This window comes from Parasteatoda tepidariorum, chromosome 5 (genome assembly GCF_982258835.1).
Source record: "Parasteatoda tepidariorum strain Cologne lab strain chromosome 5, Ptep-v5.0, whole genome shotgun sequence".
Classification (NCBI taxonomy): Eukaryota; Metazoa; Arthropoda; class Arachnida; order Araneae; family Theridiidae; genus Parasteatoda; species Parasteatoda tepidariorum.
This window is the reverse complement of record NC_141759.1, coordinates 28,310,790-28,447,650: the sequence shown is the minus strand read 5'-3', so window position 1 is coordinate 28,447,650 and position 136,861 is coordinate 28,310,790. Positions and strand designations below refer to the sequence as shown.

The following is a 136,861-nucleotide window of genomic DNA, read 5'->3' as shown; positions in this document are numbered from 1 at the left end:
TTAGAAGTTTTTCCTTTTGAAAATTCTATGTTCCATGCTGTTTTAAGATTTGAACGCATCTTCTTTTATTCTGCGACTTCTAAGTATCTTTTTTTCTTATTTCTTTTTGTGTTTTAGTCTTCTCATTCTCTCCTTATTTTTAATTTTCTAATTATATGAAAAGGAAATCTTATTACGAACACCTTTTTGGTTCCAACTCACAATATTTTTATTAATTGCAGTGGATTCAAACTAAGGAAGAAAAATGTCACCAATGTAAATTGTTATAACTGAGGTTGAGCTCTACGCTCGGCATTCATAATTTTTTCCGATGATCCAACATTTTAACTTACAAATTGGTGAGATGTTAAGAAATGTGGACGCTTGTGTTATTCACTAATTCTAAGAAATGTTTGTGGGATTTTATTTGAAACTATAAGTTCTTAACATTAAGGACAATGTTAAGGTTAAGCTAAAAGCAGGGAACAAAATCAGTTTCTGGATATGTGTTTTCTCCAAACGTATTAATATGCTAATTGGTTGTGTCCAATCCCTGGCACTTTTATCGCTCTCTTTTTCTATGCATTCATAGAACTAGAGAAATATTTACTCTTTTTTGAAATATTAATACAAAGGCTGTCACTTTAGTTCCTTACGCTTGTTACAGATGGCATCTATTTACAAGAAAAAGTTTTTTGCAAATTAGTAAATTAGTAACGTTTTTCACTTTCATGATTCGTGATCACAGTCATACAAAAATACAAGCACGAGGCCCCAAATTAAAGGTAAGCAATTGCTAAGTTACTCAAATGAAGGTTCTAAATTTTCTAATAACACAGAATAGGTAAACATTATTAACTATTTTGTATTGTTAGAACTAAAATAAAGCTTTTTTTTCTTCTCATTGGCATGAACTTCCGTACCGTCATGGAAGAAAGTCTGTCTGTAATAAACTAGAACTAGAAATGTTGTTAATGATAGAGTCAGAATGTTTTTGAAGTATGTGAGATGCTGTCAGAAACAACAGAAAATGCCTTGGTGTGTTACTGTAAACGAATATAAATTATCCATTTGCAAGGACACACCACGTAGCTGAACAGACAAGCATGAAGTTTTAACTGAAAGATAAACAGATGTTTAGTTACTTATGTGACTATTCTAAACTTTCCAATGATACATAATAGGTAAAAACAATTATTGTTAAAGGAATTTTTTTTTTCATTTTCAAGATTTTCCATGCAATCATGAAAGAAGGTTTGGTAGCAATAAATTAAAAATGTTGCTGATTGACAAGCATATGAATGACTGTTTCGACTAACATATGAATTGACAAACGACATGTCGACAAACCTATATATCTACTTAAGGGTCACTCTCACAAAAAGGTGATTTTTTAAGTCCCTTAGTAATAAATATTAGGAAATACAGCAGATTTCTTAATATTTTTCTTCATCATTTTTCGTAAAGTTCTAACTAACAAATCATATGCATTTCTGCTAAATATATCTAATATTTAATTCTTATTTTTTAATAAACATAACTTCAAAATCCCCTCCGTGGACGTCCCTACGTCTTTGACACAAAATAATTTTTAATGGTTGTTAAACAATTTAAATGCCATTTTAATGATTTTTGTAGTTTTACCTAGTTGAATGTTTATAGTAACTTTTTAATTAATATTTAAAAAAATGAAAAATTCTTTTTATAAAATAAATGACTAGTACACTTTGTCCATCAAAAATGAAATCTCCCTCCATGGACAATTAATATAGTTCGGTAAATACGCAATAAAAAATGCATATGCGAAATCCCTATAAGACAGCTGCTGGAAAAGGTAACCATTCCATTTTCTAATGTTAACTATCAGTTGTTTTAGTTCTCTTTGGTGTCAGTTTTGGATTGTTGTGTTCAACTGGGGTTTGGCAAAGTTCTCACCGTATACTCCGTGAACATCATAAAGAAGGTAAGAGAAAATTATTTTACTTTTGATAGATGAATTTTAGATTGCAAAAATAGTATATTTAATTAAAAGAACTGCCCCATTTTTGTAACTTTAAAATTAAAAATCAGTAAAATTCAAGAACTAATTTTTGTCCCCTCCGTGGACATAACAAGTCCACGGAGGAGAGGACACAGTCAATGGAAGAGACAATGTGTTCGATAACCATAATACAATTTTAATAATTAAAAAACTATTTTCTTTTAATTGGTTTTCTTTTAAAAGGGACAAATGTGTTAATTTGCTTGTATTTTTAAAGAAAACCAATTAAGTTTAACTTTTTCTTATCAGAGAAGTAAATATTGGCAATTTTTCTAATTAATTTCTGCGATGTTCAACATTTTTTTTCTCTTCAAATTTTAGGAAAAAAATGGTAAAACCAAAATGTAAAAAAAGAAAGCAATCAAATGCTCAAATGCAAAAGAGAAGGGAACAGAAAAAACTTAGTATGAGACAAGCTAGACAGAAATTAAAAGAAAACCCTATACTGTTTGAAGAAAGTAAAAAAAAAAGAGCAAGAAACTTTAAAATCTGTATCAGAAAAAGATTTAACAGAAAAATCGTGATTAAATGTACTTACATTTCTAGAAATTGATCGAACAAGCCGTTTGTGCCTAGTGAAAAAAGAAACAATAACAAGAAGAAAAGAGAAAAAACAAAAACGTTATTTGGATGACAGTATGTTTAACTTGCATAAAATGTTCATAAAAGAGTACCCTCAGCACTCAAGTTTCATGTGGAGTCTGAATTTTTATTTCAATAGTCTTTAAATTTTAATTTATTAATATTCAGTAAGAGTTACTTAAAAATTGTACACCTAGGTTAAAAATGGATGTTTCCTTTCATAGAAGCATGATTAATCGGAAGTAGCTCCATCTCTAATAATGAAATATTTTATTATTTACTTATTAATGTTAAACTCATATCAGTTGTACCCAATAATTAATGAATTAGTCTTCATTGATATTTTATATTTTATAACATAAAATGTATCCTCCGTTGACAATTACATCTCCTCCGTGGACAAGGCAGAATTTAAAATATTTTAATTCTTGTAAAAAATAAAATAGAAAACTTGACCATTATTATAAGCACATATAACAAAAATAAATAGAGGCATTTATGTAATTTTTATCACTTTTTTAATTACTTTAATTCAAGAAAATTTTTTAGTCTATTTATACCTTTTCAGTGAGAATGACCCTTAACCCCTTGGGGACGGGTGATTCAGAAAAGCATTCGTACAAAATCAGAATCAAGTTGCAATTAAATAAAAAACGGTAACTTAAATGTAGTCGTTACTAATTTGACAGACTTACTTTGCTTTTATTTTAATTATTGTTAGTTTAATCACATATATAATCAATGTTAATTCAAAGTATAACTAAATAGTTTTATTTTGAACAAAGTAATGATGAATTAAATAAATCAAAAAATTATAACTCCGCCCACAAATAAACTGCTAAAGAAATACTTTGATTACCAGTTTTATCTTCTTACCCTGATTGATACGGTTTTTTGCTGTCACGTATTTGTGACAGTCGGCGCGAAAGGGTTAAGTGAAGATTCCCAGCTTTCTAATGACACAAAATAGGTAAAAACTATTCCCATGATTGCTACAATAAAGTTTCTTTTCAATGGCACTATCTGTTAAGCAGTCATGTAAGAAAGTCTGTCTGTAACATACTTTTGATGTCATTATCATGATAATGAATGATGGTATTATCATTAAAATGAAATGTGTATTTACAAGGACACACCATGTAGTTATCAGTGTTTACTGTAACAGACTAGAATGTTGCTGATTAATAGAGATTGTCCTTGAGGAAGAAGTGTGTAAGCTTCCTCGTAAAATTTTGATGTCATCATGATAATGAATGATGTCATTATAATGAAAATAAAATATCTATTTACAAGGACACGCCACGTAGTTATCAGTTTTTTTTAATACAGCAAATTCCTTATAATTCATGATCATAGACACGATGAAAGGCAAAAGTGAAGAGCTAAATAAAAATTACAAACACATATATTTACTTAAGTGAAGAATCCAAGCTTTCTAATAACACTGAACATGTAAAAACTATTCCTATGATTGCTACAATAAAGTTTCTTTTCAATGGCACTATCTGTTAAGCAGTCATGTAAGAAAGTCTGTCTGTAACATACTTTTGATGTCATTATCATGATAATGAATGATGGTATTATCATTAAAATGAAATGTGTATTTACAAGGACACACCATGTAGTTATCAGTGTTTACTGTAACAGACTAGAATGTTGCTGATTAATAGAGATTGTCCTTGAGGAAGAAGTGTGTAAGCTTCCTCCTAAAATATTGATGATAATGAATGAATATCATGATAATGAATGATGTCATTATCATGAAAATAAAATATCTGTTTACAAAGACACACCACGTAGTTATCAGTTTTTTTTAATACAACAAATTCTTTATAATTCATGATCATAGACACGATGGAAGGCAAAAGCGAAGAGCTAAATAAAAGTTGCAAACACATATATTTATTTAAGTGAGGATTCCAAGCTTTCTAATAACACAGAATAGGTAAAAACTATTCCTATGATTCCTACAATGAAGTTTCTTTTCAATGGCACAATCTTCCAAGCAGTCATGTAAGAAGATCTGGCAGCAACTGACAAGAAATGTTGTTGGTTGACAGAGAGCGGTTGCCCTTGATGAAGAAGTGAGTGTGCACTGTCGTAAACTTTTTCAGATGTCTCAAATAGCGAAGCAGCTGCAGATGTCATTATGACAAAAATAAAATATCCATTAACAATGACACATCCCGTTGATATCTGTGCTAATAATGAGGCGAATTGCTCGTAGTGCATGATCATAGTCACACCAAAATGTAAGCACGAAGCACTAAAAAGGCAAGAAATCGACATTAATAGAGATAAATTTGCATCGGTATCACTGATAAGTTCCTTTATAGAACTGTAAGTTATAAGAAAATTTTCTTCAAGCGTTTCTTCTATGGTGAGTGATTTTAAAAAGTGTGAAAGAAGATTTTTTATATTGTAACACACTAGTGTGTAATAAATCGAAAATATGCTGTGCGGAATCATAGTGCACATAAGAACAAGAACATAAACCATAGCTAAAATCGTCCTCAAGGGTTCGGATTCTATGCTAAAACCGTACAAAAAGTTCTTTAAGCCAAATGAACGCAGTGCAATGAAAGAAGATACAGCGATAGGCAAATGTATAACTAAAGTAAGCGTAATCCAGATCCAAATCCGCAATTTCAATGTGGAGGTAAGGTTAACATTCAGTTTCTTAGACATGCTTATAAGATTTTGCGATGTATTTTCCAAACGATCATATTGCACTAGTAAAACTATTTTGTGAACAATTGTTGCAGTAGTAAATACTGCATTGGCTCTGCCTATAGAAGATCCAGGTTGCAGTAAAAATGAAAGAATAGTATTCAAATTGAGAAATATGATAAACAGATTTCCAAGCAGAATAAGAATTGTCAACAATTTCCGTTGCAGGCTCTGCTTTGTCTTGCATTTAATTTTATCTACAAAAAAATACCGAAAAAACGTAAATATCATTTGCCAAAGGGATGAATCTCTCTCCATAATTTTATCCGCACAATGCATCTCTTTATATTTAAAAAAAAGACTGATAGTTTGATGGTACAAATGCAACTGAAAAAAAAAATCTATGATGGGAGCGCTTAGGAACTGTTCTACTAATAATCAAGAATAAGTTTGGTTTAATGAATGATGAAACAAACTTTGAGGTAAGATGTTAATTTTCCTGCGTCATTGCTATTTTATTTTCATATAAAAAATAAATATTTAAGCTTATTAACACGATCGACGACGTTCAAATCGAATTATGTAAGGAAAACTAGCAATATTTACTTAGAAAATCAATACCTCTCAAATGGTGGATATTCTTAAAAAAAAAAACTTCATCAAAAGAAAGCTCATCCATTAAAAAAGATAATAGAAGTCAATAAAGGATGTGCAATAATTGATAAATTTGTCGATTCGGGTCGGGCAAAATTCATTCTTTTGCAATGAATTTGAGAACGAAATTGTTTACAACAAATGCTTAGCTTATTTATTTACGTTTTGAGAAATAAGTTTATATAGCTAATAATGATATGAAACAGCTTACGATCGTTTACACTGTAAAAAAACACATATGGAAATATGATATTTAACTTATATTAACTTATATTAATTTAACTTATATTCACTTATATGAAATTAACTTATATTAAATTAACTCATATTAATTTAACTTATAATTTAATTCATATTAATTTAACTTATAATAACTTATATATTAATTTATCACATATGCTCTTTTATAGTAATCAATAAGTCAACCAATGAATTCCCAGGTTTCATATGCACCTCAGCACGAACCAATTGCAGGGAACCCTCAGGCGACTGAAAATGAAAAAAGTGGTGACTAAAAAAAGTAAAAATCTTTTAAAATCAGTAGATTTTTTTAATACAAGGATGAGACAGACGACTAAAAATGTTAAAATTAGTAGAAACTCAATTCGTTTTTGCTTATCATGTCTTAAATTATTCAATCGCAATTCAAATTATTCATATTTGTAATAAAATCATTCTCTATATTCACTTTCAATAATAAACTGAAAAAATTATGTTGGATATATGCTCTAATATTTATTGTATAAAAATTTTATGTTTGGATGCAACATACCTATTGGGTGAAAACGTCATGTTCATTGTTTTAAAACATCATTTACCTTGTTTAAAAACTACATATTTCTGTTTAAATGCGCTATGTATCCATTGTTTAAATACATCTGAAAAAAACAGCCATTTATTAAAAACTATCGTTTGAAAACTATTCATTTTTTAAAATTTAGCTATAAATAAATGCATCGCATACCTGAAAACTTTTAATCCTTTCGAGGATGACTTTTCCCAGTGGTAATGAAATGGAACTTAGATTGCAATTTTAGACAGAAACATACACTGCATTTTTAAAGAGCTTGTGCGGACTAGCAAGACGATATTACAAATTAATAGAAATGCTTAATTTTTAAAAAAATAGTGGTGGTCAAAAAGGTTATAAATAAAGCTTTTAAATGCAAGGCATACCTGCCAACTTTTAATCCCTTCCATTATCATTTTTCCCAGTGGTATTAAAATGGAATTAAAACTTCAATTTTAAGAAAACAAATACGTTGTATTTGAGAAAACTTAAGTTAACAACCATGATAGTAACGTTTATTAATATATGTGCTTAGTTTTTGTAAGAATAGTGGTGATCAAAATCATCTAAAAATTAAGTTTATAAAAGGAAAAATAGTATATACTTACTACCACTTTAAATATGAAAATAAAATCTTCCGGAAAATCCGGAAGGGTTGGCAGGTATGGCAAGGAATATACAGAAAACATACATTTTACTACCACTTTAAATATAGAAATAAAATTTTACGACAAATGCGTAAAAGTTGGCAGAAATACATTGTATGAAAAAAGTACCTAATTTTAATCTCTTGATTTTGAATTTTATAATCAGCAATTTTTGTATCTTTAGTCACCCGGGGCAACTAAGAAAGTAGAGATGCCTCAAGTGAGTGTTGTTCATATAAGCATAAAATGCTATATCATAAAAGCCTTTGAATTATTTAGAAGAAATTGTGAGTTAAAACTATAACTCGAATTTACTAAAGCTAGATACATTCATCAAAATTTTTTTTGCTACCACTAGAAAAGTAAATCTAATTGCTTTTGAATGCTAAGCAACTACCAGAGATGCCAACTGCTCCGGACACGCCAAAATAATTAAAATAACGGTAAGGGGCCGTTCAAAAAGTACGCACAATCCGAAGGAGGGGGGAGGGGATTTGCTATTTTGTACGGTTTTGTACGATGGGGAGGTATCAAACAAAGTACGTACATTATAAGCATACACCAAATTTAAATTTGATTTTTTCATACACATGTATTGTACATATGTTCGTTCTTGTTTTTTTTTTAACACGGCGACCACTTCTTAGAATGAGTAAATCAGTTCTCAAAAAAGTTGTCTCGCAAAATAAAAAATTGCAAACACAAAAAAATTGTAATTTTATTTAAAACATAATTATTTTAATTCTTATGCAAAAGGGGGGTAGACTAATAAAATGCACGTACTCTAATGGGGGGGGGGGTAAGACCTTATGTACGAAGGGGGGGGAGGGGTTTAAAATTCCTCCATTTTTGTGTACGTACTTTTTGAACGGCCCCTAAATAACTTCAAAGAAAATTTTGCAAATATTTCACTATTTTTGCTTGCTGTTTAAAAGGTGTAGCTTGACGTAAGAATCATAAATTCATTCCCTCCAACTGCTACGGAATTTCCGTAGTTTCAGAAATCTTCTTTTCAGACGGTAGCAAAATTAATGTCTTAATATTTAAAAAAAATTACTTTTAGCGTAACTTGTCCACTATTACTTATAAAAATGCAGGCCATATGGCTAGATTCTTAAGTTCTGATAAAAGTTTTATGAGAGATCTATTTGCTTTAAAAATTTCTACTTTGGTTCGCTACCACTAGAAAGAATTATTTTCAAAATCTTCATAAGTTGGAGGGTATTTTGTTTGTTTGATATGTAGGAAATCTCGACGTTAAGCGCTTCTAACCGATTCATCTATACTGTTTTGGCATTTCGACTAGATGTAATATGCATACCTGCCAACTTTTGATCCCTTCCATTATGAATTTTCCCAGTGGTAGTAAAATGGAATTAAAATTTCCATTGTAAGCAACAAAATACGTTATATTTGAAAAAGCTTTAGCTGACAACCGTAATAGTAACACATATTAACCTATATGCTAAATTTTTTTAAGAATAGTGGTGATCAAAATCATTTAAAAAATAAGTTTATAAAAGAAAAAATAGTATATATTTACTATCACTTTAAATATAAAAATAAAATTTTACGCTAAATGCGTAAAAGTTGGCAGGTGTGAATATGCAGTTCAAAGTTCTAAGATAGGATCAGATAATAAGTCCATGATGAGGTGAGGCATGAGTGGATTCAGTAGTACATCAGTTGTATGGGGAATTCCCCTGGATTAAATTCGTGAGAAGATGCAGCACATCTTCAGAGATGCCAACTGCTCCGGACACGCCAAAATAATAAAAAAAAAACGGTAAATAGCTACAAAGTAAATTTTGCAAATAGTTGATTATTTTGCTTGTTTTTTAAAAGGCATATCATGACATAATTATTCTAAAGTGATGTATTATATAAGCCTATAAATTATTTAGAAATAGTGGTGGATAAAAATCTACTAAATTGAATTTATTAAACTGAGAATCACAATCGATAAACTACCACTTTAAAGTATATATTTGCTGTCCGGAGCAAGTTGGCATCTCTGCATCTTGGTTCTTCAGCGAGTCTTTGAGTTCACAGTTAGAGGGTATGTAAATTGGTGAATTGTATGAGCCTACGAATTATTTAAAAATAGTGGTGGATAAAAATCCACGAAATTGAACTTATTAAAATAAGAATCACAATTGATAAACTACCACTTTATAATACATATTTGCTGTCCGGAGCAAGTTGCATACCTGCCAACATTCATTCTTTTCGAGAATGGATTTTCCAAGTGGTAGTAAAACAATTACCGAAAAACAGTTTTACTCAAAAAGATATTTATATTTTAACCAGATTGAATTTTGCTATCGTGAGAACTAATATGCTTTTTATATATTTGTTATAATTATTTATATGTAGTGGTGGTCAAACTCCTTTATAATTATTAATATAATTCGTAAAGTTTAGTGAAATAACATGAATTTTGCTAGCACTTTAAATATGAAAAAAAAAAAATAATAATCTTCCGGGCAAACCGGAAGAGTTGGCAGGTATGAAGTTGGCATCTCTGAACTACCATTCTTTAAATCTATGGTTGCCAATTTTTGTTGCTTGCGGAACCCTACATGATAGAGCTTCTTTTGGTGGAATCCCCACTTTATAAATAAAGTACATTAGCAATTGTTAAGATACTTCAGGGACTAAAAATGTTAGAAGTGGTAAAAACTTAATTCATTTTTAATTTATTTAATTTATTAATAATTATTAAATCTTAACTACAATCGTGACATACATTGCAAATTACTCATATTATGAATTTGAAAGATATCTTTGGTTATAAGGTGACTTTCACCTTATAACCAATATATGTTGAATTAAATGATAATTTTAACTCTCTTAACACGTTCAATGCCATGGGGATTACCGGTGAATGGCGAAGCCAAGATAATTCGAGTAAATTTTGATTTTTTAATATTATTATCGTTACTAAAAGGGTTTGAAGAAATTAAAGCAGTATAGAACACTCAAAATTAGTTTAATTTATATACTTTTTTTTTTACTTTTATTTACAAAAATTGGGCACCTGGGCCTCTTAGCGCATCTAGAAATTTACACCCATACATCTAGAAATTTACAAAAAATTTATAGTAATAACATTTTGAATTTAGCAGTCGATGTGGTAGCTAATAGAAAAACAAGCACTTTGCTTGAGTAAATATAACATTTGAATATCTGATTCATCGAATCTAAGTTGAAGTATATAAATATAAACATAATTTGACATATATATACGTAAGTTGACATAAATAAATATTAACATAAATTGATACATATTTCACTAATTAAATTTCTATATTTTAACTAGCACATATTTAATTATGACATACATTGAAGTTCATTCGAATACATTGTGGTAGCCATAAAAAAAAATCAAGCCGTTCGCTTGTGAAATAATAAAACAATGAAAAATTCAATATGACAAATTGACGTTTTTACATAACATTAGAAATATTGATTGTAGACTTTAATTTAAATTAAAGATATAACATGATTTGATATGTACAATAATTGATTTTTGAAAAATGAAGAACATAATTGATGAATATAGATAAATTATACCTTGATTCATGATAAAATAACATATTTGGAGAAAATGCAGTAAATATATTTTATTAGAGAAATATTGTTCCTTAAATAGAATAGAATTTGCAAAAGAATTTAACGTGCATAAGTTGATAAATACATATGCATTAATTGGCTATATTTTCAGAAAATAAAATTTGATGTAATTTAATTTAACGTAAGTAAAAGTCTACTGTGAAAAGTTCAGTGAATTTAACTTGAGAGTCTTGGAAATAAAAATAGAATTCACTGTGATTGAGATGTTTCCCCGATGATATTCCGCAGAAGACGTAGCACTTCTTCATTTTTGAGCAATTCCTGCAATTCTTTGATTAATGACACTAATCGGTGAGCAAGTTTAGGCGTTGAATTTGATGTTGCTCGAGGGCTCCTTCTGCTGGGGCGGGTCTCGCACCCAGTATAGTTGGCTGTGTGGTTTTTGTAACAATTACAGCACTTTGGAGGTGTTGTTCTGTCTTTGTTGCATTCATGAGACCTGTGGTTTTCAGCGCATTTTACACACCTTGCAGGCGCATTGCAGTGGCTTTGCTTATGTCCATAATTTTGGCAGTTGTAACATTGTGTAGGTCGTCGACCTCCTCGAAATCTTTCGATTTTGATCGGAATCTGCTGTATGTTGTTGACTTCGAATATTCTTTGGTGATTCGCCGTTGATGTTAGGATTATGAGAAAGAGTGGAAGGAGCCGATAGACCTCTCCCATTCTCTTCTTAAACTGCACTATTTTAAAGGTTTCAACGTTGTTTTTCTGTAATTCTGTATTGATGGCATCTGTATCAAAGTCCACAGGCAGGCCACGGACCAAAACCTTAATAAATCTAGCTTGCGGTGTTATTTCAGGTTTGCTGGGTGGATCCCGTACTTTGTCGGTATCCTCCTTAGGTTTTGTTGTCGGCAAGATAGTGACGTCATGTGTTGAATTATGTTGGCTAGAAGAAGGACAGCTGTTAATTTATATACTCAGAGATGCCAACTTGCTCCGGACAGCGAATAAATATTTTCAAGTGGTAGTTTATTAATTGCGATTCTTGGTTTAATAAATTCTATTTAGTAGATTTTTATCCACCACTATTTCTAAACAATTCGTAGGCTTATATCATTCACCACTTTCTAAACCTTTTAAAAAAACTAGCTAAATCTGTATAATATTTGCAAATTTAGTTTGTAGTAATTTACCGTTTGGCCAGACGGGCACGTTATGTATAATTAGCGTGGCATTCAACGTATTAAACTAGATTTTTAGTAATTTCCACTTTTTAGTCGCCTGTAGCATCCCAAAAAATATAACGAATTAGTTTATAAGAAAATTTTTTTGAACTTCTTTTTTTTAAAAATCAAAACCAGCACAAATGCTAAATTCTACGCTTTCAGAAAAAGTGTTAATAAATAGGCAGATAATATATTAATAAAGCTTGTAGAAGAAAGATAAGCTTACTATTTAACAGCGCCACCAGCATATATTATAAAAAATTGGATTTTATATCATACTCTGAATTTTCGTTATGTAATGGTAGAAAAATTACTTAGAATGAAAAATTCCAAACTAAAAATAAGTTAAATTTCGTTATCATTGGAAATTACTTTTTTACAAAGGCGGGCAAGTTAGCACCTCTGATACATTGTATGAAAAAAGTACTTAATTTTAATCTCTTGATTTTGAATTTTATAATCAGCAATTTTTGTATCTTTAGTTTAGTTTAGTTGTGAAATTTGTTTTTATGTAACTCAGCTGAATTCGCTGGTCTTCAGTTGTTTCTAGTTTAGTAATTTTTGCCGTATGCGTAAGTTGAAATTGAATAAATTGAGCTGAATTATGGTTTTTGAAAAAGAACTATTATTAACTGTGAGAAGGGTTATTAGGAAAAATATTTATTTATTCTTGAATTTAGTTATTTTATTTCGCATTGTAAATTTTGATGATAAATACCGATGCAATCATTTGTAAACGCATATTTTTTGTATTCTTTTTTTGTTTTCGTATTTTCTTATAACAGTTGATGGGAAGTAGTTATATTTATTTAAATTTTGCTTGAATAAGCTTATGAAACTAACCAAAATATTAAATAAATAATAGATTATTAGACGGATAAAAACATAGTTACAGGTTTCAAAAACCATAATTGGTTAAAAAAAACCTCCTAACTCCATTAAACTTGTCTGACTGAACAATTGAATCGAAATTTGTTGTTCTGGAAAGGGTTGAAATTAAATCAGGTCTGCAACTTTCTACGGTTTTTGTAAAATTTTTTACTTTAATGGTATCTAAATTAATGTTTTATTTTTTATTCATTTAAACTTATTTTCCACACCACTTCGTACAAATGCTTTAAAAGTTCATAAACAAAGCCACTTCGGTCACGTTTACCGTGGAGAAGCTTATAAAATGTTGGTCAAATTACCGAAAACTCTAAAAGGTTTGGCTTTAAACACGTTGAATGCCACGCTAATTTTACATGGCTTGCCCGTCTGGCCAAACGGTAAATTACTACAAACTAAATTTGCAAATATTATACGGATTAAGCTAGTTTTCTTAAAAGGTTTAGAAAGTGGTGAATTATATAAGCCTACGAATTGTTTAGAAATAGTGGTGGATAAAAATTTACTAAATTGAATTTATTAAACCAAGAATCACAATTAATAAACTACCACTTGAAAATGTTCATTCGCTGTCCGGAGTAAGTTGGCATCTCTGTGTATGTAAATAAAACTATTTTTGTGTGTTCTATATTGCATTAATTTCTTCAAAGCCTTTCAGTAACGATAATAATATAAAAAAATTAAAAATTTACTTGAATTACGTGTTTCTAATAATCTTGGCTTCGTCGGTGACCGGTGACCCCCGTGGTGCTACGAACAGACTCTGTGCCAGTCACCGATGACCCCATGGCATTCAACGTGTTAAAGCAGGCTTGCCAACTTTCTTCGCTTTTCGTAAAAATTTACTTCAATACTAGGTTTGTGGGACGAGTCATTTTGACGCATTTCGAATTTTATAAGGAAAATTACAAAACCCGTTTGAATTTTTATTTTATCTCTTGTAATGACTTTTATCCATTGATCGAAGCAAATATATATTGAATTCTATTTTCTTCAAAAGCGTTGAAATATTGAAATTCTCTTTGTGGTATACCTATCTCTTCGGACGTGGGTCAATTTTACGAGATCGTAATTTAGATAAAATTTTGAGTAAACATACAAACATAACATCAATAATAAACAGGAATGTGCCGACAATACTTCGATCCGTTATCCGATATCGTTATCTTGAATAATACAAGCGATAAACAACTGTCGCCGATAAGCGATAATAGAAAGAACAAACGCATTATGTTAATTGATGTCAGATTTTGAAGGTTTCAGTTGCTTAGTTCGAGTATTGAAAAATAAAATACTAGAATATTTCAGAAATATATATCTCATATTTTCATTTTTTTTCTTATACTATATAATTACATTGCTTTCTAAGTGCAGAGATGCCAACTGCTCCGGACACGCAGAAATAATTACTTTACTTTCAAAAATTGGGCACCTGAAGGCCCATATCCCATACATCATTTAATACTACATAAACTTATTATAAAACAGTTTGAGTTCAGCAGTCTATGGGGTGGCTGTTATCAAAATAATTAATTAAACGGTTAAATAACTACTAAGGAAATTTTGCAAATATATAGTGGTGAATTATATAAGTCTGCGAATTGTTTAGAAATAGTGGTGGATGAAAATCTACTTAATTGAATTTATTAAACCAAGAATCACAATTGATAAACTACCACTTTAGAATATATATTTGCTGTCTGGAGCCAGTTGGCATCTCTGTAAGGGCTGCTATAGGTATTCGTTCATGCGTCAAATTGACGCGTGTTCCTAGAGATATGTATATAAGAAACGTCCGTATACCTAGTGTTAATTGTATCTAAGTTAATGTTTTAATGTATTATTTTTTATTCATTTAAACTTATTTTCCACACCACTACATACAAATGATTTAAAAGTTCATAAGCAACGTCAATTTTGTTCAGCTTTTTCGTGGAGAAGCTTATGAAATGTTGGCCCGGTTATCGAAAATTTTGAAATATTTGGTTTTTAAATGTCTATCACTCTGTAAAATATTTTACAGAAACCGTAGTAGCTGGCAGGTCTGAAGTATATGTATAAAATGACCGACTTACCCAATCATTAGCATAGATCTCCTTAAGACGTTATTTGAAAATTTAAACTTGAAAAATTTAGATAAAAAAATAAAGATTTCTATAAATTACACTTGGATATGTCACATCTTCTTACATTTTTCGGGTTGAAATCAAAGAAAATACCAGGGCTAGTGACAAAAGAATTTTCATTTTTAAATGTCGTTTCTGACGTTTAGTTATCTATAATGTGTGTCATAAAGCTAAATTGTTCTTGAATCAATCATGATACATATAACGCAATATTATAGTCACGTTAAATCGATTTTTGTCAAGAATTGAATCCAGAACTTCATTATTCTTGACAACTCTAAGAAATAAATCATACTTTAACTCTCTCATTTGTCATATCAACATCTTAGATAATAATTCCTTCATGACGTTGAAAAATTTCTGATTAATATTAATTTTTTCGTGATGTTTCAAAATAGGCTGCTTCGTGATTTATGACTTAGAGTATGCATTACATTTCTTAAAATAGATCACGTTTTGCCAATTATAACCATGCATGAAAACGCTATAAATCACTTATCATGCATAGTTATAACAAGAATGATTATATATTTATGATTACATCTAGCGTTCTATGAGCTGCCTATTTCTAATTAGTATTTACATAGCTGATAGAGATTAAGAATTTAATTTAAAACGACATGGAGTTTCTTTATTGAAAAGCTATTGCGAAATACATTTGAAAATAAATGTACTGAAAGTATATGGTCATAGTTATTATTTAGATTTTAACTGATTTTTGAATCTATAAACTGCACATCTGGACAAACAAAATCTATTGATTTATTGGAAAATAAGGTAAGTTTCATGGTATATAAGCATAGAGAATTTATCAAAACTTCACTATTTTACGGAACGACGTAAAAATGGATTCCTCCTACTTCCAAACATATATACTTGTCATTGGCATCATATGCAGTAAGTTTTACTTTATGTTACCACATTTTTGAACGGATTTAAGATATTTTAGCTTAGCTGACTTCAAATATGTAAATGGTTTCTCTATACAAACTACAGTTTTTATGCAATTTAATAATATATCCTTAATCAGGAATTTTTAAAATTCACTCGAGTGAATACTAAATATCCCCATTTCTTTGCTACGTAGGGAGTGGTAGGAAGAAGATGAGATCTTTGCTTGAGATCTTCGTCAATGGCAGATACCGTGGTTACGTCTATATATGCAAGGAATATTAAAGCAAAAATATATCGCAAATACCCTGCTTTTATAACAATAATGATCAAAACCGTTATTGCAGGTATCACGTCATCAAGAGCGGTATGTCCATCTGATAGAAGCAAACCTTGGTGCTATGATGATTCTCTACCTAATGGTAAGAATAAACATTCATTTTGAAATGCAAAATTTTTTTTCAGCAAAAATTAAGCTAATTGATCAATACATATATAAGTACTATAAATGCAAACAAACTTTAAAAACGCATTGAAAATTAAAAAATATCGATTCTCAAGTACTACACTGTATGAAATTCTGGATCAAATTACGGTAAAAAGTACTAGCACCTTAAGTGCCGATACTTTTTACCGTAGCTTCAATTTTTTCGTAGAATTAATGGAACAAGAGATCTGATAGTGTACAGTAAGTTTTACAGCAATAGTCACTGTAAAATCACTGAATCATTGTAATTAAATATGTACTAGAAGGCTTTGCCCCCTACTCGCTGGCGCTCGCCAATCCCCGGAACTGCTTTCTCAGTTCATTTCGGATTGCTTCGCAATCCAATGCTCGCTTTGCTCGCTCATTGGAAACGTTCCTAACGTCTAGCTTTTGTATACTTTTTGAATACTGATGTTCCGAAAACTTCTCACTGTAGAAAATTCTAAACCTGTACATTTCAATATTAATTTAAAATTGCAAACAGTTCACATATTTTGCTTAATCACACTATTTTAAACTTCAGTTGTTGAGAAAAGTAACTGTTGTAAGTTTTGTTTTAAAGTCTTTCCCACCAGAGGGCTAAAGCCATGTGTTGTAATACAATATGAAATAGTAGTCTGCCACTGAACGCCAGATGTAAAGCATCGGCTTCGATGAAGATAATTTTGTATTTTTAATTCTCTGAAGGGCACCACCCTAATAGTATGGAATTTGTAAAATAAATGTATATATTTTTGATTGTTGATGAAGCCCATCATTTTGTGTTTTCATCAGTGTTCAGAAGCAGAACAACTATAAGTTTTTTATTTTATCACAAAAATATAAAATATATAAAAAACAAAGAAAAGAGTAAGAAAATGAGTATAGTCATAGATAAAGTTAAAATTATAATATAGTATTTGTCAGTTAAAATATATCTTTTAGTTTAATTCATTGTTAACATTTCAAATTTCTCCGAGGCAATTCTAAACCTTAATTTTGTTCTAAATGTCAGTATTCAGACACACAACAGAAGTTTAATATGAAGTTCTAAAATGCATATATATATACATATATATATAAAAAAGGGATCATAATTATATAAGTAAAAATTAAGGTAGCATTGTTAAGTTGAAACACAATATTTTTAGTTTTGATGTCAGCAATACAATTCAATTTTTCACAAAAATGATTGTTTCCATTATTAAACTCAGTGTCAACAATTCAAATTTTTCTGAGGCAACTCTTAACCTCTAAATGTTATTTTTTTGTTATGTACACATTTCTAAATGTCAGTATTCAACCACAAAACAACTTAAAGTCCTCAAATTTAGCATGAAATTGTAAAATGTAATGAAAGAGGGTCATAGCAATAATGTAAGTAGAAGTAAAGTTAGGACTGTAAAATTAAAACAATATTTTTAATCAATGAGCCAAGTTCTTCAAGAAGCAGTTGTAGAAGTAGCTGGATAGAAGTTTTTTTATTTAAAACTTTTTATAGAATTTCTTTAAAAACACAATTGTTAATCTGGGCATTTGGCGATACAACACTTAAAGAATTGAAGGATTTGTTACGTCAAGGGCTCAGGTATCATAATTTTGATCTAGTTGCGCTTCTATGTCATTTTGATTTATGTTGCTAAGTTAACTTTTAAAAAATTCTATGGCTGGCAACAGCATTTTTATTTTTTAAGTTGTTTATTTTTATTTCTTTTAGAATTCGTAATTTTTTTAGTGAAATGTTTTTTAACCTAACAGAATTCTTTGCCGACTGTTATAAATGCTTTATAAATGCGACTTTGCCGATAAATGAAGAAAATAAAGTAAATATTTAAGTGTTGTGAAAAGAATCTTATTTAGTTGTACAGAGTACTTCTTTAAAAAGGAAAACTGTCACCACCAGCGGAAAAGAAATACAGCCAAAATTTGGGAGCCACGTAAGAGAATTATATATAATAGATTAATTAATTGTAATTTTCTCAGTAATATTTACTGCTAAATCACTAAATCATCGTAATTAGACAAATAATATTGTAAATTTACGGTATAAAAGGGCAAAATAGATTTTGCAGAAGTACATTACTCATTACCGTACCATTGTACGGAATTTTTACAATATAGTCGGGAATATGTTAGCATTGTTTTCTTTAACACGTTCGCTCCGGGAAAAGTGAAAATACTGGTACGGGAAAAGAGAAAATACTGGTAGAAGAACTACTTCAATATTCGGGAGGAGTTAATCTATTCTCAACAATATTTATCACGGAACTTGAACTTGAACTGAGTTTGTCTTCAGTGCACCTGTCCGCGAAGCGGACACTACACACTTTCATCGGTGGTTGTGCCCGTGGGCACCTGGAATATTGACGTTGTACGTGGATCATAGGCAGTGAAATTCAGAGGCGGTGGTCAAATTAAAATCTACTTTTTAATTTTACGCTTAGATTTGAGATTTAAGAAATGTTTTAGTAAGTAATCTGAAGTTGGAAATGTTTATGTTTAAAATGAGTCTCTGTTAGAACAGTGACCCGGTCGTCCTGGTTTAAACCACTCGTACCGGGTTGCTGACTGTACTGATTTAAAGGAAGCTACGGTAGAAATTTATCACGGCGCAGAAGCAATTCAATATAAATATTGAATCCGTTAAAAACAATTGGTAGTTATGGATTTTTATTATTCCCGGAAAAAAACTAAAAAATGAAATTTATTGTTACCAGTTTTTACTCCGGTGCGCTGCCAAGATGAGACAATCTAGCGTGACCCACCGGTGGGTCACCCCGGCGTGAACGTGTTAAGGGACAGAGTATTGTAACTAAAGTGTAATAAAGTGTACTAGACTTTATTGTTTCCCAAAATTTTAGAATTGTTACGTTCGTAAGAGAATATTACGTCATGTTACATCTTTACGTTAAAGAGATAATAAACAGTTACACAAATATGCGTATTTGCTCGAAAACACATTAATTCGTTTGAAAAATATTCATTTCTACTTGTTAATATTTGCATTTACTTGAAAATGACTGCTTTTGTTCCTTTCTTTAGGTCCATCAAATTGGTACCGCACGTTTCCCAATTGCAGTGGACAAAGGCAATCACCCATCAATATCATAACGACACAAGTGTTGTCAGACCCAAGGAACCTTGTAGTCGCAAATTATGACCAACCTATTAGTCGACTCAGGATTGAAAATAATGGCTACAGGAGTGAGTTTTAAAGCTTTTTAATTAATCTATTCTATGTAAATATATATTTTATTACGAGTTCTTCCTGCTCTCGTGCCACAGGTCCTTGGTTCGATCCTCGGGCCGGCGGCCGAGGTTGACTCAGCCTTTCTTCCATTTAGTGGGTCGATAAAATGAGCATCAAGCTTGGGGACGAAACACTGGGGTTCGACGTTCGGCTGACCACCCAACTGAAACAACTGCCCTTGCTCCCCAGAGCCCAAGTTCGAGAAAACTGAGATGGGCACAGTAGGCCTTGACACTGAGTTTAGTTGTTTTTTTAAAAATATATTTTATTATATTATCTGTGCAGATATGAAATACCGTGTGTTGTTATTGAAGTTAATTATACGATTCATTATATTTATTATCATTCATAATATATTCATTACATTTAGAAACTGAAATGGTGACCATTTCAGTTGTTCAAAGGACTTTGACATTTAATGGATCAATGTACACGTTGAACTCTGTTCATGTCCATGTAGGTAGAAGTTCAAATTTAGGTTTAGAACCCGCAATCAATTTTCAAAAAAGTACTCTATCGACATACTTCAAGATTTATTTTCCTTTAACGACAAATTACTCTGCAACTAAAACATTAAAAAAAGCTCTCCAGTATATCCCTGGTAAAACTGAAATGGTGACCAACACTTCAGATAGCATTTTGTACTCACACAGATGGCATTCTCATAGCATGCGCAGCACAGCAGATTGCATTTACTAATTTTATTTGATGATAAATAATTTTATTTTAAATATAGTTTAATTTTATTTGTAACGATTGTATTTAGGGAATGCAAAATTCCTCCACTGAGTTACGCAGTAATAACATTGGTTCAAAATGCAAAGTACACTACTGCTGTTTCTTCTCTCTAGTGTTCTTGCATTCTCTAAATTTACTTGATACATGCATCAAATGTATTTAGTGAAGGCAACCGAGTAACGCAAATGATAATATTGGTTCAAAACACAAAGCTTATTACTACTATTTCTCCTCCATATAAATTTGTATTCACTAAATTTATTTGATACATGTATCAAATGTATTTAGTGAATGCGAAATTCTCAAGCTGAACAAAGGAAATAATAACATTGGTCCAAAATTCTAAACTAACTACTGTCATTTCTCCGTTTGTTCTTGTTATTTAATTCATGCTATCGAGATTCTATATTTAAAGAATTTTTTTGTGTGCAATTTCAGTATCTTTGTATCCCATGGACGGTGTTCAAAGGACTTTGACATTTAACGGATCAATATACACGTTGAAGTCAGTTCATTTCCACGTTGGGAGTAGTTCAAATCCTGGTTCAGAACACGCAGTTAATGAACGAAAATACACTATCGAAGTGAGTGTCCTTTAATTTCTACTTTATCTAAAAATGCGGAATTATATAAGCAACTGTAACAATTGGACAAGCCTCCATACGGTTTTTTGTAGGTAGTCCGATCAGACCAATATGAAGGTAAAAAAATTAGTGAAAGAACCATTTAATATGAAATCTATTAAAAATGAGAAAGTGGTAGCAAATATATGTCTAAAAATTTTTCTAATTTATGAATATAATGGGATTGTTTTATTTACTTGTCAACCAGTACAGATTCAATTCTCAAATATATATATATGATAAATTTCTCTCAAGTACTTTTAAATTTTCAAACTCTTCTACAATGTAAAAGTAAAACAGCTCAATCAAATTGCAAACTGTATCCGATAGATGGCGACACCAATGTTAAACAAAACTTCTGTAAATTTATCATTTTAACATGCTATATTTGTTTTAAACATTAAACTCTAACTTATTAATGCTAAATTGCCAAATGTATCTGTATTTATATCGATTTTATTCATAACTATATCACAACTTATGACTGCATCAAATTTAAATTCCATTTAACGTTAAAATATCAGTTGCACTTGTTCATATTTTAAATTTTTCATTCATATTTAAAATTCACAACGTATGATTGCATTAAACTTAATCCCATACAATGATTCAACACCAACTGTGCTTTATTATATTCATGAATAATTTTTTGATTATTTCATAAATCATGATTCATATTAAGTAACAATTCATGTTTAATTTTTCAGGCAAATATGTTTGATCTTTTATTTTATTTTGCTACTTTAATGCTGCATAAATCAAAATGTTTGTAATTCAACCTGTAAATTATTTCATGATGTATGGGTTAGGGGCCGCTACGCGGCCTAGGCACCCAGTTTTTTGTTAAATAAAGCGTAAAGCGTAAGTACTTTTAAATTAGAATTAGGGTTCATGCGCACAAGTGGTTCGCTTTTTCAATAATCTGCGCTGACTACTTATAAGAAACCATGTGGAGGCTTTCTGATGTAGGAGGTAATGAACAAACCCGTAATTATTAAGTACCCGTAAGAATTAAGTTATTCTCATTAAATATCTGTGAACTGAATTATTATTAAAGGGTAATGAACCTCCATTTCTAAGTTTTTGCTTAACTTGAAATTATAAAATGATAGTGACAAAATGTTAAGAAAAAAAATATTTTTTTCCTCAATAGTTTCATTTTGCATTTTACGATTTTATTTAGTCTTTATTACTAAATAAAAAAAAAATCACCGCATTTTTATAAATTTTTTGCGTGGCACTTTCATTTTTTTAAAATAAAATAAAGAGCAAAGATGTACAGGTTTAAAATTCTCAAGGAAAAAAAAAAGAATATATTTTGTTGTACACTTTTATCTTTACTTCCAAATAGGATAGTTATTACTGTTTTTTGGTTAACAATAGACATGAACCACATGTTTCTTATCAAGCTAAATACTGTCGTGCAATTGAAAAGCGCAAGCGACAAAACGTAATGTAAACGTAAGTGATAAAAAATTCAAAATTGAGATTTTTGAAGTTATACTTCTTATGCGACTTCCAACAAGGTTGCGTTAAACGTTTAACGCTGCATTTTTATTGGCCGGGAAATCACGTGGTAGGATCCAGTTTTCCCTCATTCATTTCCATATTGTTTTGGTTCTCACTAGCATAAAAATAATAAAAGTATTGTTTTTCTATAAATATTTTTTTAGTTTGATTTGATACACATATATTTAATAGGATAGTATTTTTTATTTTCAAATTTAGTGGATAACAATTGTAAAAAATGAATGAAAACAATCCCAAAGACTATGCGACGGAATTAAGGTTATGTCATGGTACGTCTCTTGTGAATATCAATTGATTGTTAGGTTTTCTCTTTTGAAATTACATTATGACGCATCCACATACATTATTAATACAAATACATTTTCCATGGCGAGACGATGAGGCAACCACAAGCACTTCCACTGGTTCAAGAGGTCCACGAGGGAAAAATGCACAATATTACCGTTATTACAGAGCACGGAAGCGAGCGGAGCAGGAAAAAGAGTCGCTGAATAGAACTAGTGATCCTTCTACGACTGCTGATTCTTCTACAATTAACGTCGCAGGTTACGAAGTTTAACTTCTTCCGCTCGGAGGGACTCCACGTACTATTTTTTTTATATATTTGGCATCTATGCATAGTTGAAAACTGTTTATTAAAGTGCCAAGAGCCAAACAGCAAAGTAGTAACCTTAAATCAAAATTTTAAAATATGAATTTTTTGAAAGAAAAAAAAAGAACTGAAATGAAACGAATAGAGCAATATTTATCGTAAACATATGAATTGCGGAAACATTTTTTGCATTTATAAAATATGTAATAGTATTAATAAAATAAATACTGTTAATAAAGATATTAAGCGTTAGCTGGCAAAATTAAATAACACATAAAATAATAAAGGAGATAAAAGTGATTAAAATAAACTAGTTAATTTGAGGGGTAATTTTATTTTTTTTGCTTTTTTAACGTAGAAAAATTGGTTACAGTGTCTCAACACAACTGGTGGAAATCAAAAGGTTTTTTAGTTTGATACTGGTCTTATACTATGCTACCAGCTTGAATGCGTAGCAAGGTGCACCTTAAATGCTTCGCTTTCAGCAAAATATTTCATAGAGTGGTTGACATTTAAAAACCAAAGCTTTCAGAACTTATGGTAATTTTCCATTATTTTTAAATCCTCACCGCGAGAATGCTGGAACAAAGTACCATTGCACATGAACTTTAAAATTATTTATAGGTAGTGACATGGAAAATAAGTTTAAATGAATAAAAAATAATGCATTGAAAGCATGAACCAGTATAATAAATATTTACAAGAAAACGGAGAAAGATGGCTGCCCTGTAAATGTACCGTTGGTGAAAGTCGTCTTGTTGATTGTGGTGAAGAGAGGGATAGGATTTCAAACGCAGCCCACGTCATCTGAGCAGGGTTAAAATGACGTGGCACTCCTATCGTGGCAATTAAAAGCTAGAGCCCTGAAATCGAGTCTTGATGAAACATAAAACACAATTGACATTAGAAACGGATTTTTTAATTTTACGGGTAGAGTTAAGGATTTTTCTTGATTGACCGTTTTTAAGTGAAATTAAGTTAATCTTTTTCCCAAACATTTGGGTAGATGGAATTTATTTTTATATTTTCGACGTCACTGCCCTATTTTATTTTAATTGAAATATAATGATTGCAATTTGAATGATGAAAATTTTTTTTGCAATTTTTAACAGTAATTATCATAGCCTAATTGTAATAGTATATATAGCCTAAATTAGCAGTAAAATGTGGTTGTATTTCTCAATGTTTCATTTAAAATGCTTTAAAAATTAAAAAATTAATTAATTTTTTTCAGTGTCATTTGGAGCATTGTACTCAAGATGGGCGCTTACTTACTTTGGCATCTTTTATACAGGTATACATGTCGTTATTTAAAATATTACTATTTATATTAAATAAACAGTCCGAAATTAAAGGAGGCATTCTCAAACATAGCTAGTAAAATAGTTATTTAATACTAGTGGGCTGCGCCCCCTGCTTGCTAACGCTCGCCAACCCCGAAAATTGCTACGCTGTCTTATATGGTTTGCTTCGCAAACCAAGGTCGCTTCGCTCTCTACTAATTTAGGTACATTGCAAGTGCACAAAATTCTACGAACTCAAAACAATCATTCAAATCCATATAACAACTTTTTTTTTAAAAAAAATTACATCTTTTTAGTAAATACTAAGTCATTAAAATAAATTTGAATTCTAATAAGTGACATGCAATTCGTTAAACCTATTAGAAATGTGCCATAGTATAAAATCTTAAGATAAAATTTCTAAAACTGATATCTCTTTAAAAAGGTTAAAATTTTGGCTATAATTAAGTCTATTAAAAATTGAAATAAGTGAATTGCAATGGAAAAACCTGCATAAATAAATAAATTCTAGTAAAACAAATAAATTCGTGATATAAATCAAAAATCGTCAAATAAATTTGTAATACATAAATTCGTGAAAAAAGCGCTTTCGACAAAATACTAAAATAGAGATCTATCGACAAAGACTACTCACTTCTGCCTAGCTTATGCTCTCTCTGGTTATTTCAGTTTCCGTTTTTAAAAGCGCTATATGTTGAGCCATCTCAGAATTGGCATGTGACATTTTTAGCGGCAATCATTCGTCGGTTTTCTAGCGTTGTCATTCGGGGAGTTATAATGAGGCTTTTTTTTGTCACCGTGTAAGAGAAATATATATATATATATATAGATTAGCTGAATATACGTTATTACAACGTGGTATAAGGAAATCTTCTTAATTATTTTTTTTAATTATTTTCTGTTACCATAATCCAAAACATACGACGTAGGAATTTCGCCGTGAAGGAAAGCTGCACCGAGAATGGTTGATAAATCATTTACCATTAGAATTGTTCAGAAATTAGCTTACTTTTTGATTACATAACTAAAGATGCTGTACAAAATTAGACAAATCAAAGGAATATTTGAATGTATTTTATAAGCATTATTTAAATATTTTCCCGTTATGGCTGTGTGTGTGATTTTTTTAATATTTTAGTTTACTTATGTGTGTTTCAATCATTAATATGATGTGAAGTTCAAAAATATTTTATTTGTAATTAATGAAGCAAAGAAATTTAACTGATGCAGGGGAAAATGTTAAAACAGTTCAATCGATATAAGAAAAAGAATAACTCTTAAAATATGAATTCAATGACATCATCCCTATACATCTCGAAGTTATTAAACATAATTTTACCTATGATAACCTACCATAGGTAGTTGTAGTTGTTTATTTACGTTGCACTAGAGATGCACAATAGGCTAATGGCGTTGGTCTGGGAAACATCCGTGAAGATCAACTGTAGACATGCCATGATTTTTGATCCTCTGTGGAGAAGATATTACCTCATATATATATATATATATATATATATATATATATATATAGATTCTTGTAAGTATATATATATAAGTTGATACTTATTGTTTTTCTTAACTTTCTTAGTGTTTTCTTGTATTTATTTATTTATTATATATATATATATATATATATATATATATATATATATATATATATATATATATATATATATATATATATATATATATATATATATATATATATATATATATAAATATATATATATATATATATATATATATATATATATATATACATATATATATATATATATATATATATATATATATATATATATATATATATATATATATATATATATATATATATATATATATATATATATATGTGTGTGTGTGTGTGTGTGTGTGTGTGAGTGTGTGTATATATATCCCATCTTTCCTAGGATGACTGTTTATAAATCAGAGTATGCCTATATGGATAGAAAGCCGTTTATAGACTTTATCCTTCATTCATTCATACTTTCACAATTTTAAAGTCTACACGTATTTCCTGCATTCATCTGTGGTAGCTGTTCATAAACCAGAGCCCATTCCATTCTTAGAAAAAAAATGTAGTAAAAATAAAAATAAACTGTTTATTATACTGGACAATTAAAATTAAAGTTATTTAAAAAATGCTACAATTTATTTAGAAGTTTACTTAAAAATCTAACTAATCCAGTATGAAAGGCCATGCATCCAAACTATTCCGTCCAGTTGCTTCATGAATATCGTAGTCAGTTTCTACCTTAAAAATAAATCAGAGCTTATTCTTAAAACAGAAATATTAAATAAGAAAAAAATTAATGTTCTAAGTGGTTTAAAATATTTTCAAAATGAAATTGAAGAAATGAACTAGGAAAATGGCTATTAATTAAATCTGTTTTAAATTTATCAGTTTCTTTTAAAAACTCTTTGTAGTTTGAATTGTTTCTGTGAAACCTATTAATCTGATTGGTATAGTGAGCATGAGAATACATAGCAAGAGTAAATTATTATCAGAGTCAAATTAATTATTATTTTTTGATTAGCCGAGTCAAATTAATTGTAATTTGTTGATCAGCAGAGTCAAATTAATTATTATTGTTATTAATTATTATTTATATACTTTCTTATTTTATTAGCAAGGCCAAATAAATTATTCCATCGATGTTATGCTGACTGTCAGGGGTTCTTATACGTATGAGGGTGAATATTTTCAAGGTCAAGTTTCAAAAAGTGATTCCAATAATCCAGGGAGAACCATGATCTACCTAGATGATCTAGTTCAAGTCGGTGGAGCGTATTATCGTTATGCAGGTTCAATTGAGTTTCCTCCGTGCAACGAGAATAAATACTGGTTGGTTATGAAACCAAACAAACAAATATCATCGTCTCAGGTATAAATTCATAATACTAATTAATTTTAATACTTTTTGTTCCACAAAATAGTTTAAAATGATTATTTAAGTTAATGCAACATTGTGATAAATCGCCTTTTCGAACCATTTCTGTTTCACGACCGTGGGTGAAAGCCCTTATATAGCAAGACGGAAAAGAGAAAAACCTGGAAACATTTCATTCCAGCATTTTTTTCGAAAAAAATGAAATATCTGTAACTATCAAGATTTCTTTTATAATTCTGGCATATATATAAAACTGCTTCTTTTCCAAGATAAAGTAGATATTGTTGAAAAATTTAAAAAAAGAATAAGTAAACTCCTCCCCAAAACTAGCTATAAATGAAATGGTTTTACTACCAGCCTTTCCTCTTTTCCGTCTCGCTTTCACCCCTGTTCACGACCCATTAATGACTAACCACCGAATGTGGTCTACATGTGAAAAAAATACATAAATGTTAAAAATTGTAATACATACATGTATATACCGAATAGATACCGAATTGTACGGTGTCAATGGCTGCGGGTTCGAATCCCGCTCTGGGCATGGATGTCTCTCTCTCTCTCTCTCTGTTGTCTTCTGATGTGTGGATGTATGAATGTGGCCCACCCTATGAACGGGTATTTGTGGCAGTGTGGCGTGGGTAATGTTGCTCGAATCAGTGACGTTGGTTCACAGGTGCCCACAGGGTAACGATAAATGAGCAACACTTCCGGCATCTTCTAAGGCGAAGAACGAAAGTTCAATACCTGGCGTTATTAAAAAAAAATAAAAAAAAAGATACCGAATTTTTGATGTCTTCTGCTTTAGCCTTAAAAAAACAGCACTCTGATTTGAATATATACTTCATATAACTTATGCAATTAAAATTTTATGATAGATAAAACTTCTTATTTCTGCAGAATTAATCCTAAAAATGAAACTCTTGTTCCATTTACTTCTTTTTAAAAAATATATACCGTACAGTTAAAGGGACGTTAAAACCTTGAGTTATTCTTGATTAAATCTGACTGTTTCTAGGTGAAGAAGTTTAACTTCAACAACCTCTCCAATCACAGTTATTGGATCTAACCCATTAGAAATTTCCCACCTATTACTGGTGTGAAAAATATGATAAAATGCTAAATTTGTTATGTTAATCACTTAAATTTAAACTGAAAATTCTTATGTTTTCAAGTATGCCTACAGATTCAATTCAGAGAAATAGGGATAAAATGACAAAAATGATAATTCCCAAAATAAATGACAATTCCCATAATTTAAAGTTCATAATTAAACAGACCAAAAATACCAATAAAATATAAAAGTAAGATCACGTGGCGCAAAGGTAGCAAAATGATGATCAATTATTTTAAGCTCTTAAATTTTATTTTTAGAAATAATTCCGCAATTTTCAACTATGTCAACAGTTTCGATATGCATAACGAGCAGTTGCAAAATTTATCTTTTCTTTACAAGCCGCCATTCAAGCGATGCATAGTACTTACGAGTGCCATATTTAGTGCCATTACGAGTGCCATGCCGGCATCTGCGTGACGACGTGCGCGATCAAGTGCCATATTTAGCCGGCTTTAGTGTGAAACTGTTTGATAATTGGCCTGATCTGCTTCAAACTTTCATTGATCTTAATTCTATTAAAACAACTAAAAGTATATTTGAATACGTTTAAAATGCTTCGTAAGAGTTGTGGTGGTAGTTTAGGGGATAGAGTGCTTACCTGTCAATGAAGTGACAGGGTTCAAACCCTAGTGATGATTAGTCTATACGAATTCTGCAGCCGACTCGCACCGACCACAGTGGTAACGTAAAATATTCTCAGTGGTAGACGGATCTTGGGTTAGAGTCCCCTAGCCATCAGGCTAACTGTGGAAGGTTTTCATGGATTTCATTCCTATGTAACTCAAAACACGGGTTAGTTTCATCAAAAAGTACTCCACGAAGGCAAATTTCTCCCAATACTTGATTCAAGAGTTCCCTTGTCTTCTAGATGGGGTTCAAAATTACAAAGAAATGGATTTGAACAATGGCAGTTGTGTACCCAAAATTGGACCAGTTGTTCAATTGTGGTTATAAAATAAAAACTTCTTGCATTTTTATTCAAATTATTTGCAAAATCTCCAAATGTATTAATATGTGTAACTTAAATAAGAAAAAGCTGTACAACAGTTTGCGATATGCAATGTGTACACATTGCAGCCCGGTTCAACGGAGCGGACTGCCGTAACAAAAGGGTTAATGTGAAAGACTAATTGTAATTCCTTGTGTTTAAATATCTTGACATTAAACGAGATTTCCGCTGATTTTGACTCAATTACGACCGGCCAAAAAAAGTGGTCAGTAAAATTTCTTTTTTTACATATTTGCTTGTATAAAAACAGATATTCATTACTGATAGTTACCTGAAAAATGTGCTTTGACTTCAAATCCAATTTATTAATTATCTTTATTATTAATTATCTATATTTTTAATACATTAGGTCAAACTGAACTATATTGTCTGTGCAAAAAAAAGTCTTATTTTTTAAATCCTTGAGCTATTACTATTTTTTATACTAACAAAAGGAAACTTCGTTTCATAAGGACGCTAGGTTTCTTATTTGTAAAGTATGCGAGTAATTCCTAAAAATGTGTCCTGCGATTTCAAAATAATTATAATGAATTTAAAAGCGTTGTGTGTTTTTAATAAGTTGCCTTAAATTATCTAGTTTTTCAAGTTTTGATAGATAATTTAATTTATTTAACAAAAAGCTGACAGTTTGTTTTTGTGACTTGATCGCATATTTTTATTTTCAGCTTCAACAACTTTACAGTCTTTACCGTGCACGACGCGGTGCTAGCAACCTTGAACTGTGTCACCTCATAAACAATTTCAGACCTATACAACCAACAAATGGTAGACCTGTCTTCGGTTAAAAACCGTGTTTGCAGATGCTACATCAGCGCATTAATTTGGTTACGAAAAGCAATATTAAAGCTGCTACTGTTAACCAATGTCAATTATAATTCGTAAATTAAACAATTGTATTATCGAACTAATAAAATAATAAATATTTTGAAAGTGTCTTATCATTATTTTTCAATACTTGCCTTATAATTTTACCATTTATACCTACCAATAAACATAACCAATTCATAATAAGAAGAAAAGTTTAACATTTTGTGAAGGTTTTTTTATTTCAAATTACGTTTTTTAAATTCAAAAATGAGATATTTAGCTTCAGGAGTCAGTTACCTTATACCATAAGCAATCAAAATGGCCAACTGGTTTTTTTTTTTTTTTTAGTTTTCAGTATTTCAAATTGGATTTTTTAAACCAAACACCTGAGATTTTAGCTTAATAAAAATCTGGTGCTCTACGATGTAGAAAATGACCAATTTTGGTTTCCTTTTCTATACAATTGGGTATTTTAAATCAGATGCATAATAGCCAACATATGCGGTCGTTGAAAATCATTTTACTAATAGATAGAATAGCAGCTTATTATTTAGAAAATTCTCTATTATTGAAACAAAACATCTTGAAAGTGTTAACGCATAAACATTGTAACTTTTGTAATTCCAAATTGCAAAGTGTATTTATTTTAACACTTCAATCATTTGCTCCGACAATTTTCCTCTTAAAACTAATGAACTAATTCCGCTTCTCAAACAAGAATTTAAAATTCAAATTGAACTGACAAAGTTTTTTCCTGATTCAGACAATTGCATTATCGAACGTAAGCTACGGTTCAACGATTCTTAACACTAGGTTTACGGGTCGCGTCATTTTGACGCATTTCGAATTTTACAAGGAAAATTACAAAACCCGTTTGCATTTCTATTTTATCTCTTGTAATGACTTTATTTTACTAATTTTTCTTATTTCTTTAAACAAAAATTACAATATTTATCGAATTATTTTATTACTAGAAATTCCGATAGTAAAAACACAATTTCTAAAGATTAGGTAGTTTTAAAAACTCCTTTTTATATGCAGGCATTGAATTTCAATTTCCAGTTTGTTTTCTATATATTTTCATCACTCACTATTTCAATGAAGTTTGTAACATTTTCATGCATCTTAAAGTTTCATGCATTTTAATTCAAACTGATTACACTTAAAATTAAAATTATATTACTTTGAAAAATTATTACTTTGAATTTTCGATTTCCTTAAAGAGTATTTTAAAATCGTTATTTTTACCTAAAGTACTTGCACTTCTACTCGCTGCTTTTTAAAAGTAACATTCCCCTTGTATGGACCTCAGGCAGTCCTGTCCAGTTAACACGTTGAGCGCCGCGCCAGCCATCGGTGGCTGACACTGGACTTTCCAATTAGGCCGCTTCAGCCACCGGTGACTGACACTGAAATTACATGTAGGTCGCGTCAACCACCGGTGGCTGACACTGAAATTACATTTAGGCTGCGCCTGCCACCGCTTGCTGACACTGACCTTTCACATTGGCCGCGAAAAACAGCTGGATGACAGCGTATAACATGATATAGAACTGTAAAATTTACACTCTTTTATGGAATTTGCAGAAAATTTATTCAAAATGTATTTAATTATTGTGATTCTTGGTTCAGTAAATTCAATTTAGTAGATTTTTATCCACCACTATTTTTAAACAAGTCATAGGTTTATATAATTCAGCACTTTTGTCATTTAAATCATGATAAACCTTCTAAAAATAGCAAAATCCGTCTAATATTTGCAAATTTAGTTTGTAGTTATTTACCTACGCCAGATGGGCAAGTCATGTAAAATTAGCATGTCGTTCAACGTGTTAAAAATCCAAAGCCAGCCACAGCAGCCTTTCTCGGAGCATTAGGAACATAGATTGGGTTTTCATAAAGAATAGTCCAGCCCTTAGTCTTAGATCAGTAGTTCCCAAACTGTGGTACGCGTACCCTCAGGGGCACGGGAATAGTTTAGCGGGGGTGCGCGTTCTTATGCGAAACACCTTGCAACAAATGAAAATTTCAAATAATTTTATTTAAAAACAAAACTAGCCATGAAAATTTACGATTACGTATTTTTCTATTGGCTACTTTTCGCAGAGTTAACAGTTAATAATTAGTGGTGTCAACAGCCAGTTGTGATTTCAACTTTTGTGCAATTTTCTATAGTAAAGGTTTTGTAACAGAGATGATTGCGAGACGGAAAAGAGGAAAAGCTGGTAGTAAAACCTTTACAGTTACAGTTAGTTCTTGGGAGGAGTTTACTTATTCTTTTTTTAAATTATTCAACAATATCTACTTTATTTTAGAAAAGAAGCAGTTTTATATGTATGCTAAAATTATAAAAGAATTGATTGATTGATTGATATGAGTGGAATCTCGGCGTTAAGCGCGAAGCTCTTCTAACCGATTCATCTATACTGCTTTGGCATTTAGTCTAGAGGTCATATACAGTTCAAAGTTCTAAGTTAGGATCAGATAATAAGTCCATGATGAGGTGAGGCATGAGTTGATTCAGTAGTACATCTGTTGTATGGGGAATTCCCCTGAATTAAAGTTGTGAGAAGATGCAGCAAGTCTTGGTCCTTCAGCAAGTCTTTATGTTCACAATTATAAAAGAAATCTTAATAGTTACAGATAATTTATTTTTTTCGAAAAAAATGCTGGGATGAAATGTGTTACCTACCAGTTTTTCCATTTTCCCGTCTTGCTGTGTAAAGGATTACAGCCATGTTTTGTAATAAATTTTACTTATTTTGATTATTTTTATAAAATATAATTTTTATCCCTGTAACTGTTTTCGCAGCAAAATTAATATGATCTTTCTCACTGATGCAAATAAACTTATTAACAAAACTTAGTACCAAAAAATAAAAATAAACATATTTAAAAAAAAATATATTGTTTTTTATTAGTGGTACACAGCGTTGCGAAAAATTAGAAAGGGCACACAAAAGTCATAAGTTTGGGAAACACTGCCTTAGATGACACTGCTTAAAAAAAAAAAAAAACTTCAAGGTTAAATGTCAAATTGGTTACAAGTGTCAATGAATGAAAAGTCAGCAGTCCTTGAAGTCTATGGACAACTAAGGCTCATTTTTTGCAATTATATCAGCTTGTTCATTACCTACTATTCAACAGTGCGCAAATACTAATTGGATAGAGATTTTAAATTTGATTAGTTGTAACATTTGCATTTATTCTCTAGCGGCAACTCCTCACTTTGTTCCATAACTCTCGACGTAAGGCTTTTAACGCTTCTGAAGGCCGTGGTAAGTATACTTACCACCACGTTTTACCACTTTTAATTTAGGTTTCCATTTTTCAATAACTTCAGCTCTCTTGAAGGCTCTTTTGAATAAAATTGGTAACCATTTGTCACTTTTAAAAAACGTATAAAAGTTGTAAAATACACAATTCCTTTTGAAGTTTTGAAGCATTTAAGGAATTTATTTTATAAAAAAAGAAAAATAAAAGTCAGTAAGTTCCTAATAGGTCATGTTAAATATATTTACCACCAAAAAAATGGCATTTTTATAAATTAAATCAGTTTTTTAATATCAATTACCGTTCTTAAAACAATTTCAACTCCAAAAATACTTTAATTTACCTTTACTAGAAATAACGGGCCCATTAAAGGGTTAAAATATTAGCAAAGTTATCAAAAATTCTGAAATCTTTAGTTTTTAATTGTCTATCACAATAATATATTTTGCAAAAAGCGTTGTAGTTGACAGCCCATTCAAAGACTTGTTTCGTGCTTTGAATGTAGACCAAAAATGATTGAAACAAAAAAGTAAATAGTGGTGGCGATTTAAATTAAGAATTCTAAAATCTTTAAAATTTATATATATCATTCCTGCCAACTTTTAATTCCCTCCATTATTATTTTTCTCAGTGGTATTAAAATGGAATTAAAACTTCAATTTTAAACAAACAAACACGTTGTATTTGAGAAAACTTAAGTTGACAACCATGATAGTAACGCATTTTAATATATGTGCTTAGTTTTTGTAAGAATAGTGGTGATCAATATCATTTAAAAATTAAGATTGTAAAAGAAAAAATAGTATATAATTACTACCACTTTATATATGAAAATAAAATCTTCCGGAAAATCCGGAAGAGTTGGCAGGTATGATATATATATAAAAAAAATTGAAGTTCAATTAGGTTTAACATGAAAAATGCGGCTGTAATGTCCAGGGCTGAAAGCCCATGTATATCAAGATGGAAAAGTGTAAAAACTGGTAACAAATAAATTTCATTTTTTAGTTTTTTTTCCAGGAATAATAAAAATACATAATTACCAATTGTTTTTAACGAATACAATTTTTATATTGAATTGCTTCCTTGCCGAGAAATAATTAATTACAGTAAATTGTTTATAGCTCTGAATAGATTAACTCCTCCCGAATATTATCTAATATTGAAATGGTTCTCCTACCAGTATTTTCTATTTTCCGTCTCGTTTTCAGGCCTGGTAAAGTCAATTAATTTGTCTTGGTAGTCACTAATATTAGTTCCAAAATACGGAGTTGAGCATTAGTAGTCGTAAACTCATAATTGAGTCTGCTGTTCAACGCCGGTTGTAAAATAAAATGATGTATATTTATCAATCATAATTTTCTTGTTGGAAAATTGTATTTACTCTCTTTGAGAAATTAAGTTTCGAATTAAAACATGGGGGGTCTTCAAAGTTATCTTGACGAATGTTATTTATCAAAACTGACAGCTCCGAGCCCTTATTTTTAATACACTTTTCTTCTCTGAAGTATTATTTTTAAAGGTGCTTTTACTTACAACTTGCGCTGTTACGAATTTTTCTGTTGATTACCAAATTTAAAGCATTGCCTAGTTAAAACTGGTCAGGTGTTCTGTTTTTAGCTATGAGTTAATATGGATGCTTTTTTGGTCACTCTCGATATAAAAACCTTACATTATAACGTCTGTCTTTGAGCGTACTACAGTGATCGTCGTATCGAGCGTCGACTGTGTTATAAATAGGTCAAGTTAGATCTGTGTTTGCATGAATTTCATTATTCTTTTGCAATCAAATGTTTCTTTAATCAATCATTTGATTTTGAAATTATAAACTAAGAAAAGTATATTTCTGCAATGACATAATGTAGTTTCTGCTTACGTCATTCTTGAAGTTTTGGAAATTAAAGCGTAATTTTTGATGTAGTTGGCTATGCATAATCAAATATTTTAAATGGATCGGAATTTGAAAATTGAAATGTTTTACAAATCCACTTTATGTCAGTTGCATTATCAGTTTCTGAAAACTGTATCTGAATCGTTTCAAATTCGATAAATGCGTTTGAAACGACTTAAAAATGTTTTGAGTAATTATATTGAAAATATATTTTAGTGAGGATATCTTAATTAAAATATAAATATCTCAGATATCTTAATATCTCTCAAAAACTATGCATGGCGTTCTTTGAAATACATATAGTTGGTATTTGAGTACAGGAGAATTTTTCGAATCACCTTATTATCCAAATACTCCAAATAAAAATGGATTCTTTGTACACTCAAGTATATACACCGAAGAGCCATTACATTATGACCACCCTCCATCTACAACAATGGGCTCGCCCAGGTTTTCATGGTTTCTCGCCCACTAACAATGTTTTCATGGGGCACATTAGGACCCATAATCCTCATAGAACAATCCCTGACGTCTGTAAGCTACTTGAACATAGTTGCAGGCCAGGTTCACCCATTCATGGCAACAGTTTTTCCTGCGGGGGATGGTGTTACCAACAAGATAATGCACCATGTCATAAGGGTCGAATCGTCATGGATTGGTTCGAGGAACATTCCAGTGACTTTCAAGTCATGTCTTTGTCCCAAATTCACCTGACCTTAATCCGATAGAGCATTTGTGGTCCTACTTGGAAAACCAAATTTGTGCTGCCACGCTACCCCCTCGCAATGTTAGGGAATTGCAGGACCAGTTGGTGAATGTTTGGTACCAGATACCTCAGACCATCTATCAGCACCTTGTGGCATCAGTGCCACGGTGGGTGCTAGCAGTTTTGAGGGCTAAAGGTGGTCCTACATGTTATTAGCAGTCCCGTCATAGTGTAATGGCTCTTTGGTGTATATATTTATAGTTGGTATCCTCCGCCATAAGTTAAGATATATTTTACTCTCTTGTTATATGAAAAATGTGTACGGCATTATTTAAAATACCAATAAATTTAAAGTACAAAACATAGAAGAATTTTTCAAATTTCATTTAAAAAAAAATTTGTAGTTTTTATAAAAATGCTTTATTTAAGTAAATAAAAATAAAAAATCAGAATACATTTAAAGATGTTTTATCGTTATACAAAATTTTATATATATATATATATATATATATATATATATATATATATATATATATATATATATATATATATATATATATATATATATATATATATATATATATATATATATATATATATAATCAGAAGCAAGTACTTTCTACTTTAGCAGTAATAAACGTTTGAGTCTGTCTTGACACTAATTCATGTTGTTTCATTGCATATTTTTACCAAATCTTTCTTTAATTCCTTAATTGTCTTCTTTCCTGCTTTTTCAAGTTTATTTTTCATAATTCCCAGCAAACTGTCAGTTGGCTAGAGATCAGGGGATGAAGCAGGCCACTTTAAAATATTTATTTCATTATCATCCATCCATTTTGTGGTTTGTCTTGAAGTGCCAGGACTGGCATTGGCCGTTAGTAAGCTGACGGTAAGCAGCCACGCTCAGAAAATATAAAAAACAAATAATGTTCTGTGATTTCTTGGAAATGTTTATTTATTAATAGATAAAGTTTTTACGACTTGGAAATTTTTTGAGCTGACTTTTGACCAAAAAAGCAAAAAATTTTTCTTTTTAATCTCCTTTCAAAAACAATTTGAATCGATTTATAAATTATTCATGAATTTCCAAACTTTTAGAATTTGAACACATGAAATTTTTTTCTAACATTATTTGTGATTTTTACTTCATTTATACAACAATTTCGTAGTAAATCAAATTTACTTAGCTTTAGTACATAAAAAATAAGTATATAAATGTATAAGATTAAGTAGAAAAATAAGTATATAAATGTATAAGATTAAGTAGAAAAATAAGTATATAAATGTATAAGATTAAGTAGAAAAATAAGTATATAAATGTATAAGATTAAGTAGAAAAATAAGTATATAAATATAAGAATAAGTATATAAAAATTTTTAGAGATAATAATTTATAGAGCTTTGATCGTATCTTCTAGGCAAGAAAGTTGGTTAGGCTTGCGTGTAAATACTACATTATAACTACAATAAAAAACTTTTTAAAAATATATAGTTTTTCAAATTTTAGATAATAATAACGTCATAAAATTTATATATTGCATTTACACAATAGTACTTTTTTACACAAGCAAGATGAAATTAAAGATATGCAAATTAAAGAAATTTCCATCGCTTAGCTAGGTTTGTTAGTACAATTATAAATAGACTTAGAGTTCGAATTTTTTTTTGCTTGACATTACATATTTTTTACGAATATCCGATCGTCAGATATTAAAATACTTAACATTTGCAACTTGGCATTGACAAGGAGAAAAATTACATTTTAGATAATACTTTTTAAATTTTTGAAAAATATACTTTTTATGAAGATGTGCTGCATATAAAACAAGAAAGTTTTTTTAAAAAACAAATCAGGATTCATTACTATTTACTTAAAATTAAATACTTACAAAGCAAAATATCACTTTATAGAATTTCATGTAACTCCCAATTACTATAAAGTATAGTTTTTCAATTAATCTCAGTGAGATTTTAAAAAAAAATGAAAAAGTCATTGAATATAATTTTTATGGTAGATTTCATCTGTCATAAATTTCGCACCAGTTCTTAAAACCATAACAGCGTTGATACAAAACCGTCAAGTAATTTTGTAATAAAGTCTGTTATGTATCATTGAATTTAACAATGTTTCTTTTTTGATACTTCATCAATTTAATGATAATAAGAAAATTATTCGAAAATGATAAGCGCGAGTATAAAAGCATCCAATATTTTAAGAACATTGAGTTTTTAATAAATCTGTAAGCTAGTCATGAAGTTGAAAGATTTAATGCATTTAACATTCTCGTTAATTATATTAACCTTTTGTAAGTATTTTCTTTAAATTTTATATTTTTATCTTTCCTAAAATAATTGCTTATCAATACAAATGCATACCTGCCAACTTTTACGCATTTGGCGTAACATTTTATTTCTATATTTAAAGTGGTAGTAAAATGTTTGCTTTCTATATAATCTTTGCATTTATAAACTTAATTTACTATCTTTTTGACCAACCACTATTTTTTTTAAAACTTTATCATATATATTTATATGTAATACTGCTTTGGAAGTCCTCTTGTAAATAATTGTATATAATTTTTAATTCTTGAATCAAGGCTCCTGTCCTGTGCACCAATGAAGCCCCTCGGGGGGGAGGCGAGGCAGGTCAGGAGTTGCGATTCTACTCTTACGTTTGTATATACCCCTCAATTAATGTAAATATATGTACCTATCTAATCAAGTTCTATTTTCTTTCATTGTATTTTTTTTGTACTAAGGCAATTTTGCCACTTTTCTCACCCTTTGATTTGAGCTTCTAGCTGCATACACTGCTACCCCACTCAGATGAATGAGTTAGGGCCCCTTCGGGGCCGATACTTAAATACCCACATCACATAGGCATAGGCATAGGCTTTGGAAGTCCGCGTAGGCTAATCCAAAATTCAGCATATTTTACTGCCTAAAATTGTAATTCGAATTCCAATTTACTACCACTGTGAAAAATCATCCTCGAAACAATTAAAAGTTGGCAGGTATGCAATTGTATTAATTTGTGATTTAATAATATTTTGCAGATTATTTTTATTTTCAGAAACGAAGCCTTTAAAAATTAAACGATGCACCAACATTATAAAAGTATCATGAAATAAAAGGTTTACAAAATAAAATAAATAAAAAGCTCTAGTAACCAGAAAATAAATTTTATTATTCAGATTTTTTTTTATTACTTTAACTTTTGAGAAGTTCAATATATGTGTACGTGTTATTTTATTGAGATTAAAATATACTGTAACATAGAGATGCCAACGTGCTTAGCTTTGGGGGGACATTTTTTCTAGTCAAAATTTTCGTGTTTTAGTATACTAGGTCTATCGGAAAATTCTGTCCTTGAGAGTATATTCTACATTATCAAGTGTGTCGGGATGGGAGGTTACAAGGACATTCCAAAGATTTTCACAATTCGACAAACATTGTCTGCCCATTCGGCATAATTACAAAATTTTCTATTCTATCATTTATTTTTTTTAACACGTTGAATGCCATGGGGGCAACTGGTGGCCAGCACTGAGTTTGTTCGTAGCGCCACTGGGGTCACCGATGACCGGCGAAGTCATGATAATTAGAAATACATAATTCGAGTAAATTTTAAATTTTTTATATTACTATCGTTACTAAAATGGTTTGAAGAAATTAATGCAATATAGAACACACAAAAATAGTTTTATTTATCTACACAGATATGCCAAATTGCTCCGGACAGCGAATAAATATTTTCAAGTGGTAGTTTATTAATTGTGATTCTTTCTTTAATAAATTCAAAATAGTAGATTTTTATCCACCACTATTTCTAAACAATTCGTTATCAGTGAGCTCGTGGTGACTACTTTAAAAAGTGGGCGTAATTTTCCTTGCTATACAAGTTTTACTATTTAATTCTTAACTAGAAAGAACTGTGTAACAAAATGACTTTAGTACCAGTTTTTCATCTTTTCCGTCTTGCTATATAAAGGCTTTCAGCCATGAATGCGGAAAAGATGAAAAACTGGTACTAAAGACATTTTGTTACAGCATTTCTTTCTTTAAGATTTTAACATATATATAAATCTGTTTCTTTTCTAAGATAAAAAAGATATTGTAGAATAGTTTTAAAAAAGAATAAGTAAACTCCTCCCGAAAACTAATTAAAACTGAAATGGTTTTACTACCAGCCTTTTCTCTTTTCCGTCTCGCTTTCACCCCTGGTACCATTACGTCAGACGCAGAGTATAAACTTACGTCTACCATGGCTTCTGCTACTTCTTTAGTATTTCTTGCATAACGACAGTACAACAGGCGATTACGGGTCTGTGACATCCCACATGACATCCATAGTCACATCTATGTGACTCCCTACATGATGAAGGAGTGGAGTGTCCGCTTCGCGGACAGGAACTCCGAACACAACTTCAGTCTAAGTCTAAGGTGTACCATTGCACATAGGTGATTGTTAACTTTTTATCATACGGCAATAAAAATTTGTGAAGTTTATTTATATTGTTTTACTTCCACATCCGCTTTCAAAACAATAGCCGGGCACATGGGAGTAATTTTCAGAAAAGTTGCCGGTCAGCAATGTGTTAAGAAGCAGAGATGGAATTATTACACGTTTATTGGACTTCATCTACAGCATCACTGCTAATTATTCATCTTGTTGTATTTAATGTGATAATAGAACTTTCGCTTCTCTTTTTCACTCATGGATTTATATATTTTTAACTAAAATTGATTTTCACTCTCACTACAAAGAAGTGAAATAAATATATTTACAAAAATTCATGCCACTCATAACTTTGGCTAAGAATAAAATTATATTTGTCTACAACTAATTTTTTGACCTACCTGTTACCAACACACAGAAAATCATTTTTCGAAAAGCAAATGTTGGCAAGTAAAGCAGTTGAGTATTTTCTGTAACACTTGCTGCTCAGTGTTGCCAGTCTATTGAAAGAACATTCATGGGAGAAAAAGGCTAGCTGCCATAGACATAATGTAAATAGCTCCCCAAGGTTTGATGCTGTCCTTATGTATAAAGGGAAAAATACATAGAGACACAGCAGCACTGGTTGTTAAAACGAGTTTGCATCATTCTCTCTTCCGAATCATCAACTCCTACACCAAGCCTCCACAGGGTCTTTTATAAGTAGTCCGCGCAGACTGTTTAAAAAGTGAACCAGTTGTGCGCATGAACCCAAAACCTTTTATAAAAGTAATTGAGAGAAATTTCTCATATATGTATGAGAATTGAATCTGTAGTGGTTGACAAGTGAATAAGGCAAACCAATAATATTCATAAATAAAATAAAATTTTAATCATATATTTGTTACCACTTTCTTATTTTAACTATATTCTGTATTAACACGTTCACGCCGGGGTGACCCACCAGTGGGTCACGTTAAATCACCCCAACTTGGCAGCGCACCGGAATAAAAGCTGGTAGCAATAAATTTCATTTTTAGTTTTTTCCCGGGACTAATAAAAATCCATAACTACCAATTGTTTTTAACGGATGCAATTTTTAAATTGAATTGCTTCTTCGCCATGATAAATTTCCTCACAGTGAATTGTTATTGTTGAGAATAGATTAACTTCTCCCGAATATTATCCAATATTGAAATAGTTCTTCTACCAGTATTTTCTTTTTTCCCGTACCAGTATTTTCACTTTTCCCGGCGTGAACGTGTTGAGCGACTCGTTCGGTAAGTGGATATCCTTCACAGGGGTCTGATATGACTACCTATAAAACGCCTTGTGGAGGCTTTCAGTTATAGGAGGCGTTGTCCAAATCACTACTGGAGTTGGGAAGAAGAAGAAGAATTAACTCTTTTTATTTATTGTTGGTTTCTTCTACATTTTTATAATATTGATAAACAGTACTGAGCTATTAATTTTTTCGAGAATACAGTTATATGATCTATGTTGATTAAAGCTGTTAACACATTTTGACATAGAACGAAAAAACAAAATGGCGTTAAGCGTAATGCATTGAACCCAACCATATATGTAGAGTTTTCCAACAATAGGTTTACATTTTATACATCATTTGATTGACTACAACTCAAGAAATATTTTGCAAAAAGCGTAGTAGTTGTCAGCCTTGTGACTGTCACTTTGATTCTTATGTCTACGCTCTGGGACCTATGATACTCTGTTGTATCTGAGTATGTTGTTCGCCCTGCAAGTTGTTTTTCTGGTTTAGCGTAACTCACCGAGTAGTTCCCCTCGTTAGTTAGAAAGGCTGAACTTCTTCTCCTTTCTATATTCTTTGGTCTAGGAACATTTAATTCGAATTTTTTTACGTAACACTGGAAATGTAAAACGATTTGCTCTTTAGCGTTCACCAAGTTTTAATTATCACTACGATAAAGTATGCCTCTTCCAGGGCTCGAAAAACGACCCGTCCGATCGTCCTCGGCGGTCAAAAATTCCCTGCGGACAACAAATATCTCGAATCCGACGTCCGCGCGGACGGTCATTTCCCCATTAATATTCGTGATACATTTTCAATTTTTGTTATCTTACAACAGTCTAGCGCCTCACTTCAAAAATGACCCTCTAATCTAGATATGCAGCAACATACTGTGCTTGGTGGAATTGATGTTTTCTCTGTCTGGGAGTACTGCAGTGGTGGAAAGAGGCTTTTCAGCAATGAGCTTACAAAAAAAAACACATTACGTACTGGTCTTACACAAGAAGCGTTAAACGCAATTATGACCCAAATGGAAAACTCCTTTCAGATTTCTGTATAGAAACCTCTGTAAATCATTGGCTTGATTGTGGAACTGGCAAACGTCATATTTGTTTCATTTAAAAAACGAAGTACCCTCGGATAAATTGACATTCCAGATAACTTGACCTTTGTCATTTAAATTATTTCAAAAAAGAAAGAAATTATTTCATAAAAGAAATACTAGGTTTTACTATTAGTAACCTAGTATTTGTAATCCTAGTAACTACTAATTCATTGTGCAATTTATATAAATGTTTGTAATAAATAAGAGAAAATTATATTTTTATTTATTCAGAAGCTACGGGTTAGTTTCAAAGGAGGACGGGTACATTGTTGGACAAGCCGTCCTCGGGGACGGGTAAAATTTATGACTTTCTTCGAGCCCTGGCCTCTTCAATAGAGGACGCAGTTGCTAAGGCAGAGATGCCAACTTGCTCCGGACAGCAAATCAATATTTTCGAGTCGCTTACTTTATGATTCTTGATGGTAACACAATGATGACCGGTCACGAGTTAACTCGTGTTTTCGTGGCCAAACGTTGGTGACCGGTCACGAGTTAACTCATGTTTTCGTTAGCAGTGATCTCGCGGTTACTATTTTAAAAAGTGGGCGTAATTTTCCTTACTTTTCAAGTTTTATTATTTAATTCTATGCCAATTTATTTTAATTTTACGAAACCGGATATATTTTCAAAACTTGTGTTGTACCATTACACGTGTTAACTTTTTATCATACGACATTAAAAATTAAAATGTTTTAAAGTTTATTTATATTGTTTTACTTCCACATCCGCTTTCAAAACAATAGCCGGGCACATGGGAGTAATTTTCAGAAAAGTTGCCGGTCAGCAATGTGTTAAGAAATGGATTTGTAGGATTTTAACTCACCACTAAATTTTAGTAATTTGAAAGCTTTTGTGAGAGGTCAACTTACATACCTGCCAACTTTTAATCCCTTCCATTATCATTTTTCCCAGTGGTATAAAAATAAATTTTAAACTTCAATTTTAAGCAAACAAATACGTTGCATTTGAAAAAATTGAAGTTGACAACCATGATAGTAACGCATATTAATATATGTGCTTAATTTTTGTAAGAATAGTGGTGATCAAAATCATTTAAAAATTAAGTTTATAAAAGAAAAAATAGTATAAATTTACTACCACTTTAAATAAAATCTTCCGGAAAATCCGGAAGAGTTGGCAGGTATGAACTTAACATACCTGCCAACTTTCACTCTTTCCGAGAATGGATTTTCAGAGTGGTTGTAAAATAATAAACGAGAAACAATCTGACTCAAAAATATTGTTATATTTAGATCCCGTTGAAATTCGCTTGCCCAAGTATTATTATGCTTTGATATATTTATTGTAATTATTTATATGTAGTGGTGGTCAAACTCATTTATAATTATCATTATAATTCAAAAAGTTAACTGGAATAACCTGAGTATTGCTACCACTTTAAATATTAAAATAAAATCTTCCGCAAAATCCGGAAGGGTTGGCAGGTATGACTTAATATAGTTCAGTCGTACTACTGGACCATATATACGAAACAGGTGCTTTAGATGGAAAACAGCAGTAAACGCTGGAAAATCATAAATATTAATTATACAGAAAAGAAGAATTTAAATACTTCCACAACTTCAACCCAAAATGTTCCAATATGCCAATACCAATAGTTAAAAAAGCAAATTATCTTGGCCTTATAATCAATAGTAAACTCACCTGGAATGATCATATAAAAAGCACAATAGATAAAACAAATGCAAAAAATAATAGCCATAGAACCCTTAATATATAATCAGCATATGTCACTTAACCCTTTCGCGCCGACTGTCACAAATACGTGCCAGAATAAAACCGTATCAATCAGGGTAAAAAGATAAAACTGGTAATCAAAGTATTTCTTTAGCAGTTTATTTGTGGTCGCAGTTATAATTGCTTGATTTATTTAATTCACCAATACTTTGTTCAAAATAAAAGTATTTAGTTTTACTTAGAATTAACATTGAGTATATATATGATTAAACTAACAATAATTAAAGTCAAAGCAAAGTAAGTCTGTCAAATTTGAAACGACTACATTTAAGTTACCGTTTTTCATTTAATTACAATTTGATTCTGATTTTGTACGAATGCTTTTCTGAATCACCCGTCCCCAAAGGGTTAAACTAAAGAAGCTACTGTATACAGCAATGATCCGCCCAGTACTTAACTATGCCTCACCTGCCTGGACAACGATACCTCAACATCTACCGAAGAAATTAAACCAGTTCCAAAACAACAAAAATACAATTCTGAACAACTCCAAAAGCAAACAAACACAGTTTAGAGCAAGCAGTTCATTTTATTTTCTTATTCCTTTTTATTTATTCAAGCAAAGTGCTTGAAACATTCATAAAAGCAACTACACTGCCTGCTTACCTCAATGCTCAACCAAAACAGTGTTAAAATTCCAGATGAATGGGATAAGGGTCGCTTCGCGGCCTAGGTGCCCAATAAAATCAAAACACTAGGACTAGGATAGATCAGTCGTGTTGAGTCTTTTAAAAAATTGACAAAATTAATTGAAAAACTTCATATTTTTATTTGTAGTTCTTTACCGTTTTTTAAAATATTATGTCGCATCTGGAGCAGTTGGCATCTCCGGCTAAGGTTTTGCCTCACTAAGATTTGTAACGAGAAATTGTTGTTTTGCTGTGGTCTAACACAGAACAGCAAACTTATCCGGCGAATTCAATTTTTGAGTTAAGTCTATAAAGTCTAAATACTTCAAAGTTATATATAAAGAATCTAACAGGCAAGCAGTTTTCTCTTTAAATGATGGCAGAATTTTAAGAATTTTTGCTTTCTTTATTACTTAACAACCACTTTAAAAAAATGTACACAGCTAGAACTTCTGGGTCAGCAGACCTAGTTAACATTATATAAAAAAATGAAAAATATTGAGTTATGCACTTTTAGCTCTTTATATATGGTATATAAGAAATGTAAAATTTTATAGGAATGTAACAATTATTGCCCACAATATTTTGGCCGATTTCATACAGGCATGTAAACATCTAACTTATTAATTTAATTTTATAGGCTTTACTATCTCAACTGCCGAATGCCCTGCTGACAATGATAAAGACTGGTCTTACGATAATAGTTCGTCTAATGGTAAGATATTTATTTACTAATAAAGCGTCGTCTCTTAATCTTCAAAAATCTCAACATACTATATTTGAAGTGTTTACGGTAGTATAATGATAGGCCACATTTCCAAAGTTTCCTAGGAACGTTTTTCGTAAAAAGAAACACTACGATTTCCATTTAAGGAATAAGATGTTTCAGATATTGTTATTTAAATGAAATTCTTAAAACTTTATAGAAAATTACAAACTAGAAACAATACTAAAATAGTGTAATGTAATGTTATCTTCTCCTAAGAACATGGCTTATTGCTATTTTACCTCTAGCCTTTCATTGCATTTTTTTCTGTCCAATCTAGATCACTTTTATTCACATTCAACTTTACGAAAATTACTATAATCAAAGTTCAATAATCCAAAAAATTTTAAGAGTTAGGAATATTGAGAACTTGTTTTTTCCGGAAAAAAATTCAAGTTAAAGGTAACGCACGTGGGGGAAAAAATTCTTTGACATACTTGATATTTATTTCGGCTTTGCCAGAAGATTTATTTTTATTTAATGCTGTGGCAAAATTTGTATAGTGTAATTTTGTTCCTCCTTAAATAAATACAGTTTAAAATGATCTTGGTTACCATAACATTTGAATACTTAAAACATTTAGATGGTAGGCTAGCTAGTTCTCTGAATGTCGTTTTATTTGTTAGAAAAATTTTAACGAAAGACCAAAATACAATCTCATTTTAATAGGCTTTACCCTACCACTGGGAAAATATTTTTTTGAAAAAGAATTTAAACTGGCAGGTATGCTTTGGAAACTTTTTAAAGCTCAAGTGGAAGCTAATTTTAAAAAATCTTTAGAAATCTTAAGAAAGTTCAGCTTATTGAATTTTTTCAGGTAGTAACAACCTTAACACGTTGAATGCCATATAGGTCAACGGTGACCAGCTCTGAGTTTGTTCGTAGCGCCACAGAGGTGACCGGTGAAGCCAAGATTATTAGAAACACATAATTCGAGTACACTTTTAATTTTTTTATATTATTATAGTTACCATAATGGTTTGAAAAAATGAATGCAATAAAGAACACACAAAAATAGTTTTATTTTTATACACAGCGATGTCAACTTGCACCAGACAGCGAATAAAAATTTTCAAGTGATAGTTTTTCAATTGTGATTCTTAATTTAATAAATTTAATTTAGAAGATTTTTATCCACCACTATTTCTAAACAATTCGTAGACACCAATTTTTTCAGATAAGTCATGCTCTTCTTTTTTTTTTCTTTCTTTTCTTCCAGACGTGGACACGTACTAGAGTTGGCCGTTGATTACAGTAATCGATTACAGATAATTACAGCTATGTAATCAATTACTTGTAATCACGATTACAAGTAATCAATTACTTGTAATCGTGATTACAACTTTCAAAAAATTTTGATTACAGCTGTAATCATGATTACAATTTTGATTATAGTAATCAATTACTTGTAATCATGATTCAAGTAATTTCGATTACAAGTAATCACAACAAAAACGATTACGAGTAATTATGATTACAAGTAATCAAAATATCTGATTACATTTAATCATGATTACATGTAATTTGATTACATGTAATTGTGATTACTTGTAATCAAACTATACGATTACAAGTTATTACGATTGTGTACTATAGTCAAATTTTTTATGTAAGTATTCATGTGTTTACATATTTTTATGTACATAGAATGTACGCACGCATGAACGTACAATTTGCGATTCCTATATATACAATGTATGCACAAACGTTGTTTGTACGTACAATATTCATAATTATATTGTAATATACTTAATGCAATGCGCATATGCTTAGTACATATAATTATGCATTTATGATACATGTACGCATGTATGTTAGTTTGTACAAAAAGGCAATGTTTTGTATCTTTGTATACCTAGACAATGTATGTATGAACGTATATGAAAATAATGTTTATGCGTTTGCATGCTTTTATGTACTTAAGTACATATATTGTATAAATTTACGATAATAGCACGTATATACAATGTACGTATGTCTATAAAATTGTACGTATTTACGTACAATTTTAGAATTAAGAATGTTATTTAAAGGTGTAATATATGCACATAGTTGCGTAAATAAAATGCGTACATGTATACATGCATATTTATATGTACATCTATATATTGTGCACGCAAAGTATGTACTTATGTACAACTTACGTATGTACTTGTATAACTACAAACTTTGTTAATACTTATGCGCATGTAATGCATGGATGTACAAAAAAATAGTTATATGCACAATGTACGCATGTACATACAACGTATACATGTACATAATTACAAGTAATATACAAATACATGCGTACATTTAAATATATGTAATTACAATATACACATACATTGTGCATACATTAAAAAAATTTATATGAGTAAAGTTATTGCATCTCAAATGTGTGTATGTACGTACGTTTTGCATGTCGAATGTATGTATGAATATTTGTAAAATATAAATACGCCCAATGTACGTACAATCATACACAAATGTATTATGCATATTTGGATACATACATTGAGCATGAACATATTATGTATATGTACATAAATACACTGGACATGCATATCATGTACATGTATACATACATATATTGTACATCCTACAGATATACCCATATTGTACATGCATACATATATTATATTGTTCATAAATAAATTGCGCATGCATGCATGGGATATACATTGTACAGACAATGTATGTATGTTTGTACAAACATAAGTACTTGTATATACATGCGTACATCTACATGTGTGTGAAACTAAAATGTCTGAACATAAGCACTAGATAAAATCATATGTACATACATTTTAGTTACATTCATTTGTACGTATACAAATACGAGCGAAATGCAGTACATGTTAATGCGTGCAAAATGTATCATTATAAAATACATTCTACTATCTACTGTAAAATATAATCATTTATAAGAATACAATAGTCTTGTAATCGTGTAATTAGATTTCATGTAATCATAATTACATGTAATCAAATTACGTGTAATCAAATTACATGTAATCAAATTACATGTAATCAAATTACATGTAATCAAATTACATGTAATCAAATTACATGTATTCAAATTACATGTAATCATATATTTTGATTACTTGTAATCATAATTACTCGTAATCGTTTTTGTTGTGATTACTTGTAATCGCAATTACTTGGAATCATGATTACAAGTAATTGATTACTGTAATCAAAATTGTAATCATGATTACAGCTGTAATCAAAATTTTTTGAAAGTTGTAATCATGATTACAAGTAATTGATTACTGTAATCGACTATGTAATCATGATTACAGCTGTAATCAAACTTTGTAATCACGATTACAAGTAATTGATTACTGTAATCAAGAAATGTAGTCGATTACATTTTTGGCCAAGGTTTGCCTAGATGCGTACCTAGGTTTGCAAAACCCTTAACCGTATAGTCCACTTCTGGACGACAGTCTAGCTCGCACAAAACTCATAACTGCTCAATACAGATGACAATAAAGATGACAATAGTTCGTATCACATTACTTAAATTTATTTAAAAAAAAAATTGAAACAAAGAGAACAATAAATGAAGCGAATTTTGTTATATACCTAATAATTGAAAAAAAAGAAGCAAAAAGAAAACAAATAAAGAAAATGTAAACGAGGACGAAATTTTTAATGAAGGACGAGTTATGCTAACCATTTAAAAAAAACTATCAAAATCTGTCTAATATTTGCAAATTTAGTTTGCATTTATTTACAGTTTTGCCATACGGGCAAGCCATGTAATATTAGAGTGGCATTCAACGTGTTAATGGTTTAAGTACACACAAAATTTTAAACCAGTAAAATATTTTATTGCTTTTGAGAAAAATATAATTTTTAATTATTTTAATAGGTCCAGATAGTTGGGGACAAAAGTATCCTAAATGCAATGGCAACTCTCAATCACCGATCAACATAGTATCAAGTCAAACTGTGAACAGCGGAACACGTCAAATATTAATGCTCAGTGGTTATGAGAATCCAGTTGGCAAACTTAATATTTCGAATGATGGTCATTTTCGTAAGTATTATTACAATTAACCAGTTAGAGCCGTGGTGGATCAGGGATTAGAACGTTCGCCTGCCTATGAAGTGAGCCGGGTCCGAATCCAAGCGATGGTTAGTCGATGCGAATTCCGCACCCGGCTGCACTGACCACAGGCTGATGTAAAATATCTTCATTGTTTGACGGATCATGGGTTAGAGTCCCTTTGCCAACAGGCTAACCGTGGGAGGTTTTCCTCTCCATGTGACGTAAATGCGGGTTAGCTCTATCAAAAAGTCCTCCACGATGACAAATTTCTTCTGATACTTGATCCAGACCTGTGATGGCTTGGAGGATAAAACGTTTGCCTTCCGATGAGATGAACTGGCTTCAAATCCCGGCAATGGTTGGGCGACGTGAATTTCGCATCCGGATTGTACCGACCACAGTGCTATCTATAATCTATAATTTAATATAATAATAAAAAAGTAATAAACATTTATTTATAAATATTAATTTTTATTAAATATTAATTTTGCTTTCGAAATGTAAACAACAGTTTATAAATGATATATAAAGGGTAAACTTACCCCTTTATTGGTTTTTTTGACGCTGGGGTCTGTAGAGATTTCTTAACTAAATAATAAACGATCTGAAAAAACATTAGTATATTTAATAACATAAGTAAATGACAAAAAATATGCCACTAGTTGATCACTGACATGCTGCTTTCTGAGAGTGATAACAACAACTCCTACCGCGCATGCGTTAGGGAAGTTCTGTTCGGTTACTAATGCATTTCCGACAAAAACCATTTTATTTTTTTACTGTCATTTGTAGGGTGTGAAAGATTCTCTTGATATATTTAATTAGAAACTATTCATCACTATATTTACTTTGGTAAAAAAAAAGAGAAAAAAAATCAACAGCTCCCTATGTATGTTATACTTATAAAAAAATTATTAGTTGTAAGCTTTACGTAATACTAATCATAATACTATTTGTCCTGCTTCTAGGGGTGTATACGAACCATTTTTTGATTTTAATTCAACCTCCTTCTAAAATTAAATTCTCCACTTAATTCACTAAGTTTTTTGTAGCTGCCCTAACCCAAGGATTTAGGTTTCAGAGTTAAGTTTCCTACTACTGAATGTATCATTTGAAAATATTTCTCATGTGAATAAAACATTTCATGCCCTGATAAATATTTCTCGAGACCTTTAACCGGCTCTAATTAATTTTGAATACATTTTGAACATCCTGTATTCTTTTATTACATGCATAATGAACAAAATTCATTTCTTCAGAAGTTTATACAATAAATAGAAGTTTATACAATTCTTTATCAATTCGCGTACTTTAAAAGCAATAAATTGCATTCATTTCTGCTTTTCCCCCAACAAAATTAATCTTATTTCTTTTAGTTGATGTAAAAATACTAGATGGAGTCGAAAGATCTGTAACAATCGATGACAAGAAATACTCATTAAGTAACTTCCATTTCCATTGGGGAAGTAGCACAGATATGGGATCGGAGCATGAGCTTAATGGTAACAAATATACAATGGAGGTAAGTTGTAGAGAATTATACAATAATGCTGAAAACATCGTATAAAACACGAGAATATTGTAATTTTCTTGACACAGTAAAATCAGTGTTTATTTTCAATAATGATGCGTTATTATTGCTATGCTAGTTGAAGCTTTAATAGCTCTGCCTAAAATTTTTCACAACTACACTACAGTAAAATGTTTCTAAATATTTTAATCAGCTTTTCTTTTTAAAAACCTTTTGAAGACAATCAAAATATTACGCAGGATAAAACCTCTGACTGACCACCCATACAAAATATGTTTTAATTCCAAGAAAACTTGTGTAATGTGGTTTAAACGCAAAAATATAAATCAACAAGTGCTAAAACCGTATTAAAATGTACTACATGAAGTATGAGTGTAACTAAAACTAACTCTGCAACTTGAACATTTTCTATATATAATTTTTATGCTGAAGTAAAAAGATTAATTAATAAAAGATTGATTGATTGATACTGCAAAATGGAGACATGTACTTGGTACATGGACAGAACTGTCTGGTGGTAGTCCTTATTGATACTGATGCTGCTTAGACCAGGATAACCAATAAATCAGTACTGTAGTCTTTTAAAATTAAATATTGAGGATAATTTGCTTCATAAGTTGCCTACTGCTAAGATAATTGATATAAGTGGTTATCATAATTATGCAAACACTTCTATATTAACTCTAAGAAAACAATCTTTCTTTTTACAGCAAATTTTTAGGAAGTTAGGAGTCGCATAATGTATTGGCACGGAATGAGAAGCCTGATGGAAAAAATAAAAAGAGATAACTTAAGTTTGATGATGTATAAAATGACAGACTTATTTTTTCTTTCATTTTAAAACTAACACATCCAATCCATGTTTGTTAAAAGTGCAACTATATATTTTTTAACTTACGCAGCAGCGCACCGAGATTTGAGCTTGTTCTAATGTATGACTCGCTAGTCTCGAAGAGGTTAATAACTTTTTTTTATGCCAGCAATTTGAAAATCTTTCCATAGGATTGTAATATTTATGTCAGAATGCTTTTTTAATAGTAGTGGCATAAAGAAAGGAAAGAAGTGTTTGACTTTAGACGGTCATTTTAGTTTACGCAAATTTTGCGTGGAATAAAATAGGCAACATTTCTAAAAGCTTCACGCACGCTTAAAAGCACTAATCATGATGACGAAAAGATTCACAAGGACTAATCATGGAAACTCTTTGGCTGTGATTTACATTTCTACAACATTAAAAATTGCAATTCATACGTAAAAAGGGAAAGAAATGGCATTTAAAAAAAGGAAAAATATGATACGTTAAGTCTAACAATAATTTTGAATATTTATAAGACGCTTGCTATACGATCAGCATGTTAGCTGAAACTTGCAATAACAAACTGATTGGAGCTGAAACAAGAGAGATGAAAATAATTAATATAATATCAATAAAAAAATAATTTTTTTAAAAATTTCCAATGAGCTGCACAATCGGGCTTGCCGATGAGCAGACCTAGTGCGTTCTCCAGAGATGGTATCCACTCTTTCAGGACCACCACAATGTCTGAGATACCGTTGGTCATGTTAATTTGGACTTCTAGTTTCCGCCACACTAGATGGCAGCACCGAGACTCTATTTGGATGCTAAAGTGCACTAGGAATTTAATTTTGCCGGAACTGCCAAGCCAGAGATGCCAACTGCTCCGGACACGCCAAAATAATGAGAAAAAAAACGGTAAATAACTGCAAAGTAAATTTTGCAAATTTTTGACTAGTTTTGCTTGATTTTCAAAAGGTCCCCATGACCTAAGTATAATAAAGGGGTGAATTATATAAGCCTACGAATTATTCAGAAATAGTGGTGGATAAAACTCTACTAAATTGAATTTATTAAATCTGGAATCACAATTGATAAACTACCACTTCAAAATATATATTTGCTGTCTGGAGCAAGTTGGCATCTCTGAGAGCCAATAAGGCATTCCAGGGATCTTTTACATGCCGCATAATCATACGACATGGCCGCTGAGGATTTTCTGCATCCCGAAAGTCCGGTGTCTGGGCCGGGGATCGAACCCGCAGACCTGGGCTCCGAAGGCCCACGACAAACCAACTGCGCCACCCAGCCAATCGAAAAATATTGAAAATTAAAATTTGAAATCGGACAAATTTTATTGAAAAAAAGAATTTAAATCGTTTTTTTAGATTGCACATAAAACTGATTTGTGAAATAAACAAATTTATTATTTTCTAAGTTTATTAATGTTTGCTCAATTTACACAGGTTCATTTAGTTCACCGAGACAGTGATGGAAATATAGTCGTAATTGCCGGCTTCCTTTCGGTAGCTATATTATTTCTTTTTTTTTAAATTTATTGTAAGTTTTTTTAAAATTAAAATTACCATTGTGCATATGAACAGCTTCATAATTACCAACTTTCGAGGATTTCTAGAGTTCCTCAGAGCACCATTCTAAACAAGGGTCACGCATGGGTTCCAAGAATTTGTTAAACCTGTAATTAAATTTATATCAAATTACCCATTATTTATTCAATATTTACATTATTTTTTATGAAATTATTTGCTTATAAAATACTCGAAAAAAAAGAGAAGCCAAATTAAAAAAAATATATTCTTTTTTCTAATTGCACTATATTGAATGAATATTTAAGAAAATATGGAATCATGAAAAATTTAATTAGTGTTTAGATTGAATGCAGCTAACCAAATTCAAGTATGAAGTATATGGGTTTGTTTAATAACCATTCTCGACATTCAGTTTCGGCAATTTTCGTTTCTATTTCAACAAAAATTATATTTCAATTTGTTCATTTTCAGTGTTAGCATACACTAAAATCAAATTAAGGAATAGACCAGTTGCACTTCCAGAACAATAAATTCAATTGTCCGTTATAAAATCCATTTTTAGTACTGGGATTGAATCGTGAAAGAAATCTATTCTTTACATAATTATTAAATAGTTTTATAGTAATTAATAAATTAACAACCATTAAGTATTTTCAGAACAATTTAGAGTTTCATTGCCAATAAAATTCAAAATTTCCAATGAATTTAATTCAATAATTCTCATGGGTGCCGCTAAAAGAAAGTCGGTCATTTAAAGTTTTCCGAGGTTGGGTACTAATGGATTAAGAGCTCCCATATATACATATATATATATATATATATATATATATATATATATATATATATATATATATATATATATATATATATATATATATATATATATATATATATATATATATATATATATATAAGTTCATAACGAAGAATAAAACAAAGAAAACTAATAGACATATGAAAAAAAAGGGGGGGGGAAATAATAAGTAAAGAATAACAAGCAACAGTTTATTAAAAATAATAATAATAATAAATAAAAAAATAAAAAAAATTTAAAAAAAAAAAAATCATGAAATGTTAATTAAAAAACCGGAAATATATATATATATATATATATATATATATATATATATATATATATAAGTTCATAACTAAGAATAAAACAAAGAAAACTAATAGACATATGAAAAAAAAGGGGGGGGGGAATAATAAGTAAAGAATAACAAGCAACAGTTTATTAAAAATAATAATAATAATAAATAAAAAAATAAAAAAAATTTAAAAAAAAAAAAATCATGAAATGTTAATTAAAAAACCGGAAATATATATATATATATATATATATATATATATATATATATATATATATATATATATATATATATATATAAGTTCATAACGAAGAATAAAACAAAGAAAACTAATAGACATATGAAAAAAAAGGGGGGGGGAAATAATAAGTAAAGAATAACAAGCAACAGTTTATTAAAAATAATAATAATAATAAATAAAAAAATAAAAAAAATCAAAAAAAAAAAAAATCATGAAATGTTAATTAAAAAACCGGAAATATATATATATATATATATATATATATATATATATATATATATATATATATATATATATATATATAGACTTTTTAATTTTTTCCCCAAAAGAAAATGCTTTAAGGTTCTAACAATATATTTAAATTTTTTAAAGAGGATGGAAATTTGGGTTATTTCGTACAGCATTGTGGCGACATTTTATATTCTTAGCAAAAGTTTTTAACTAAAAACTTTATATTTTTTTATAGGAAAGCGGCAATCAATTAAACTCAGCAATAGATAACCTTTTGTATGTAAAGCCTGCGTATGAGTACAAAGGTGAACACTACGAAGGAGAGATTCAACGTCCAGAAACAGATCCACGGAGACAAGGCAAAATTTATTTGGATGATTTAATTAACGAAAGGTGCCGTTACTATAGGTACAGTGGATCCATGGCCTTTCCACCATGCAATGAAGGCGTCACCTGGCTAATCTGCAGACAAGATAATCAAGTAAAAACCAACCAAGTATGTACACATTCAGCGTATGTTCATTAATAAAAGATATAATCTTTGCATCAGCTCACACAGTTATATCCGCAGAAAGGAGTGCTTTCTAATATTGCATCAATTTAGTCAAAGCAAAATACAGTGCACTCCCGATTATCCGGGTTAATCACCGGGACAGGTCGCACGGACAATCGAAAACACGGATAATCCGAAAACTCCTTTTATTTAAGAAAAATTCAATATCAGTAGAAAAAATATAAAAATTACTGACATTTGCATGCATAACATCAAACAAGGAATTTTCTTTATTAAAAAATGTGTAATACGTCTTCGCCATATATCGATGCACATATTTTACAAACCGCAGTAATGTCACTGTAATCTAATCCTCCCAAATAATCTAATAAAGTTTCCACAGAGCAGCAGAATGAGAAATTGTATTTCATTCATTTACTACATCTTCTGCATCAGTTACTATCATCACTATTTGATTTAATAACATAACGATGTCTTCATCAGTCAAATACTGGAAGCCAAGCTCACATGCATCACTTTGAAACCAATCTTCTAAATTTTCTTCATCAAGAATTTTGAAACCTTAGATTTCTTTTGCTTGTTCGAGAATACTGTTGTCATATTTTTCTTGAGCATCTGAAGAGGATTGTTCATCAAGCGGTATGATCTTTCTCCAAGATCGTGATAACGTAGACGATTTTACCTTTGACCATGCTGCTGATATTCCATATACTGCAATCCAATAACGAATATTGCTTCCAAAAATTAGGTAGTGTTATAACTTCATGAATCAAATTTTTTTAATCTTGAAAATGTTTCTCTTAATATTTTTTGTGTGACTCCGGAATGAGCGCGGATAATCCGCAAACCGGATAATCCGCGCACGGATAAACGAGAGTGTACTGTATATCAATACAGTAGTGTAAGGAGCACTCAAAAAAATTTTTATAACAAATAAAATGGAAGACATTAAGTAAAAATATCACGTAAAAACAGAAAATAAAATGTAAAGAAAAAGCAGAATGAAACATAAAACGAAATCTATAAAGCGAGTAGAGAATTCAAATGAACTTACATGTAAGGTGAATTTTTCAAGAATGATTTAAAATATTTTCGTAACATGATTGCCAGATTACGAGATATGAAAACAGAAACGCAAACTGAGGTAAGGGGCCGTTAAAAAAGTACGTACACAAAAATGGAGAAATTTTAACCCCCTCCCCGCCTTCATACATAACCGTACACAAGATCTTACTCCCCTTCCCCTTAGAGTACGCACATTTTATTAGTCTACCCCCCCTTTTTTTCATAAAAATTAAAATAATTATGTTTTAAATAAAATTAAATATTTATCTATATTATATAAAACGCTAATGCGTACGTATGTATGTATCAATAAAACCGATGATATTTCTTTTCTCGCGCTGGCAACAGTTTTCATTTTTAATTGATTGGATTCGGCGCGCAAGAGCACGTAGTGAGCAACCAGATAACAATAACCAGAGTGAGCATTATCAGGTTGTTCAATTCAGATTCATGCACTAAAAACATGACAATATTTAACTTAAACTCAATTAGGAATTAATTAATTAATTGAAGTGAGAATGCTTTAAAAGGCCACTGTTGAATTGATATTTTTCTACTGGGAGCTACCTAAACGTCTAAAAAACGTTTAAGTGTTTGTATTGAATGCAATGAATTTTTTTTATATTTCGCGTTTATTTACGCATTGAATTTTTACGCTTTAAAATGCAGAATATTAGTGAAGCAATATTTGATAATTTATTTTGCTAATATGTTTCTTATTTAACTAATGTTTTGATTTTTTCACCATGTACAATCTAAATAGCTAATATACTTTTTTAAAAGCCAATAAGAACATTGGTAGAATTCTTCTACATAAGTACAATACTGTGTCTTTGATGATAAAATACTATGTCTTTGATGATAATATATTATGTTTTTGTGCTAGAACATTGTGCTCATTGGCGAGCGAGCGCAGCGAGCCATGGTTCACGGTGTGAACCACATAGGATTGCGTAGCAATTCTCGGGGGTTGGCGAGCGTTAGCGAGCAGGGGGCGGAGCATCCTAGTTTAATATAATTTATTAATTTAAATTATCTAAACAATAACATCCAACTTTATGCACGTATTTTGTATAATACCTCCCCCCCTCACCATCATACAAAACCGTACAAAATAGCAAATCCCCCCCCTTCGGGATGTACGTACTTTTTGAACGGCCCCTAAAAGCGTAAATAGATGGGTTTTGTTTTACAGTGCGTTCATACTGCATTACTGAAGCGCGTTTGATTTGTTAGTTACCCGATGGGCCCGAAAATGGATGTGTGCAGTGACGTATTATACTAGATAATTTAAAGAAGTTGACAATTATCAATTTCAGAAAATTAACTTTTATTTAAGAAAAAACAATAGAAAAGAGAAAGAAACATGAATCGAATCCAGAAGACAAGGAAACTCCTGGATCAAATATTGGGAGAAATTTGCCTCCCAATATGACTTTAGGATGGAGGATTTTTTGATGGAACTAACCCATATTTGCGCTGCTGGAAAACCACGAAAACCTCCTACGGTTAGTCTGACGGCAAGGACACTCTAATTCATGATCCGGCTACCACTCAGGATATTTTACGTCAGCACAGTGGTCGGTGTGGGCTGGGTGTGGAATTCGTTTCGACCAGCGATCGCTAGGATTCGATTCCGGTTCACCTTAATGGAGGTTAAGTGCTATATCCCCTAAGCTACCACGTCGCCAGAATACATTAAAGGACTACCTCTCGAAAAGACAAAGTAATATATTAAACTCACATTATTATATCAACTTCAAAGACTACTCAAGCAAAGTTCTTGAATCTACCTGACAGCCAGGGGTGAAAGCGAGACGGAAAAGAGGAAAGGCTGATAGTAAAACAATTTCAGTTATAGCTAGTTTTGGGGAGGATTTTACTTATTCTTTTTTTAAATTTTTCAACAATATCTACTTTATCTTGGAAAAGAAGCAGTTTTATATATATGCCAGAATTATAAAAGAAATCTTGATAGTTACAGATATTTCATTTTTTTCGAAAAAAATGCTGGAATGAAATGTTTTACGTACCAGGTTCTTCTCTTTTCCGTCTTGCTATATAAGGGCTTTCACCCATGCTGACAGCTACCACATAGCATACCCTCCAACTTATGAGGATTTTGAAAATAATTCTTTCTAGTGGTAGCGAACCAAAGTAGAAATTTTTAAAGCAAATGGATCTCTCATGAAACTTTTATCAGAACTTAAGAATCTAGCCATATGGGCTGCACTTTTATAAGTAATAGTGGACAAGTTACGCTAAAATTAATTTTTTTTAATTATTAAGACATTAATTTTGCTACCGTCTGAAAAGAAGATTTCTGAAACTACGGAAATTCCGTAGCAGTTGGAGGGTATGACATAGTCTGCTGATCTCAAAGAACTTATACAGCGATAAATAATACACGATGGTTGAGATAGGGGCCGCTTCGCAGTGCGGGTGCCCAACTCATAAATCAAGTTCAGTTCAGTTCAACTTCAAAGACTAAAAAATGAATATTCAAGGCGTTTCCTCATGCTGACGCATTTTTTACTCACCTACAACAACAACTAAAATTTTGAAGCAAACATAGTTTAGAGCAAGCTGCTTTCATTATTTTCATTTATCTTTATTAACTCAATCAAAGTGCTTGAAGTGAATATAGAGCAACCCCACTGTCTACTAACCACGAAAACTCAATACAAGCGGAACACAACTGCGTAACGAATGGGTTAGACAAAAAATACTCTTAAAGTATCTAACTTTTGTACTTGAGGTCAAAAACTTCAAGTTAAACGTTAAGTCTCACGTGTTTTGACTAAAAATGAAACATTTAAATTTTTTTAAACTTACGATGCATATTAAACTTACGTTGTCATCCTATGAGATTAAACTCTACTATGAAGCTTAAGAAATTTGAATACAAGATCTTTAGTCGAAAAACGTGATGAGATATACTTATTTATATGTCTGGAAGTGACGTCATCGGAGGTGAATCGTGACATTTGACGATCAGGTTCAGACCAATCAGATTCGACACACACTTGCGACGCAGCTTACAGCTATCCATTTGAATTTGACTTGAATCACATGGTAAGCATGATCACTTCACTTCTTTTCGAATTCCAAGCATCTAATGAAAGTTACGATTTTGTTAACTTATCCTTTTTTTCAAAAAAATAAACAAATAAATAAATAAATAATAAATAAATAGATAAATAAATAGTAAAAGCTTGGCAAAATTAATTTTTTTTTTTATCTGCAGGTGAATGAGCTGTTATCATTGTATTCTGTGAGTAGAGGGACTCCTAATGAAGACCAATGTCATCTCATAAATATTGATAGACCAGTGCAGCCATTAAACGAACGAAAAATTTATACTTAACGTGCTGGAAATTAAGGCAGTTATATTCGAATAAGTTAAAAAAAAAAAGAAACTTCTATATATTCTTAAACAGAAAATTCTTTTTCTTTCATGATATATTTTATGTGTTTCATATAATTCATTTCTGTACGGCGAAAAGAATTATGTTACAATATAAGTTAAAATGAAATTTAAAAATAAAATGTGTTTTATCTTTCGTTGCTTTAATTTGAAATTGCATTCTTCAATTTTTCTTTAACCTGTGGTTTTTTATAGTATTTCAATAAATGAATTATTGAAATAAATTCTTTGAATAATACAGTTTTTTTTACTAAAAATATTTATAAGACTTTTATAAACTTTTTATTCGATTTTCCGAACACGTGATAGTTTATTTCAAACAAAATTCCTTTGACTAGTGGGCAGCGCCCTTTGCTCGCTAACGCTCGCCAACCCCCGAAAATTGCTGCGCAATCTTATATGGTTTGCTTCGCAAACCAAGCTCGCTTCACTCGCTACTAACTTAGGTGCATTGCAAATGCACAAAATTCTAAGAATTGAAAACAATCATTCAAATCTATATAAAAACTTTTTTTTAAAAAAAAAATTCATCTTTTTAGTAAATACTAAGTCAATAAAATAAATTTGAATTCAAATAAATGACATGTAATTCGTTAAACCTATTAGAAATGTGCTATAGTATAATTCGTGATATAAATCAAAAGTCGTCAAATAAATTCGTAATATATAAATTCGTGAAAAAAAGCGCTTTCGACAAAATACTAAAATAGAGATCTATCGACAAAGACTACTTACTTCTGCCTAGCTTAACAGTATGAGATTGCCGCAGCTGATGCTCTCTGGGAATTTCAGTTTCCGTTTTTAAAAGCGCTGTATGTTGAGCCACCTCAGCTAGATTTGGCATGTGACATTTTTAGCGACCATCATTGTTCGATTTTCTAGCGTTGCCATTCGGGGAGTTGGAATGAGGCTTTTTTTGTCGCCTTGTAAGAGAAATATATTTATAGATAAATGAACCCAAAACATTAGCACCCAGTTAACGATTTTCGAATACTGCGCTAATGTGTTAGGCAGATGTTGAGAGAATATCCAAAAATAGATTTTATTCTGCTCTCAATTCAAGGTTGCAGTATGAAAAAGTTACAGATTATATTAATGATTTTTCGTTAGTGAAAAAAGATTAAATAAGAAAATAACTTAGCTTTTAACTTGGCTTTTGGTTAGGAAATATGTTTTGCATAATTCTTCATGACATGGACCTTTGTACCAAATCAATCACCGCATAACCAACTGGTACAACCCTGTCAAAAATGACCTTTAAAAAGATTTTTGAGATAAACCTATATATTTATGAAGAATTAATTGTTTTCGAAAATACTTTTACAAAAAGAAACTTAATCATGCATTCTCAATACCTAGGAAAGCAGCAGTCAAATAAACTCAGTAATTTACAACATTTTGTCCCAAATGGATTCATTTCAATATGCAGAACAAAGTTTCGAAGGAGAAATTCATCTGAATAGAAGTAATTCGCATAGACAGGGCAAGATTTATGACAAACAAAACAAAGAAAACGTTGCCACCAGCGGAAAAGAAATACAGCCAAAATTTGGGAGCCACGTAAGAGAATTATATATATTAGACGTTGAGTCACATTTTCAGTAACACTTTTTAGATTTTTTCTTAAGGTTCAAATAAATGATGAAAGTTTTCTAGCTTTTGTATACTTTTTTGAACACTGAAGTTCCGAAAACTTTTCACTGTAGAAAATTCTAAACCTGTGCATTTCAATATTAATTTGAAATTGCAAACAGTTCACATATTTTTCTTAATCACACTATTCTAAATTTCAGTTGTTGAGAAAAGTAACTGTTGTAAGTTTTGTTTTAAAGTCTTTCCCACCAGAGGGCTAAAACCATGTGTTGTAAAACAATATGAAATAGTACTGAACGCCGGATGTAAAGCATGCGCTTCGATGAAGATAATTTTGTGAGAATTTTTTTGATAATTCGATGAAAATTCACCCGATTAGCCATATGATGCTCACTACTTGCTCTTGCCCGCCGAAGCCTATCAATTAAAACGTATTAGAGTTTTATATAATATAGATTAGCCATATGATGCTCACTTCGTGCTCTTGCGCGCCGAAGCCTATCAATTAAAAATGCAGACTGTTGCCAACGCGAGAAAAGAAGTATCATCGGTTTTATTGATACATACGTACTTATTAGCGATTTATATAATCTAGATTGTAAAATCAACGCCGAAACTTACCAGTTACTTTATACAATAGAACACTTTTAAAATTTATATTTCCTTTAGGAAGCGTATGGCACGTTTTTATTTATATTAAATGCCAATTGAGAAAATCAAGTTCACCCATTTTTCGAAATCATAATTGAAAATAAAATGGTGCAAGTTATAAAAAATCAGGCTGACGTAATCATTAACCCCTTGGGGACGGGTGATTCAGAAAAGCATTCGTACAAAATCAGAATCAAGTTGCAATTAAATAAAAAACGGTAACTTAAATGTAGTCGTTACTAATTTTACAGACTTACTTTGCTTTTATTTTAATTATTGTTAGTTTTATCATATATACAATCAATGATAATTCAAAGTATAACTAAATAGTTTTATTTTGAACAAAGTAATGGTGAATTAAATAAATCAAAAAATTATAACTCCGCCCACAAATAAACTGCTAAAGAAATACTTTGATTACCAGTTTTATCTTCTTACCCTGATTGATACGGTTTTTTGCTGTCACGTATTTGTGACAGTCGGCGCGAAAGGGTTAATAAAAAAGCAGTGCAAGCAGACGATACTTCTTAGAATCAATGGGTTTGCAAGTGACGTAGTGTGTGTACCTGGATCCTGATTGGTTGTTGAAACGTGGCATTTCTTTGAGTTAGCAACGTTTCTCCCATTCTATTTCGAGTAAGCTAAACCCGTCAAGTATCAATTCTCTTAAGTGACACATTCTATATTCACAAAGATTTAAATTCTTTTATTATATATTTCTTAATAAAAATGCAGGTGCAAGGCCACGTAGAACATAAACAAACTAGTTATACATCGAAGTTGCCAGGTACACAAAACAAAAGTATATCATGGTTACATAAACGAATAATAAATCTAAGTTAAGTAAAAGACATAGACGTAAAAGAATTCTATTTAAACAAATTCGATGCTCAATACGATGTTTAATTAACTTCACGTTAATTAAAATTTTAACTAATATGTAGAAATTTTTTTTCTAATTAGCGTGCATTGTTAATGCTTTTACAGTATTAATTTAAAGTATTTTTATGTTCTTTTTAATATTAACTAATAATTATTGACTTGGCGGTGATTTTCATATAAATATGAATACTAAAGATGGAAAAGAATTTTTTCACGTGTCTTAAGGAAGGTATTGACTGGAATTGAATAACAATTCAGCCCTCTGGATGTAAAGAGGGCAAACATCAAATGATGCAGCTTTTACAATCCATGACTTAAAATGTTATGGCGTTTATGTGGCGTTATGTCTATCTAGTGTCTTATGAAAGCCTAATAACTATTATTAGGTAAAACAATTTCACCAGTAATCATAATAATGCGATCACATTTTCGCTCTGTTTTAATAAATAATCATTATAATTTTTAGGTTTGTATCGGATTCTTTGAAGTGTTATTAGTAGTATCTTTAAATTGTTGACTTATCTAGAAGTTTTATGCTGATTTTTTACTTAAAGGTTTCCAGAAAAGAAATTCCACTCCGTTATTTTTTAAAAAATTATTTCATATGCATAATTAAGAACATTCATGAAGATAAGGAAAATTCTCTTGACACTTCATTGAAACCAGTTTTTAGTACTAACACTTTCGTGATTATAATTATGCTAAGAAAAACCTGACTTTAAACATATATTAATTGTGCTAAACTACGTACTTTTACAAATCTTGAAGTTTTAATTAGTTTAATTTGACAAGTCAAATTATTATTGTTTGCAGGAGCTTATTTATAACACTTTAAATTACATAATAATTATATTTTATAATCTAATATACGTAAACAGTGAAATTGCATACTTACTAATGAAATGAAATTGTTGTTCATAGAATTATCTTGTGAATTATCTAACGAATAAAGCACCCATTTTTTAAAATTTTATTTCGTTTTATGAGGGTGTTAGGCAGGCCCTCGTAAAACGAAGTCAAGCTGATTTCTTCCTTCTTAAAGAGGAGAAATAAAATTAAACAAAATTTGCTTAACTGAACCATCACCTCCTACATCAAGAAGCCTCCACACGGTCTTTTATAAGTAGTCCGCGCAGACTGTTTAAGAACTCAACCAGTTGTGAGCATGAACCCAAAGCCTTTTATAAAATTAATTGAGAGACATTTATCTTATATATTTGAGAATTGAATCTGTAGTGGTTGACAAGTGAATAAGGCAAACTAATAATATCATAAATAAAATAAAATTTTAATCATATATTTGCTACCACTTTCTTATTTTAACTATATTCTGCATTTAATGACTCGTTCGGAAAGTGGACTACCTATAAAAAATCGCGTGGAGGCTTTCAGTTATAGGAGGCGTTGACTGCTCCGGACACGCTAAAATAATTAAAATAATGGTAAATAACTACGAAGTAAATTTCACAAATACCTGACCATTTTTTCTTGCTTTTCAAAAGGTATAGCATTACATAAGTCATCACCTCCTACATCAGAAAGCCTCCACACGGTCTTTTATAAGTAGTCCGCGCAGATTGTTTAAAAAGTGAACCAGTTGTGCGCATGAACCCAAAACTTTTTATAAATGTAATTGTGAGAAATTTATCATATATATTTGAGAATTGAATTTGTAGTGGTTGACAAGTGAATAAGGCAAACCAATAATATTCATAAATAAAAATTTTTTTAGTCATATATGTGCTACCACTTTCTTATTTTAACTAGATTTTATATTAAATGACTCGTTCGGAAAGTGGATATTCTTCATAGTGGTCTGATCGGACTACCTATAAAAAACCGTGTGGAGGCTTTCAGTTATAGGAGGCGTTGCATAAGTACATACCCTCCAACTTATGAGGATTTTGAAAATAATTCTTTCTAGTGGTAGCGAACCAAAGTAGAAATTTTTAAAGCAAATGGATCTCTCATAACATTTTTCTCAGAACTTAGGAATCTAGCCATATGGCCTGCACTTTTATAAGTAATAGTGGATAAGTTACGCTAAAATTAATTTTTTTTAAATATTAAGACATTAATTTTGCTACCGCCTGAAAAGAAGATTTCTGAAATTACGGAAATTCCGTAGCAGTTGGAGGGTATGTAAGTACAATAAAGTGATGAATTATATAAGCCCACGAATTATTTAGAAATAGTGGTGGATGAAAATCTACTAAATTGAATTTATTAAATCAAGAATCACAATTAATAAACTACTACTTTAAAATATATTTTTGCTGTCCGGAACAAATGGCATCTCTGCCATTGATACCTAAGCACAAAATTAAGTGTATATATAAAAAATCCTATCAGAAAATAGTGGTACTAGTAGTCATTTGCGAGTCTTTTTTGCGGTGAATTGAGTCTTTTTTTCGGTTACCATCATTCAAGATTTTAAAAAAAAGCAACATGTTTTTGTTTATTGGAATTGCATACATTTGCCGGCTTGTGTGCTCAATCTAGGCTTATAAACCTTTTGTCAAATAGAAGGACAGTGCAAAGATAAATTTTTTAGGGTAACAGTAGGATTCGAACCTGCTACCTCCATACTTTGCATAGCGTTAGACGGGCGATACCGTTCTGCCAGGGAGGCCCCGCAACAAGTTTCTAAGGCAACAGGTTCATATTCAGTGATGTTTATATTATATTATTAATATGTTGTGGCAGACAGAATTATCTTGCTTTCGTGAATTAAAAGCTTGTAAATGATTCAACCTCATTACATACCTGCCAACTCTTTCGGATTTTCCGGAAGATTTTATTTTCATATTTAAAGTGGTAGTAAATATATACTATTTTTTCTTTTATAATCTTAATTTTCAAATGATTTTGATCACCACTATTCTTACAAAAATTAAGCACATATATTAATATGCGTTACTATCATGGTTGTCAACTCAAGTTTTCTCAAATACAACGTATTTGTTTGCTTGAAATTGAAGTTTTAATTCCATTTTAAAACCACTGGAAAAAATTGTAATGGAAAGGATTAAAAGTTGGCAGGTAAGATTTTCCAAAAAGAACCGTCTCTTTAAAAGGAATCTAGGCACAGATATACAGTCGCTAACATTCTAAATTTTCGAGGAAAATTTTTTTTAGTGGTAGTTAAGTTTATGCGTTAATGCATTATTCTTTGCCTAATAAATTTGATGATTTGAATGATTCAAAAGTTTATGTAGGAAGCCATTTTATTCTATTTCCTTCTCTGTGAAGCTTTTGAAATGTTAGCAAAGTCAATCAAAATTCAGAAAATTCTAGTTTCTGAATGTCTACCACTCGATAAATTTTTTCCCCCGAAAGCATAGCAGTTGAGAGCCCTGCAAATGGGTTCATTTTTGCTACTTTAAATATTGCAGGTATGCCGACCTTTCCGTGTAGGGGGCAGGGAACTGTCCTTGCATCAGAAAGGTTCTGGGTTCGAATCCCGGGCAGCATGTAAACTCTCTTTACACACATAGTATCCCCAAGAGATTTTGATCGCGCTGATTGGCTTTCTCGGCATTGTCTTCTGTTAAGCCTTCTTGTAGCTCCTCCCCAATAACATTTCTCCATAGTTTGTCCCCAAAATGTAAATTAATCATAAATCAGTTCCAGTATATTTCTCATACTAATTTTATGACAAATGTTAAAGTTTTGTTCAAAAAATTAAAAAGAATTATTAATTGTATTTTAATAATAACACTTTTGCTTTAAATTTTATTCTAATATTTTTTAATATTAATGCTATGAATTTTAGGCGAATGCAAGGTAAATTATCATGTTTTGGTAAAACATCAAATTAGTATAATAATAATTATTAAACATAAATTTTAAAGTTTCATTAGCTAGCTTTTATGTAATATATATATATATATATATATATAAGAATTGATTAATATTCAAATTGAATAGCATTGTGAATATCCTTATGCACTTAGAAATTAAAATCTCTTACTTAAATTTATTAAGTATGATTGCAGAACCACTCAGTTAAGTTTGAAATTATTATATGAGATTTTAAAATGCATATGAATAAATTTTTAAAATCATGTTTGAAAAAGATCTCATCATATCCTAGAGGATGATATTCTAAAATGTTAAAAAAATGCAAAAATTGTAGAATTTTTTGAAAAACTTCTTTTACATTTCTCCTGCGCCACTTTCATAAACGACGCACTGTGGGGACAAACAAATAATTTCCTGCACTTAAATAATAAAAAAATATCTGTACAATCCAATAGAAATGTACTAGAATTAAAAGAGGGAATATTTTGTAAATTTATTCTTTAATTACTCATGGTATTAATTTAATGGACAATTCATAATCATTTACTTTTATTTTGATGGGAATTACGCAATCAAAAATTTATAAAATAAACATCTTAAAAGACAATTGCTTGATATCTTAAATGTCAATTAATAGTTTTTCGGTATTATAAAAAATTCAACAAAAAAAAAGAAGGAAAAGAAACATTAAAAATAAGTAATAAATAGGTAGGCATAATGCAGATCTCTTAGTTTTAATTTATAATAATAGATGGCGCCACTAATAAATCTTAAATTAAAAGTTTTATAATTTAATTTTAGTAATCCACAAGAAATAAATAAAATATTAACTTAATTCAATAAACATTCATTTAATTAAATAATTATCAAGTGAAAACTATTCAGTTTTCATTTTATAGTGAGTATAAGAATAAAGTAAGGCAATTAAATTCGATTTCAAAGTTATTCAATAAATTAGAGGGATATTAGCTTCATAAGAATTCATGTATGTAATAATCATAAATGTAACGAAAAAAGCATTTTCCATAAAAATTAAATACAATTCTTTCTTAAAATAACTAAACTAGTTATTTACCTACAAACAAATCTTTGTCCATGAGGTTTGGAAGTTCTAGAATTCCATTTCGCATTGGTAAGTTCCCCAAATTCCATTATCCATGGTATTTGAGGAAATATTTTTTACTTCATTTTTAAATGAAGAAGGCAGTTTCTCAGTTGAAAAAACTGACATTTCAAGTTGGTACACAAAAGCTGGAGTATAGAAATCAATCTATGCTGAAAATAACAAGCATGGCAAAATGAAATAGTCATACGTCACAGATGGCGCTGCCGAGAAAGCCAATCAGCGAGCTCAAAATCTCTTGGGGATACTATGTGTGTAAAGAGAGTTTACATGCTCCCGGGCAAGGCATGGATGTTTCTTTCTCCCTATTTGTGTTCTATGTGCTTTCTCCTTTGTGTGTGAATGTGACCCGCCCTGTAAACGGGTGGTGGTAGTGTGATGTGGGCGACGTTCCTAAACAGCCGTGACTTCGCCACAGGTGCCCACTGGGTAACGAAAAGAGAGTTAGCAGTTCTGGCACTTTTTATGGCCAATGGACAATAGTTCCAAGTGCCCGCCATTAAAAAAAAATACTGCAGGTATCTATAACTTTCCTATCTGTAAATATTCTATCTGACTACCTACAATTCCTAGAAAAACTTAATTGCGGTTACAAAAAAGGAGTAATTTTAGCCTCCAATCCTAAAAATCGTTTATAACCGTTTCATTAACTTCAAGAAAAAAAAATCCAATCGAGGGTTTGAAAGATGACTCTTTTTGCATTACTCTTTATTATAAATGAAACTGTGAGAGATACTGATTAAGATTTTATTGCACGCTCTTTAATATTTAATTTTTTCATATGATCAGCAGTCAACGTGAACAGCGTGTCGATCGATGCTATGTTACTGAATCAGTATTCCTGAAAGTGCATATCTATTTTGGTTATAGTTATGTTTCTAAACCGTGTTTTCATCGAACTAAATAATTTAAAATCGACGGATATTGAAAAAGAAAAGAAAAATAAGTGTAGTAAAAAGCAAAATCAATAGAGAAAAAGTACTGATTCAATATAGGAAGCCGTAAACAAGTCATCTTTTAAATTCAATTAAAACTTTCATCAAATTCCTGGAAAGTATAAATTTTTACAATGACGTCTTTTATTATTTTTTGTAGAGTAGTTTAATTAGTATTTTTTAATTAACTGATAATTTGATTGCTATTCTAACACTAAATAATCTCTATTTTTAGATTTTATCTACTCCATTTATCAACACTGTTAATAACAGAAAAGATAAACAGATTTATCTAAGCTTTTTTTTCTAGTTTTCCCAGTAATACTTTCAACTTCTCTAATTATACTTTCACTTTCTCTAGTCATACTTTCAACTCTCAAATACCTTTCACTTTTTGTCGAGTTTTAAGGTCATGCCAAATTTAAAAAGATGATAAATTATTGGAAAAAAAATAAAATGAAATTTTCTAAAGACTTTTGGAAACCTACAGTATGAAAACGAAATAGAACAGTTATAACGAAAAAGTAAAAAAAATCAACGATGGACTCGGGAATATAAACAGTTTAATTCCTACCGCTGATTTATTCTAGTGTCAGTAAATAAGAAATAGAACATTCTAGGTCACTATGAATATCGAAATGTCACCGACACTTTTTTCTGAGCTCATGTCTCATTTTGCAGAACCACAATGCCTGGGTGCATACACCACAAATTCTGACTAGTTTGTTTAAAACATGGGGATTAAAATTTCTGATAGAATCCATCATACTTTCAGTATTTAGGACATTATGAACTCGATTTCACTCTCAGGATGAAGGAAAAACTATATAACTACTTGCTTCCGAAATAGTCCAGATATTCTTAAAACCATGAACCGCTCTATAGGAATTGTAAATAAACTGACCCACAGAAAAGTATCCTACGACCTCTACAGCTCTGGCAATAGGTAAAGGAAAGCTTTTGACTACAGTGAAGGACAGGGAAAGAGAGTTCGCTTTTCAATGAGGTGAACCGGGTTCGAATCCAAGAGACAGTTTGTCGATACGAGTTCCTCATCCAGCTAGTACCGACGATCATGGGTTAGAATCCTTTTGCAATCAGACAAACTCTTGGAGGTTTTCGTAATTTTCTTCTCCAATAGTTCTAAAAAAAAGTAATCCACGAAGGCATATTTCACCTAATACTTGATCCAGGAATTCCCTTGTCTTCTGGATTGGTTTTAAAATTACACGGCTTCGGAGTCGAACATTAGTAGTCGTAAACCTAATACATTGAGTCGTCTGTTCAACGACGGTTATAAAATAAAAGTACTGCGTTCTTCTTCAGCTCAGCAGCACTAAGAAAGGAATATAGAGCTGTGTTCGTAGAAATAGTCATACATTTAATGACGTACCAAAATGAAAATTCTCAACGTTGTTTCATCTTTATGCGTTTGATTTTCTTCGAAGACAAACGATAGAAAACCTTTAATATAGTTCTTACAAACAAAATATCTATTTATAATGTTATATGCAGTTAGCTATTTTAAATTAAAAAGTAACTGAAATCTATTTCACCAATTGAACTTTCACAATACCTGCCTGCCAAGATGCTGCAAAGTTAGGGGGAAACAAACAGTCGTTTCCCCGATTAAAGTTCCATCTCTCGTATGATAGAGAGAAAGTGAAAGTTTACATATATATATATATATATATATATATATATATATATATATATATATATATATATATATATATATATATATATATATATATATATATATATATATATATATATATATATATATATATATATATATATATATATATATATATGGGTCATTCTCACGAAAACTGTCATTTTTCAGTTCATAAAATCCCAAGAAAGTAAAGTGAATAAAAAGCTCTGAAACTTTTTATATTAATAGAAATATGTAATGGCATTATAAAGGAGGTATATATCCTATAAATTATACTTAATATTTAAATAAATTAATTAATTTCACTGTTTAAAAAGTGAGGGAATGATATTTTATTTTAATACATGTTTTTTTCTAAGTTACAGCTACCTCAAGTTTGAAAATGATAACATACTAAGTATATCTAACACTTATTATAATTTAGTTTTATATACTTAATAGTTTTTAAAGGTTTGGAAAATAAAATTGGCTGGCTAGATTGAACAAATTTTTTTTTAATAATATACTCATCTTGAATCATTCCCTCACTTCAGCATCATTCCCTCACTTTATACACTAGTGAGGGAATGACAAATTTAATAAAATTTAAAAATACCAGTTAGGCCTAATTAATTTCTGAAATCAATCGCATACCATTATATTCATACAAGAAAGCAACATATAATTATCCACTTTCTCGATGAAGTTGTATTTTATTTTACTCTAAAAAACGACATGAGGGAATGACAAACGTAAAAATTTTTTCCTGGTTGGATTCATTCAAATTTATTCCATAGCAAAGCTTCTTTAAGTTAAAGATGGAAACATACTGCAATTTTGTTCTATGATGCCAGTTGTTAACTGCTAAAGTTTTTATTAAAATATTTTTATTCCGAGAAGATTGTGAGGGAATGACGCGAAACACTAGGGACAAAGTTTAAAATAGTGCTATGTTAATATTTTTATCAGAAATTAAATTTATAATTGATTTTTCGAATTCTATATTTCAATAGTCTGAAATAAAAAACACGAATTTGTAATTTTTTTTATTTTTATTTCAGAAACAATTTTTTCTTTTTTTAAATCAACAGTGGGGACAATTGAGGGAATGACATATTGGTATATTTTAATTACCTAAAATAAATAAAAAATAAAAATTGATAATTTCATTTTTATTCTTTTGGCAGCCTGCATTCTGAAGGACACTTTCCCTGAATTTTTTTTTCGTAAGTTGTAAAACAAACATAAAATATACTGGGGACATGAAAATGACTGTTTTTGTGAGAATGACCCATATATAAAACAAACATCTAGTCAAATATTTTTAATATTGTACTTAATTAAAATAATTTTTGTCTAAATACCTTTGTAAATGAACTTTTTCTATTAATGAACTATCTCCGTATCTATGATCGGGAGAAAATAAAAGTGTAAATAGCATTCATTCTATAATCAAAGCACTTTATATATGTATATAAAAAAACATCATATTTAGCTAATCGCATTTTTAATATTGTACTTAATTAAAATCATTCTTGTCTAATTATCTTCGTAATTCACTGTTTATATTAATGAGCTATCTCCGTATGTATGATCGAGAGAAAATAAAAGTTTAAATAGCGTTATTTTATACTCAAAACACTTTATATAAAAACCCCATCATATTTTGCTAGTCGCATTTTAATACTGTACTTAATTAAAATAATTCTTGTCTACTTACCTATGAAAATGAACTACTATTTCTAGTAATGAACTTTCTCCGTAGGATAAGTTTATTAATTAATATTACATTTATGTAGATCAGTTATTAAAAAACCGGAAATGTTTTTCTTAATATTTAAATTCTTATAAAAAATACTTTTTTTTATACTAGGCACATTCTACATGATGATAAAGTTTAACACAAAAATGATGATGTAGATGAAACATGATAAAAACAAAAGTGTCTGCTACGAGTTAAAAATTTGTAATGAATTACAAAATGATGATTTAGGTTAAAATCTAATAGATGTTGTTTCGCGAAACTTCTATTAATAGGTTCAATTCCCAATTAGCCTCCATGAGATTTGCATTAAAAGTACTATGTCACCACGCATAATTTTCACCTTTGTTTTTTATCAATCATAATCTTCGAGATCGATGGGGAAATACCGTTGCAATTTTGACTAGTAATTTCAAAAAACAGTCCGAGTGTTTAAAAACAAAATTGACACTGATTCGCAATGATTAATTTATGAAACCTTTATTAGATAACAGGAAATGATTGGAAATGAGTATAAGAACAGTGAATTCACAATTAAGCAAATCATTCACTTCTCAGTAAACGAAAGCACCATGGATTATAAGCGTTTTGTGCAGTTAGCTTTATCTTTAGTTATTTACTCTTTTTGTAAGTTATTTCTATTCTTACTACTTTATATTTTTCAAATTTAAAAAAAAAAACATCTCGGGTATTTTTTTATTACATATTTGCTAACTTGTAGGTTCGCTGATAAAGTTTTTATGAAATGGTTATAAAATAATAATAAAAGTTTACAAATTAATCTAATTTACTAACATTCTAAAGTATAACTGCTTAAGTTATAGATCAGACTCAGACAAATATTTAACGTAGACAAATTATATTTTATACGTATTAGACGTAGACAAATTATAGACACATATTTAAACTATTGGTATTTCTTTGAAGGTAAAATAAATTTTTTTAAACTTCAAAATTCTGGAATTTTAGATTTTACATAAATGTTGTTTCAAGTAACAGAAAGTTTTATCAACGCCCTTATAAATTGACAATTATATAATTACTCTTTGTTAACCAATCTAACAAAAACGTTTAAGAAAATCGTTTAACCTCATGCTTACGGCGGGTACAACATTGCATACCATAAGCAAAGGGTTAATCTCTATATATAAAGAAAATTTTTTATATGTACTGGTACCGCACACGTCTTAAAAAGTAGTATTAAATGTATGAAAAGAGATGTATTTTACTAAATTCTTATTCATCACTACAATCGATATTTCCAAATAAATATATTAAGTTGTAAAATCACTGATTTGTATTCTAATTTTAAAGTCAGTTAAGAAAAAGAAACTTTTTAGCTTTCTTTTTAGAATACTACCACCGCTTTTTAAAGTTTAAAAGAATCGCAGAAGCTTCTGTATTCATACAATTATGTACCTTATACAAATCTCCAATTCTGAACCAGAATTTTGATTGAATTCTGAACCGGCGGCACTTTTTTTAAAATTTCCTAAAGACTAAGAAATTATTAGATGTTGCTAATGTAAAAAAAAGTCCAAAAAGCAAATAAATGTATTACAGGTTTTGCAATCGTATCTGCAGAAGATTGCCCTGCTGACGAAGACAAGGATTGGTCTTATGATTTAAGCTTACCTAACGGTAAGTCATTGCATAAGCAAGTATTTTATTCGAATATTATTATTTTTTCGTAGTTATAATTATTTTATTTACTAGTATCGATGATGAATTTATTTACACATGGTTACTTATAATTCTTAATTATCTTACAAAGATACCAAAATCATTGTTAAATTATGATGGGTAAAATTTTTTTGATTCGCCTGAAAAACAAATGATAATACTGAAACTCTTGTTCAATCACAATGTTTTTAAAAAAGAATCTGCTCTGCAAATATGATTCTTGGCAATCGCTGCATATATTTACACGAGCACATGAACTTCAAAGTGACCGGATCATGCTATTGATCGAAAATGACATCACTACTTGTGGGGAAAGGATAGATGGTACGTATTGTCCGGCTTCGCAGCGATTTTGGAAAATTGCTGAAAATTCTGCCTTTAAACAAGCTAGTTTTTTATGCTTTATTTCGATTTAATTAATTTATTATTGATTTATTATAGTCTCAAGATATAGAACTACATTAATTTTCAAATGTGTTTTCAAGCCCAAAGTTTAAGAAAAAAAGCATTTAATAAAAGAAATGGCTGTTCAATCGAAAACAAATATTCAATTTACTTAATTTTAAAAAGGCACTGATATCAGGGAAAATATTATCAGTACTACTGGGTCCTGATAGATAATTAATATAAGTATGGTGATTGTAGACATCTTTTAGTTTTTCGTACAAATGTTTAGAATGTATAATGCACACAGCAACATAAATGTATAGCACACGTGAAAGTGAATACTGTAGCCGAAGTTAAAGCAAACACTAGCCAATGCATAAAATCTCACTTCTCACCCATAGTGATGTCCTTTTTGATCAATAAGTAATCCGGCCACTTTGAAATTAAATCAGTCTTATGTTTACTATTTATTTAGAGCTTTAAACTTTGCATGATTATGATGGTATATGCATAAGGAGATTCATAAGTAGGAATAAGGATTTTCATAAAATAATATTTCAATTTGACATAGTAATGTAATTATTGCAAAAAAGACGGAGCTTTTGCGGAAAAATTGACCGACAATATATAGATTTTATAGAAAGCTTTGTTATGTTACTATAAATGATAGCAGAAAAATTCCTTACTCGCCTTTCTGCTCTTGCCTGTTTCTATTTTATAACCAGCTTTGAACATCCGATCCAATTTTGAATTTACAACTATCAATGCTTGTAATTTTGAACTCTATCCAGAAGACAATGGAACTCCTGGATAAAACTTTGGGATAAACTAAAATTCGTTAAGGACTTCTTGATAGGACTACCCCGCATTTCCGTTACATAGAGAGGAAAACTGCGAGAACCTTCTACGGCAAGGGGATTGCAACCCACGATCCGTAAAATACAGTGGATAATTCATGTCAGCACCGCGGTCGTATTCGTATCAATCAGCCACCGCTGCCATTCGAACTTAGGTTAACTCATTGGGAGGCATGCGACCTATTCCCTGAGCCACATTGGCTCCACTAGCTTTTTTTAAGGTTGGCATGTAGGTACTTTATTTGCGTCGCACTAGAGCTGCACAATGGGCTACTGGTGACGGTCTGGGAAACATCCCTGAGGATGACCCGGAGACATGTATGTATAGCCTATGTATTTTATAGCTTAATCGTTTTAAACTAAACATAAGCAAAAGGGCTGATACTTGAAAAGTAACAATGGACTTCGTTTGTATAAAAAGCACTATTTTTAGCTTGTACGTACTATGAAAAAACACACTATTACTTTAAAACTATTTACTGACACTAACTATATTTCATTCAATTCAGCATAAAAAATTAAATCGGATAATGTGTCGCCAGTATTCAGAAAATGTGTTCAGATAAACTATAGATAGTAGAGTATAAAATTTACAGAAAAACACGTCAAGAGTAAGAAATTCTTTTTATACGAAAAATAGCTTTTCAATTATTCGTTCTTTTGATTCGTGAACAGCCTCATTCGATTAAGCATTAGGGCTATTCCACGGTAACTTACGTTACATTCACATTAACTTTATTGCATTGAGAACTTAGAAGCAAACAAATAATATGAATACACATATTAAAATAAAGTGATTTCTTAAAATTACAATCAAAACCAAAAGGAATCTAATTAAAATAATTATTATTTTCCAATTTAAACAGTGTAAAAGCCTAAAATTAGTGTGGTAACTTACGTTACCGAAAAAGGAATGGCATAAATTTCCAATATACTTAAAGGCAAAATTCTGTTCTCATACAAAAGTTTCATGATTAAGATTACATGTATCATTTTTCTGACATGTTTAAATATTTCTTATGCCTAGATTTAAGATTTTATTTCAAAAGTTAAATTAAATATAATTTTTTAAGTGGGTAACTTACGTTACAGTAACTTACGTTACAGTAACTTACGTTACAGTAACTTACGTTACAGTAACTTACGTTACGAAATTCCCTTTGTATCAAACTTTTATCAAATAATGTACAAATGCAAATTAAGTTATTTAAACAGTATAGTGCAAGGGAGAAAAAGTATACATGAAGTAAATTCAGATACTTTTGATTCACACATAACTGCAAACTTATTAAGTCCTCTGTTATTAACTAGTACAGGGGGCTCAATTCTTTTCTCCATGCTTTCTTTCTGGTAGAATATTTCCTCTCTTTTTTCTGGCCATTTCCAATAGATTCCCACAGCAGCCATTACATTGACTTTAAATTCTTGCTCTGTAACAGACATTACCACACCAGGATATAACATGTCCTCCTATCTAACCATATATCAACCCCCAGCATTTATCTTGGATTCATCATTTTCTTTTTCAACATCCTTCACTAAAAAAACTCTTCTGGTATGCCTTCTTGTACTCTTAAATGGTGGATCTGCTTAATGTTTTTAATCTGTCGAGATTTTGAGAATAGGCTAGACACTCCACTAATCTGTTCTAGAGACTCGCACTCAGCTGTTTTTTCTACAGATAAAATAAATTTCTAAAGAATTTCGTAAGATGGAACATTATAAATTTTGCTGAAGGCTTCCTTAGTCAATCCGAACTTTTCATGATGCTTACAAACACAAACATTGCCTGGAAGTTTGCTACTAAGCAAGACATGCTTTGGACGGAGCTCAAAGAATTTAGTTTTTCCAATTTTGCATTCTGGATTTTTTTCCATAAACATTTGGCACATTTCTCGAACTGAATGATGAAGATGCCGTGCTTGTACTTTCTTTTTGCTACCATTAGCATCTCTAATTATAACTACATCCTTAACTCCCGGTGCCTGTCGAAAGATTTCGTTCAACTTTAAAAAAATTATTACTGCCTTAGGATATTAATTTTAATGAAACTCTTTGCTTTAAGTTATTAATTTGGGTGTTGGCATTCATATGTTTTCAAACTTTGGTATTGTAACTGTATACATCTTATTTAGTTTGTATGCCAATTTTCAAGAGGAATAAACTCATTTCACATTGGTAACTTACATTGCATGCATGTCAGTAACTTACGTTACACATATTGAATGAGGCACAAAACAATAAATAAGTAATATTTGAAAAGAAAACTATTGCTGCTTATTTAGTGTTAGCCTCTAAGGAAGAAAAAATATTATTCTTACTTTTGTATCACTTGTTCTTTTTTACACACAAAAACTTTTTCTAGTTTTTGGTAACTTACGTTACATGCATTAATGTTTAGTTGAAATTTATATAATTAAGTGAATTTAACAACACAAACTTATTTTAACACTGCACAATATTTCTATTAAGTGTAATAAACAATATTTATTCCTTGGAACATTTTGAAATTAAAATAATGTTAACTTACTGATTTTCAAAAACTAGCATGTTCTTCACCCAAATCAGAACAAGTAAATGCCAATGTTCAATGGGTTACCAACACTAAAAAACTAAATTCTCAAAAAAAATAATTATAAATTATCAAACTTCAAACCTTTCTAATTCAGAAAACATCCAAAATGGTAACATTATTCTTATTTGAATTTTCCAATGCGTTTCCCCTTTTTCATGGAATTGCCCTGCTTTATTTACGTAGCACTTTAGCTGCGTAATGGGTTATTGGTGACGGTCCTCGAAACATACCCGAGAATGATCCGTGAAACATGCCATTGCGATTTTGATCCTCTGCAGAGGGGATAACTCTCAAATTTGGTAACCTGAAGACTTACGCATGAAGTCGAGAACTTTATGGTGGGACAGTTTAACGAGGCCATATACATTACAAGAAGAAATTCAATTAATCTCTTCAAATCGATTCATTTCCCTTAAAAAATGGGAAAGCGCACAGCGGTGAATAGGAAGTTTTAGGTGTTATCTATACATCTATACATAATAATAAACGCGGCTGTGTGTGTGTGTGTGTGTGTGTGTTTGTTGTTATAAATCGAGCATGCTATAGCGAGCCTCACGCCATTTTTGTTTATCATGTAGAGTTGCACTTTCGTAATCTGGCAACTTCTATTTCTTGTATATTCTGAGTTTACTTTTTCTAATCGTTTTTTTTTCCTTTTTTACTTCTAAGTTCATATTAAATACTATTTAAAATAGCTGTCACCTTTATTTTGCTAATATTTACAACAGGTTATGGGCTATTAGCAACGTTTTACTGCGTGGATAGCTGTTTTTGACGACGTGTATGAACTTTTGTATGCCAAATCGTGAGTAGTACTTCGTTTTTCATTAACGTTAGTGGTGAAGTGATTGCTCATTTTTGTGGATTAACAGTTTGGCGATGGAAGGAAAGAACTTTATACAGTGCACGAAGTTGGAAGGTGCGTCCAACTGGACTGACTGGAAATTAGAAATCAACTCTTTATTCGTCCTAAATGATTGTGTTGGAATTCTGGATGGCTCAGTTGTAGAACCGTCGGTACCTGTGAAAGACGCCAGTGCCGAGACGGTCAACGAATACAACAAAGCGCTCGTATCCTACACAAAGACGAATGCAAAAGCCGCAATAATTATTCGATCAAATGTGTCGGCGGATATTTTAAATTTAATTCGTATGCATGGTAACTCTGCACGGGAAATATGGATGGAGTTGATCAACAACTTCGACAAAGTGTCGAGTGTAAAATTGGATACTCTCCTTCAACAATTTTTCACTTTCAAAATAGAAAAGGATGAAGACGTAATGAAATCCCTCGCACGTTTGCGTACGCTATGGGTCGACTTGCAACGGGAACAGGAGGCGAGCGGCAAAGGAAAGTTGCCTCAAAATCTGCTCATGCCGCGCATATTATCGATTCTTCCGGATGACGAATACAGGGAGTTCAAGTCACAGTGGGACTCGATACCAAAAGCCGAAAAGTCATCGGAGAGACTAATAGAACAAATAAAGATGCGTCTTCAAAGGCAAAGTGTATGCATGAAAGAAGATGCTACAACAGCTTTTGTAACAAGCGGTGCAAGGTACAGTGCCAACGAAGAGAAGAAATGGAGGAAGGGGACAAGGTCCCAGATGGCGAGAAAATCTCAACCTTCAACAGCTACAGGTATGAAACTTAGTAAGGCCAATGATGGTGCGAAAAGCTTTCGTGGCAACTGCTTTAGGTGCAATAGGCCAGGGCACATGGGAAAATTTTGTCCTGATTTTCCAGACAAGCCGAAGATGTCGGGTAATAAAACCGAAACTTTTCTTACTCATTGTAGTGCTTTTATTTGCCAAAATGACAGTAACCGAAATGTGTGGCTCAAAGACGATGGAGCTACAGCACACATCACAAATTCAGCCGAATATTTCAAGACGTATCGTCATTTTGACAAGCCAGTAGAAATCGTAGTTGGTAACAAACAGACAATACCAGCGTATGGCTGCGGAGAAATTGACATGTGCGCAACTGTTGGAACCCTGCAAAAGTCTATTGAGCTCAGTGATGTATTATATGCACCAGACATCAGCAAAAATTTACTATCAGCGTCAAAGGCTATGAAACGAGGAATCTCAAACTTCGGAGATTCAGATGACATGGTTTGTCGTTTCTTTCGTAAAGAAAACCCTGAAAATGTACTTTTAGAAGCTCCATGCTCATCTAGTGGACTTTTTGAATTACGTGCAAAACCGGTCAAGCCAGAAGGAGGTTCTGCTGCTTCAGCTTACCTAGTCGATGATGACGTAACAACACCTTACCAAGATACAACAATGGTGACAACGACAAAGTTTCCATTATCAGTTTGGCACAGAAGACTCGGGCATCAGGGAGTACAATATGTGAAACAGTACTTACGCCAAAATGGTATAGATTTCCTCGATGATGGACTCTTTTGTGAACCTTGCAGGTATGGTAAACAGTGCCGACGGACTTTCAAATCAAAACGATTTAAAACGAAGGAGTCAGGTGAGATCATACATGCAGATTTACTCGAATCGCCAGTTTTATCAAGAGGAGGAAAGAAGTACATGCTAGTAATCAAAGATGATTATTCAAAATTTCGAAGTGTAGAATTTCTGAGACACAAAGATGAAGCTGTTGTTAAAGTTAGATCGTTTCTTACTCGGGCTAATAAAGACGGCATAAATGTGAAAGAACTGGTTACAGACGGCGGTCGTGAGTTCGAAAATGCTAAGATGGCTAAATTGACTGATGATGAAGGCATCAAGTTAAGAATCACTATGCCGTACACACCAGAACAAAATGGTGCAGTTGAGAGAGAAAACCGCACAATAATGGACTCAGTTCGTACTATGCTCAAAGATACAGGCTTACCGCAGTTTTTATGGGCAGAAGCAGCATCGACGGCTGTCTACATTCTTAATCGAACTGGACCAAGTAAAATCACAGGGAAATCTCCATTCGAAGTATGGTTCGGACGCAAGCCGAAAATCGACAAGTTTCGAATTTTTGGATCAACTGCTTTTGTACATGTACCGGATACCAATAGAAGTAAACTGGACGACAAGGCTGTTAAGGGATATTTGGTTGGATATTGTGATTATGATGGCTATCGTGTTTTCATACCATCAAAGAATGACACAATCACGAGTGCCAATGTGGTGTTCAACGAGCAGCAGATAGGTCCCACTTCCTTGTCTTCAGAAACGACTTCTAGTGCCAGTACTAGTACATCAACTGGTATGCAGTTTGAAATTTCAGGCAGTTCCGACGGTACTGACTTGCAGGAGGGTGAAAATCTTCGCAATGTAGAAGATGAACTATCACAGATGACGACGTATGGATTGCGTGACCGATCAACTACACGCCGCCCACCCAGATTTAACGACTATGAAGTCTACAGCAGCATCCTGAATTTGACAGAACCCCAATCACATGAAGAAGCTATGAAGTCTTCGATGCATGTCAACTGGAAACGAGCCATGGACGAAGAGATGGCTTCGCAAAACAAGCACGGTACGTGGAAACTTGTTGAACCACCTGAAGGAAGAAAGATTCTTGCAAATCGCTGGGTTTACAAAGTGAAGACTAACCCAGACGGCTCTATCGAAAGATTTAAAGCTCGATTAGTCGCCAAAGGATATACGCAGACGAAAGATATCGACTACGGGGAGACTTTTAGCCCAGTGTGTCGCTACGACACTATTCGAGCTCTAATTGCAACAGCAGCTAAGGAGAAATTAAAATTATTTCAAATTGACGTGGAGACAGCTTTCCTTTATGGTGATTTAACTGAAGATATATACATGTATCAACCCGAAGGATATGATGACGGAAGCGGACGTATATGCAAGATGCTCCGACCTTTGTACGGTCTTAAACAAGCTGGTCGATGCTGGAATGCCAAGTTTACCGACGTGCTAAAGAAACATGGTATGACCCAAAGCAAATCGGACCACTGCCTCTTCACTTGTAAAGATTCGGGACACAAGATGCTGATGGCGATTTATGTTGATGATGGTATTGTCGCTGTACAAGACGAAGCATCATTCCTCACCTTTATGAACGAACTTAAGCAACATTTCAACCTTAGAGTGACAACGTTAAATTGTTTTCTTGGTCTACAAGTTGAACAGTTGAAGGACGGCTCAATCTTTTTGCACCAAGAAGCATTCACTAAAAAGATGCTAGAGCGTTTTGGGGATGCTACCAAAACATCACGCATTCCGGTGAAGAAGGCAAATCTGAAAGTTAAATATGAACTTCCGAATGCTGATGGGATGATAAAGATCAAGGAGGCAAATCCTCTTAGCAGTCATATTCCGTATAGATCAGCAGTAGGTAGCTTGCTTTATTTAGCGATGGGAACCCGACCTGACATTGCTTATGCAGTAAGTTTAGTATCTCGTAAATTGGACAATCCCACAGAAACTGATTGGGAAATTGTGCAGACTACATTCAGATATCTTCGTACTACCGTTGCACATGGCATTGTATATAGCAGTACAGATGATAGAAGCCTTATGTTGTTTAGTGATGCAGATAACAACAGTTGTGCTGAAACTCGAAGATCTCGCACAGGTGTGATATCTTTCTATGGTGGAGGTGCAATTACTTGGAGAAGTAAGTTGCAGGAGGCTATATCTAATTCAACAACAGAAGCAGAGTTCATGGCAGCAGCGGATGCGACAAAAGACCTGATATGGTTAAAGCGCCTGTTTGCCGAGATAGCCAACGACGTCTCATTACCAATCCTCCAGATTGATAATCAAAGTACCATCAAATACATCAAAAATCCTATGTTTCACGCTCGCACTAAGCACATCGATCAAAGATACAAGTTTGTTCAAGATGAGTTTTCGAAAGGACATTTTGAACTAGGCTACGTCAGAAGTGATGAGCAACGAGCAGACATTCTGACGAAGGCACTTCCAGCACCTCAGTTTCATGCTCAGAAGACATTACTTGGTGTGAGAGCAGTTCTTTGAGTGACAATATTGACTACTGACTGTTTTCATGCTCGAAGGAGGCTGTTATAAATCGAGCATGCTATAGCGAGCCTCACGCCATTTTTGTTTATCATGTAGAGTTGCACTTTCGTAATCTGGCAACTTCTATTTCTTGTATATTCTGAGTTTACTTTTTCTAATCGTTTTTTTCCCTTTTTTACTTCTAAGTTCATATTAAATACTATTTAAAATAGCTGTCACCTTTATTTTGCTAATATTTACAACATTTGTAATCACAATATATCGCCCCAGAAGCCTCGCCCGGGCACGAAACTCGGCCCATAATTGTGTTTTGACATTATGAAGAAGTATTTTTTTTCTTTTTCAAAAATTTTGATTAGTTATTTAGTTATCAGTCATTTTGTAAGTCTATGCTTTTCGTCTGCTTTTTCGTCTTCAAAGAGCCATATTCAAAAAACTATTAAAAAATGCATATACTTTTCCCCACTCTTATAAATGTATGCTAATGCGAACCTCACAATTTATATATTAATTTTCGACAACTTAAACCAATAATATACGAAGGAATTAATAATTTAATTGTAAAGTTCGCATTAGTTTACATTTATTAAAGTGGAGAAAAGTTTAACTTTTGTATTAAAAATGTGGCAACATATTCGATACGTAAATAGAACGCTTCGCTTTGATATATTTGTCGCTGTTCATAATTGTTATAATAAATTTTTCTTCTTCTTTTCACGCTCTATTTTTTTTTCTTAAGCGAAGACGATAATTTTTATAGCGATATTGTAGTACTTTGTACAACTAAAAATTCTTTTCACAACACTTTAAAAATATTTACTTTATTTTCTTTATATATACAGAGAACAGTCGGCAAAGAATTCGATTAGGTTGAAAAACATTTCGCTAAAAAGGAACGAATTCCAAAAGAAAAAATAAACAACTTAAAGAATAAAAATGCTGATGCCAGCCAATTTTTTGAAAGTTAACTTAGAAATAACAAACCAAATGATGTTAAATAACAAACCAAACGATGTTAACAAAATGACGTAGAAAGCGCAACTAGATCAAAATTATACAAGCAGAACTAGATCAAATTATAATACCTGAGTGCTTGACGTAACAGATATAGAAATAGAATTTGATACCATAAAAAATTATATAGAAATAGAAATTGATACCATAAAAAATTTATTCGTTTTCGTGTTCTTTTCATGTATTTAGCATTTTAGTTTTTTTCTTTTCTTAAGCGTTGTAGCTATATAATTTCAAACATCCTCAAGAGCTATAACACATCTGCAGCAGAACTGGATATGAAGACAAAATTGCTGGACAGGAACACTTTAATTGTCCACTAATCTTCAGATTTCCTGCTATGTTTTAAAAAACTTTATTTGTGAAAACCTTCAGCGTGGCGGACAGCTGGCCGCCTTAGGCGGCTAGTTTATAATAAAATAACAAAGCTGCTGATGAAAAGAAATATTGGTTATTACTCTTTAGATTTATTATAACAGGCGTGCATATTTTATCTCTTACACATTCATGTCAATCTAGCATCCAAAATATTTCATGCGGAGATGAAGAAACTGCTAATGAAGGAAAAATTTGTTTAATTTCACCAGCACTTAAAATATTCTCAAAACGAGAGTCAGATTTTCAACATGCTTATTTTATGTATATATAAAAATTAAAATGTTTCGTGACGCAATTTTTTTAATCAAAAATCAATTAATTAAGTGTATTAACGGTATAACCGCTTTAAATAGTTTGAGTGCTGAGTTAACACCTACACTCTTACAGCCGTGAGGTTTTAAAAAATGATATAAAATTAAAAGTCTTCCACTGTTCTTAATTATAAACTATTTATCAACATTTTCTTTTTCCCAATTAAAAATATTCTCATATGTATATTATGGTTCAGTATATTATATATATCAGTATCTCATCTGATATGTATAATATATATATATGTATAGGGCTACCAACTTTGCATACCTTTAGTGGGAAATATTTCCTCTAGTGGTGGCAAATTTCATGTTTTAATGCACGATTCTTTAGTTAGTAAGTTTTATTTAAAATAATTTTTCACCTCGCTACATCCGAATGATTCAAAAGGTTATATAAAAGGCCACTTTGCTTTAGTTCTCTCATGCTGTAGCTTTTAAAACGCTTGCAAAATTTACCAATAAGCTGAAAGTTTCTGTGTTTCGTTGTCTACCAATCAAAATTTTTTTCCCCAAAACTTTTTGCAGTTGGCAGTTTTGATCATATGATTGTTAATAAATTTTAGGACATGAAATCTATAGCTCTAAGAAATGCTATAGCTTGGAAACTAGCTTTAGAAAAACCAATTATTATAGAAATGGTATTAATACCAACTATATTTTTTTCTGTCTTGATTCAAATTAACTATGAATCCTAAAAATAGTTTAAATATTTTTTTTTAAAATTCGCTACATCTTATTTCAAAGTAATAAAATATCCAAGTACAACACGGACTAACATAATAACAAACTAAAATGAAAACAAGTTTTATGCAGCAGAATAAGCCTAAATTTTTACATACTTACAGTGATGCCAACTGCTCCGCTTTCTGCAAAAGTTTTAATAAATTGTTGAATAAGTAAAAATACGCCTCTTTTTTTTTATAAAATGTCACACTTTAAAAAAAAACCTGCCTTGGTATGAAATTCTGAATTTTCAATTAATTGTGGCGGACAAATTATTTAAAATGAAAAGTACTGAACTAAAAATTACTTAAATTTCGTCAACACTAGAAAATATTTCTTTACAAAGCGGAGCAAAGTGGTATCTCTATCCTTATTTGAGTTCATTCTATTAGGTCCACTGCATTGGGGCGATAAGTATCCTAATTGTAGTGGAAATTCTCAATCTCCGGTTAACATAATAACGAGAGACACTGTGAGCAGTGGAGAGCGTCAGAGACTGCAACTTCATGGCTATGATGAACCTATCGGCAGAGTCATGATTATGAACAATGGTCACATGAGTAAGTTTTTTGTTTTTGCTTTGACTCTATGAAAAATATGCTGATTTTAAAAAGAGTCTACGACGTATTTCCGTTATATTGCAAGATTTTTATTATAACATACAATAGCTCCAAGCTTTTAGTCTCTTTTCAAGAGTTTTTAAAATTATTAGTTTTTGATTATTTCTTTACTAAATCTGATTCAAAAGCTATATGGATAAACAATAAATATATACATATTCGGGCTGTAGTAGCCCTGGATTAAGGCATCAGACTTCGCTGTGCAGAAGGACAGGTGTTTGCTCTTCGAAGTCGCTCAGACGAACTGAGTACATGCGATATAAGTGCTAGTAAAATCTATGTAATCAAAGGTCCTAAGTTCGGTCGTTGAACAGTAGGGGAGAGTGGGGTCAATTGTAACAGGGTACGATTGTAACAGAGCAAAAATGTCGAGTGTCGGGTTCTAGATTTGGTTCCTAGGTGGCACACAAGGTGTATTTAATAAATCTACATGTACACCCCTGATGGCAATCATTTTTATGTACTTTTGAAAGAGTTAGATCACAAAAGATATTTTCACGCCACGCACGTACTTTTTTTGGTATTAGAATATTATATTGTAACGAAGTAATTTTGTTTAAACAAATAAAAATTAGTAACCGAATATGTAAGTGGACACCTTAATTAACATTTCAAAAAAAAGATTAGTTTTGTTAATTAACTAGCATTGTTTTTAACAAATGAAGCTGAAATGGCGTCTTGGGGACAATTGTAACAATAAGTAAAGGGACGATTGTAACAGCTGAAAATAAATAATCTTATGTTTACAAACCATTACTTAAGTCTCTAAGAACCACCAATAGTTTCCTATATCATTTATATTATGTTGCATGCGCATTATTTTATTTGTCACCTTTCACAGCATAAATTAAAATTTTTAACCCCTTAAAGTGAAAAGCTTAACCCTTTAGGTCTCTGCTCATTATTATTTTTACTCCTAAAATATCACTACTATTTTGATCAATAAAGAAATATATCATAACTATGATACTATGTATAATTAACTATGTTTTAGTTGAATTTATGAACTGTTACAATTGACCCCGTAAGTGGGGACAATTGTAACAAGTGCTCGACTGTCAAAAATTGTTAATAACTAATATAATAACATTTAAAATTAGGTATTTATTTTTTTTCTAGTAGAGGATAGTCTACTTTACTCGTCTGTCAATTAATACTAATAGTATATTGGATTTTTTGTTAGTTAAAAATAGTTAAGTAAAAAATGTTACAATTGATCCCACTCTCCCCTACTTGGAGAGAATTTTCTTTCCGTTCTGATCTATTAAAAGTGGTCTCAAGAGAAGAGACCTCATGAATTAGTGGTGCTGCCATCTATCAGGCAGTTTTTGAGATAAATTGTACTTTCACCCTAGCGGTGCGCTCTTGTCAAATGAAAGGTGTTGCTTCCTTACTGCGCAATGTCATTGGCTGGTGAGTTTGACTTGCCCAAGCAACAACAACAACGTATTCAAATTGGATGCTAGTAATATTTGATTAATAATTTACTAAGTATGATTCAATTTCGCATTGAACATTTGATCAACAATAAGTATCTTCATATAAATATTTCAAAAACATGTATAAAATAATAAGACAAGGATGATATTTAGTGTTGGCAAAACGATTTAGTTTCACAGTGATTATTTCTTTTAATGCCTACAAACAAAGTTTTGCGAAAATTAACAACCAAGGAAGAAATAACTGACCATAAATCGTACATCTGTTAAAACCCTTAGCAAAAAAGCGTAAAGTAGTTAATTCTAAAAGAGGCTGAACATTATGTGTTTTAACAAATGAAATGATTGATAGCAACAGTTACATTAATAGCAATCTGAGAGGCGATGCTGTATAGAGCGCATGTATAGTCAAGTTTAAAACATACTAACATTAAATCATATTTAAATTCTTATAAAATGTTGTGTTTTTCAGTTCACGTAACTCCTGAAGATGGAGTTGAAAGATCAATCACGGTTGACGGTGAGAAATATGTATTGCAACACTTCCACTTCCATTGGGGTAATGAAACTGACAAAGGATCAGAAGACGTGATAAATGGTAGAAGACATACAATGGAGGTAAGCAATGAAAAAAAAAATCTGTGACTTTAAGTTGGTCTGCCTTTCTATATACAATATATTGACTACGCTATGGTATAAAGCATCTTATGTGCAGAATAAAGTCGCCAAAATCCTTGTTATTTCTCTTGTTGTTGTTGTTGCTAATTCCCATCTGGTCTGACGGGGTCAGACCAGATCAATGAATCCGTTAACATTGAGAAAATCCGAAACCAGAATGGGAGAGGAATGAATATCGTTCCAGTCCAGCCCTAAACAGATCAAGATGTGCTCAGGTGATGCCTGGTTTTGTTGGCATTTAGGGCAAAGAGGAAAGATCTTTTGATTTGCAGAAAATGTGAGACTTTTCAGGTGTCCACTGGCCAGTCGGGATAGGCAGGTGTTGGTTTGCCTGTCACCAGGGAGAGATAGAGAGAGTCCTGGTCTTTTTGCTTTATACCAGTAGTGAATAGGTGGAAGCAGCCACTTTTGTTTATTCTGGGCCTTTTGCCTTGCAAACAGTTCAAGGTATGTAAGCTCTGAGGTGGAGGGGACTGGATGGTCTAGTCCCTTCTTTGCAAGAGTGTCAGCCAACTCGTTGCCGTGGATATCGATGTGGGACGGGATTCATTGAAAGTGGACCTCATGCTGTTGGGAAATGAGCTTTACTTTTTGTAAGATCGAAAAACTGGTTTTATCTCCAATGAGGGCCCAATTTTGTTATTTCTCTTAAATACAATGATACTAATTTTATAGGTCTTCTCAAGATTTTATGTTTAAAATATCATCAGAAGTACGCTTTATTGATACTACAATCTTCACTAAATAGATATGATTTAAAAAGATTTTAACTACCATTATATATCTTTAAACATAAATTTTTAAAAATCCGATAGCTATTTTATTAAAACTTTAGGTACTGATTAACACGTTGAATACCACGCTAATTTTACATGACTTTCCGATCTGGTCAAACGGTAAATAACTACAAACTAAATGTGCAAATATTGACAGATTTTGCTAGTTTTTAAAAGGTTCAGCAGGACATAACTAAAATAATTGGTAAATTATATACGTCTTGTTTAGAAATAGTGGTACAACAAAATCTACTAAATAAAATTTATTAAACCGAGAATCACAATTAATAAACTACCACTTGAAAATATTTATGCGCTGTCCGGAGCAAGTTGGCATCTCTGTTTGTATATAAATAAAACTATTTTTGTGTGTTCTATATTGCATTAATTTCTTCAAACCATTTAAGTAACGATAATAATATTAAAAAAAAATGAAAATTTATTCGAATTATGTGTTTCTAATAATCTTAGCTTCGGTCACCGGTGACGCCCGTGGTGCTATGAACAAACTCAGTGCCGGTTACCGGTGACCCCCATGGCATTCAACGTGTTAAAGTGACAAAAAATGTTTTGCTCGCAATTTATCACTGCAATGTAATTTTACTGCATACTGGAATTTTTTTTTTGAAAACTGCAGACGTTAGCTACGAAATATGAGGGAAGGAAAAATAATATTATTTATTTTAATTGCAAATCAGCGAAGTGAAAATCATCCATAGAACTTATGATTATAATAATTTTAATATACTTATTATGATGAAAAATTATTTTTACCGTCGATATAAAAAAAATTAGACTTAATTAGTTAAAGAGTAAGTTTAACATTAATTAATTTTCATTACTTCATTTGTATATGCTTATTAATTTCTACTTTTTTTTTCTCTTTTCGGAATAGACTCATTTAGTTCATGAGAACGATGGAAAAATTGTTGCTGTTGCAGGATTCCTTGAGGTATGCACAATTATATTTTTGTTCACATCTTTAGAGCAGGCTGCTATCACCACGCAAAAAGCTTGTTCTTAAACCAGTTTTTTTTTTTTTTTTTTTTTTTTGCAACAAAAAATTCCAGTTAACGACCCCAAGTTTCCTACTTTAATAAGCATTTAAGGAAAAATGCAGTCAGCCTTATAGAAGGTTAGATTTTGGGTAATTGATGATAGAACATTTGAAAAAATTACGTGTTGTATAGGCCTGGAAATGGCTGAAATCTGCAAAACACGTTTGACTTTTATAGAAACCTTAAATTAACACTCCTACAGAGAATGCTAACAAGTTTTCTGGTTACGGAAGAGGGGGCTTATATTGACATCAAAATATATTGAACAATATGAACATGAATAATATTTTTTACTTATTAAGTCTAGATAAATTTTGGCTAATTGACAGTATTTCGTTATACTTCTTAATTTTGCAGTTGTGTTTTTTTGCTGACTAATCACTAAATTAAGCAGCAAATTATGAATATGTATAGCAAGCTTAACTGCTTAATTTGCCTTTGAATTTCCATTTTGAACAATTTTTATTCAGTCACTCGGTTTTAATTATGGGGAAAACTGAGCATTGTTCCTAGTCACTTATGAGTTGCATTTCTTTAATTTTACGGCTAGTGTGGAAATTTAACGGAGGAACTACTGGTGTCTTATAAATCGTGTTAAGACTTTCACAATTTTAATAGTGGTAGTAAATTTACATGAATCGTTTTGAGGTCAAGCTCTCAGTTCTATTAGAGATGTATATCTTTTACAAAATACTAAACGGCAGCATTAGTTTAATTCGATTTGTGGACAGATTCAATATAATATAATGATACTTTGATGCATAAGAACGGAACCTTTATATCGCTCATGGGCTGCAATAGCGGCACAACTCAAATCAAGTTTTGAGATAAGTGGACTTAAAGTTTTCATTGCTAAGAAAAATCCATAAGAAATGCTTTAGTTTGCTTAAACGAAGATTATCTTCAAGTTGAATTATGAGTTGTGCTAGTATTGCTGATGAAAAGAATGTGTATTTTCTTATTTACACCTGTTCTTAGTCCAAAACGAGTGCTTTTTGTTTCGTGCCACTGTTGCAGCCCATGAGCGATATGAGCTTCATAGACTAAAAGCAAACTTAAGAGTATGAAAATTAGGTTTAATAACCTTAATATAAGTTTCATAGACTGAAGGAAGCACAAGAAGGTATTTTCAACAAGCAAAGCTATTTCCTCGCAGTTCTAGATTGATCAGAGACAACAGAGGCATTAATGATTCTCTGCATCAGGTTTCTAGGAATAAGTATCTATCTTTGTTAAGTATCTATTTGTACAACCGTGTAGAAAAAAGACCTTTAAAAAGAATAAGTAATAAACTTCTATGTTTATGAAGAATGATATTCCGAAACACTTTCACAAAAAGAAACTTAATCATACTTCATTATTCCTCAGGAAAGCCATGAACTAAACTCAGCTCTATACAACATTTTGTCCGTTAGGGAAGCATTTCAATATGAAGGACAAAGTTTCGAAGGAGAAATTCAACTGTCGAGCAGAGATTCGCATAGACAGGGCAAGATTTATCTAGAGGATCTGATTGACAATAACTGTCCTTTCTACAGGTATGAGGGTTCCATAGGTTTTCCCCCATGTAATGAAGGAGTCACCTGGTTGATATGTAGAAAACAAAAAGCTGTATGCAGTTATCAAGTATGTCCACATTTTTATGAATTGCATTTTTATTACATTTTTATTGCATTTCTTCGAGTCTTTGGTAAAATATTTACGATGGTGATTATAAGAATTGATGATTAAAAGACACATACCTCAAGCCTACATGGATAGTAGAAAAATTTTACCCTCTGTTGGAGTAGTGGCCCCTGAATCAGTTTTATTAAATTTTTTCCTCGACGCTCTGGTTAGAAGCAGAATTATATTTTGGTATTTTTTAATTATTAAAATTAGTCTAATATTGAGAATTTTTTATACATATTCAAAAATTTATTAATAAATGATTTTGTGAATTAGAGAAATTTCAATGAAGAATAATCAATTAAATAACTGCAAGGCAATGGAATTTTGAAAAATTTGTTTAGAAACGAGCTGTGTTTAGATTGTTGTTGTTGTAGTTCATTTACATCTCACTAGAGCTGCACAATGGGCTATTGGCGACGGTCTGGGAAACACCCCTGAGGATGATCCGAAGACATGCCATCACAATTTTGATCCTCTGCAGAGGGGATGGGACCCCCTCTTCGGTAGCCTGACGACCTGCGCGCGAAGTCGAGCCCTTTCCGATAGAACAGTCTAACGAGGACCAATATCGCACACCCTCGGTCCCTACGCAGACTAATCCAAGTGGTCACCCACCCGCACACTGACCGCAGCCACTGATGCTTGACTTCGGTGATCTGCTGGGAACCACGTCTAAACAATCAGTCCACTGCAGGACCTGTGTTTAGAACTTTTAACGTTTAACGCAAAATAAAGACACCGATGTTCTGCGCTGTATTTCATAACTTTAAATTAATAAAATGCTAATAAGAATATTTTCCCTTTATTTTGACTTAAATAATACAAAATAAAGAAAAAAAGAGGTTTCTTATTGAAATGACTACTTAGTAATGATCTTTTTTTATTTTCAATTTGAAACCACGGTAAAGAAACTAAAAAAAAGCAATAAGTAATTTTGCAAATTGGAATAAATAAATAGACGCTGTTAAATTTCAAATCAGAAATCCATAAAAACTTTGGGGAACTTGTAATTATTGTCATTTTTTTGGGGGTAATACTTTGTAGAAATTTTATATATAAAAGAAGACAATGTTTGGAATTTATTTTGAAATAAAAATTTTTGAATCGCACGTGCAAACATGATGTGTGAAATTTTTTTAAAAATCGTGAAAGCTTTTGTGCAGCGAAAATATTCAGAACTGTTCTCATAGTCATACTCTTATGACATGCTAATAAATATGTTACAAATCCTCAGTCAATATGAATGCATTATTTTTTTTTAATATTTTCAGTTGAATCAGCTGTTTTCATTGTATTCGGTGAAAGAAGATACACCAGATGCTGAACAATGTCATATGTTAAACATTTATAGACCATTGCAGCCATTAAACGGTAGAAAAGTTTACAAGTAATAAACTACGTGTATCAAATTCTCCTGTAATGCTTTGAATAAATAAAAGCTATCTTTGATTCTATTCTAGTCAAATTCTTTTTTTTTCTTCATAAAAATGCAAAAAAATGCTTTCCGGAATAACTTTTGATCAAATGATAGAATTTTTACGTTCTAGGACTTGATCTTAATGACTGGAAGGCGTGACCTCAAATGTGCAATAATAAATGCAAACGATACTTTAAGTTACGAAATAAGGTACAAAAACTTACTTTCTCTGAATAAAAATACCCTTTTTTGATTTCGGAGCGCCAAAATGTAGGGGGTAGCAGCAATCTGTGAAATATGGTTGGCATAGTTTGATCTGGAGAGTGCTCCAAAGTTTGGATCCCTTTATGTTAATTTTACTTTGTGCGTATTTCGCTATATTTCAAGAACTTTTTAAGCGAATTGTAAAATTTTTTAAAACAATTATAAAATTCGTTTATCCAAAGATAATTCCGTGCAAAAATAACCTTTATTCAATATTTGATATTTTTTATTTTTTTATTATTTTATTTAACAATAGTTAAAAAAATTTTTGAACAGTAAGGTATACAATTTTTTGAGTCATTTTAAAGAATGTAATTTTACATGGCAAATTACAAAGTTTGAGAAAAATTTGTTAATAATTTCAGAGAAATCGAATTTTAAGTATCTGTTTTTCTCAAATTTTGATTTCTCAGAAACTATTAGATCGATTTCACTTATATTTTGTGATATAAAATTAAATTTTTTAAAATGATGCAGAAAATTACACATATTAAAATTTAAAATTTTTTCGATCATTCTGAAATAAAATAATAATAAATACTTACTAAAAGTTATTTTTTGCATGAAATTATCTGTGAAGAAACGAATTTTATAATTGTGTGTAATTTTTTTTTCTCATTTCTATTAAAAAGTTCTCGAGATATTGCTAGAGAAGCAAAATATAAAATTAACAATAAGGGGTTCAAACTTTGGAGAGATCTCTTGACCAAATTATTGGGACAATATTTCCCAGATAGTGTCTATACCCCCATATTTTGAGGGTCAGAAGTTCGAATCCGTCGAAAAAATTGTACTTTTATTCGGTAAAAGTATGACTTTATATCTGGCTTCATAACTTAAAATATCGTCTGCTCTTATAAATTCGCATATTTGAGGTCACTCCCTTGAGTCATTAAGAGTTAGTCCTAGAACGTAAAAAAACTGATCATTAGATCAAAAATTATTCAAGGTGGTCCGTTTTAAATCAAAATCAAGGAAATAATAAAACTGTTGAAATTCGATAGCTAAATATAGTTTATTTAAATGAGGCATAATTTTTATATTTTAAAATTTAAATGCCGAAAAATAGTTTGATTGTTGTGCAAAATATGTTTCGTTTAGTAAAATTAAATAAATGATTGAAATTATTTAGAAATACAAATGTATGGTTGTCAAAAATATTGCTTGTCAACATTATATCAACAGATTTATTTCCATTAACTGATTCATTTTCATTGGTGATAGCGAGCATTTTTTCCCAAAATGTAAACTATTATTATTAATCTTTATTCCTAATCGATAAAATTTTAATTTCTTAATGATTTTGTTGATCTACTTTGTGAAAAAATTTATATTCTTTACTCAAATACACTAAAATTATATGAATCACGTATTTGTTTAGAACTACCAGGGTAACTCGTGGTAATTGTTCAATCGGCACAGTCCTGAGAAGACTATTATAAAAAAATATATACATTTGTTGTCTAATTGCATGGTTAATAATTTATCAAGATCTTTTTTCTTTTATTTCTTTCAAGAAAAAGGACTCAATTTTTGATTTATTGTTGTTAGATGTATTGTCGTTAGTCTATTTACTTTTCACGCTTTCAGTTATTATTATTTTTTGTTTTGCATTCGATTGTACGATAACTATATCAAGGTTTTATAAGTAACTAAATTGAACTTAATATTAATAAAAATAAAGTTTATTCAGGGATTTGATAGATATGTAACATAACTGATTTATAAATTAAGTTCAGAAAAATTAAAATGTTCCCGAAACAATTGTTTACTAATTAATAGAAGCAAAATCGATATAAACAATGTTCTACTTCAATTAAAATGCTAAGTTCTAAATACTAACAAATGTTAAGCTCTTCTCAGTTTTGTCACAAACTGTCCAGTATTCAATACATGCATACAGTTTTAAAAATGAAGACACTCAAAAAACTAATTAATTGAAAAAAGTTATGAAAGAGAAAAAGAGTGCGTTCTCACGTCTGTGCCATAAACTTCATGAGCAGATATTTTAAAAATTATAGAGATCACGCTTCTTTTTTTATTGCGGAATGTTCTTTCGAAACTGCGATCGATTTAGAAAAATATGCTAAATCAACTTAATCATTTTTGTTTTTAAATTTAATACATATAATTTGAAAGGAATAACAGAATAACTTTACTTACTCTCTACATAGTTACTTATTTATTTTTTAATTTTCTAGTGGAAAATAATTTAGTAAGGTAGTTCATGTTCCATGATGGATTCTTGGTTTACAAACATGAAAAGTCTAATTTTATTTATTAAAAAAAAACTAAATTTGGGTAATGAGTAATTACAGCATTGATTTTCTACGTGATTTAAGGCTCGTGAGATTTAATGATGCGAAAAATATCAAGTTATTTTAAGGAATACAGACTAGTTAATAAGCTATCAGTTCTAGAAAATATCAGTTGATAGCGTCTTATCATCTAAATTCTTGTAATTCTTAAAACAATTCATTTATTAAACAAAGTTAGCTCCACTAACTTTAGGTGAAAAATGTCCCACAAAATCTGATCCCTTAACACGTTGAGCACAACGCCAGCCATCGGTAGCTGTCACTGGACATTCCATTTAGGCCGCGTCAACCACCGGTGGCTGACACTGAAATTAAATTTAGGCTGCGTCAACCACCGGTGGCTGACACTGAAATTACATTTAGGCTGCGTCTGCCACCGCTTGATGACACTGACCTTTCACATAGACCGCGAAAAACAACTGGTTGACTGCGTATAACATGATATAGAACTATAAAATTTACCCTCTTTTATGAAATTGCAGATATTTGCAAATTGATAATTTCAAATATTTGCACATTTCAAATATTAATTATATAAAAATATTAATATAAATATTAATATAAATAAATATTGATATTTTCAAATATTTGCAAAATTTACTTTGTAGTTATTTAGCGCTTTATTAATTATTTTGGCGTGTCCGGAGCAGTTGGCATCTCTGCTCTTTTATGGAATTGCAGAAAATTTATACAAAATTTACTTAATTATTGTGGTTCTTGGCTTAATAAATTCAATTCAGTAGATTTTTATCCACCACTGTTTTTAAATAATTAGTAGGCATATATAATTCAACAAGTATCTTAATTTACGGCGTGCTAAACTTTTATAAACTAACAAAATCTGCCTATATTTGCAAATTTAGTTTGAAGTTATTTACCGTGTGGCTAGACGAGCAAGCCATTTAAAATTAGAGTGGCATTCAACGTGTTCAGCTTAAGAAGAAGAAACTGATACCGAACAGAGTATTTTCTGCCTGGCAAGCCTTTCAAGACAAACGGTAATTTTATTTAAAAGGCAATTAGTGGCATACCCTTGATTTCAATATTTACAAATTATTTGTATTAACCGTAAAATATAAACTTTATACATGTAAGTAATTAAGTGTACATTTCTTTTTTCTAAAATTTAAAGTGGAAGTTATTGTTCACATAGTTTACACATAAAAGTAATAACGCTTTTATGAAGGGGATAATTTTTTTTAAATTGACTTCACAATTGAAATTCATGCACCAATGTATGAAATTTTTTTCTTTCTAGTTTCATCCTTGAATGAGCCATTTGTTTCTAGGAAAGGAAAATAAAAATATTTTTATGTAAGAATAAAAAACTCGTTTAGATTATTAGAAAAAAATAATTTGAATTTTAATACCAGTTTTTAAGGTTTGTTTAAGGTTTTTAAGGTTTTTTAAATAATTAGTAGGCATATATAATTCAACAAGTATCTTAATTTACGGCGTGCTAAACTTTTATAAACTAACAAAATCTGCCTATATTTGCAAATTTAGTTTGAAGTTATTTACCGTGTGGCTAGACGAGCAAGCCATTTAAAATTAGAGTGGCATTCAACGTGTTCAGCTTAAGAAGAAGAAACTGATACCGAACAGAGTATTTTCTGCCTGGCAAGCCTTTCAAGACAAACGGTAATTTTATTTAAAAGGCAATTAGTGGCATACCCTTGATTTCAATATTTACAAATTATTTGTATTAACCGTAAAATATAAACTTTATACATGTAAGTAATTAAGTGTACATTTCTTTTTTCTAAAATTTAAAGTGGAAGTTATTGTTCACATAGTTTACACATAAAAGTAATAACGCTTTTATGAAGGGGATAATTTTTTTTAAATTGACTTCACAATTGAAATTCATGCACCAATGTATGAAATTTTTTTCTTTCTAGTTTCATCCTTGAATGAGCCATTTGTTTCTAGGAAAGGAAAATAAAAATATCTTTATGTAAGAATAAAAAACTCGTTTAGATTATTAGAAAAAAATAATTTGAATTTTAATACCAGTTTTTAAGGTTTGTTTACCACGGCCCATCCAAAGTTGGGAACTTATTAAAAATTATTTTTTCTCATTTATTTATAAAATAAAACTTCATTAATATTACAAACTGCAAAAGGAATTATATATTTTAAAACTATTTTCTAAAACTGCCATATGGTCATTAATTTTTTTTCCAAACATATTTCATCAGAGTTGAATTTATTAAAAAATGGAATTCCTAATTAAAAATACTTTGTAATAAAGAAAAACATTTATAATATAAACAGTTCATCATGGATCTTTATAATTGCATTCCTGGCAACTTTTACGCATTTGGCGTAAAATTTAATTTCTATATTTAAAGTGGTAGTAAAATGTATGTTTTCTATATATTCCTTGCATTTATAAACTTAATTTATAATCCTTTTGATCACCTCTATGTTTTAAAAAATTAAGCATATATATTATTATATGCTTAATTAAATTGCCATTGTTGTATTCCGCATAAACTTCTCAAAATTACAGCGTATGTCTTTGCCTAAAATTGTAATTTAAATTCCGTTTTACTACCACTGAGAAAAATCATCGTCGAAAGGATTAATTGGCAGGTATGTAATTGGTAGAATTTGGGTTCATGCACAACTGGTTCACTTTTTTTAATAGTCTGCGCAGACTGTTGTTAAAATACCGTGTGGAGGCTTTCTAATATATGAGGTATTTTTTAACTACATAATTTAATGAAACTATATAGGATAGCCTAGTCGGGCCAGGATAGCCTGGTTGGCAGGGCGCTGGGCCCATGTCCGAGAGTTGGTGGGTTTGATTCGAGTCCTGCCGGCCGAAGACTCCCCGTGTAGTAAAGTGACTGACGCGTTAAATCTGTCGAGTCGCAAAACTCCTCCATGTTCCCATAACAAATCAATATCTCTGGGGGTACTGGATTGGAGATCGATCGTTCTCTGATTCAGGTCGAAATTACGATCTGCGGATGAATGAAAACATGTATGAATGGGTCCGCAATATAAGCGGGTGCGACGTATGGTGAGGCAGAAGTCGAATTCTTAGCCATAGATGGCGCCACTGAAAAACAAGAAACGCACACTCTTCCTTAAATTTGCTTGGTTTCACCAAGCAGGCTTGCTAGTATGGCAAGTGACATTAGAAAAAACAACAACAATGAAACTATATCGTAAATGCTAACTTCTCTCATTTTTCACGAATAATTTAATTCAAATAGTTTATTAGTTTGACAAAGATGCCAACTGCTCCGGATTCGACAAGATACTTTAAAATAAGATAACGAGCTGCAGACTAAAATTTGGTTAATTTTGCCAACTTTTTATAAGGTCCAACATGGCTTAACTGGACTCATTCCTACTCATATGTGGTAGTTATCTTAGCATCAGCCCCGCGAGGAGCTCTAACTAATTCATCTGAGTGGGAATGTATAATAAATCGCCGAAGCGCAATTGAATGGTGAAAGTTGGGTTTCAGTAACATTTACTGAGGAAAAATAAAATAAAGTAGCGAGATTAACCCCTTGGGGACGGGTGATTCAGAAAAGCATTCGTACAAAATCAGAATCAAGTTGCAATTAAATAAAAAACGGTAACTTAAATGTAGTCGTTGCTAATTTGACAGACTTACTTTGCTTTTACTTTAATTATTGTTAGTTTAATCACATATATAATCAATGTTAATTCAAAGTATAACTAAATAGTTTTATTTTGAACAAAGTAATGGTGAATTAAATAAATCAAACAATTATTACTCCGCCCACAAATAAACTGCTAAAGAAATACTTTGATTACCAGTTTTATCTTCTTACCCTGATTGATGCGGTTTTATGCTGTCACGTATTTGTGACAGTCGGCGCGAAAGGGTTAAACAAACAAATTTAAGAGTGAGAAGATGTTTTTGTGCTAGATTGCTTCGCCTCCCCCCGAGGTATTACCCCCGAGCTTACGGCTTAACTGGAACAAAGTAGTGTATCACAAGAGCATTTGAATTATTTAGAAGCAGTGGTGAGTAAATCGAATTTATTAACCCTTTCGCGCGGACTGTCACAAATACGTGCCAGCATAAAACCGTATCAATCAGGGTAAAAAGGTAAAACTGGTTATCAAAGTAATTCTTTAGCAGTTTATTTGTGGGCGGAGTTATAATTGTTTGATTTATTTAACCCTTTCGCGCCGACTGTCACAAATACGTGACAGCATAAGACCGTATCAATCAGGGTAAAAATATAAAACTGGTAATCAAAGTATTTCTTTAGCAGTTTATTTGTGGGCGAGTTATAATTGTTTGATTTATTTAATTCACCATTACTTTGTTCAAAATAAAACTATTTAGTTATACTTTGAATTAACATTGATTATATATATGTTTAAACTAACAATAATTAAAGTAAAAGCAAAGTAAGTCTGTCAAATCAGCAACGACTACATTTAAGTTACCGTTTTTTATTTAATTACAACTTGATTCTGATTTTGCACGAATGCTTTTCTGAATCACCCGTCCCCAAGGGGTTAATTCACCATTACTTTGTTCAAAATAAAACTATTTAGTTATACTTTGAATTAACATTGATTATATATATGATTAAACTAACAATAATTCAAGTAAAAGCAAAGTAAGTCTGTCAAATTAGCAACGACTACATTTAAGATACCGTTTTTTATTTAATTACAACTTGATTCTGATTTTGTACGAATGCTTTTCTGAATCACCCGTCCCCAAAGGGTTAAACCAAGAATCATACATTAATCAGTTTCATCCCGACTTTTTATATTGAAGTGGTGCAAAAAGTGGCTTTATGAAAAAAGTGGTATAATATGTTATTCAACTAAATGGCTAATATCAACTATTTGTTACCATTTCAGTTCGAAATGTTCCTGAACCTTATAGTTATATATCTAGTGATAGAAACTTAAATCACTAATAAATTATGGTGGAAGGGAAACTTTTAATTCTCCTAGATAAAAGACAAAATTGCAACAATTGTCCTACCACAATATACCATGTTTTTGAAAACCTACCACGTTTTTGAAAAAGGAAACTGTCCTATAAATATGGCGGTGGGCGCTAAGAGGTTAAAAGATTTCCACTCGAAAATATTTATCCGATGTCTGGAGAAAGTTGGTTTCTTTGGTGAGAATTTATTCTTTATGGCTACCTGTATGTATATTTTTTTTGCGTGATTAAGATTAGTGTCTGTTTTCGGAATTTTAAACATCTCATTTTTATTATATGGTTACATGCAATAATTGCATAAATTTTCATAAGCTTAGTTAAGATATTTACGTAGATACGGACATGTTTATAAAAGTCTAAATTTTATGCCTTACATTTTTTTAGAAGTTTAATTTAAAAAAATTTTAAGTTATAACTTAAAAATTTTTTAAATTAAACTTCTTTGAGCGATTAATAATTAATGACAAATAATCAATTCAAAATATGAAATTCCTCATTGGAATTGTTATAAACAGAAGTTCACAAAGGTTTCCAATGACCTATACAGTTCTGGCACTGCAACTTGTGGTACACTATGCTAGATACTACAGTAAACGACAGTAAAACGTGGTAACATGTCTATTTTTTTTCATTGGTTTAAAAAATACACACTTCGTTCGATCAGTTCTTGTCAGTTGAAATTACTGTTCTATACAGAATACTTTCTTTATTTAGGATATTTTGACTTTAATTTTATTCTTTGGATGAAACGTGATAAAAAAGAAAACATTCGAGTTTAAAATAATTATGATGAATTATGAAACGGAGTTTTCCGTTCGAATTTCCCCTGTGCATGAATTGATGTAAATATTTATAAATAGATTCAGTTTGTTTAACTGGCCTCGACGAGAGTTGCCTTTAAAGTACTATGTCACCAGCATTAATTATCGTAAGTGATTTTTATCAATGGTAATCTTTAAAATCAGGGAAATACCGTTGGCAATTTGCCAAGTAATTTTTATCGTAGTCCTAATCTTTTAATAGAATTCAACATTTGTTTGCCAATAAAACTATTTTATAACTTGTGTAACATTTATTGGATGACAGGAAGTGAAAGGATATGCATATAAGAGCTGTGAATTTGCAATAAAGTCTTGCATTTAATTCTAAGTAATCGAACACACCATGGATTATAAAAATTTTGTGGAATTAACATTTTTCTTAGTTATTTGCTCTTTTTGTAAGTTATTTCCATTTTTACTATTTTATATTTTTATATTCTCTTTTTTAAATACTAATATTTTCTTGATAAGAAAATGTCTTGTATTTTTTCTCTTCTACATGATTGCTAACTTCATGAGCGTTGAGGAAGAATTTACAAAATAGTTTTAAACTAACAATTGAAGTAAGAAGAATAATTGTCTAAAATTAAATTGTCTAACTAGCATTTTGAAGAATAACTACCCAGGTTATAGATCTTATACACATGTTTAAAATATTAATATTTCATAGTAGGAAAAACAATTTTTTTAAAACTTTAAAATCCTAAATTCACATATTATAGATATAAGTTACTTTCAGTTACAAACAGTTTTCTCAACGACAGTACAAGTTCATAACCGAGCTATTATTTGCCACCTTTGGCGAAAACTTTGATATCCATTAAAAATTATCTTGTATAATATATATATATTTATATATATATATATATATATATATATATATATATATATATATATATATATATATATATATATATATATATATATATATATATATATATATATATATATATATATATATATATATATATATTCAAAATCGAATTCTAAGTATACCACTTTTCTGGAATATTTTTTCTCAGGAACTATTCAACTGATTTCACTCAAATTTTGTATTTTGTCATGAAAATTTAGATACTTTAAAACGATGCACAAAATTGTATAACTGACAATGTAAGCTTTTTTCGATTAGTATTAAATAAAAATAATAAAGAATAATGAATATTTACTAAAATATATTTTTTCCATGGAATTATTGTACATTCTTTGGACAAACCAATTTAATAATTATGTGCAAAAAGATTTTAATTCGCTTAAAAAATGCTTGAGATATGACGGAATAAGAAAAAATTAACCCTTTGCACTCGTAGTCCTTTCCACTGTTAAAAAAATGGATGCAACCACTAAAATTTTGAAAGAATTTTTGCTATCTTACCTTATAAAATCCGAGGATCACTGAATGAAGTGGTAGCTAAACATTAAGATGAAAAGAATTTCACAATTGGAGTGGTGGGTAATTTACAGGTGACAGTGGTGACTGACAGTCACCTCTCGAGTGGAAAGGGTTAACGTTAAGGGATCCATACTTTGGATTGCTTTCCTGAATTTGTTAATTTTAATATAGGTGGGAAAATGTCGCCAAATTGGTGAATTTTAAAAAAGTTTAATAACTTTTAAAATATTTAAGTTATTTGTATGTCCTAAAGCCCAGATAATTCATTTGGGCAAGATTATATTGGTAGCTGAAAATCATCGCATTGCACCAAGTGTAAGGCACTTCATTATGGCTTTTTTTTTTTTATTTTCCTTGGCAACAGAGCTTCGACAAACGGCGTTGAAGCAGGGAATTCGTAAAAGTTATGGTTTCGGTTTTACAATAGCATGAGAGGATAAGTCATACTCTAAGCTATAATAAATTTAAGTTAATATGCATTTTTCATTATAATAATGCTGTGGCAATAACCAATGCGCTATTTATTGCTTGCGTTCCAAAAGTTGCATGAAACAGATTAATTCTGCAACCACTTTTCTCATGGAATCTCGGAACCTTGATTTAAAACTAGTAAGTATCGAATATTAGTAAGTGTAATTTTTTTAAATCCCTAAAAACTAAGTAACAAAGTAATTATTGGATGTTTTTTAATTAAAAAAAAGTTGCAAAAAGCACATAAATATTTTACAGGTTGTGCAACAGTATTTGCCGAAGAATGCCCTGCTGAAAGAGACAAGGATTGGTCTTATGATTCAAACTTACCTAATGGTAAGATATTGTATAGTCAAACATTTTATTCTAATATTAATTTTTTTCTATTTATTTGAAATTCTAATTAATTAATTTTACCAGTATGAGTCATTCACTTATTATCTCTCGGCTACATAGAATGCCGACTAATCTAACACAGATACAAAAATCATACTGTTAATTTCCGGTGGGTAAAATTTTTTTGGTTCGTGCAGAAGACATATGCTATTACTGAAACTGTTGTCTAACCACAATGTTTTTAAAGAAGAAACTAGTTATTTAGCACTTAGAACCGTGTATGATAATAATGATTTCAAAAATATGCATAAGAGTTTTTGTGAAGAATTGTATTAATCCAGTAATTATTGCAAAAAATAAAGTATTTCGGTTGAAAAAATTATCTACAATGTTTTCTTTAACAATATGCTTTGTTGCGCAACTATAAATGATACCAGAAAATAACTTTACTCTCCTCTCTGCTCTTACCTCCCCCTTTTTTTTTAAAAAAAGAAAATGGTTGTATTTTGAGGGGGAATAGAAAATTTCTTCTAAAAAGGTGAGTAGGATACTGTTTCTGACGTATTTCGTCACACTGGATAGAATGAGATCACGTACAAAAAGTAAAATTTTTAACCTGTACTTATTTACACATCTGAGAATACTATCTTAACAAGAGAGGAATTTGTTTTCTAATCATTTTTTGTTCTGAAATGAATGAGTTAAAACAGGAATCGATAAAATAAATAATTAAGCGATTGTAAGGATTTTGAGTACAAAAAATAAAATGTTGTAGTAGCACTTATTTAAGCTTCTTATATTGCTACAGTGAAAAGTTAAATATAGTGTTCTATGTATTTTTTTAGATTTATCGGTTAAGACGTGTCAAACGAACTAATATTAGCAAGTTGGTTCTTTTGTATAAAAAGTACTACTTTTCACTTGCACTTCTTATGAAAAAATACATTATTACATTAGAGTTTTTAATGCTATTTACTCAAATTTCATTTCACTGACTTCAACATGAAAATTCTCCACAAAAAATGTGTTCAGATAGTCTGTGGATAAACCATAGATTGCACAATAAAAAGTGTAAGTAAGCATGCGTCAAGAGTAGTACATTTTTTGTGTGAAAATAACACATCAGCTGATAAGTTTCCGGTCTGACATACAGATGGGGCCCTAAATGCAGAATTAGTATTTTGTTTAGCAAGTCCTAACCTTCAAATAAAAGGTGTCAAAATTTTATAACGATCTGTAGATTGATTTTAAAGTTACAGCGATTTTAATCGAACACCAATTTATATTTTTGAAGCAATGGATAAAAAAGAATTTCGTGTTCTTATTAAACATTGTTATTTAATGGGAAAAAACACGGTAAAAACTAAAGCTTGGCTCGATTAGTGTTATCCGGGTTCTTCAGCAGGAAAATCGACCATTATTGACTGGTTTGCTGATTTTAAACGTGGTCGTACAAATGTTGAAGATGCGCCACGCTCTGGACGCCCTAAAGATGATGTTAATCCGGAAAACATAATAAAAGTCCACAAAATTGTTATAGAAAACCGCAAAGTGAAGTTGCATGACATAGCTGATACTCTAAATATATCAAAAGAGCGTGTAGGCTTTATTTTGCACGAATATTTGTTTATGAGAAAGCTGTTTTCGAAGTGGGTGCCGCGTATGCTTAACAGTTGACCAAAAACAACAACGAATTGATGATTCCGAGAGCTGTTTGACGTTGTGTCAGACACCCCCTATTCACCGGCGTCCACCCTATTCACCAGATTTGGCTGCTAATGATTTCTACTTGTTTGCAGACTTGAAAAAAATGTTCGCCGGTAAGAGATTCAGCACGAATGAAAAAGTGATTGTCGAAACAAACGCCTAATTTGAGGCCAAAGATTAAAATCACTGTAACTTTAAAACCAATCTACAGATCATTATAAAATTTTGACACCTTTTATTTGAAGGTTAGGACTTGCTAAACAAATACTAATTCTGCATTTAGGGCGCCATCTCTATGTCAGACCGGAAACTTATCAGCCGATGTGTTACTTGAAACTCTTTAACAATTCTCTGTATTGATTCATGAATAATCTCTTCGATTAAGTATAAAAAAAGATAGGATACAAGGGCTCATTTGTTTAGATAGCAATGTCAGATGCTTTTCTAGTGGTAACTAATTTTATGTTTTAATGTGCTATTCCTCGTTAAGTAAATATTATTTAAAATAAATGTCCTCGCTGCTACACAGGAATGATTCAAAAACTTATACAAAAAGCAATTTTGCTCCAGTTTTCTCGCAAAATCATTGCAAAATTAAATAACACCAAAATACTGAAAGCTATGTGTAATACTATGTGTTTAATTGTCTACCACCCAATAAAATATTTTGTAAAAAGCTTACCAATTAACAGCCTCGATCATATATAATTGCTAAGAATTTTCAGAGCGCATAAATCTTTCGCTCCGTATAAAACCACAAAAATGAAATTGTGTTACTAACAGGCATTACTTTCTTTCCGTTTTGATACTCATAAGCTTTGAACTTTGCTAATATCCCAAGGATTTTTATTATTTGCAACTGCTTATATCAAATTTAATAAATAAATAAATTAAAAAACATCTCAGTACACCCCGGATTAATATGACTCTAACACATTTAAACTAACATGAATATAAAAACAAATCTTTCGAATCAGATTAGGCGTACATGCTTACATACTTATTTGATATCTTCATTTCATTAGGTCCACAGCATTGGGCTGACAAGTATCCTAATTGCAATGGAACATCTCAATCTCCCGTTAACATAATAACAAGAGAAACCGAGAGCAGTGGAGCGCGTCAGAGGCTTAAACTTAATGGCTACGATGAACCTATCGGCAACGTCTCTATAAGGAACACTGGTTCAGCAAGTAAGTTTTGCTTTCTTTTTTACTTTATTAAGATTTGTTCATTTCAGAAAGAGTCTATGACGTGTTTTCATAATTGCCAGTTTTCTATCATAATATACGATAGTTCTAAACTTATAGGTTCTTTTCAAGAGTGCATTCTTAAAATGAATAGATTTTTATTTGTTCTTTACTAAATTTGATTAAAAAAAGACTATATTGATAAGTAATAAATATGTACAGATTCAGACCGAGATAGCCAGGTGGTTAAATCATTGGACTTCTGTCCAGAGGGACCAGGGTTTGCCAAACTTTCACGATAGCCGTGCTCTCTTGTCAAATTACAACGAAGTTATTGGCTGGATAGCTTGACTTGTCGAAGAATCATTGGATTCAACAACAACAACATATGCATATTCGCTCACATAGTAAACTATTAATCAAATGTTGCTACATATATGCTTGTAATATCTAATTATTAATGCTAATCATATTTGAAGACATACATATTTGATTGATTACATTAATGCATGCTAGTAATATATGATTACTGAGCATGATAAAAATTATCTTGATCATTTCGTCAATAATATGTACTACCTTCATATAAATAATTCAAAAGCATGTATATAAAAAAATAAAACAGGGAGACAATGATGATTTTTACTGTTAATTTATTTTCTTTGGGATGATTTATAATGATATCAAAAATAAATCTCTACGAAATTTAAGGACAGTGGAAGAAATAACTGACCACATGTCCTACATTTGATAAACATAATTCGCAAACAAGTAGGAATGTTGACAGTTATAAAAAAAAAGCTATAGGTTGTTTGTTTTAAAAAAATGTAATTCATTGCAACAGTGACATCATTGTGAGTTGATGCTGTATGGTGCTCATATAGTCAAGTTTAAAATATAGTGATTATAAATTTTATTTAAATTCTTATAAAATACTGTGTTTTTCAGTTGTTATAACGCCTCAAGATGGAGTTGAAAGGTCAGTCACGTTTGACGGTAAGAAGTATACATTACAACACTTCGCTTTCCATTGGGGTAACGAAACACACAAAGGATCGGAGCTCGTGATAAATAATGGAAGATATACGATGGAGGTAAGCATTAAGAAAAAGTAAACACTCAGTTGCTCGACGCCCGTGACCTTAAGTTGGTCAGTCTCCCAATATCCCATATATTGACCATGAGCATAGCCTTTCTTATGTATAAAATAAAGGGGCTAAAATTCTTCTCCTCTCACTTAAGTACTATGCTATCAACTTTTTAGGTTTTCTTAAGATTTCACATTTAAGGTGGCATCAGTGGTACGCTTAATTGATACTTCATTCTTCATTTAATAAATTTGATTTAAAAAGAATTTAACCATCATAATATATAAAAAAATATATTTGAAGTCAGTTTATTAAAATTTTAGGGGCAGACAACTGAAAAGGTTTTTCCCTATAATTCATCCCTGTAATCTTTATGTTACTATTATTGAGGAAAAGTTTCCTCGAAAATTACGAACTTTAGCTACTACGTATGAGGAGGAAAAAAGAATATTGCTTACTTTAAAAGCAAATCAGAAGAGTGAAAATCATCCACTAGAAAGTGATTATTATCATTTTAGTATACTTATTGTAATGGAATTATGGTTGTCGTCAATATAAAGTGACACAGATAGAAATAATGGGTCTACCCATCACCTCCTACATCAAAAAGCCTACACACGGTCTTTTATAAGTAGTCCGCGCAGACTATTTAAAAAGGGAACCAGTTGTGCGCTTGAACCCAAAACCTTTTATAAAAGTAATTGAGAGAATTTCATCATATATATTTGAGAATTGAATTTGTAGTGGCTGGCAAGTGAATAAGGCAAACCAATAATATTCATAAATAAAACAAATTTTTAGTCATATATTTGATACCACTTTCTTATTTTAACTAGATTCTGTATTAAATGACTCGTTCCGAAAGTGGATATCCTTCACAGTGGTCTGATCCAGGGCTAAAGAGAATAGAAGGGCTGGTTCACTCCTTTGAAGTATCTCTTGCCGCGCCGATCCTCCGACGTCACTCTAGTGACGTCACTTTGGCGCAAAGCTCACACTTTTACTTCAAGAACGGAGCGTTTAGCCTTACTAGCTCTAACTAATATTGGATCATTTCTTTTTGCGAGATATTCTAAGACATTTGTTATTTTCTATAATGACTTTCCTCAGTTTTTGCAGTGAATTTACAAGAATTTAAAACTATTATCTAAATGCCAGTTTGCGCGATTGCAACTTGCAAAAATTCTGATATAAAAGCAAAAGGAAAAAGTATAATTTTTCGCGTGTTCCCTAAAGTAAATGAACAACTATGTAAAGAATGGATTCCGAAATGACACAGTTAATATAAAACCGCAATACGTTTATTCTGTCGTAAAGAAGTTTTATAAAAATTCATTATCTAAATAGAAACCGCCTCGCTACTTCATAAAGAAAGGCAGGTGAAAAGAATTAAAAAATAGATAAAGTCAAAGAAAATTAAAATGTAAGTAAAAAGTATAAATAAAATATATAGTATATAGTTGAAATTCTCCTAATTTCATAACATATTTTTTAATGTAGTTATTCTAAATATTTATGATTTTTTTTAAAAATTATATTCTCTTCAATTTAAATATCTATGTATTATATCATCGTAAATTTAAATGTCTCTAAACAATTGTAAAATTTCTGATGTCATTATGAACCTAAATTATTATTTTGTTTCAGTAATTAGCGTTTAAGGTTGATGTTTCCTAATGATTAAGTATGAACAATTGCTATTAACGACATATTTTAAAATCAGGGATTCTAAATTTAACTTAACTTATCTTTATAAAAGAATATGTAGATAAAAAAAGTGTCGATATATGCCTTCATTTTTCTTAACCCCTTGGGGACGGGTGATTCAGAAAAGCATTCGTACAAAATCAGAATCAAGTTGCAATTAAATAAAAAACGGTAACTTAAATGTAGTCGTTGCTAATTTGACAGACTTACTTTGCTTTTATTTTAATTATTGTTAGTTTAATCATATATATAATCAATGTTAATTCAAAGCATAACTAAATAGTTTTATTTTGAACAAAGTAATGGTGAATTAAATAAATCAAAAAAGTTATAACTCCGCCCACAAATAAACTGCTAAAGAAATACTTTGATTACCAGTTTTATCTTCTTACCCTGATTGATACGGTTTTTTGCTGTCACATATTTGTGACAGTCGGCGCGAAAGGGTTAATAGTTAAAGTTAAAACTGAACTTTTTAAAATAAAGTATTTATCGTGTCATTTTCACCAACTAGCTAAACATTTTTATAAGTTTAAAATGGTATTTTTTTAATATAATAAACAAGAAAGTTTTCTTTGAACTATGTTTATGAACGGAAATAATGTGTTATTTACGTAAAGTTTGAAGGCTAATAACCAGAAAAAGTCTAACTTATTTTTACAAGAGAAAGATGCAAAGTTATCATATCTTTGCTTGCGATCTCCGAGATCTGTAGACACAGTGACGTCATGAGGAGGGAAATCGTAGCTTCAGCTCTAAGAGCGGAGTGAACTAGCCCCTTGTATTCTCTTTAGCCCTGGGTCTGATCGGACTACCTATAAAAAACCGTGTGGAGGCTTTCAGTTATAGGAGGCATTGGTCAACCACCGAAAGGCAATTTCTCTCATGATGTATAATATTAATTAATTTTCCTTACTTTATTTGCATATGCTAATCATTTTCTAACCTTTTTTTCTCCTTTTTAAAACAGACTAATTTAATTCATGAGAACGAAGGAAAAATAGTTGCTGTTGCAGGATTCCTTGAGGTAAATGTAATAATTTTTTTATTCACTATCATTAAGAAAGATTATTAGTACCACACGCAAAATCTGCTCTTAAATCAAATTTTTTAAAAACAAAAAGTGATTAATAACTATTCCAAGGTTCCTAATTTTATAATCGTTTAAGAAAAAACAGCGAACCTTTTTAAAAAAAATTTTTTTTGGAGAAAGTGATTATTGAATATTTGGGATGCTATTAAAAATCAGGTGTTGCATATGTTGAGATATTGCCGAATTCTGCGAAATTCTTTTGTACCTTTATAGAAGTCTCAAATTAACTTGCAGGTTATAGAAAATGCTGACAAGTTTCCTGCTTACGGAAGAGGGGGTTAACATAGATAGCGGGCTAGAGAAGACAATTGGAATACTTTTATTATTTTTGACGCAAAAATTATCGATAAATTTTGACTAATTGGCAGACATTTGTTACACTGATGGCTTATCAATATTATTAAGGATGACTCTCAGAAATATTTAATAGCGTTGTAGTAAATTCATATTATTTGTCTTGGTGGTCTGGTAAGGGTTTCAGTTCTCTTAGACATGTATTTTTTTTATAAAATACTAAATGGCTGTGTTATCATAAATGTATTTATTGAATGATCGAAGTTTGTTTTATTTTCTATACCACTGTCAAGTTTTTCAAACCAGCCGGTTTTTATAAAGCAAGTTTTAAAGCAAGTTAGTAAAGTTAAGCAGCAAGTTTTTATAAAGCTCTCTCAAATACTTATATGAAGTGATTACTAAAGCGTCGCTAGTTAGGGTATTTGTTGTTATTGTCTTACCCATTAAGGCAAGCGTTGAGATTGTTCTTGTTTTTCAGTGACGCAATCTATGGACAAGCATTCGACTTCTACCACACCCATTCGTCACACACGTTTACAGGGGGACCCATTCAAACATTCTACCACAGATTGTGATTTTGACCAGAAACAGAGAACGACCAATCTTTAATTCAGTATCTCCAGAGTCATAGTTTGTTATAGAAACATTCTGAACTTTGTAACCGATCAGATTAAATGTTCACCGGGTACCATTTATTACACAGGGAGTCTTCAGTCGGCTAGATTCGAATTCCGTTCTCACGAGCATGAGTATAGCTCTCTGCCAACCAGGCTATCCGATTAGGGCATTTAATTACTAATTTTAATAAAATAATAATTTATATTAAATATTTTGCTATTTCTTTTTGCATTGTATTTTTCAAATTCGATTATTTTGGTAAAGTAATAAATTTAGGAAAGAGTGATGCCTTTTCTTTTTTTAAAGTTTTTTTAAAAATTCTAAATGGTGATTAGATATGAAATTTAATTGCTCAATATTGCAGTTGTGGAATGTAAAATTCGAAATTTCTGCTCGTGCATGTAAATTGAAGTTCAAATTGATTTGTCAATGAATTCGTTAAAAATCTAATGATAAATTCATGCAATCGACCAGTAGAAAAGCTTTTAAGGTGGTGGTGATTTTTTGGATCAGTGTGATTAATCCATAATGCTTATCACAGTTTGAATACTGACAATAACAACATAACGTTAAGTAATTCTATGCATCATCATTCATGGCTCCACCAATTGCTCTCTTTTTTTATCAATAGCATAATTTTCTTTCTTTTTAAAAACAAATGGAGAATTTTTTATTAAAATTTAGTTTAAATTTAAATTATACAACGCGTTGAAAAAATTCGTTACAATTTCAATATTTTATGTAAAAATTTTGGCAAATATATAATTCTGAAATTGAAGTAAATTTAAAATACTTAAATTTAGTTTTATATGAGCTTTAAAGACTGTACGAAGCAAATTTAAAAACGTTAAAATTCAGCTTTATAACCTTTATGCGAGTTTTAAATACAGCAAGAAGCACATTTAGAAGTATGTAAAGTCAGCTTTATAACTTTTATGCGATCTCCATAGACTTCAAAAATCATCTTTTAAGAGTACGTAAGTTCAGCTTTATTGCCTTCATGTGAGTTTCAAAGACTGCAAGAAGCAAATTTAAGAGAATAAAAATTCATCTTTATAACCTTTAAATAAGCGTCATAGACAGAAAGAAGTAAGTTTAAGAGTATGAAAAATTCAGCTTTATAACATATTTTTGAGCTTTATATATTGCTAGCTCAATTAAGAGAATGAAATATTTATATGAGCAACTGCAAGAAGCACATAAAGGCAACAAAATATTTCCTGGTAATTCTGGATTGATCCGTGACAGCAGATGCTTTAATGATTCTCTGCTTCAGGTTTCTCGAGAGCAGTATCTTTTTTTGTGGACATTGATTTACATCATAAAATATCATCTAGGATCACTAATGTCAGAGTCAATATTGATGGACTTTTATACGAACTTATAAAACCAATTAGTATAACGATGCAAAACAATGACGTTTAAAAAGACTTAGTAATAAACCTATATATATTTATAGATAGAAAAAAGCTTTTCAAAAAGAAACTTAATCATGCTTTCTCAATGCCTAGGAAACCCATCAACTAAACTCAGCTCTATACAACATTTTGTCAGTTAAGGATGCATTTCAATATGAAGGACAAAGTTTCGAAGGAGAAATTCAACTGCTGAGCTTAGATTCGCATAGACGGGGCAAGATTTATCTGGAAGACCTGATTGACAACAACTGTCCTTTCTACAGATATGAGGGCTCCTTAAGTTTTCCTCCATGTATTGAAGGAATCACATGGTTGGTATGCAGAAATCAGAAAGCTGTATGCAGTTATCAAGTATGTACAGATTCATTTTAATTTTTGTGTGCATTGTCAAGATTTCTTCCTATCTTTAATACATTACTCACCGGCAACTTTTCTGAAAACATGTTATGCCCGGCTATTGTTTTGAAAGTGGAAGCAAAACAATTTAAATAATCTTTAAAATTTTTCAATTTTTAATCACTTATGTGTAATAGTACACCGACGACGACGATCTGTAATTTGTAAGGTGCCTGCCCGCGTCAGCTGTCATCAGACCTCTTAATCTTTATTATTAGCTAGGGCGACTGGAAAAGTAAGGAATATTACGGCCACTTTTTAAAATAGTCACCACGAGATCACTGCTAACAAGAACACGAGTTAACTCGTGACCGGTCACCAACGTTTGGCCACGAAACCACAAATTAACTCGTGACTGGTCAGCAATGTGTTACGAAATGTATTGGTGGTAAAATATTTATGGTGAGAATTGAAAGAATTGGTGATGAAATGAAGTATAAAAGGCTCCTCTGGGTGTTTGAAATTTTTTTATCCCTTTGACACCGGTGACTCTTACAAAGGTTTTTTTGACAATTAATTTACCATCAAAAATATGCTTTGGTATTTCTCAGTTGTAGAAAATTGACTAATAGTAATCGGAAGTTAGATTAGCGGAATTATGATTGTATTAAAATATGAAATCCAAAAAAAGTACTTTAAATTATTTTTCACATTCAAAAATTTATCAATTACCAATTTTGTAAATTCGAGAAATTTCAATGATAAATAACTGATTCTATTAAATCTAAATAACTTCAAATAAGAGCGAATTTAAAAAAATTTTAGTTAAGAAGTAAGCCATGTATGGAAAAGTTTACCTTTACCGCAGAAGAAGACACCGGTGTTTCGTGCTATATTTCCACACCATAAATTGTTAAAACATCAATAATAGTATTTTTTGCTTATTTTGACGTTAATTAATTCAAAATAATAAAAAAAGTACAAAAAATATGTTTAATATAAATTTTGAGTCAAAGGACTGATTATTGGTTAAAAATGGTGACCAACTTCTATGTTTCAACCACCAAGAGTTATTTTGAAGAAGAAAAAAATTACCTTTAAGATAAATTAAGATTCAGGAAAACCTTGTATTTTTCATTTAGTAAAAAATAATTTGTATTGTATTAGTATAGATTTCTGTATTAGTATAACTGCCATCGTTACACTAATCTATACTAATACAATACAATATACTAATAAAACTATGCTAATATACCTTTCTCAGCTTTGCAGGATAATTTCTTCGATTGACAGCAATGAAGCTTCAATGAGTAATTCTATGTTTAGAAAAGTTGTTTTAATTCTATTTTTTCACACCAGAACATGTGAATAATTCAAAAGTTCATATAAAAAGCTATTTTGATCTTATTTTATATTAGTGAAGCTTTTAAATTAATAGCAAATTAATCAAAAATGCTATAAGCTTTAATGTTTGATTATCTACCACTGTATAAAACGTTTTGCAGAAAACATAGTAGTTGGCTTATGCAAAGAGATTTACGTTTGTTTTCCAACAAACATTTTCATGCGTGCCAACTCATACCTACAAAACATTTTATTTTCATATTTAAAGTGGTAGTAAATATATACTATTTATTTCTTTTATAAACCTAATTTTTAAATGATTTTGATCACCACTATTCTTTCAAAAATTAAGCACATATATTAATATGCCATATATTAATATGCCATATATTACAACCATGATATAATATCATGGTTGTAAACTTAATTTTTTTCAAATACAACGCATTTGTTTGCTTAAAATTGAAGTTTTAATTCCATTTTAATACCACTGGGAAAAATGATAATGTTTGCTTAAAATTGAAGTTTTAATTCCATTTTAATACCACTGGGAAAAATGATAATGGAAGGGATTAAAAGTTGGCAGGTATGCATTTTGTACAGCTTTTGGACTCATTGAAATTCAATATTTATTCAAAATACATAATTAAGATGTAAAATGTCTCGCAATATTTTCTTTTCTAGTACATTTAATTTATAATTTGAATTTATATATATATATATATATATATATATATATATATATTCAAATTATAAATTAAATGTACTAGAAAAGAAAATAGTGAGAGAAGTTTTTGTTCTTAATTAAAAAGTTGCATTTGCCAATAACTCATTTTGAGTAGTAAATTTTAAAAATTGCTTTTTCTTTCTTACATTATTAAAACAAAAATTCCAAAAAGAACTAGAATTTTTATTTTTACAATTAAAAAAATTGAGGTTTCAAAATGCGAAAATTGTTCAGTAATATTTTTTTTTTGCTATTTGAAACTACAGGATCATAAAAAAGAAACTAAGAAAAGCATTAATTTATTTATCAAATTAGGATTAAAAAAGTAAGGCCTCTGTTTAATTCGAAATTAAATCCAGAAAAAAATTGCGGTTTTATATTTTTTGTCAGCTTTCTTTTTAATGTTTGATAATAGCTATTAGTAATTTTATTTCTATAAAAAAGTCTGTTTTTCAAAGATTTATACTAATTTTTAAATCAAACATGCAAACATAATACGCGAAAACTTTAACAGAAATGAAAACTTTTGAGTAGCGAAAATTGATTATTCCGATAACCAGATTCCTGCGACGAACTACTGAAATATGTTATAAATTCTCAGTCCATATGAATGTATTATTTTTGCTTTTATTTTCAGTTGAATCAGCTGTTTTCTTTGAATTCGGTACCGGAAGGTACACCAGATGCTGATAAATGTCATATGTTAAACATTTATAGACCAGTGCAGCCATTAAACGACAGAAAGGTTTACAAATAATAAACTGTGTATATCAAAATCTAATGTAATACTTTGAATAAATAAAGGCTATATTTTATTTGATACTAGTTTAAATTTTCTACTTTTTTTTAAATTAGAATTTTCAGTTATGTATATCACACCTTGATAAACAAAATGAAGATGTTTTAAGGCATGAAAATGCTTCTAATTATGGAAAATGTATTATCTACCTCTTTAAAACAATTTCCTAGCAGTACTTCATCATTGAACAATTACAAAGATCAATATACGAAATACACAAAGTGGGCGACCTTTGTACTAAAATACAAACTAAGGTAGACAACGTTAAAGAGCACAAAAATATTATTAAAAGCAGACAGCTGTTTCGGATGCTCAAAGGGCAACCTTCATCAGTGCAACAGAAAACAATAAGAGAACAGAGTAAATATATATAGAAAGATGACGTCACAAGAGGGTTTAGGCCAACGGCCAACCCTCTTGTGTGTGGCCGTTGGCCTAAACCCTCTTGTGACGTCATCTTTCTATATATATTTACTCTGTTCTCTTATTGTTTTCTGTTGCACTGATGAAGGTTGCCCTTTGAGCATCCGAAACAGCTGTCTGCTTTTAATAATATTTTTGTGCTCTTTAACGTTGTCTACCTTAGTTTGTATCAATATACGAATCCCAAATATTTTACTCATTATAATTTAGTTCAATATCCTTGGGAGTAAATGACATTTTGTAACAAGGTTTTGTATTTGTTGTTTATTTTTTTCAGCATTTTGAAAATGCAGTAGAATTATCTAACGATTCTCTTTGTGAGCTAAATCTGTAAAAAAAAATAATTGAAAAAAAAAAGCAGATTAACCTTATAACTTGTGCGGATTTTCGTCCCGTGAAATGTTATGGCAATATCTCGAAGAAACCCTGATAATTTATTAATAACAGTTAAATGTAACTCAGAAGCAATATGATTTTTTTTATAAAACCTAACAATTCTTCTAAAAAAACATATAAATTCAGTATTACATTCGATTTAGGGTGAAAAAGTAAACCCTGAAATCAAATTTCATATAATTTTGACTCGCAGGTGGGCTATAAAGAAAATGAACATTTGAGCAATTCTACAAATAAAAGTCAATTAGGCGGCTAAAAAAAACCAAAAAAAAAACCCTTTTTTTGGGTGGGGGGGGGGCACGCTATTTCTACATGAATTTTCTTCTTTTTTACACCCTAAAAAAGCAAGAAAAATTCGTGAACATGAAATTTTTCTTCGTGGCATACTTTAAATGACAAAATACCAATTTTAAATTTTTCCCGATTTCTTCAATTTACGAACTTTGATCAAATTTTTTTATTTTTGTTTTTTATACTAAAATATACTCTTATAGTAGGAAATCTCTATAAATACATTTTAGAGAGACATTATAACAACAATATTATTGAAAAAATCGGGAAAAATTTAAAATTGGTATTTTGTCATGAATAAAGTTTTATTCATCAGTCAGAAATATTTTAAACACCAACAAGCCTCCAATGGATCCCATCGCATGTCGGGGTACATGGCAATGAGACAGCCGATGAGGCCCTCGGCCTTTCCAATCAGCCATGGCCAGATTTCGTAGTGGCCATCTTAAGTGTTTAAGGTTTCAAAATGAGGAGAAGACTTTCCAACCTTGTTCCTGCTCACAATCTGCTAGTCCTGATCACCTTCTTTTTTGCCTTGGCGCTTCTTTTAAGCAGCTGCTGGTTGATCGGAACTTTCTGCAGAGATATATAGGGAACTGACGCGACGGGGCCTTCGGGACCTGGTCTAGGCTTTCCTTCTCCAGGGGGATGTGTAACAACAACAACAGAAATATTTTGAATAAAGAATAAATCTTTCATTATTTTTAATCATTATTCTTTATTCATTAGTCAAGAATAACTGAATAATTTCACAATTGAACACAAATGGGCACGGAATACTCTAATTGACTACGATTGTGACAACTAGAAATAAAACGTACGTGGTAAGAAACTACTTGTAGTTATTTTTATAAGTTACAAATACCGATTTCAGATAAAAAGTGATTATGAGTACCTCTAATCACAACTAACTGGTATATGGTTACAAGTAACAGAAATCTTTTATTTTAGGAAATCAAAATAATCAATATGTACAATCATAAGCAGTTATATTTTACCTGCAATCATGATCTAACGAATAATTGTTAAGATAGTTACTGCGCGAATGCATAATATATTGTACATACATGAGCACTTAACTACGCTATACGTTTATGCGAGTGCACAAACTAGCACTGCACATAAATGCTTGTATGAATAAGTAAAAAAAAGTTGAATGCTTACATATATTGTATATCCGTACTTACGTATATTGTATGTTCAATTGTTCATGCATACGTAAGTAGGATACACAATGTATGTTAGTATGCATCTAGGCACACAAAGTATGAAAACAAACGTACTTATGTGTGCACAGATGCACATACATATACACATTAAATGTATGTGTGTGCGTGCATAAATACACGTATATGTACATATATATATTCATACCCTCCAACTTATGAGGATTTTGAAAATAATTCTTTCTAGTGGTAGCGAACCAAAGTAGAAATTTTTAAAGCAAATGGATCTCTCATAAAACTTTTATCAGAACTTAAGAATCTAGCCATATGGCCTGCACTTTTATAAGTAATAGTGGACAAGTTACGCTAAAATTAATTTTTTTAAAATACTAAGACATTAATTTTGCTGCCGTCCGAAAAGAAGATTTCTAAAACTACGGGAATTCCGTAGCAGTTGGAGGGTATGTATATTGTCTCTACACACGTACATAGTTAAATACATGCTTACATGTATATTATATGCAAAATTATGTACGTATAATGTATGTACAAAAGACGTTTGTTGATACATCCGTACATTGTATTTAAATCTATAAATTCATGCATATATCTTATATGCATACGTGCGTACATACATGTTCATGCATACGTACAAATATTGAATGAGTTTAAAATATATCTATGTATGAGCGACTGTACGTATGTTACATATACATATGTACGTCTACATACATACTAACTTACATGCATTGCTCGTACATTAATAAATTGTATTTATATACGTACCTTCATTCTACGTATAGAAAAATATGACAACACAAACAAACATGCATATAGAATACATACATACAAAGTGAATAAGCATATAGTATGCAATCGTAATTACTTGTAATCATATATTTTAATTACATGTACTCACAAGTACTTGCACTCATGATTATAAGTTATATATTTTGATTACTCAATCATAATCACTCGTAATCGTTTCTTATTGTACTCCTATTCGTGTATACAAAAATACACGAATAAGATTATATTGTGATTACAAGTAATCACAATATAATCTTATTTGTATATTCTTGTACTTATTTTCGTATGTAATTCTAAGTATTCAATTACCTACAATCTCTATTACAATGCAATCAAGCCCATTTGAATCTAATCGTGTTGTAATCACATATATCACAATTACTTGAATTTAAGATTATCAGTAATTGTTAGATTATGATAAATTGTAGTTATGATTTCTTGTAATCTTACTTTATGATTACAAGTTGTCACGACTTCCTGCAATCCCAGGGCTTGATTATTTGTAATTCTGATTATCTGTTATAACTTTTTGTTGTGATTATAAATAATCATAACCACTTGTATACGAGAAATGATAATAATTTGTTATTGTGATTACTTGTAATCATGATCATTGCAAGTAGTTAATTACTAATCAGTCATGATCATTTCAAGTAGTTAATTACTAAGCAATCATTATCTGCAATTAATTACATTTGTAATCGATTACTGTAATCGACGCGCAGCTTGCAATGAAAAAAATATAATGCTTGCATTTTTTTGGCTACTCAAAATTTTAAACAGAAAAATTAGTTGCGACTAATGAATTTATTTATCAATCATTATTCAAAAATGTGCATAAATTTTCATAATGAATGATGAACAATGACTAAATTTGCATGTGAATAATCATTCAGAATAAATTTATTCTGACTAAATTTAGTCATGAATAAAATTTCCTTGAATGATGCCCATCACTGGCTACGGGAGACTAAAAAGGCAGAAAGTGGTGACTAATAAAATTAAAAATTTTATCAGAAGGCATACCTGCCAACTCTTCCGTATTTTCTTATTTAAAGTGGTAGCAATACTCAGGTTATTCCAATTAACTTTTCGAATTATAATGATATTTATAAATGAGTTTGATCACCACTACATATAAATAATTACAATAAATATACGAAAGCATAATAATCCTTGCGCAAGCGAAGTTCAACGGGATCAAAATATAAATATATTTTTGAGTCAGATTGTTTTTCGTTTATTGTTTCACAACCACTCTGAAAATCCATTCTCGGAAAGAGTGTAAGTTGGCAGGTATGAGAAGGGATTAAAAAGCTTTTTCTAGCATATTTTATTCTGATTCCTATTGAAGATGACTGCAAATGTTTTTCAATTGAATATTAATAACTTGAATTGTAAGTAAACGTGTTAGTTACGATTGGATAGTTAAAGAAATAATAAATAAACAAAAATGAAATGAATTTCTACCACTTTTTAAATTTTTAGTCGCCTGTGACATCCTTGCAAGGTGCGTGCAGATTCTATTCAAGCAAAGTTCTTGAATCTTTTAACCCTTTCGCGCCGACTGTCACAAATAAGTGCCAGCATAAAACCGCATCAACCAAGGTAAAAAGATAAAACTGGTAATCAAAGTAATTGTTTAGCAGTTTATTTGTGGGCGGAGTTATAATTGTTTGATTTATTTAATTCACCATTACTTTGTTCAAAATAAAACTATTTAGTTATACCTTGAATTAACATTGATTATATATATGATTAAACTAACAATAATTAAAGTAAAAGCAAGGTAAGTCTGTCAAATTAGAAACGACTACATTTAAGTTACCGTATTTTATTTAATTACGTCCTGATCCTGATTTTGTACGAATGCTTTTCTAAATCACCCGTCCCCAAGGGGTTAATAGCAACCGCAACGACTGCTAACCTTAACCTTTTCTGGACGGGCAAGTCGTAAATGTAATCGTAATAATGTAATGTTCGTCCGTTCGTTGTTGTAGAACTAGGCATCTGAGGCCTAGATGACCCTTATCCCATATAATATAAAATATGTAATGTAATGTAATGTATGAATCAGGATAGTAAAAAATAATAGTGGTGGCTTAAGTTTGGGCATAGCTAATTTAACAGACTTATTTTTGCTTTTACTTTAAACACATCCAATTTAACACATCCAATACTAATGGGCAAAAAGAGTAACTATACAATTCGAATTAAGAAGAGGTGAATTAATAAAGCAAACTATTATTACCCCGCCCACAAATAAACTTCTTTAAAAATAGTTTGGCTACAAGTTTTATCTTTTTATCCTGATTATCGACATCCTGAGATTGCATACATGACTCGCCCGTCTCAAAGAGGTTAATGAATGCATGCAAAGTGTAAATTTTTCACGATGGATGGGATAGGGGCCACTTCGCGGCCCAAGCACCCAGCTGGAACCACAAGACAACCATTGCTGACTCAGTAAACTTTCATAAATAGCCAATTCTTCTATAAATAGTCAATATTCTTCGCCAATTAGCCTCGATGAGATTTTCCCTAAAAGTGCTATGTCACCATCTATAATTTTCGTCATTGACTTTTGTCAATCATAATCATTAAAATCAGAGAGTATTCAATTCGTCAAGTAATTTCAAACATATTCCAAATGTTTAAAGTAAATTAACACTTATTTGCCAATGAAACTATTTTATAACTTGTGTAACATTTATTAGGTAACAGGAAGTGAAAGGAATGGCGTATAAGAACTGTGAATTTGCAATAAAGCCTTGCATTTGATTCTCAGTGAACGAGAACACCATGGATTATAAAATTTCTGCACAGTTAGCATTATTATTAGTTATTTACTTTTTTTGTAAGTTATTTCTTTTTATGCTTTTTTATATTTTTCAATATTTTTGTTTAATTAAAAAAAAATCACGAATTCTTTTTTCTTGTGTTTTTGCGTGTTTTTTTTTCCTTTTAAAATTATTCTAATTTATGCATTATTATTATTTATGCATTTTAAGAATTATTTTAAAGTATAACTGCCTAAATTATAGATCTCAATTATTAATTTTATGCTATTAATAATTTAAGTATCGAAAGTATAGATATTTAAATCATCGATGTCACATTGCATTTAAAAAAATTTTTTTCTGTAATTTTAAAATTTTAGTTTTAAAGATTATCCTATATATAGATTATGCATATATATTATAGATTATACATATATATATAATAGATTATACAATTGAAAAAAAAACTTTTTTCTTTTTATTACAATATTCCTTTTGCTTTTTATATTTTATAAAAATCGTTCGAACCCTGCGTACGCGTGCATGTTCTATTTTGATCCGTACTAAAATTAGGGTATATACGTTGTAAGACATGGCTGTCAATTTTTACCTCAGATTACCGGTTGGCGCTCTAAATCCAAACGAAATAATTTCTCATAAGATTTGAGAAATATTCAATCAAAAATTAATTTCATCATACGTTGTTATGAACTATTTGTTTTTGGTTTCCCTACGTCAAGTTATTACAAGTGGCGCTAACAATTTCATGTTTTATGCAGGCCTGCCAACTTTCTAAGCTTTTTGGAAAAATTTCTACGAGTGTAAGCTAAGTTGATGCTTTTATGTATTGTTCTTTTATTATGAATTTGATATAACTTTATTTATCACCTCACTACTTGCAAATGATTCGGAAGTTTATATAAAAAGCCTCTTTGTTATGCAATACTCTCGTGGCAAAGCTTTAACTTTTAATTGTCTACCACTCAATAAAATATTTTGATAAAAGCGTAGTAGTTAGCAGCTCGCTTTTATTGTAAGATTCTTTGTTAACACGTTGAGCGCCACGATAATTTTACATGTCTTGCCCGTTAGGCCACAACTGTAAATAACTACATACTAAATTTGCAAATATTAGACTGATTTTGCTAGTTTTTAGAAGGTTTACCATGACATATCCAACAAAAGTGGTAAATTATATAAGCCCACGAATTATTTAAAAATAGTGGTGGATAAAAATCTTCTAAATTGAATTTATTAAACCAAGAATCACAATAATTAAGTAAATTTTGTATAAATTTTCTGCAATTCCTTAAAAGAGCAGAGATGCCAACTGCTCCGGACACGCCAAAATAATTAATAAAGCGCTAAATAACTACAAAGTAAATTTTGCAAATATTTGACTATTTCTGCTTGCTGTTTAATAGGTATAGCATGACTAAAGTACCGTAAAATTGTGAATTATATAAGCCTACGAATTATTTAGAAATAGTGGTGGATAAAAATCTACTAAATTGAATTTATAAAACCACGAATCACAATTTATAAACTACCACTTTAAAATATACATTTGCTGTCCGGAGCAAGTTGGCATCTCTGAAAGAGTGTAAATTTTATAGTTCTATATCATGTTGTACGCTGTCAGCCATCACCTCCTACATCAAGAAGCATCCACACGGTCTTTTATAAGTAGTCCGCGCAGACTGTTTAAAAAGTGAACCAGTTGTGCGCATGAACCCAAAACCTTTTATAAAAGTAATTGAGAGAAATTTATCTTATATATTTGAGAATTGAATCTGTAGTGGTTGACAAGTGAATAAGGCAAACTAATAATATTCATAAATAAAATAAATTTTTTAGTTATATATTTGTTACCACTTTCTTATTTTAACTATATGCTGTATTAAATGACTCGTTCGGTAAGTGGATATCCTTCATAGTGGTCTGATCGGACTACCTATAAGAAACCGTGTGGAGGCTTTCAGTTATAGGAGGCGGTGGCAGACGCAGCCTAAATGTAATTTCAGTGTCAGCCACCGGTGGTTGACGTGGCCTAAATGTGATTTCAGTGCCAGCCACCGGTGGTTGCCGCGGAATATATGTAATTTCAGTGTCAGTCACCGATGACTGACGCGGTACTCAACATGTTAAAAAAAAACTTTCACATCCCTACATCTAAATGATTCAAAAGTTCATCTACCTCTTTGTTTCTCTTGCCTCGTTGTGAGGCTTTTTAAGTGCTGGCATTATTACCAAGTCTTTAAATGCTTTAGATTTTACCTATTTACTACTCTATGACATTTTGCAGAATGCGTACTAGTAGGCAGTATTGACAATGGTTTAAAAGCTTTAATTAATGGGACTATTAAGCTTAATTCTGAATTGATTAAATTGTTTATAAAGTACTTAAAAATTACTGACAGTGATTTATCATTGAGGCAGGGAATTCATAATAGTTTGTTTCAGTTATAAAAAGGCATGGCAAGATAAACTAAAATATAAGTTATTGTGCATTTTTCCTTATAATAATGCTGTGGTAATAACGAGTGTATTATGTAGTTTCATTCGTTTCATAAGTTTTATAAAGCACATTAGATCTGCAACAATTTTTTATTTTTCGTGATGTTTGGAATCTTACTCAAAAATTACTAAGTGTCACTTTTTAAAAATTCCTTTATAAGCAAAGTAATTATTTGATGCTGCATTGTTAAAAAATATACAAAAAAGCAAATCAATATATTACAGGTTTTGCAATCGGATCAGCCGAAGACTGCCCTGCTGACAAAGACAAAGATTGGACTTACAATTTAAATTTACCTAATGGTAAGACATTGCTTAATCCAACATTTTATTCTATTATTAATTTTTTTCAATTCCTTGTAGCTCCAATTATTTCACTGGCATTGATGATTTATTTATTTAGTCTCGGTTACTTAAATACTTGAATAATCTTACTCAAATAGCTCAAAAATTGTTAAGTTACTGTGGGTGAAATTGTTTTGGTTCTCCTATAAGACAAATGATACTATTGAGAATACTGTCCAACCACAATGTTTTAAGAAAGAAACTGCACTGTAAGGCTGGACCATTAGGCTGGACCATAACTGCATGTGTTTACTAGATATTTAAAATAATGCCTTGATATTGATAATTTCAAAAATATACGTAAGGATTTTTGTAATTTAATATTTCGAGAGTGTTTGACATTTTTATTAGTTCATTAATTCTACCAAAAAAAGAAGGATGAATCTGCGGAAAAATTTAATCGACAAGATATTTTTTTAACTGAATTCTTTGTGATGTCACTATAAATGATGCTAGAAAACTTCCTTACTCATCTCTGTACGCTTTCCCATTTTTGAAAGAAATGGTGTTATTTACGGACAGTAGTGAATTTTTTTTAAAAAAAAAGACGAGTTAGGCACTCTTTCCGGCATATTTCATTCAGATTGATTTAATGAGATTGTGTACAAAAAGTACAAATTTTAAGTTGTGCATACTTAGGCATCTGGCATTACTATCTGTACAACTTTGGAATTTGTTTCCTAAGCATTTTTTATGTCGGTTTGAATGAGACAAAACAGGAATCGATAAAATGAATAATTGAGCAGTTATAAGGATTTTTTGTGTACAAAATGCTGTACTTGCATTTTTTTATTCATATTACATTGCTGTAGAGAAAAGTGAAGTATTGCTTCCTATGTATCTTTCAGCTGTATCAATTAAGACTAAGCACTAGTTAAACGAACTAATACTAGCAATTTGCCTCTTTTGTATAAAAAGAACTATTTTTGACCTGCACTTATTAAGAAGAAACACATTATTACATAACAGCTTTTAATACAATTTACTTGAATTTTGTTTCATTCACTTCATGAAAAAGCACATCAGAAAATGTGTTAAGATAAACCCTATGTTCTGAGAAAACCTGCTAACATAAACCATAGATAACACAAAAAAGTGTCCCTAAGTGCTCATCCAGAGTAATATATTTATGGTTGATAATACTTTTCGAAACTCTTAAAGTATTCGTTATATATACTCGTGAATAATCTCATTCATTTAAGCATAAACTAAAACGAAAACAAGAACAAATCTAATGCACCATATTATGCCTACATTTTTACATAATTATTTGAGTTCCTTCCATTAGGTCCACTGCATTGGGGTGAGAAGTATCCAAATTGTAATGGAACATCTCAATCTCCCATTAACATAATAACGAGAGAAACTGTGAAGAGTGGAGAGCGTCAGAGACTTGAACTTCATGGCTACGATGAACCTATCGGCAACGTCACGATAGAGAACATTGGCTCCGCGAGTAAGTTTTACTTTCTGTTTTGACTCTATAAAGATTTGCATTTTTCAGAAAGAGTCTATGACGTATTTTCGTTATATCCAGTTTTCCATTATAATATACAGATAGTTCCAAGCTTTTAGGCTCTTTTCAAAAGCGCCTTCTTAAAATTAGTTAGTAATTTCTTAATATTTCTTTAATGAATTGTTTGAAAGATTATCGGGGTCGACAAAAAATGCGGAGCTATGTTCGGGCTATGGTAGCCAGAGGATTGAATCATCGGACTGCGGATAAAATTATGTTTCACAGGAGAGGCCAGGGTTTTATTCTTGAAACCTCTTATAAGACCCAAATAGTATGTACGATAAACGTGTTCATAAAATCTGGGGAATTGAAAGTCTCTGTGTTCAGTAGCTAAGTAGTACATGGTGAAAATTCAGAAATTTTCTTCGGGTGTATGATAGCACCACTCGAATGAGTGGTGCTATCATACACCCGGGGGTTTTGTGATACCTTTCACCATAGCGGTGTTCTCTTGTCAAATAAGAGCAAGGCAATTGACTAGCAAGATGGGCATGCCCTCGTGACATTTAAAATAGCAAGTTATAACAAATAACAACATTACGCTTACTAACAAACTATTAATAAATTATTGCAACTATTAAATATTTCACTAACAGTTTATCAAGTACGATAAAAAAATTTTTGATCATTTGACCAATAATAAGTAATTTATATTACTAATTCTGAAGCATGTAGAAAAACAAATCAATGAGGTAATGATGAGTTTTAGTGTCGGCAAAAGGATTTAGTCTCGCCGTGGCGATTTCTTATGATGCCGACAACCAAATTACTTCGAAATTTAACGACCATGGATGAAATAACTGACCACATGCCCTACCCATGGTAAAATTCCTTCGCAAAGAACCATAAAGTTGGCAGGTATGCAAGAGGCCATAGATTATGCATTTTAAAATTTTTCATTAATTTCAACAGTTACATCATTGTGAGCCGGTGCTGCATGCAACACGATTTAGTTTCGCAGTGATTTTTTTCTTATAATGCCTACAAACATTTGTTGACGTGATTAAACAAAAGTTTTGCTAAATTTAACGACCCCGGAAGAAACATCAGACCACATGTTGTACATCTGTTAAAATCCTTAGCAAAAAAGTGTAGTGATTAAAGAGGCCATAGATTATGTATTTTAACAAATGAAATTGACAGCAACAGTTACATTAATGGAAATCTGACAGGTGATGATATATAGAGCGCATGTAGTCAATTTAAAAATATACTAATTATAAATTGTTTTTGAATTGTTATTAAATACTGTGTTTTCCAGTTCTAGTATGGCCTCAAGATGGAGTTGAAAGATCAGTCATGGTTGATGGTGAGAAGTTTACATTGTTGCACGTCGCTTTCCATTGGGGTAACGAAACACACAAAGGATCAGAAGACTCGATAAATGGTAGAAAGTTTACGATTTCGGTAAGCTTTAAGAAATAAATATTCAGTTACTCGACACCTGTGGCCTTAAGCTGGTTTGTCTTCCGCTATCGAATATATTAACACTTTGAATGCCATGGGGGTCACCGGCACTGAGTTTGATCAACGCCTCCTATAACTGAAAGCCTCCACACGATTTTTTGTAGGTAGTTCGATCAGACCACTATGAAGATAAGTCAATTAATGAAAGAACCATTTTATATGATATATCTATTAAAAATTAGAAAGTGGAAGCAAATATATGCCTAACATTTTTTTTAATTTATGAATATAATTGATTCGATTTATTTACTTGTCAACCACTACAGATTCAATTCTCAAATATATATGATAAATTTCTCTCAAGTACTTTTATAAAAGGTTTTGGGTTCCTGCGCACAAGTGGTTCGCTTTTTAAATAATCTGCGCAGACTACCTATAAGAAACCGTGTGCAGGGCGGAAAGCCTATATATAGCGAGACGGAAAAAAGCATTTCATTGTAGCATTTTTTTCAAGAAACATTAAATTTCTGTAACTACCATAATTTTTTTACAATTTTAGCATAGATGAAAGACAGCTTCTTTCTTTATAGAAAAGTAGATTTAGCTGAATAATTGAAAAAGAAAATAGTTTAACTCCTCCCGAAAACATGTTAAAACTGAAATGGGTTTACTACCAGCTTTTCCTCTTTTCCGTCTCGCTTTCACCCATGACCGTGTGGAGGCTTTCTGATATAGGAGGTGATGGTTTGATCATTGCGCCACGGGTGCCACCGGTGACCGGAGAAGCCAAAATTATTGGAAACACATAATTCGAATAAAATTTTTAACTTTTTTATATCATTATCGTTACTAAAATGGCAGAGATGCCAACTGCTAAGAACAAGCCAAAATAATTAAAAAAATGGTAAATAACTACAAAGTAAATTTTGCATATATTTGACTATTTTTGCATGCTTTTTAAAAGATATAGCACGACATTAGGGGCCGTTCAAAAAGTACGTACACAAAAATGGAGAAATTTCAAACCCCTCCCCCCCCCTTCGTACATTACCGTACATAAGGTCTTACTCCCCCCCCCCTTACAGTACGTACATTTTATTAGTCTACCCCCCTTTTTCATAAAAATTAAAATAATTATGTTTTAAATAAAATTAAACATTTACTTAAGGAGTGTGTAGGATAAAGTCAAATTTAAATTTGGTGTATGTTTATAAAGTACGTACTTTGTATAATACCTCCCCCCCTCCCCATCGTACAAAACCGTACATAATAGCAAATCCCCTCCCCCCCCCTTCGGGATGTACGTACTTTTTGAACGGCCCCTTAATACAATAAAGTGGTGAATTATATAAGCCTACGAATTATTTAGAAATAGTGGTGGATAAAAATCTACTAAATAGAATTTATTAAATCAAGAATCAAAATTGATAAACTACCACTTTAAAATGTATATTTGGTGTCCGGAGCAAGTTGGCATCTCTGAAATAGTTTGAAGAAATTGATGCAATATAGAACACCCAAAAATACTTTTATTTATTTACACAGAGATGCCAACTTGCTTCGGACAGCGAATAAATATTTTCGAGTAAGAGTTTATTAATTGTGATTTTTGGCTTAATAAATTCAATTTAATAGATTTTTATCCAGCACTATTTCTAAGAAATTCGTAGGCTTATCTAACTCACCACTTTTGTTAGCTAAGTCTTAGACTGTGCAAACATGCACAATGAATTGTTTAATCACTAATTTATTTTATACGTATACGCTTGCGTAACCACTCTGATCCCCTCTCTTCCCTTATTCTCCGTTCTATCTTAGATGAAGGTGTAGATAGCCCTACGGGCTAGGAACATCGTAACACATAATTTATATCGGTATCGGTATTAGCTCAGTCATGCTGAACCTTTTAAAAAACTAGCAAAATCTGTGCAATATTGGCAAATTTAGTTTGTAGTTATTTACCGTTTGGCTAGACGGGCAAGCCATGTAAAATTAGAGTTGCATTCAACGTGTTAACCATGACATGGCATTGCGTTACTTATGTGCAAAAAAAAGGGCTAAAATCCTTCTCCCTTCTTTTAAGCACTATGCTATCAACTTTTTAGTTTTTCCAAAGATATTATACTTAAAGTTGCGTCGGAGGTACGCTTTTTTGTTACTTCATTCATTACTTAATAAATATGGTTTAAAAAAAATTAATAACCATAATATATTTAAACGTATATTTAAAAAATCTGACTGTTATTTTTTTTAAATGTGAGCTAAAGAGAAAATCTAAAAGATATTTCCTTAAATTTATCACTGAAATTTTTATTTTACTTTTAATGAGAATAAAATTTTCGTAAAAAAAGCAAAAGATAGCTACTACATATGAGGGAGGGGAAAGTATTACGAATTTTAAGTGCAAATTATCCACTGGAATTGTAATTATTATCATTTTAATAAACTTATTATTATAAGATTATGATTAACGCCGCTTTAGAGGGACATCCCACATAGAAATGATTGAGTTGAAGGCCTAAACATAATTTCCCTAGTGATGCTTGATATTAATTAATTTTCATTACTTCATTTACATATTCTGATCATTTTCTAACCCTTTTTTCTCCTTTTTAAAACAGGCTAATTTAATTCATCAGAACAATGGAAAATCAGTTTCAGTTGTAGCATTCCTTGAGGTATGCATAATTATTTTTTATTCACTATCTTTAGAATTGGTTGTCAGTATCCCCATGAAAAAACATTCCCAGCTCATTTATAACAAAAAATTCTAATCAACGATTCTAAAGTTCTTTGAAGCTCCTTTGACTTTTATAGAAGTCTTAAATTAACGGTCTGTTTAGTCATCACCTCCTACATCAGAAAGTCACCACAAGGTTTCCTATAGGTAGTCAGCGCAGACTATTTAAAAAAGTGAACCTATTGGGCGCATGAACCCAAATTTTATTTTTAAAGTGACTGAGAGATATTTACCATATATATTTGAGAATTGAATCTGTAGTGGTAGACAAGTAAATAAAACAAACCAATCATATTCATAAATTAAACAAATTTTTAGACATATATTTGCTACCACTTTCTTTATTTTTACTAGATTTTCTATTAAATGACTCTTTTTTTTTATAAACTGGTTTATTTTCATAATGGTCTGATCGGACTACCTACAAAACAACGTGTGGAGGCTTTCAGTTGTACGAGGCGTAGGTTTAGAAGTCTGTATTTTAGCTAACAAGATTCCTGATGATGAAAGAAGGAGTTGTTAACATAGGTATAAGGATATGGTGAACAATCGGAGTACTTTTATTATTTTTCACTCAAAAAATCTTATTAAAGTTTGTCTAATTGGCAGAAGTATGATACACTTCCTTAAGTAGTTGTAGGTCACAGCACCAATTTTTAAACTGCAAATTCAAAGCAAGTCTTGTATGTCGGAGCAAACTGCTTAACGTGCATCTTAATTGCGATTTTAAACCACTTTTATTCGTAATCACTCGTTTCTAATAGGGAATATTATTTATGTATATGTTTACTGCGTATATTAGTAGTCACTTATGAACTTATATTTTACAGATAATGTGATTAAATGAATTAATGGCCCAACGAGGCTATCGTGGAAACATTATGGTAAAGATACTGTTAGTTTATGAATGTTATTAAATTTCACACGATTCTCAGAAAAATATAATAGTGGTAGTATATTAATAATAATTGTTTTCCAGTCTGGTAAGGGTGATCATTTAAAAAATAAACTCTAAGTGATCATTTAAAAAGTAAACTCTCTATGGCAGAAGGAAAGATTATTAGAAGACTCGTCGGCGCACCTAAATGCATTAGCAATAATAGTATAAAAAGGGATCTTAAAATTGATGACATCAACGTCTATATAAAAAATTAAAACAAAAATTTCTACGATGAAGCAAAAACCTGTACTACCAGCAATTTTAACTCACTCCTAGATATTGAACTAATTGACGACAACACTAAATTCAGCCCAATCACTGCCGTCTTCCTTAGGAATATGGTGCTGCCCTAGCACACGAAATACACTCAGCCCCAGCCGACTCACACGAACCCCCTCTCGATTTTTCGGTGCTAAGCACCACCTCTTCCTCCCATCTCCATTCCTCCTCACTACTCCTCATCATCGATTTATTACTACAGATGAATCGGTTAATGCCGCTTCGCGGCAGCGCACCGAGATTTATGTGATTTCTACCATTCTACCATTAGCTTAGAAGATTGAAAAAACAGTCATTTTAAGCTATTAGTAAGTAACAAAACCTAAGCCTTTATGTTAGATGAACCATGAATAACTGAAATGAATTCTTTTATCTACTGTAGAATGAATCAAAAAATTTTTTGTTGCTGATATGTACAGAATAAAATTGTGTAAAATAATCAATCATTAAGTAAATAAATAACTTTGATTACATTCAATCTTATTACAATCATACATAAACTTGGTATTAGGCTAATATTTGCTTTCCCTCTTTACAGTATTAGCAGTTAAAAAAAATTCTGGTAACACTTAAATGTCCTGGCTTTCATAAGCCAGGAAAATAACAGCTAGGATAATGACAAATTCGCCATTTTATAGCATACAACTTTACTTTATTTTAATATTTTGACCTAAGACGTTTATATTCTGCAGAAAACAACAAAATTTCTTAAAATAACTCAGATAAATCTATGTAGTTTATGTTATTAATGATTTAAGGAAGCCAGGAATATAACAACGCAAAAACCTACTCATCTTGAAAAAATTTTTGAAGTGATTTTGAACCAGAAAGTTTGCTCTTTTTTCATGCAACAAGGCACGTTCAGAGAGGAGGGTATCTAATCAATCTATTAACATAAGATATTGATTACTGGCGCTATCTATTTTGGTTATAAAGCACTAAATAAAAGTAGACAGGAAAATGACAGATTTTCTTGTGACAAACAAATTATTGACAGAAAAAATTATTTCAACCAAAGTTTTTGTAAATAATACCTTCTGCGTATATTCTAGAAATTCTTACACCGGTTGAGATAAAAAAAATTAGATATTGAAATATTTCTGGGAAGTTTTGAAGCTAGTTATTATTGGAAACATTGTTTGTGACTTGCCAGAAACATGAAATTTTGAAGTTCAATTAAATTTTTTAAATATACAAAATAGTCGATGCTAGTACTAGGTTATTTTAAAATGCTAACAGCAATGCTTTTTATTAAATTTTAAAAAAAAGTTCTTTTAGTAGTTTTGTATAAGATTTTGGTGCAAGTGGCTGTAAATTGTCATATTTCGTGAGAATCACCCATCTATGCTTGTTGCCATAGGTTTTAATATTGCATCATTAAAAATCGTCTAGGAAAGCTAATGTCATGGTCACTATTAATGGATCTTTGTGCCAAATCAGTTATTGTACTACAACCATGTAAAATAATGACCCTTAGAAAGACTTGAAATAAACCTATATATTAATGAAGAATTATATTTAAATATACCTTTTCAAAAAGAAACTTAATCATACTTTCTCAATAAATAGGAAAGACGTCGACTGAACTCAGCACTATACAACATTTTGTCCGTCAAGGAAGCATTTCAATATGAAGGACAAAAATTCGAAGGAGAAATTCAACTGTCCAATAGAAATTCGCATAGACAGGGCAAGATTTATCTGGGGGATCTGATTGACAATAATTGTCCATTCTATAGATATGAGGGCTCCTTAAGTTTTCCACCATGTGATGAAGGACTCACGTGGATGGAATGCAGAAAGCCTAAAACAGTAAACAGAAACCAAGTAAGTACTGATTCATTTCAATTTTGATTCATCTAATATCAGGATTCCTTCAGATCTCTGAGATCTATTTTTGTGGTAAATTATTTAAGCAAATGAATTTAAGAATTTATGATGAAGTAGCACATGAAAGTGTTCTTTTTTGTATTAGAAAAATTATCCCTTTGATGCAGATAGAACATTTTGCGTCTCTTTTATATTTTATCTGACTGTCTAATTACAAGCAAAAATATATTTTGGTATTGATTAATTACAAAAAAAGCTAATACTTTCTAAAAAAATCTGCTTAATTATCAAAATTATATTTGTCTAAAAACTAAAAATCCCCCCCCCCAAAATAAAGTTTTAATTTTTTTTCCACTCATACTAGTAAATTTATCAAACATTGATTTTCTATTGATTCATTGACTACAATGATGAATAGCTGTTTCTCTTAGATCTAAATGACTGCAAATGAATGTCGTTAACAGATGCGAAGAGATTTATAATTTTATGTGTATTGCATTCTGGTCTTTGAAAAATGTGTTAGTTTGAAAAAGTTAGTTATTTACGTTAATGATTATAAGAATTGAGGATGAAAGCACATACTGGGTTCCCCTGGATATGAGAAAAAGTTTACCTTTTGACTCAAATGGAACACCGGTGCCTCTTACATAGGTTTTTTCTACAGCTATAGTTGCAAGCAAATATATATATTTTAGTATTTTACAATTGTAAAAAAACATACTAATAGTATCTAAAGAAACTTTTAGATTACGGGATTGAATTTGCATCAAATATAAAATCCGAAATGCAGTTTGATTTTCATATGTATATTTAAAAAATGTAAAAAAATTGATTTTGTAAGTTGTAAGAGAAATTTCAATAATGAATAGTTTTTCTTCTATCTAAATAACTGCATACAAGCACAAATTTAAAAAATATTCCTTGAAAGTGTGCCATGTTGGGAAAATTTTACTTTTTATGCAGAAGAAGACACCGGTGTTTCATGCCGTACTTCAGAATTATAAATTATCAAAATGTTAATTGTAATATTCATCACTTATTTTAGCTAAATAAATACAAAATAATGAAAAAAAATATGTTTCATATAAATTCTCCCTCAAAGGTCTTAATCTTATTAACAAAATGGAGACCAACTTCTATCATATTTTGCAACCACAATGTGTTATTTTGAAAAAAAAAAAACTTCTTTAAAAAAGAATTGAGGCTCGTAAAAACCTTGCATTTGTCATTAAGTTAAAGTTAATTTACAGAGAATGCAAGATTTATTTAAGGGGCATTGGGACATACACTTAACAAAATCTGACTAGTTTTCAACTCTCAAATTAATAAGACTGTTGTGAAATATTTAAAATAATGGTTTAATTGTGAAACATATAATTAAATTGGAGTTATTGTAAAACACTAAAATTAATAGGTTTATGCTAAACTCTCAAAAGAATGGAGAAAATATGAAACATTAAAAATTACTGGCAAAAAAACTTAAAATATTGATGTTTCAATGAATAATTCCTTGTTCAGAAAAACTGATTTAAATCTTTTCACACCAGAATATTTGAATGATTCAAAAGTTCATATAAAAAGCCACTTTAATAAAGTTCCTACGCCGTGAGGTTTTAAAACTGTTAGCTAATTAATCAGAAATTCCGAAAGCTTTTGTTTTTGATTGTTTTTCACCCTGTAAAACATTTTTCAAAAAGCGAAGTAGTTGGTTAGCGCAAAGAGATTTATTTTTATTTTCATAGAAATATATCATACAACTTCCACTCATTGCCAACATATTAGAAATATATTCAAATTTTACTAGAGAAGTGGACAGTCGGATACGTTTTTGTTCCTAATTAAAAAGATTCATTTTCCAACAACTCATTTTACATAGAATATTTTAAAAATTAATTGAATTTTATTCATATAATTAAAACATAGCTCCAAAATGAATTCAATAATTTTATTTTTACAACTAAAAGAATTTCAAGTTTAAAATCGCGAAAACTGCATAATAAGGAATTGGCATAAAAGAAAGTAGGAAAACTGTTGCAATATATTTAGAAATATATGAAAAAAAAAATGAATCCACTCTTAAATTTCGAACTCAATACAGAAAAAAAAATTTGGTCTCATATTTTTATTAAATGTTTTTGGATAATGCTTGGTTGAAAGTTGATTAAAAAAGTACTTTTCTAAGTTTTAAACTAATTTTAAATGTATTAGTTTTTAAATCACTAGTGCAAACATGTTTGAAAAAAAACTTTAAGTTAAAACTTTAAAAGATTTGAATGCTTTTGAGCAGCAAAACATGTTTGAAAAAATCCGAACCAATGACGCATTAACAATTATGTTATAAAACTTCAGTCAATATGAATGTTCTATTTTTTATTTTCAGATGAATCAGCTTTTTTCCTTGTATTCAGTGAAAGAAGGTACACCAGATGCTGATAAATGCCACCTTTTAAATAATTATAGACCAGCACAGCCATTAAATGGTAGAAAAGTTTACAGATAATAAACTGTGTATATCAAATTCTCCTGTAATAGTTTAAATAAATAAATGCTATATTTGGTTCTATGCTGGTTAAATTCTACTTTTTTTAATTAAAATGTGCAGTGCGTAAAATACAAAATGGAACACCGTGAATAACTTTTGATCTAATGATCGGATCTTCAAATCTAGAACTCAATCTTAATGTTCAAAGGGGTGACCTCAAATATGCTAATTAATTAGTGCAGAAGATATTAAGTTACGAAATCAGATACAAAGACGCACTTTTTCGGAATAAACATGCCTTTTTTTTTCTCGATGGATTCCGATTTCTGACCCCCAAAATATGGAGGTTTCACGCAATGTAGA

At 30.8% G+C, this 136,861-nt stretch overlaps 5 protein-coding genes and 1 long non-coding RNA gene across 6 annotated transcripts; 5 read left to right on the top strand and 1 right to left on the bottom strand.

Annotated features, from left to right (window-relative positions):
* Positions 1–15,978: 15,978 nt before the first annotated feature.
* Positions 15,979–30,523, top strand: LOC107448173 (carbonic anhydrase 7). Its single transcript, XM_043052151.3, has 7 exons — positions 15,979–16,082; positions 16,424–16,498; positions 19,585–19,746; positions 20,969–21,114; positions 24,510–24,569; positions 27,210–27,464; positions 30,259–30,523. The coding sequence occupies exons 1-7, from the start codon at positions 16,031–16,033 to the stop codon at positions 30,376–30,378; spliced, it is 870 nt and encodes a 289-aa protein (XP_042908085.2). The 5' UTR covers positions 15,979–16,030; the 3' UTR covers positions 30,379–30,523.
* Positions 30,524–38,306: 7,783 nt separating this feature from the next.
* On the top strand, positions 38,307–60,868 carry LOC107448172 (carbonic anhydrase 1-like). The gene is made up of 7 exons (XM_016063289.4): positions 38,307–38,576; positions 46,111–46,185; positions 50,099–50,266; positions 51,655–51,800; positions 54,072–54,131; positions 55,951–56,211; positions 60,542–60,868. Exons 1-7 carry the CDS (start codon positions 38,522–38,524, stop codon positions 60,659–60,661), a joined length of 885 nt encoding a protein of 294 aa, XP_015918775.3. The 5' UTR covers positions 38,307–38,521; the 3' UTR covers positions 60,662–60,868.
* Positions 50,246–54,295, bottom strand: LOC139426470 (uncharacterized). The gene is made up of 3 exons (XR_011637742.2): positions 54,192–54,295; positions 50,821–50,882; positions 50,246–50,692 (listed from the first exon to the last, which is right to left on the bottom strand). It is a non-coding gene; the product is annotated as an uncharacterized LOC139426470 (long non-coding RNA).
* A 12,739-nt stretch (positions 60,869–73,607) lies between the features above and the next one.
* On the top strand, positions 73,608–93,726 carry LOC147808724 (carbonic anhydrase 1-like). The gene is made up of 7 exons (XM_087163588.1): positions 73,608–73,755; positions 74,692–74,769; positions 86,423–86,590; positions 88,562–88,707; positions 90,439–90,495; positions 91,970–92,227; positions 93,544–93,726. Exons 1-7 carry the CDS (start codon positions 73,626–73,628, stop codon positions 93,661–93,663), a joined length of 957 nt encoding a protein of 318 aa, XP_087019714.1. The 5' UTR covers positions 73,608–73,625; the 3' UTR covers positions 93,664–93,726.
* Positions 93,727–102,296: 8,570 nt separating this feature from the next.
* LOC107448171 (carbonic anhydrase 1) lies at positions 102,297–116,597 on the top strand. The gene is made up of 7 exons (XM_087163589.1): positions 102,297–102,453; positions 104,178–104,255; positions 106,988–107,155; positions 108,101–108,246; positions 110,918–110,974; positions 113,464–113,721; positions 116,415–116,597. The coding sequence occupies exons 1-7, from the start codon at positions 102,399–102,401 to the stop codon at positions 116,532–116,534; spliced, it is 882 nt and encodes a 293-aa protein (XP_087019715.1). The 5' UTR covers positions 102,297–102,398; the 3' UTR covers positions 116,535–116,597.
* A 5,771-nt stretch (positions 116,598–122,368) lies between these two features.
* Positions 122,369–136,579, top strand: LOC122272050 (carbonic anhydrase 1). Its single transcript, XM_043055044.3, has 7 exons — positions 122,369–122,519; positions 125,185–125,262; positions 126,593–126,760; positions 128,082–128,227; positions 130,849–130,905; positions 133,756–134,013; positions 136,397–136,579. Exons 1-7 carry the CDS (start codon positions 122,465–122,467, stop codon positions 136,514–136,516), a joined length of 882 nt encoding a protein of 293 aa, XP_042910978.1. The 5' UTR covers positions 122,369–122,464; the 3' UTR covers positions 136,517–136,579.
* Positions 136,580–136,861: the final 282 nt, after the last annotated feature.

Bases quoted from the DNA above. Each gene is read 5' to 3' on its own strand.
- LOC107448173 (XM_043052151.3), top strand. From the start codon at position 16,031: ATGGATTCCTCCTACTTCCAAACATATATACTTGTCATTGGCATCATA. The intron at 16,083-16,423 runs GTAAGTTTTACT...CCGTTATTGCAG, and splicing joins TGTCATTGGCATCATATGCA to GTATCACGTCATCAAGAGCG. The intron at 24,570-27,209 runs GTATACATGTCG...TTATTTTATTAG, and splicing joins CTTTGGCATCTTTTATACAG to CAAGGCCAAATAAATTATTC.
- LOC107448172 (XM_016063289.4), top strand. From the start codon at position 38,522: ATGAAGTTGAAAGATTTAATGCATTTAACATTCTCGTTAATTATATTA. The intron at 38,577-46,110 runs GTAAGTATTTTC...TTAATTTTATAG, and splicing joins GTTAATTATATTAACCTTTT to GCTTTACTATCTCAACTGCC. The intron at 46,186-50,098 runs GTAAGATATTTA...TTATTTTAATAG, and splicing joins CGATAATAGTTCGTCTAATG to GTCCAGATAGTTGGGGACAA.
- LOC147808724 (XM_087163588.1), top strand. From the start codon at position 73,626: ATGATTGGAAATGAGTATAAGAACAGTGAATTCACAATTAAGCAAATC. The intron at 73,756-74,691 runs GTAAGTTATTTC...AATGTATTACAG, and splicing joins TTTAGTTATTTACTCTTTTT to GTTTTGCAATCGTATCTGCA. The intron at 88,708-90,438 runs GTAAGCAATGAA...TTTTCGGAATAG, and splicing joins GTAGAAGACATACAATGGAG to ACTCATTTAGTTCATGAGAA.
- LOC107448171 (XM_087163589.1), top strand. From the start codon at position 102,399: ATGGATTATAAAAATTTTGTGGAATTAACATTTTTCTTAGTTATTTGC. The intron at 104,256-106,987 runs GTAAGATATTGT...TCATTTCATTAG, and splicing joins TGATTCAAACTTACCTAATG to GTCCACAGCATTGGGCTGAC. The intron at 107,156-108,100 runs GTAAGTTTTGCT...TGTGTTTTTCAG, and splicing joins AAGGAACACTGGTTCAGCAA to TTGTTATAACGCCTCAAGAT.
- LOC122272050 (XM_043055044.3), top strand. From the start codon at position 122,465: ATGGATTATAAAATTTCTGCACAGTTAGCATTATTATTAGTTATTTAC. The intron at 122,520-125,184 runs GTAAGTTATTTC...AATATATTACAG, and splicing joins ATTAGTTATTTACTTTTTTT to GTTTTGCAATCGGATCAGCC. The intron at 128,228-130,848 runs GTAAGCTTTAAG...TTTTTAAAACAG, and splicing joins GTAGAAAGTTTACGATTTCG to GCTAATTTAATTCATCAGAA.